The sequence below is a fragment of the Globicephala melas genome, chromosome 3 (genome assembly GCF_963455315.2).
Source record: "Globicephala melas chromosome 3, mGloMel1.2, whole genome shotgun sequence".
Classification (NCBI taxonomy): Eukaryota; Metazoa; Chordata; class Mammalia; order Artiodactyla; family Delphinidae; genus Globicephala; species Globicephala melas.
The window spans coordinates 156,497,197-156,641,375 of NC_083316.1; the positions used below are offsets into that span (position 1 = coordinate 156,497,197).

A 144,179-nucleotide genomic window follows, 5' to 3' on the forward strand; every position below is an offset into this window, starting at 1 on the left:
CAGGACCTCGTAGTCTATCTACTTTATACATAGTATACACTTACTTTGTGTGATCCATGCTGGTCAGACCACATGATTATTTTCACTTCTGATATAATTTTTTCTGGTCCAATCTCAAATCTTTGATAAGATATTTTTTAGCGTGTGTGTGCTCTAAATCCAACCGTAGTTATTAGAGATATGGTTTTGCACTAGGTATTCTTCGTTCTTTTGTTCTCGGCCAGCCAACTGAAAGTTAGCTTTTATTTTCTGGTTGGTTTGCTAGATGTTTATGACTGTAATAAAAGTCTTACATTTTGCCTCATATCTTAAAACACAATCTGAATTAGCAATGGGTATTGTGCTATACATAGGCGCTGTGATATAAATATAGTTTCTAACTTCAAAAACATATAGCCTAGAAGGGAACACAGACACATATGCAGCAATTATGGCAACTGCATTTGTTTACTAAGTGAAATAGTACTGAGATGGATAAAGTGCTAGCAAGCCTTGAACAGCCAAATCAGCTTCAAAAATAGATGCGCAGTTCTTTAAAAATGTTTTTAACATTTTTCCAGCTACATGTAGAATATAACTTAGCATAAAAACGGTATGGGTTTTATTTTAAGTAATGTAGCATTTTGACATCCTCATAATGAAATTAAATCCAGAAGGAGGTTTCTTTCCATGATCTCTTGAAATGGTCCTTGATCATCCACAATATTTCCCATCATCACAAAGGTGGTACCAAGGGCAGGAAACTCCAGCATTATTAAAGTTTCATAAAGCAAAGTCAATTTTAAGAATATAATGTCCCCAAACTGATAAAGGTCTTGACAGATAATTTCAAGGGAAGCATAAATTATTTTTTGTTTGTCAGAGGGCAAAAATATTTAGGTTGAGTTAATGAATGGTAGAGTTTTTGAGTGGAGAGTGTCCTTAAAATATTATGTAGATCTGTACTGTCAACAGATGCTAGCCACGTGGCATTATTTATATTTAAACAAATTTAAAAATAAGATTAAAAAATCAGTTCCTCAGTTGCATTTGCCATATTCCAAAGATGTTTATTAGCTCCATGTAGCTATTGAATACTGCATTGCATGGTACAGGTATAGAATATTTTCATTATCACCAAAAATTCTATTGAGCAATACTAAAATTATACCCAGATATTCACAGAGAAGGCAACCAAGTCTCAAGGAAATAATATAACTTCCCCAAGATCACACAGCTATGTTTTTAAAGAAAAAGAAAACGACACAAAGGATATAGTAACAGAGGCATTAACGAAACCCAGTAAGTTTCTGGAGCAGTCAAAGTAGGGTTTAAAAGTGCATACTTAGCTGTTAGCAGGGCTGAAGCTCTTGATGGTTGGTAAGATCTACCTGCCTGAATTTGGACATTAGCATTTTATGCGATGAATTAAAAGCAAAAAATCATTTCAGCGAATGGCTACCAGCTCCATATTTTTAGCCACTGCCGTGCTTCCAGGTTACGTTTATCACTTTCATGTACAGGGCACCACTGTGAGATGTGATGGTTTATCTGACCCCAGAGAAATCAAGAAATCTTGTGGGGGTTATGGCTATATTTGAAAAGGTTGATTTTTAAATGCATCATGCAGACTGGCCCTGTTTTAAAAGGGATTCCTGCCATCAAATAATCAAAATGTAAACTCCCTTCTCACCTTGCAAAAGTCAAAGATAGCCCCTGCATCTTTATTATTTCGTTGAAATCCAAATATTATTTTTCCATTCTCTAACTTGTTTTCCTCACAGTGTGATCAACTATTGCCAAGGAAGGAAAGGTTAGATTTATCAGTCAAAGTTTCCTAAAGGCCCCCTAGGTAAGTGAACCGTCAGGAGAAACAATCGTCATGTATTCTTTTTCTGTTGTTTCAGTATCTTCGTAAAGAGTCATTTCAATATGTTTGGTTCTGTAGCAGAGGTTCTGTGAAGTGCTTATCTTCCTCAGAGGTCCAGAAAGCCTGCGAGTCTGTGGGTAAAGATGGGTAAGGAGAGAGAGGGAAGGAGGCTAGATAGAGGCTCAGTGCTGAGATAAGGACAGTGTTCTAAAGCCTCCTGGGGGTGAGGCTGGGGTGCACAAACACCCACGACTAATCTAGACAGAAACTGAATAATCAAGGGGACGACCAGTGTGAAGTCATGTGGTCACCTCTCCCTCTAGAAATAAACATTGCCCTCAGTAAGTCTCCCCCCTGCCCCAGAAGAGCATTAGGAAGGTCTGGAGAGGGGGATTATTGGCAGAAATGGGAAAAGCAGGTTGAAGGGATTGGCCTGGAGCAGAGAGACCAAGAAACCCAAGCCAGTAGCTGGAAGGCAGACTTTTCATGGAAGTCTCCAAGCCCAAGTCAAGTTCTGGGACCACCAAGTACAAGTCAAAGAGTGCTCATTTAACCCCTTTGGGCCCCCACGGGAGTGGAGGAAGGCTGGACAGAGAGGGAGAAGGGGCCATTGAAGGTACAGTATTTACTATGGGATTTAACTCCTCAAAGGCCTCCCAGTAGCTTCAGATCTGCTCAAGAATCCTTCATGTCCTGCTGGTTTGCAGCGAGTGGCTCACAGCTTCAAGGCCTCCTCTGCCAGATGGAGAACTATTTCAAACATCCTGCCTCTATTTTGTACTGTAGCAATGCAGACAGGAAACCTGACCCCATTTTCAGGTTCTAAAGAGAAATTCTAAGTACCTGACAGACTGAGGAACATGGTGGCTTTTATTTAAGATGTGGAGATAGAGAGCACATACCTGGACTTGGGCCTGCAGCAGCACCAAATTGCACCAAGAGTTCCCTTTATTTTCTCTCGCATCTCTGTTCCTCCTTTTCTCTCTGCTGGATTAGCCACGGGGACTCCACGTTCTTTCTTGTGTGGTCCTGGTACCAAGATTCTCCTGGGAATTATAAAGCTATTCACCTTCTACATCGAGCACTTCTTATTTTTTCCCCAGCAACATAAGTCATCCTTAAGAGGGGTCCGGGTGCTAGCTCTTAAATATATTTTAGTCATCCCTTTGTACATTAAATTCTCTTTCTTGGAGACTGCTCCTGACATGGTGTTCACCGTGCTCTCAGCTGGCCTCCTGAAGTTCTGCCCTGCCTTCTCCACCAGGTACAGTTCAGGAGCTGCCTACCTCAGGGTGATAGGTTATCTTCTAGTTGCTTTATTCCTTTCCGTTTTACATTTAGAGAGTATAATTGGAATACATAAACTTCTCTGTGACCACAGCTTTATTTGCAACCCACAGGTTTTGTTATGGCATATTTTCATTATCATTCAATTAATAAAATTCTAATTCCCATTGCGACTTTACCTTTGACCTACATAATGATCAGAAGTATGTTTTTAATATCCATCTATTTGGGAAAATATTGGTTATATAGTTTTAGATTTCTTGCTTATTTGGAGTCTTGTTTTATAACCAGAATATAGTCAATTTTATAAATGTGCCACGTGCACCTAAAAATTTCTGCGGGATATATATATTCCATCATTGTTGGTGCAGTGTTTTATGTAAATTTAGGCCAAAGTTTTTAATGATGGTATTCAGATCTTGTATAATCTGCTGATTTCTTGTTGTGGTTCTATGTTACTGATCTAGGTAATTTAGATTTTTCTATTTCTAGTTAGATTTTTGGAATTTCCCTTCATATATTGCATTGAAGTTTAGATTTATAATATATTCCTTGTAAAGTAACAGTGGGTTTTATTATCCTGCCTTATCGCCAGTGATACTTTTTGCTTTCAAATCTATGTTAACATTAAAAAATCTTCTTCAATTTTGCTTATTGTTGTTATGCCATAATTGTTGAATCCTTTCATTTTCAATCTGACTCTTGTCTCTTGTAGGTGACATAGAATTAGGTTTTTTGTTTGTTTCAATAATCCTTGTCCTTTAATTTGAGTATTTACAGTTAATGTATTTTCTTACAGACCGTATACTCCTTGTTTACTATTTGTCCCACCTTGTTATGTTCCTTTTGCTCTTCTTCCTTTGAGATTTCTTCAAATTCCATTTTCCCTTATATTAGCTTGTTACTTTTACATAAGTAGCAGTTACACATGTACCATGACTTATTAGCTCTTTTACTGCTTCTCAAGCAATGCTGAGATCTTAAATTTCTTTTACTACTTTTTCCTCTTCCATTTGTTTTAATGCATTCTAATTTTTGATATATTTTATTATTACCCTTTTGTGTTGTTAGATTTTATTTAGGTTTATCCACTTATTTATCCTTTCTGTTTTACATAATTCTTTATAAAGTCCTTATTTTCCTCTGTGATAATCTTCCTTCTGCCTGCAGGTCTCCCTTTATAATTTAATTCAGTCAGTTCTGATGAGAAAATATTTTCTAAATTTTGTTTGTCTGCAAATTTCCTTATTGCATCTTTCCTTCCAAACAACATTTTCTCTGCCTCTAGAATTCCCAATGGGCAGTTCTTTTCTTTAGCACTTAAAAATGTTATTCCATTATTTTCTAGTATCCATTCAGTTTCACTGAGAAGTAAGCTGTAATCTTAATCCTATTGTTCCTTTGAAAGTAATCTCTCTCTTTTTCGTTGGGCTGCTTTTAAGATGTCATGCTTTTCTTTGCTGTTCATGAATTGTACTGTGGTGATCTTAGGTGTGGTTTTCTTTGTATTTGTTCTTGTTGCATTTTTTTAGTGCTTATTGATTTATGGCTCCATATATTCCTTTTAGTTTTAGAGAACTCTCAGCTGTTAATATTTCTGAAATATTGTTTTCATCCCAATCTCTCTCTCCTTTTTTCTTTGGACTCCAGTTTATACATATGATAAAAATGTTTACTGTGGCCCATATGTCTCAAATGCGCTTATGTGTACTTTTTATTCTTTTCGTTTCCCGTGCTTTAGTCTTAATATTGTTACTACTCTATCTTCCAGTTCACTTACCTCTCTTTACCTGTGTCCAATCCACTACCGAGTTTTAAATTTCATATAATTTTTAATTCTATCAGTTCAACTTCAATCAGTTTGTAGTTTCTAGTTGTCGTTAAATTCTTCACCTTGTCATCTATTTTCTTGAACTTGATAATATTTACCAAAATATGTAAGATCTTTAATGTTTAGGTCATCTATGATTCTGATTCTGTTTTGATTTTTATTCTAATTCTCCTTTTCTTGGTAGTCTTGGTGGTTCTTCAGTGAATACCAGACTTGGGATATGACAAGTTGTAGAGAATCTGAATGACATTACAGTTGCCCTTTGGACAACCTGGGTTTGAACTGCACAGATCCACTTATACATGGATTTTTTTTTCAATAAGTAATACAGTACTACATGATCTGTGGTTGGTTGAATCCTCAGATTCAGAACCACAGATAAGAAGGGCCGACCATAAAATTATATGTGGATTTTTGACTGCACAGGGAGTCAGCGTCTCTAACTCCTACATTGTTCCAGGGTCAACTGTATTTTCTTGAGGAGAGAATTTCCTATTCTTAGGTAGGGAGCAGAGGGGAAGATCACCTCAGTCACCTGGACCAACTTCATACTCATTTTCCTTCTTTATAAGGTTCAATGTAGATGTTGCATCAACCTTCCTAACACACACACACACACACACACACACACACACACACACACACACACACACACACACACACACACACACACACACACACACACACACAGAGACTTCCAATGTCCTAATTCATATCATTAGTTTTCCATTGGGCCACAAATCTTTCATAGGTTCTGAACCCCAATTTTGTCTCTTCAGCATTATGAGCCAACTAAGTCTTTGCTTTGACTTCAGTTAGCTTTTGTTTGACTTCTTAGCATCTTGTCTTGTCTACCTATTATACATGGAAAATACTGCAAGGGAACACTGTTGCTGAATGCAGCTCCGTTCTCTGCATCTTTACTCTCTCTGTGATTTTGGTCCTTAAAATTCTAGCTGTCTTGTTATTTCTCAATTCCAACTCTGGTTTCCTTAGTCCTATGACATTGTCCTAAGATCTAATGGCTTTTCTACCTCTTAGGAGCCACATTTGGTTTCTCAGACTTTTGCTCTTCATCAGTAGTTTCTAAATGACTGGGCTAGAAACGCATGTGCAGAATATTGTTCTCACTTCAGTGAGTTTCTTTCTCTATTTCACTTTTCTAGGTCATGGCTACCTCAGTAGCTTTCTAACGCTGACAGTCAAATGTTGCTTATGATTTATCTGGCCTTTCTAGTATGTCTTCCTAAGGTAAACTGATACAGTTGGAAACAGAAGTTCGTACCCACCATTTAAAAAATTCTGTTTTGTCTTTCTATGAATTCTCGTTTTGTCCCATCTTCTGTCACTTTTTCCTACCCAAAATTCCCATTCTCACAGATAGATTATTTTAAGATTAAAAATTATTAAGCTAATATGTTAATTTTGAAAGGAATTAGTTTTGCTTTGAACAAGAACACAGATTGGTGAATGGAACATGGAAGAATCCTTAAGACCTTTTTCATCTCTAAGAGTAGTATCCAACCATCGGTACCATCATAAGTTTGTCAACTATGGAAGAAAGCAGTCTTTATAAAATCAGCATTTTTTTTTTCTTATTTTTTTTATTTTTTTGGGTGTCACCAGGACTTGCCTTAGACCACAACTCCTGGCAACACCAAATATAAATGAACCCTGTTACCCATGTGCGTTTACTTGGCTCTGCCACCCTAAGATTGGCCTCCTGGCTCCTTAACCCCAGGGGACTCTAAGCCCTGGGCCACATTCTTGAACCCAAGCCCTGCCCCTCTGTCAGTGGGCAGAATAGTCCTGATACCCCCTGGACCAGGGACTGGGCACATGGCCCACATCTGCCACCACACGGGTCAGGGCGAGAGGGAAGAGGGACCTTGACATTCTCTTCTGGTTTCTCTCTGGGGCTTGGAGTCAGATCCAGGCAAAGACCCCTCCCTTCCGTGTGGAGCTCCTGGCCCCTCATTGGCAGCGCCCAAAACCTGCCTCTGGGGAACCCCTCATTTTGCTCCTTTCTTTGGCTGAGGGTGCTCAGGAAGGAAGCACTGCTGAGACCCAGAATCCCAGGCCAGAAGATGCCCAACGAAGTAGGCTAGGCCAGCCCCAGGACATGATACCGGAACTCCCTCCTAAACAAGACTGAACTCATCACACAGATGGGGAAACTGAGGTCGAAGAGGGCAACGGCTTATTGGCGGAGCCTGGAGCAGAGTCTCTAATGGACACATTCCATGTTACCACCAAAACATGGGATTTCTAGAGTGCAGCTCAGCCCGTGCTGACCCCCCCCCCTTAGCCTGGCCACCAAGGTCTCGCCTCCATAATCCCATCCCATGACACCCCCTTCCTGTGTCCCGCACAACAGCCGGATTAGACCCCTTGCCCTCAGGCTGTCGTTCACAGGGCTCCTTCTCCCCGAAGCTCCTTCTCCCACCTCTGCCTGCCCAAGTTCAACCAGCCTCTTTAGGGTCCGGCTCAATGCCAGCTCCTTCGTGAGCCACCCAGAGCCCTCATGCGCCTCTAACCTTCCGAGGTGCTTTGCCTCCACCCTCACACCCTGCGCTCTGTTGTCCACGTGAGCTGTGGTTACGGTGTGTGAGCTTCCTGAAGCCGCAGACCACCTCCCCTCTGGGCCCCAGCACCTGGCGCAGGACCCAGCACTCAGTAGGTGCTCAGTAAAATCTCCTCCTCATCTGATGCCCTGCCATGTCCTACTGATAACTGACAATAATGGCTATTGTTTATCGAGCATATACCATAAGCCCGGCTCTGGTACTGTCTCCCATCCTCATGTGATGGACCCAGGTCACAGAGGTTGTGTGACTTTCCTGAGGTCACAGCTCTGGAACTGGAACCCCACTGGTTCTTGTGCCTATATGAGTCTCCTTTCCTTCCCACTCACTTCTTCTAGGTCAGACCACCATCATTTCCTCACCCTGTCCTGTCACTAAAGACTTCCCATGACTCCTTGTGGCCCACTAGACAAAATCTAAACCCCTGAGCATGGCATCTAAACTCTGTGACATCTGGCTTCTTCCCTCTTTGCAGCTTCTCCTGTAGTCTCTGAGCATCATCTCAGTTTCCAGCCTACTGTACCTTGATTTACTTGTAGGCTCTGCACATGCTTTGCCCTCTGCCTAGAACACCGTTCCCCTACTTTTCCTCCTGTGAACTCCTACACATCTCTCAACATCCAAGATCAAGGGTTACCTTCCATTCTAGTCAGATGAGACAAGCAGCAAACGAATTGGACACAAAATTGAGAGCTCTATGAGGGAAGGACCTGTGTCATCATAGTATCCCCAATGCTTAACCCATAATCAGTGCTCAGTCAACATTTGTTGAATGAATAAATGAATACTCTCTATATTCTTGTTGACTAAATGGAGAAATGGCAAAAGAATACAAGGCCACAGTATGCAGGGCTGGAGGTGGAAGGGAAGAGACTGAGGCCAGGAAGGCCAAGGACGTGGTGGAGTACAGTGACAAGTACTTCAGGGGCTGCTCTGCAGCAGAGCCACGCTCTTGGCAGAGGGAGTGTTTGTGAGAGACAGAGGAAGGAAAGTGATGGTGTGAGGGAGGCTCTGAAAGTATGTGTGTGTGTGCACGCACACGCGCATGTGAGAAGGCGGTGGGGATGTATGCGGGGGAGTATGCGTGTGTGAGTGTGCTGCATTTGTGAATCAGTCTGTGAGAGCGGTGCTGAGGAAGTATGCGAAGGAGCGCGTGTACATGGCTTGTGGGTCTGTGGTGGAGAGCCCGTGCGTTCTATTTGTGCATGGGGGTCTGCGTGAGAAGGCGAGGGTGTGGGCCACGAAGGCTGTGCCGGAGGTTGTGCATGTCTGCGGGGCGAGGGGGTGGGGACAGTGATTGAGAAAGACAACAAGGAGGGGACACCTGAGGGGGGTGTGAGGGAGAAACCGTAAGTGTGCGGGCGTGGAGGGTGTCGTGAGCACGTGCAGGAGGAGACGGTGTGACCGTGAGTGTGCATGACGCAGAGGGTAAGGTAGGATGTCAGGGCACTGCTGACGGTGTGGCTGCATGGCCTCGGCCACGGGCCGGGAGCCAGAGGTGGGGGCTGGCCCTGGGCCCAGGGTGGGGGGCTCTGACCGAGCAGAAGGTTCCTCAGAGTTCTCCCTGGAGCCACGGGCGCCAGATCACCACGTCCCCAGGTAAAGAGGTCGAGCAGGAGGCCCAGATGTGTGTGTGCGCCTCACATTTTGTCCACAGCAAAACCTCTGGGCATTTATTTGTCTTTGTCTGTGTCCGGGTGTGCACGCCTGTGCTTGTGTGCGTGCTGCCGGCTGTGTGTCTGTGCCTGTCTTTGTCTCTGTATGTATCTGGGTCTTTGTCTCAGTGTGTGTGGCGGTTGGTCTAGGCTTGCCCACAAGACTGCGTCTGGGGTTGTGTCTACGTGTATCTGTGCCTGTGGGGCACCGGGCGTCCTTGATCTGTGCATGTCTAAGTAGGGCTGCGAGCATCCCCCTGGACCGCCTGTTTGTATCTCTGTCTGTGTGGCCTTAGTGTGAGTGGGAGAATGTTGTGCTTTGGAGACTGTGGACCTAGATCTCGGTGTATCTTTAAGTGTGAGTGTGTGCTTGTGCATCTGCATGTGAGAGTCTGCCATGCGTTGTAGTATGGAAATGCTTACATGTGTCTGTGGAAGGTGCGTTTGTGAGACCAAGGATCTCCGTGTGTCTCTGTGCCTCTGTGTGTGTATGTGTGTGTTGGGTGTGAGGGGTTTGTCACAGACTGGTGAGCGAGTTAATCTCAGACTCCGTGACACGTGGAATAAAATCACGCTCCCATAATGGAAGAGAACCAACTCTTCACCCTCCGCCCTGGGGGAGCCAGTGGGGGCCAGGCTTAGGCCCCTATGCAGGGCCCCCTGTGGCCTCAGCACCCTACCCCCGCCTCTCCTCTGCCACACCAGGCTCATTCTGCCTCCAGAGTGCCCCGGTGCCCACTGCTGGCTGGGCTAGGCTCCAGGACATGTGACGGAGCCTTAGAGGCCTGTCCTGGGCCCCCCAGCCCCACCCACTGCTGAGGAGGGCCCTGCCCCAGATGGGAGGGCGGGTGCAGGAAGCAATCTTTGGGCCCCTCCTCCTCCCGGAGGAGAGGGATGAGCTGCAGGCCTGACCTGGATCTTCCATCTCTCAGCAACAAGATTCCTGGTGAGCAGGCTGCGAGGCTTGGCAGGGCACCTGCCGGAGACCTGCCCTCACCCGCCAGGACACCTGGGTCCCCAGGGCCGGGCAGCAGCGGGTTCCCTGGGGAGCTAGGAGGGCCCCAGGACTTCAGGCTACAGCTGCCCGGGACTATGGGAAAGCCAGACCCTTCCAGGCTCCCACCCCCAACCACAGACGGCTCCTCAGCCCCCCAGGCAAACCTCCACCCTTCTTCTGGCCTCTCCACAGCCTCGGCCTTTGCTTCAGAAAGCAGACCAGCCACCCAGCACCACCCACTCCCTACCTGAGCCTCAGCGCACACCCAGCCTGAGTTCAAGACCTCACCTCTGGGTTTGAGGGCTCTCAAGGCCAGGACTGTGCTGCTTATCTCAGAATGGGGCTTCTGAGGACAGGGCCATGTGTCCCGCAGTTGTGAAATCCCTCTTGGTCTTAGCACTCCTTCCTGACTGAGCAGTCAGGCACCAGGAGAGGATTTCAAACCCAAGGCTGGGGAAACTGAGGCAGTGAAGCTCTCTGCCCTGCCTACCGTTATGAATCAGAGGCCAAATCCAGTAGTCTAGACACACAAGTTCTTAATTCTGTCCAGCGGCAGTGGCTGCAGCTTGTTCTTCCCCATAGCGGGTGCAATTTCGGGGGGGGGAGGCATCGGTTGGAGGGAGAGGGGAATGGGCAGGTGGACCCCCCTCAACCCTCAGACTTGGATGAGCAGCCGGAGAGCAGGTTTGGTAAGAGATTAAGGTCGAGGAGAAGAGAACCCAGACGCTCCAAGATTTATGACCCTAATTCTTCTCCCTTAAATTCCCCTCCAAGCCCCCCAGCCCTAGCCTGGTCCCTCCAGGGTCATGCTGTGGCCCCAGGCCAATGTCAAGGCCTTAACCCATTCATCAGCTGTTGCCAGGGATTTTCCACCCCAATGGGTCCCAAAGGGAGGAGATCAACTGACACTACGGGCCCAGACTGACGGGGAAGGGGCATGGCCCTAAAGAGGTGGCCAACAGCCCCCTGCCCCCTCCCAGGATGTAGGGGCTCACAACCTCCAGGGCAGAAGCTAGGCTGGTGGGTGGGGTCCAGGAGGAGGTGACCTCTCAGCTCTGGCACCACTCCCAGCCCCGCCCTTCCAACAGGCCAGGAGACCTGGGATCCCATGGGGCCCTACAGCTTACAGGGTGTGTGGCCTTGGGCCCTTGCTGCTCCTCTCCAGGCCTCAGCCTCCCCACCACACAATGCAGGAAGTGGTCTGGATACCCCAGGCATCCCCCCTTCAGCTCTGCTCCCTCAGTGCTAAGCCCTGCCCTCTCTCCAGTCCAGGGGTGTCACCTAGAATCTGGGCCAGATGGGGTGAGGCTTTGGCAGTTAACTGGAGGAGCCCCTGAAGCCACCCAAGTCAGAGCTGAAGAGCGTATGGTGCTCACTCCTCCACCGCACATCCATTTTCCAGAAGAGTGAAACTGAGGCCCTGAGAGAAGGTCGGGGTCTGCGCCAAGACCTGAGTGTTACTGGTGGGATGGTTAAGAGCACGGGCTCTGGGGACAGAAAGACTTAAGATTAAAATGTCAGCTGCAACAGAAACTTGTTACGTGACGTCCCTTGCCTTCTCAGCCTCAGATTCCTCATCCATAAAATGGGCAATAGTGCCTCCCTCCTACGACTGCTGAGTTGAAATAAGAAAACGCATGTAAAGGGCTCGGCCAGTGTAGCAAACGCTTGGACAATGGTAACTATCATGACTGTGGGTAGTATTAACACAAAGCCAAGTGGCCGGGGGGAAGGGTAGGTGGGGTCCCGACCTGGCTCATCCTCCAGACCAGGAGGGCCAGCCAAATTCCTCAAAGCCCCCCAGCTGTCTCCCCTCTTCGTTAAAGGCCTCTCATTAGTGAGCCTGGGCACCTGCCCCCCAACACGTAATAAGCCTCATTAGTATCTTAGCCCCAAGCTCTGAGCCCAGAGTCTGTGCATGTGCACATGCGTGAGGGTGGGGGGCTGCGACAGGCCACCAGCCAAGAGACAGCATCCCCGCCAACCACACCCCCTGCCTGTCATCAGCAGGGCCCGTCACCACCCAGCTTGTCACCTGCCTGCCTCGCACCCGCACCACCTGTCACCCACCCAGCCCATCACCTGCACCACCTGTCACCCACCCAGCCTGTCACCGGAGCTGCCTGACAGGCCTCTGGGTGGGGGACCCACAGGGGTGTGGAGCTGGCCCCAGAGACCCTGTAGGACCCCCACTTCAGCTCAGCATCCTGCAGCATCGCCATGGCAACGTCTCAGCCGCAACCACTTTCCCAAACATCCCCCCCACGCCCCAGGCCGTGCTCTTAGCTGAGCTGAGGCTGAGAAGAGCCTTGACTGACAGCAGAATGGGACAGGAAGGAGGTGCTCATCAGCTGGCTGGCCTTGGCCATCCCTGCCCTCTCTGGGCTTGGTTACTCCATCTGCAAAATGGAGGGGCTGGAACTGGGGAGGCCCCTGTACAGTGGGTCATCCCTTCCCAGCCTGGATTTGCTGAGCCAGTGGCCAGTTAACCTGTGAAGGCTGGTGGGGGCGGGGTACAAAAGGACAGGGGGTTCTGGGTTCTTCCACACTCCTTTGCCCTGGCCCAGCTCACACAGGCTGGGCCTCTGGCCCAAACTCACATAGCAAAAGAGGAGGAGCAGGCTGGAAGGCAGAGGGGCTCTGCCACAGGACTGCCAGCTGGAGATGATGCCACAGTGGGTGACCCAAGGCTGAGTGGGCCCCCACCTCCAAGCTGCATTATTTATAAAACCCAGAGCTCCTAGCCGAGCAACAGCTGCGGTGCCACCCCTCCAGGGGGCACAGGCAGCGGTGGAAGGGTGGTGCCTCCCCGGGGGAGCCCCCTGGGGTCCCGGGCTCCCTCCACAGCTGGCTGGGGCAGGGGCTGAGGTGGGACAGGGGCGGCTGCGCCATCCTTCCCCTCCCAGCCCCCTCTCCTCTCCTCTCCTCCAGGCAGGCGGCGATAGGATTACTTCTGCATGACTGCCCGCTCCACAGGGTTCCAGAGACCCTCCTGCCTGCAGCAATCTAAAATTCCTGTAGCCCGGCCTCTCTCCCCTTCTCCCCACAGTGAATGCTCCAGCTTCTACCACAGTGTGCCCGCGGCCGCCACCACCACCAGCGAGCTGGCCGGGGCCCCAGGTCCCCGGAGCCATGGGCAAAGGTAGACCCATCCTCGGAGTGTCCCTCAGAACCCTCTGAGGCCCAGGCCCTGGCCCATCCCCTCCAGCCCCTGGTGCCCGTCCAGCCCCACAGGGCAAGGCTCAAGCTGGGGTCGGGCCTGCCAGCTGTGCCAAGGAGGACCGGCACATACGTGCAAACACACCTGGTGGGTCCTGGCGTGCCTGGCCACATCCTCTGCTGCCAAAACCTGGATGTCCCCACCTCTGCTCTAACCGCCCCCTCCCTAACCTCACTAATCCTTGCTACCCTGGGGTGGGCAGACAGCTGGGCCAGGCCAGCGCCTGTGGCTCCCCAGGGCACAAGAAGCAGGCAAGAGATCGATCCACTGAATTTTTTAAGGCTCTAATGAGCCTGCCTCCCCAGACTTGGGGCCTGGGACACAGGCGATCTCTCAGGGACCCCTCCCTCAGCATTGCAGTTGCCTCCTCTTTCAGGTCTAGGGGGTCAGGGCACCTTTCTAGGAGCCTTTCCCCCAACAAGAGAAGAGGCACGAGGGGCCCCTGGGAAAGAGATGGGATTGGGGGGCTGTGAGCAATACCCAGAGGCCCCCCCAGTCTCCCCAGCCCTAATGCAGGCAGAAGCAGCTCAGCCTCTAAATCACTCCCCTCACGCTGCCCTCTGAGGCGGATTCTGTGCATCTGTAATTAGGGGGTGGAACAGATGGTGGAGATTCCGTTTAAAATCATGCATCTAGTAAAGTAACCTTCACTGTTGGAACTGACTCCCAGGGAGACCAAGCCCCAAGCCCGGATCTGGGGGTGGGGTGGGGTGGGAGGGGAAGCATGTCAAGCCAGCACCTTCTCCATCTTTTTTCCTGAAGCTCCAGGCCCAATGTCCCCCTCAGGTGAGCCCAAGAAGAGGGGGATTTGGCAAGCACCTGAGAAAGTGCAGGCTGGGGGTAAATCTCCCTGCCCAGACCCCCCCCCTCCTACCCATACACGACAGAGTCAGGGCATGGCTGGGTACTCAGAGTTCTTGGCTGACACACCAGGATGACCAGGTGCCAAGAGCCCCCAAAGAGGCCCCAAACCCCCAAAGCCCAGGCCAGGGTGCCCAGAGCACAGGGTCTTGGGTGGGGCAGCTTTGAACCAGATGTACAGCCTCACTGTCCAGGAATGAAAGGCCTGGGGCAATGAGGGGGGGTGGAGATGCCTCCCCAGGCAGAGGAGGCTCTGGGAAGTGGGGGAGGACCAGGCAGCCGAGAATGAGAGAGAGCACGGAAGAGTGGGCCAGTGTGTCTGCAAGGCTGAGGCTATCTGGGGGGAGTTTGGGGGAGGGAGGCTGGGGAGGACAAGGTGGGGTGGGGGAGCGGTGATGGAGAGCGCTGAGGAGGGAGGCTGTGCTGGAACGTGTGATGGTGGGAGTGCGGCTGCAGGGTGAGGTGTGGGCGCAGGGCGGAGCTGCTCTGAGGGGTGACTGGGCTGGGGCACTGTGTGTTTGTGTATGAGTGCGGGACTGGTGTTTGGAGAGGGGTGGGGCTGTCCCTGGGCCCTTGGATGGCTGAGGAAAGTACTGGAGCTGCAGCTTGCTGGGGAACACACAGAGGACTGCTTGTTTGCGGAGGTGCTGGGATCTGGGGGGGGGTGCGTGTGCGGGATGCGCATGCACGTGCACGGCCTGGAAGGTACGAGAAGCTGAGGGGACATTACTGTTCAAAGATGCACCGTGTCTGTGTGTTTGAGGTAAATGGTGTGGCTACAGGGGTGTCCTCCTCCGCGTGGGTGTTGAGGCGGTGTGTGTACGTGTAAGTCGCGGGGAGAGTCTGGAAAGGTGTAGGGGGCTGTATCGGTGTGTCTGGGGACGTGATGAGCTGCAGCGGAGGGAAACGCTGGGGCCGTCGGGAGAGTCTGTGGGTGTCTGGTTAGGTGCTGGGACTCTGAGAACCTGAGTGTGTGGAAGGTATAAGGGCTACAGTAGGGTCCTGGGTGTATCTGGGGAGGTGCTGGGATTGGAGGAAGAGTTGATCTGTTTCAGGATGTGGTAGAAGCCTTGTGTGTGTGTTGGGGTGTCTGGGGGTATATTGGGGGTCATAAACATCTGGGTTTTGGTTAAGTACTAGGGCTGTAATATGTGTTTGGGTGGGTAGGCATGTGGTGGTTGTGTGTTTGGGGGCGTGCTGGGGCTGTGTGTTTAGGGGTGCTGGAGCTGTGAGTGGGGAAGTGGTTGTGTATTTAGGAGGTACAAGGGGCTGGAGTTGGGCCCCTGTGCCCAGACAGGTGATGGGGCTGCGGGGTGAGGGCGGGTGCCCCTCTGAGGAGGTGAAGGGCAGAGTCCTGGCCTTTGCTCGGGCCCACCTGCGGGCTGTCCGCTAGAGCCCCTCTGCCGGTGGTGCCCGCCCACCCCCAGACCCCACGTCCAGGTGTCGAGACAGGCAGTCCATCTGTCTCTTCCTGTGCCCAGGCCGAAGGAGCAGTGCCGCCTCCTCGCTCCCTGGGGGGGTGGCAGCAGATCCCAGCCCACCCATCTGCCTTCAGATGGTCGAGGCAGGAGCCTCCACAAAGCTGCCTGGGGGGCATCCCTGTGTTTGAAGAGGCACGGGCTGGGGGGTGGGGGGAACTGCACAGCAAACAGTCCTCGTGGAGGCTCCTTTGAAAACCACTGACGCCAGGAGAGACCAAGAGGGAGGACAGGGGCGGGTATGTCTGTCCTTGTACGTCTGTGCGGGTCAGCGCCCAACTGTGTGCCTCGGAGCCCCTTCGCATGTGTTCATGCCGGTGGCCTCTGTTCAAGCAGCATCCTTGCCTTGGAAAACAGCCCTCCAACCCAGGCTACGAGCTCACAGCCTCACACAGCTACCCCCTCATCCATGCACCCTGCCTACACTACACCCACACGCAAACATCTCCCACACCTTCACATCTGCAGAACACTGCACCCTGGTACACATGCCCCTCAGCCCCAGAGTCCCAGTCCTTCACCTGTGTACGCCCATGACACACACCCGCACACTGCAAAGCCAGGTACAGCCACATGCACCTGTCACATATGCATGCCTCCACACAGACATACCCGACAAGTAGCTGTCACACCCGCACCCACACACTCCACAGACCTTGGGGAGTGGATCTCCCTGTCACACCCATATCCCACCTCATATGCACTCAGTCTCTCTCATACACATTGTAACAGACACTCACCATCCCTTATACCTGTACATACGTGCACATGTTTGTACACGTACATACACACTCTCACCAGCTCTCAGCTCTTTCACACCAGCCAGTTGCTCTGTGTCCAGGCCAGGCCCTGCAGGAAGGCTGCCACTGGCTGAAAGTGTCTCCTGCCTCCCTGCCCTGCCAGCTAGGTCAGAGTGGGGGGCATACCCCCCCACCATGGCTCCCTGGGAACCCTGATCTTCTCCTCCAGAGAGAAAGAGTCCTCTCTCTGCTCTGGGGTGTCTGCCACTGTTGTGTGAGAGTGTGACTGTGTATGTGTGTGTATCAGCATGTTCTGAGAAGCCACGATGAGGCCTGTGTGTCACTGCCTGTATGGGTAAGAAAGCATAGGGACAGGTTCACTGGTTATGTTTGTGATTCAAGATGAGTGTGAGAGCAGAGACATGTATGCCACAAAATGTGTATTTGTGAGTGTGTGTGAGGCCAGGCTCCTGTGGACAGGCGTGAGTATGGGGGGTGCACTTACACAAGGAGACACACAGTGAGTGTGAGTGGGGAGTGAGTGGGAAGTATTCTGGGATATTTTCTGAGACAAGGGGTATGTACATTTGTGAGTAGGGGTCAGGGCTAGGAGAGGCACCCTCCGCAACTCCCTCCCCCTACAAAGAGATCAGGGGAAAGGGGTCTCTGGGATCTGGGGGGAGTGTGTGTGTGTGTGTATGTGTGTGTGTGCGTGTGTGTGTGTGTGTGTCTTCCTCTCTCGCTTTCTCCCTGACCTCTTTAGCAGCTGGAAACTGAGCCGGGGGTGGAAGGAATGGAGACTTGGCTGGCCTGGGGGTTTGGGGAGGGAAGCAGGAGAAAACACCTTCCAGATTCTCATCAAATCCTTATTTGTGGTTTGTAGCCTTCAGTCTCTCCTCTCTCTTTCTCTCGGTCTGGGTTTCCCCCTTTCTTTATCTCTTCCTGCCCCTCCCTCTCTCCCCCATATCTCTCCTTCTCCCATCTCAGTCACCTTGTCTCCCCCCTTGGATCTCCCTGTCTCCAAGTCTCTGTCTCTGTCTGTCTGTTACTCTCTCCCCAGGCCCTTCCATTTTTCTGACTCCTGTCTCTGCCAGAACCTCTGTATGTCCGTTTCTCCCAGTCCTGGTCCATCTGTCTGTCTCTCTCCGTCTGCCTGTGCGTGGGTGTCTCTGTCCATCTGCTCCGCCACCCATCTGTCTGGCTGTCTGTGCTAGTCCTTCTAAGGGTGCCCACTCGCTCACCAAGACACCCTCCCCCAGGTCAGCAAAGGCCTCTCCTGGCTCAGGGGGCGGGGAGGGGGTGCAGAGCTGCAGCTTCTGGAAGCTTCAGTAGCAGCTGGCTGAGCTGGGAGTTCGGGGCCAGCCAGCTGCAGAAGTGGCCCCTCCCCTGGGCTCTCAAGCCAAGGACCCCAGAGCAGAGAGAGGAGAAAGCAGGGCCTCACCGCAGCTGAGTCTGTGTGTGCGCGCGTAGGGGGAGGCAGGGGGCCTCACCTTGCCTTCACTTCACCGTTCCCCCCAAAGCCAGGCCCTGTAGGAGAGGAAGCTTCAGTGCCCACCTCCCTCATCCCCTCACCAATGGAAGAGATGCTGGGGATCCAGGAGGGAAGGGCTGGGGGATGCCAGGCCTTGGACGAAGCCATAGCTTCCTGTCAGATGGGTGGGGGGGGGCTCCTTCCCTCCTCCCTCCCAGGCAGTCCCTGGGGATCCCTCCAGTGCTGGTCCCAGCTCCGGACACGAGGGGCCCCATAGGCAGTTCTCACCAGCTCCCACAGGGACCATTCCTACCTCCCAGCTGCCCCAGAGCCTCTGACCCACAGGGATAAGGTGGAGGGGGGTGGATCACAAGGGTGTCTCCTCCCTCCCCAAATGGAGGTTGGCTCTGGACATCTGGAGTTCGTGGCCCTGTCTACGCCCTGGCCATCCTGAGAGGCCCCAGGCAGTCCACCTACCATTCCCAGCCCGGCATATATATATATATATATATATATATATATCTCCAGCACTCGTGGCCCACCACCGCCACTCTCTGGCCCAGCAACGCTGAGGGCTCAAGAGGAGCCCTACCGCGGAGACCTGCACCCTACACTGACTGGTGGCAGCCTCCAGCAGGGCCCCCGGCACAAAGCCAGCAGCTGGAGGAAGTACCCCCCAACACTTCCCAGGAGGCTCTGTTCCTCCCTCTCTAAGAAGAGCTCACAGTCCAAATCCCACAATAGATGGGGAAACTGAGGAAGGGATGGGATGACACAGTCAGTCATTCTTCCTGAGACCCTGGGGTGGGACCATAAATGAGGAATAGGGAATGAAAAGGACGCCGCAGGGGCAGAATCTGGCTCCTTCCTGACCTGCCACGGGCAAAGTCCATGTTGGCTGCACAGCCCTGCACAGCCCTACCACTGGGCCAGGGCCAGGGGCTGGCTCCCTCCCTCTAGAGCTCTCCTTGCCCCTGGCTGGGCCCCCTCCCTCTCCTCACTTCTGAGCAGCCCTCCCTGCCCTCTCCCTCCCAGCTCTGGCTCTCTCATCCTCAGCTCTTGGAAGCCTGACTCACTGTTTCCCCTCCTCTCTCCCCTCCCTCCCTCTCTCCCAGCAGCGGTGCCTCCCCCTCCCCTGGGGGGGCTCTGGCCACAAGGGTGCCTGCCTGCTCCTCTCCTCAGGCTCTGGCCCCCTCCGCACCCAGGAGGCCCCCTGCAGCTGTTCCAGCTCTCTAACTACAGAGAGGTGGACGGAAAGAGCCTAGGTCCCAGGCAAGCAAGGGGAGGGGGCCCCTCTAGACTGGATTTCCTCCTGTCAAACAAGGTGGGGGGGATCCAACCAGATGACACCCCTGGTGTCTCTAACAGTCCTAATGTTCCCCGCTTTTAAAAGCCCGGTGCCTCCTGACAGAGCGCCCACAACCTGTGGGGTGCTGTACCTGCCTCAGGCTCCGCCCCCAGGTCCAAAGAAGAGGTCGGCTCTGTTCCCAGACATTTGGGGAGTGGGGAGACACTGCCCTGGGGCAGGAGCATTAGTCAAGTGACCCCTGGAATCCCCCTGTCTCCCCGTTCTCCCTTCTCCTGTGAGAGAGCTTCCTTTTCTCTCTCTCCCACCTGTCCTCCTCCCTTTTCCCAGAGACGTTTGCTTGTCTCTCCTTCAGATACTATCCTAGCAGCAATTGATCTTGGGTGAGAGGCTCTCAGTGCCCGCTCATTTTGGGCTGTGGGGTGGGGAGTGGCACATGCCTAGGCCTTCTTGGTCCCCTGGATGCCATCTCCAGGGGCTGTGATCCTGGCTCTTCTCCTTGACCGTTTTCTCTCTCACCCCCTCATCCCTGGCTTCTGTCACCATCTTTTCCTCTTTCCACCTCAAGTCGGGCTCTCTGGGTCTCTTTCCTCCCCACCTCCCCCAGCTCTCTCCCTGGGGGGCCCATCTGCTGACATTAGCAACAATGTTACCGTTGCTCCCCCCCTTCAGTTCCCAGCTCCACCCCATCCTGGCTTCCCCCTCCCCGGCTCTGTCCCAAGAGACCCAGGGGACCCAGAGGCAGAGCTGGGCTCCATCCCATAATGGTGAGTCTGCTTGACCTCACTAATCACACCAGAAGTGCCTGGGCATCTGGTATGAAGGCGTGGCACCCTGTGGTCTTGGGTGGCTGGCCTGAGGCACAGAGCTCTGTATTCCACAAACCAAAAAAAAAGAAGTTGACTTGGGGTGGGGCAGAGCAGAGAAGAGGGGAAGTGAGGGGGATCAGGTTTGCCTGGAGGAAGCCCCTGTCCAATGGGGAACAGAGGCAAGAGGAGGTAGTGGCTCGAGCCAGCGCTCCAGGCTGATTGAGAACAAGCATGTCCCTCTGGGGCTCTGCCGGTCCAGATCAGCCCCCGCTAAAAAAAAAGGTCTTCTGCCAGGGACAGTTTGCCCCGCAAGCCTCCAGCACAGCCACACCAAGCAGGTAAAGATCCCGTCTCTGTCTCTTAATCTCCTTTAGAATCCAAATCCATCCTCCCTACAGTACACCTCCACTTAGCTCAGCAGGGGGTTCCATAAGCCTCCCTGCCCCAATCTAACCAGGTGGAATGGGAGGGGACAAAGCCCCCCAGCTCCCAAGCCCCCTCACCAAAGGCCCCATCAAGGGCTGGGGAGCAATGCAAAACAATCCTGGAACCCACGCACCTTCAAACCGAGAAGCAACCCTGTCCATCCACAGCACCTGGGGGTGCTGGGGCTCCCTGCCCCCACGACCCTGTTCCAGACCCCCCAGCCCAGCAACCATCATAAACAGCAAGCTCTTTTTCTTTATGACACCAAATTCCTCCAAGCCGAACAGCTCCTTCCATCACTACCTCAGCCACAGATCACATTAAAAACTCACAGAGGGCAACTTAAACACATCACATTTGTTTCTCTCTATATTATTTCAAAAGTAACGGCATTAAAAATGGATTTTACTACAGAAAATAAATATCAACACGTGGGCCGGGAGCCCAGGCAGGGGGAGAGAGCCCACCAGGAGAAGGTCCCTGAGGGCTTGGGCACAGCTTAGGCACTGACCAAGGAGGTGGCTGAGAGGACAGACTACACCTGGGGTGGGGTGGGGTGTGGGGGGAATGCCTGGGGAGGGGGCAATGCCCGCCCACCTGGGCACCTGCCCCAATGCCAGACCAAGAGGGACAAGAGTCACTGGTTTGAACTGGTCTCCCAAAGCTCATGCCCTCACTGATCTTTGCAACCTCTGGAGGGTAGGAGCTCCGGGGCAAGAAGTTCACTAGTCTCTAGGGGTTATTCCAACTATTGACACAGCAGAAGAAAAAAATGAATTCAACTTACCATCCAGTTTGATTTTCCATTACTATAAAAATATACATCTGCTCAAAGGAGGGAGATGGCAAGCTGCAGGCACATGCCACCTGGGGGGTCCCCCTGCAGCTCACCACCACAACCCAGCCTGCCCCTCCAGGCGGCAGGGGTGGGGGCTGTGTGTGGGTGGGGGACGACCAACTGGTAATCTGTCACCTACAGCCCCAGCTCACACAGCTACACACACCGGGCCACACGAAACAGGAACAAGCCAACAATAGAAACACCCCAAATGCTCCTGGCAGGACTCTGCCCAGGCCCGGGCGCATGCCCCCGCCCCGCCGGCGGCAGCAGCGGACGAAATGTGGCCACCCTGACTCGGAGGCAAACTTGTCCTCACACCCTGAGCTCTGCCCAGGGAACTGGGGCCAAGTCCCGCCTGACACCAACTGGTCCGGCGGGAAACGCCTGCCCAGCCAGACAGGCACAGGCCCCCCAAGGGTCCCTCCTTGTGCTCAGGGGCCAGGCTGGTGCAGCCTGGCCCTACCTCCCAGGGTGACGCCTGGGCCCAAATTCAGCTGGCCCTGCCAGTCAGGCACTGGTGCAGAACGGAGGGTACCAGGCCCAGCCCCTCCCAGCCCAGCCCCAGGGCCCCCAAGCTAGGAGGGAGGGGGGACTCCCCACCCCTCCACATCTGGCCCTGGCCCCCAGGGTCTGTGGTAGAGAATTCCCGACCCCGCTTCTCTCTCTCTCCCTCCTTCCTCTCAGTGCCCGCTGCCCGTCTCAGGGACAGGCCCAGCTCCCGCCTCCGGCCAGCAAGGCCCACATCCTTCCTCCCTCAGCTGGCCCCTTCGCCTGGCAGGAGGCTGGGGCGTCAGGCTGCTGGAGAACCCCTCCAGCTCCCATCAGTCTTCATCCCCAGCCCCCAAACTCTGGGTTGCTGTCCCTTTTCCTGTAGAACAAGAAACAAGGTTATTTCCTAGACTCAGAGCCAGCCCTCTGCCCCTCTGGCTCTGCCTGGGGACCCAGCAGGGGAATGCGCCCTTAGCCAGAAAGCAGAGGGATTCTGCAATTCACCCCCAGCTACCGGCCCAGGGGGCTGACAGCTGTCACTCAGCACCCCACCCCCTGGGGAAGAGGGGGCCGATTCAATCAGAGCCTCAGAGGAAACGCATTGATAGGCGATTATTTATTTATTTATGCAAAAGTGAGCCGACTTTGTTCACCAGGTAACCGGGCACGCGGCCCAACCCCTACGGCCCTGGCCGCCCCCAAGTCCCTCCTCCGCCCCACACCCGCTCCGGGTCATTAGGTCCCCGCCTCTCAACTCCCAGAGCACCAGCAGAACCTTGGGATTTGGGGGTTGAAGGGGAGGGGCTCCTCCCTCCGCAGTCTCCCCTTTTCCCAGGGCCGTTCCTAAAATCCAGCCTTGTTCTCCGGTCCCACGGTCCCCCCATTCACCCACCCCCGCCACATTCTCGGCAAGCTGGAGAGCAAACTGCAGTTTTAAATCCAAAGACGGAGGGAGGGGGAAGGAGGAGGGGGCGCGCGGCAGCGCTGGGCGCGCACCTCGCCCCCGAGCCGGGGGAGCCGCGGGGCGGCCAGGAATCCCGGGAACCCCCCCCCTCCCCGCGCCCCCTACTCGTCCACCTCCCCCTCCCCCTTCCCGGCGCTGCCTGCTAGGCTTTGAGCAGAGCCCAGCCGAGCCGCGGGCCCCGGTGGAAACAAAGACCGATCGCACCGCGGGCACCGCAGCCACGGGGTCCGGCGGACCGGACCCGGGCGCGCGGAGGGGGCGCAGAGCACCCCCGGTGCGCTGCACAAAAGAGCCCGGCCGGCCGGTCCCCAGCGGGGGTCTAGGGCTGGGGAGGAGGCGCCACTCACCGGAGTGCTGGGCTGCCGGCTCCGTTGGTCCGAGCCAGGCGAAGGGCTTTGGGGGGCGTCTGTCTTCCAGCCGTGGCAGCGACGCGGGCGCTCGGCAGCTTCGCCGCTCACCCTAAAATCGAGATCATATTTCCCTTTGAGTCCTAACACTATGATAATATAATCTCAGTTATGGTATAAAGCAGGTAACTGATTTGAGAAGGGTACTGAGTTTGAGGACATAATGACTGATTCATTCCACAAATACTTTACTAAGGGACTATGCTAAGGGCCTGGGATCCCGTGAAACAATGCCAGCAGAAGTGAATCTCTTTAATGAAGCAAAGTATGTGGAAGACAAATCATTAAATGCTTACTTACAGTAAAGCATGCAATGTATCCTGAAATAGGATATATAAATGACTATATGTCCAGGGCTTGCCCCAAGAGCAAGTCTTCTCTAAATGGATTATTTTCTTTTCTCTTTCTTTACCTTGTCTTCCCCACTTATACCTCTTACTCTCTGCTTCAGTGAAAGATATTTCTCCTTTCCACTTCTAGCTGAAAAAAAAAAAAAGTCTCAGGTGTCAATTTACTATGTAACTGTGGGTCCCTCTCTGTATTACAAAACAAGACTCAGGGGACAGTGAGTCCTGATATCATGACCTCCAAAAGGGTCACAAGGGATCTCCGAAAATTTCAAAAGTTTTAGAGTCTTTTCTACATCTTTTCCAATGATTCAGGTATGGCGGTTTCTATATCTTGGGCCTAGAATTCCTTCTACTGAGTGGCGAGTCGATGTGGTTTTAGTGCTTATATCCTATAAGTTCTTTTCATTAGTGTCTTATAGCCTCCCAAAGTGTTTATATATATATGACTGGCCACCATTTAAAATGAAGAAAATAATTTACATTGGTACTTATCCTCATTGAGTTGCCTATTTAAGAAGCAGAACTACACTGTCAGAGCATCCACTTTTGTAATACCTTAGCCATAGTATTTTAACATATATAGTAGTTCTCAATATTTACAGTGTATTGGAAGCACCATATTAGTCAGGGTACTCCAGAGAAACAGAACCAATAGGAGATATATAACAAATATAATGTAATATATGTAATTGCTTTAACATATGTAATTGATATTAAACATATTAAACATTAAATATATTGTATATGAAATATAAGCTGGAAACTAGGAAATCCAGGGGTGTAGTTTTCAGAACTGACGTAAGCCACAGTCAGAGGGCAGGGGATCAGATCAAACACTCAGGCAGAGACAGCAAATTCTCCTTTCCTCTGACTTTTTATTCTTTTGGGGCCCTCAAGAGATTGGACGAGGCCCACCTACACTGGGGAGGGAAATCTGCTTTACTCCATCTACCAATTCAAATGCTAATCTCATCTGGGAACAGACCCACCCAGAAATAATGTTTAGCAAAGTATCTGTGTATCTCAGGATATAGTTGAGAGTTGACAATTAAAATTAACCATTACAGGGCCTCCCTGGTGGCGCAGTGGTTGAGAGTCCGCCTGCCGATGCAGGGGACACGGGTTCGTGCCCCGGTCCAGGAAGATCCCACATGCCGCGGAGCGGCTGGGCCCACGAGTCATGGCCGCTGAGCCTGTGCGTCCGGAGCCTGTACTCCGCAACGGGAGAGGCCACAACAGTGAGAGGCCCGTGTACCGCAAAAAAAATAAAAAAATAAAAAAAATAAAATAAAATTAACCATTACATTCTGCAAACCTTAAAATATACCAATGCCTCAGTCCAACCCCCAGAAATCCATATTTAATTGGTATAAATTACAGGCTGGGCTTTAAGATTATCAAAAGCTCCCCAGGAGATTTCAATGAATCACCAAAAGTTAAGAACCATTAACATCATAGAACATTTCTTTCTTGATGAGAAATCAAAATGCTTCTCACTTTTAGTATTGATGCCCTGGGAGAGATATTATCTACCTCTGTAAGGTGCCTTCAGAGTATCCCACTGTACCCCATGTAGTCAGTATTTTCAAACAGGCCACTGCAAACATGTGCCTCCAAGTCTGGTAAAAGTCAATCCAAATATTTTTCCCCAATATGGTAGTAGATGGGCAGAATTTCTTTTATGATCACCACGTTGTATGGTAGGCGTAATTATTCCCATGTAGAGGGTGAACTGAGATTCAGAGAAACATAGGGGTGCATGTTGCCACAAAGCTAGCAAATGTAAAAAATTAGGAAAAGGTCAAGTTTTCTGATCCGAGTTAAATAAGTAGTAGGTATCATTATTTTATTTATTCCACAGATTCTACTGTCAGGGGTGAGTAGAATAAAAGCAAATGAATAAAAATGTAGTCAGCCTATGAACGGGAAGATTAGCTAGCATCCTTCACACAAAAGACCTGATACGTATTCGGCCACTAGAGAGGTTTAGTCAGCTGTATTTACAGTCCCATAAATGGAAAGAAGCATCATGACAAAAGGAAATTCTATGAATCCAGGAAAAAACACATCAAATTAAATAAATAATTCACAGGCAGAGCAAAGATTACAGAGTTGGCTCTGATAACAAAGTATCTAAAATAAGTGGTGATGTGTTTCTCCAACCACACAGGCTGCCAGTCCAGGTGCAAAGGAAAATAAATAAAACTATTATAGATCTAGTAAGAGTTAAACAGACAATAAAAACCAACAATGGAGATGAATTTTAAGTTGGTGATTTTTTGAACAATCCTCAAGAGATTTCATTTGCTCTGTTAACGCAATGTCAAGTCCATTTTAGAAATAAAAGAACATTTTTCTGCTTGCTAGAGTTTAGACATAAATCCTCAAACTGTATTAAATCAAGATGCTTCTAGAATCAGAGCTAAAGATCATCAAGGATTATTAAAGAACTACAGTCACTCCCTCATTTTACAGGTGAGAAAACCAAGGTGGTAAATGATTGTGTGATGGGCTTAAAGTCCACATGATTCCCATCAGTGGCCAAAACAAGATTAGAGTGCAGGTCTCCCATTTCCTCTTCACTTAATTATTCATCATTCTTTAGTCATTTTGAGCACAACTAGTGCACTGCTGTTTGAAACCTGACCTTTCCAGTGGCAGTCAAAATGCCATACTTTAATAGTGCTTCCATTGTCTTTGACCAGAATATTAAATAACTGGCAATCACGTTCTGAGCTTCTTTCCAGATGAATTATACGTTAAGCTCTATTTCAATATTGATTTGTAATATACTTTAAAGCATGTTGATCTTCCTCTGGTCTCTTCTTACAGTTCTGAGCTACATGAATGCTAGAGTTCCTAAAATTTGTGATTTTCTGAATGGCCATCTCTATTATGTCCACCAACCCAACAACAGTCACTGCTTGTTGCTAGACAGCAAAAAAAAGTTAATAAATTTACAAGTGAAATCCTGTGTTCGTTTTTTTTAATGAAAAACAGAAACCTATTTGATTTAGAATCTAAACCCTAGAAGCATACACAGGGCTTAAAGAAATGTATGATTCTTCTATGGAATATTGGACAATTCTTGTTTAATCAATGGAAGCACATCATTAGTTTACTCAGGTCCCTAAGAAGGTGGAGGACCTCACTTAAAAGAAACAAGTGACTATCTTAGTTAATGTAAATAGAAATGCATTTCCAGCTTATTTATGGTTGTTCATTTCTATACCATACAGTGGTCTGTTTCTCAGGACATCAGTATAAAAGGCAAATTGATAGGTGAGAAGGATAAGTGGTATAATAAAAAAGTTAAAAGCATGGGCTACATGACATGGACAAGTTACTCAGCCTTTCTAATCTTCCATATGCACATCTATAAAACAGGGAATAAAACATATTACAAAGAGATATGCTTCTCCTCCCACCATGCTTTGGCCTTCACATGTTTGGGAGGCATAGGAGATCCAGTGCCTTTCCCCTCCATCCTATTCTTGGAAGAGGAATTGTTAATGTTATTGGTCAGTAACCAGAACATCTATGGAGCAATGGGTAGAATTATTACATTTGAAAGTGACAAATGTGTCACATGGTTCTGTCCCAGTAGCTCAGCTTATGATTCACAGAATAAGGCATGTTAGCTTAAGCTTGTCCCATGACCTAGTCATCTGTGATTTGGGGGCAAGAGAGAGAGAGAAGGAAAGCCTCAATTAGAATTCCAAAATGAAGTAACAGCGACTAGCTCACTAGTAATAAATAATACTTTGGTCTTTTCTGATTATCGTTTCTTGTGCATGGATCCCTTGGCAGGAAACTTAACCACCCACTTCAGAGGTCTGTTATGAAGTCCGATATGGTATAAAAAGTGCACAGTGCAGTGCCTCAGATGCAATAAGCTGTCAAAGAATATTATCTAGATGACCTTGGATTTGCACTTAAATGTTTGTTATTAAATCAGTTTGCATGGGACTAGTATCCAGAGCCTCAGGATAAAGTAGATTCATGTGAGTTAATAAATGAAAAGCTCTCTGAAATTCTAGATGGCAGGTCATGCTAACTCAGGTAAGTGGAAGCTGGTGGCTGGGCGTTCCCTCAGGACACATGTTTTGATGGAATGAGGACTCAGGGTGTAGAAACCAGCTTGGCAGTGGATGGTAAACCACTGCCCAGCACATGCTGCCTCCTGTTAAGCAGAAGGCTCTCATGCAAATTGCTTTCTGAATCATTAGCTGTTGGCAACCCTCATCTCTCCTCCTGCAGCTGTTCTTTCTGATTTTGCCTGCAAACTTTTCATATTGGGCAGGCTCCCAAGCCAAATAAGTTGCCCCTGTGCAGGCTTTGCTCCTGGGGGCGAGAAGTGAACCTCACAGATAAGTCAAAGTAAGGATGCACCATGGACTAATACACACTGAAGGAACAGACTCCTGCAAGCTAAGGTGATGAATGCCTTTGAAAGTAATTTTCATGTGGCTTCCTATGAGAATGTCAGCCAGGCTCCAGAAGTTATATGCTGCAATTTAAAAATTATCTGCCTCTGTAGACTTTTAAAGCTTCTATCAGCTAAGAAGTATCTTTTTTAAAAAAGAAAATATTTTTATACAATTTTAAAGACTACTTTCCATTTATTACAAAATATTGGCTATATTCCCCCTGTTGTATAATACATCCTGGAGCCTACTTTACATCAAATAGTTTGTACTTCCCACTTCCCAATTCCAACTCTTAAATTGCCTTTCCCCCCTCCCCCACTGGCAATTACTAGTTTGTTCTCTATATCTGTGAGTCTGCTTCTTTTATGTTATATTCACTAGTTTGTTTTATTTCTTAGATTCCACATATAAGCGATATCATACAGTATTTATCTTTCTCTGTCTGACTTGTTTCTCTTAGAATAATGCCCTCCAAGTCCATCCATGTTGCTGCAAATGGCAAAATTAATTTCATTCTTTTTTATGGCTGAGTAGTATTTATATATATATGTATGCAAATATATAAATTTAAATTATATATCTATTATATATATACACATATACATATACATATATATATATATATATATATAAAATCTTCTTTATCCATTGATCTGTTGATGGACACTCAGGTTGTTTCCACGTCTTGGCAATCGTAAATAACGCCGCTATGATGCTACGAACATTGGGGTGCATGTATCTTTTTGAATTATAGTTTTGTCTGGATATATGCCCAGGAGTGGGATTGCTGGATCATATGGTAATTCTATTTTTAGCTTTTGAGGGACCTCCGTACTGTTTTCCACAGTGGCTGAACCAATTTACTACATTCCCACCAGAGGAATGTGTGGGAAATCTCTGTACCTTGTGCTCAATTTTACTGTGAACCTAAAACTTAATTAACTAATTCCCAGCAGCATTAGCAAATAAGACCATGCATTTTTAAAAAATCTTTTTTTAAGGCATAGTAAATATTTGCTGAATAAAATGAGAAACTCTATCTCGATTGGGTGGATTAAATCAGCAGAAACTAAGCTTCACCTGTGATTTTAGCAGCTGAACTGGTTGAGAAATTCAAAGCAGAACAGGCACAAGTCCTCTCTGAACAAGGTAAGGTACAAGAAAAGGAAGGATGGATGTTGTAGGCAAATCATAACACTCTATCATGGCTAAATATAATATCAGGAATTAAATAACTTGAAATCATATAAAAATTTCCTTTACTCGTATGCCCCCTCCCACATAAAGTGGAAGGTGAGCACAAATGTAAATCAAGCAGGCAGAGGCTCCCACTATCTTATATATGAAATCAAAATTTTAAAGTGTTTTCTTCAGAATCCCTTTTGCCTGGGTGCAGAAGGAAAAGTAGCTGATCCGTGCACCCAAAGGTAAAATGAAAAATAGTAAAAGAAAGTTTTTCTACATTTTTGAATTTAAAATCTGAAATACATTTCTTTAACACTCTTCTTATTTATACCCATGTACCTGAAAAACCAAAATTAAAATTAAATTGTATTAGAGCAGAGGAGCAAAAATTTCCAGCCAATCCAAAGGTTAAGTGGTGCCTGATACACTGTTTGAATAAAGTTACGAATCCATATCCAGACTCAGCTAGAAAATTAAAGCGTGCTGTGATCACTTGGTACGAAGAGGGGTCATGGCAATTGATTTTATTTATACACACTTTCATACATAATAATTTATCAAATCTGTCCTATGCCACTTTCCATGCTTATTTAATCCTCATTTAATCTCTACCAAATGAATACTGTGAAACATGTTTAATCATTATTCCCATTTCCAAGATGTGGAAACTGAGGCAGGAAGTATGGTACATCAAAATTCAGAAATTTTGTCACTCCAAATATCTCCAGGTCTAGCTCTTTAACCTGTATAATAGTCTTTTTCTCTTTTCCTTGCCGTGTGAACCTTTCATCTTCTCCCACTGTCAAATTCAAGTGTTAACTCTAACCTCTCTTGACCTCTGCTATCCACTGAAGGATGCCTTCTGGCTTCCTAGAAAAGCTTCACCATTCTTAGCAGAGTACTTGAGATCTAGCAGGTGCTTTGTTAAGTGAATGAGTTAATAAACATATAAGAGAGCATTCAAATTGCCATTTAAGGGATGGAGAAACAGGCTCTGAAAGATTAAGTAACCTCCTTCATGTAAGGGGTCAAGCTGCAATTCAGATTCTGAAGCCCAAGTGATCATCCTCAGAATAATCTAAGTTATCTTCATTGGGATAGAATATGCTCAGTCTATATCCCTCACTAGACTCTAAGGAACAAGAAGGCAGTACTAGGTACCTAATGCACTTCATTTTGGGTAAATTTTTCATTTATGCAAAAATACGTGTGTAAAGATAGACTAAAGCCTTAAGCTTTCCCTGCTGGATTCCCTGCTCAACTGTGAGTACTCCTGTGATGAAAACTCACCTAAGGCACTGAATGACCTTGACCAAGCAGCTTTCCTTTACAGCCTCCATTTTCTTTTCTGTAAAATACTGTTGACAGGACATGTTCCACCTGCCTCATAGAAATGCGTTTATAAAGCACTTTGGAAAGCAAGAAGCTTTCTTTTTTTTTTTTTTTTTCGGTACGTGGGCCTCTCACTGTTGTGGCCTCTCCTGTTGCGGAGCACAGGCTCCGGATGTGCAGGCTCAGCAGCCATGGCTCACAGGCCCAGCTGCTCCACGGCATGTGGGCATCTTCCCGGACCGGGGCACGACCCTGTGTCCCCTGCATCGGCAGGCGGACTCTCAACCACTGCACCACCAGGGAAGCCCAAGCATGAAGCTTTCTTCAAAAGCAAGCAAGTATTTTAAATGTCAGTATTATAGGACTCCTTAAAAGGAGCCTTTTTATGGTGAAAAGAAACCTTAGCTTATCAATTGTGCAACTCAACCACAGAAAATTTAAGGCATAACATGCATGTCACAATAATAATTCCAAATAAATCCTTCTAATAGTTAAGTAAAGAGAAGTCAAAATTCTTCTCTGGACTATTTTGATTTCATACAACGGGCATCCCTTTAGAAGTTATGGAAGTTCAGATACAGAGCCTCAAACTCTAGATTGCAATGCGACATTTGTTTCTGAACTTCTGCTGCCAGTCTTGCTAACAGTTCACTTGCAATGTAATATATTACTGCATTTCATTTCTAGGCAAGAACATTATTTACTCACAGGAGAAATACTTCCCTGAGGAAAGACTGTCTTTGGAAACTTTCAAGGACATTTGAGAAATGCTTCAGCCCAAGCCACAAAATTATGAGCATGCTTTTGTGCCTCTCTGTTCCCAGGGCACCATTTTTAAAAATCTTTCATTTAAGTTTATTGCAAGCATCCATCTTCCCTTTCCAGAAAAACTAGCAATTAACACAACTTCATTGATTTCCAGTTTTTCTAGGTGTCATTTCATAATGCATATATTGTACGCAGTTCACATCATCATTTTCATTGCTTTCAACATTTTCCATGTTGTCTCCCTACCTGAATTGTGACTTTTTGTATGGAAAGTTTTATTTATCACTTGCATCTTACTTTGAATAAATCTGAAATCAACATTCAGGATTATTTAATTATTTTTATTTTCTTCAGTATGTTTCTAACTTAGCAAACTATGGGTAAAAATGCCATGTAACAACAATATGTAATATTTACATAGAGCCCATGTAGTGAACATAGTCCTAAACTCTTACCAAATCCTCACCAGACCCTATAAAGTAGGTACTATTAACCTTGTTATTTGATAGATGAGAAAACTGATGCATAAACTGGTTAAGTAACCTGTCTGAGGTCAGATAGCTAGTGATTACTTTCCCCATCACCGCCACTGTTTAGTTAATGCGTCCTTCCCATCTCAGTTCAAATGGCACTGACACAAAAAAAGCCTTTCTTTGACCTCCTGAAAATACTGGGTCTCGTTGCTTTTACAGCATCATATGTTTATTATTCATTTCACATATATTTGTGTGATTAATTATATTTGAACGTATTTTTCCTAAGGGTAACTCTAGTCCAGCTGTGCTTTCCAAATTATGAAATCCAGGACTACGTGGGCTATGTCTGCTTTGCTTATTACTGTAGTTTCAGTATTTGGTGCATGGTAAGTATTCAGGAAATGTGCTGGATGGATGAATACAGGACTTTGTAAGAACAAATAAATAAATGACTGGATCAATAAATTTGGTTGATCATAACATAAACAACAGTGCCATGTTAAAATTTTTCTCTGGGTCTATACACAAACTCTTCTCAGACAGGGTTCCTGTTTGCTGTCTACACCACCAGTTGGAAGAGAAAAAAGCCAATCAAGGTCTGACTGTCATTATGTGTACAGGCTGAAGCTGATGCATTAGGTTGAGAGACACGGTGATTTAGGAATAATTTTACTTCTGGCTGAACTATATATAGAACCAAGTCTTACGTAATAAAAAAAAATCTACTTTTAATACGTTTGTGTGAAGAATGAAATAGGAGCATCAAGCCCATTAATTGTGATATTTAATTATATCGTCCCATTTCCACATTCATTTCCATGAATTTGGATGCCTTTAGGTCAAGCTAACCCAAGCATTTACACCACCATGATAAATAGTGAAATATTAATGGATACACAGAAAGAAACTTTCCCAAATGTAGCAGAGAACACATTAGCATGAACTTGTAAATTTAACATTCAAGTTCATTGGCGCGCAGAGAACCAAGTGACTTTTGTTAAAGTAGGAAACTTTATGACTATGTGAGGAGATGAACATTGAGAAAGTGCTCCCTATTTTAAAACCAGGACATTAGAAATATTTTAATGCATTTATATTTGGCATATCTGCCATCTAGGTGACAGTAAAACTCAATATTTATATATCAGATTTTTAAAACATTGTGCATATATACCGTATACTGCTACAGAATATAAGTTGCCCCCAAATCTCCAAGATACAATATGGGATCAAACAAACAAACAGAATGACAAGAAAAACCAACTGTAATATTTTGACACCTCTTAATTATTAAATAATTATGTTTAGAGAAATAGAAGTTTAAAAATTGTGCTCTGAAGAGTATTTAAAATATGGATGAACCTTCAAGATGGCAGAGGAGTAAGACGTGGAGATCACCTTCCTCTCCACAAACACATCAGAAATACATCTACATGTGGAACAACTACAGAACACCTACTGAACGCTGGCAGAAGACCTCAGACTTCCCAAAAGGCAAGAAACTCCCCACGTACTTGGGTAGGGCAAAAGGAAAAAGAAAAAACAGAGACAAAAGAATAGGGATGGGACCTGCACCTCTGGGAGGGAGCTGTGAGGGAGGAAAAGTTTCCACACACTATGAAGCCCCTTCACTGGTAGAGACAGGGAGCAGTGGGTGGGGGGAAGCTTTGGAGACACGGAGGAGAGCACAGCAACAGGGGTGCGAAGGGCAAAGCGGAGAGCATCCCGCACAGATCGGTGCCGACCAGCACTCACCAGCCTCAGAGGCTTCTCTGCTCACCTGCCAGGGCAGGTGGGGGCTGGGAGCTGAGGCTCAGGCTTCAGAGGTGAGATCCCAGGGAGAGGACTGGGGTTGGCTGCGTGAACACAGCCTGAAGGGGGCTAGTGTGCCACAGCTAGCTGGGAGGGAGTCCAGGAAAATGTCTGGATCTGCCTAAGAGGCAAGACACCACTGTTTCGGGGTGTGCAAGGAGAGGGGATTAATAAAGCACTGCCGAAACGAGCTCCAGAGATGGGCGCGAGCCGCGGCTATCAGCGCGGACCCCAGACACAGGCATAAGATGCTAAGGCTGCTGCTGCAGCCACCAAGAATCCTGTGTGAAAGCACAAGCCACTGTCCACACTTCCCCTCCCGGGAGCCTTTGCAGCCCGCCATTGCTAGGGTCCCAAATTCCAGGGACTTCCGCGGGAGAACGCACGGCGCGCCTCAGGCTGGTGCAACATCACGCTGGCCTCTGCTGCGGCAGGCTCGCCTCGCACTCCGTACCCCACCCTCCCCCCGGCCTGAGTGAGCCAGAGCCCCCGAAGCAGCTGCTCCTTTAACCCTATACTGCCTGGGTGAAGAAAAGACGCCCTCAGGTGACCTACATGCAGAGGTGGGGCCAAATCCAAAGCTGAGCCCCAGGAGCTGTGCAAACAAAGAAGAAAAAGGGAAATCTATCCCAGCAGTGGAAACCTGAATAGACAATGAATCATCCCAAAATTGAGGCGGTGGACTTTCTGTGATTTTGTCTGTATAGCTTTGCTTATACCATTTGTCCTATGGTTCTGTCTGTACGTCTTTTGTTTTTCTGCTTTTTAGTATAGTTTATAGTGCTTGTTATCATTGGTGGATTTCTTTTTTGGTTTGGTTGCTCTCTTCTTTCTTTCTTTTTAAAAATTATTTAATTTTTAAAAATTTTTAATATATTTTTAGTTTTTATTTTAATAACTTTATTTTATTTATTTTTTTCTTTCTTTTTTTCTCCCTTTTGTTCTGAGCCGTGTGGCTGACAGGGTCTGAGTGCTCTGAAGGGTGTCAGGCCTGTGCCTCTGAGGCAGGAGAGCCAAGTTCAGGACATTGGTCCACGAGAGACCCCCCCCCCCAGCACCACATAATATCAAAAGGCGAAAGCTCTCCCAGAGATCTCCATCTAAACACTAACACCCAGCTCCACTCAACGACCAGCAAGCTACAGTGCTGGAAACCCTATGCCAAACAACTAGCAAGAGACGAACATAACCCCACCCATTAGCACACAGGCTGCCTAAAATCATAATAAGGTCACAGACACCCCAAAACACACCACAGGATGCGGTCCTGCCCACCAGAAAGACAAGATGCAGCCTCATCCACCAGAACACAGGCACCACTCCCATCCACCAGGAAGCCTACACAACCCACTGAACCTACCTTAGCCATTGGGGGCAGACACCAAAAACAGCAGGAACTACGAACCTGCAGCCTGCAAAAAGGAGACCCCAAACACAGTAAGTTAAGTAAAATGAGAATACGGAGAAATACACAGCAGATGAAGGAACAAGGTAAAAACCCACCAGACCAAACAACTGAAGAGGAAATAGGCAGTCCACCTGAAAAAGAACTCAGAGTAATCATAGTAAAGATCAGCCAAAAGCTTGGAAATAGAATGGAGAAAATACAATAAACGTTTAACAAGGACCTAGAAGAACTAAAGAGCAAACAAACGATGAAGAACACAATAAATGAAATTTAAAATTCTCTGTAAGGAATCAATAGCAGAATAACTGAGGCAGAAGAACAGAAAAGTGACCTGGAAGATAAAATAGTAGAAATAACTACTGCAGAGCAGAATAAAGAAAAAAGAATAAAAAGAATTGAGGACAGTCTCAGAGACCTCTGGGACAACATTAAACACACCAACATTCGAATTATAGGGGTCGCAGAAGAAGAAGAGAAAAAGAAAGGGACTGAGAAAATATTTGAGGAGAATACAGTTGGAAACTTCCCTTATATGGGAAAGGAAATAGGCAATCAAGTCCAGGAAGCGCAGACAGTGCCATACAGGAAATATCCAAGGAGAAACATGCCAAGACACGTATTAATCACACTATCAAAAATTACATACAAAGAAAAAATATTAAAAGCAGCAAGGGAAAACAACAAATGACATACAAGGGAATCCCCATAAGGTTAACAACTGACCTTTCAGCAGAAACTCTGCAAGCCAGAAGGGAGTGGCAAGACATATTCAAAGTGATGAAAGGGAAAAACCTACAACCAAGATAATTCTACCCAGCAAGGATCTCATTCAGATTCGAAGGAGAACTTAAAACCTTTACAGACAAGCCAAAGCTAAGAGAATTCAGCACCACAAAACCAGCTTTACTACAAATGCTAAAGGAAATTCTCTAGATAGGAAACATAAGAGAAGGAAAAAACCTCCAATAACAACCCCAAAAGAATTAAGAAAATGGGAATAGGAACATACATATCAATAACTACCTTAAATGTAAATGAATTAAATGCTCCAACCAAAGGACATAGACTGGCTGAATGGACACAAAAACAAGACCCCTATATATGCTGTCCACAAAGGAACCACTTCAGACACATACTAGGGACACATACAGACTGAAAGTGAGGGGATGGAAAAAGATATTCCATGCAAATGGATATCAAAAGAAAGCTGGAATAACAATTCTCAAATCAGACAAAATAGACTTTTAAAATAAAGACTATTACAAGAGACAAAGAAGGACACTACATAATGATCAAGGGATCGATCCAAGAAGAAGATATAACAATTGTAAATATTTATGCACCTAAAATAGGAGCACCTCAATACATAAAGCAAATGCTAACAGCCATAGAAGGGGAAATCAACAGTAACACAATCATAGGAGGGGACTTTAACACCTCACTTTCACCAAAGGACAGATCATCCAAAATGAAAATAAATAAGGAAACACAAGCTTTAAATGACACATTAAACAAGATGGACTTAATTGATATTTATAGAACATTTCATCCATAAAGAACAGAATACACTTTCTTATCAAGTGCTCATGGAACATTCTCCAGGATAGATCATATATTGACTTGTCACAAGTCAAGCCTTGGTAAATGTAAGAAAGTTAAAATCGTATCAAGTATCTATTCTGACCATAATGCTACAAGACTAGATATCAATTACAGGAAAAAAACTGTAAAAAATACAAAAACATGGAGGCTAAACAATATGTTACTAGATAACCAAGAGATCACTGAAGAAATCGAAGAGGAAATCAAAAAATACCTAGAAACGAATGACAATGAAAACACGATGACGCAAAACCTACGGGATGCTGCAAAAGCAGTTGTAAGAGGGCAGTTCATAGCAATACAAGCCTACCTCAAGAAGGAAGAAACAACTCAAATAAACAATCTAACCTTACACTTAAAGCAAATAGGGAAAGAAGAACAAAAAAACCCCCAAAGTTAGCAGAAGGAAAGAAATCATAAAAATCAGATCAGAAATAAATGAAAAACAAATGACGGAAACAAGAGCAAAAATCAATAAAACTAAAAGCTGGTTCTTTGAGAAGATAAACAAAATTGATAAACCATTAGCCAGACTCATCAAGAAAAAAAGGAAGAAGACTCAAATCAATAGAATTAGAAATGAAAAAGGAGAAGTAACAACAGACACTGCAGAAATACAATGGATCATGAGAGATCACTACAAGCAACTCTATGCCAATAAAGTGGACAACCTGGACACACAAATTCTTAGAAATGCACAACCTTCTGAGACTGAACCAGGAAGAAACAGAAAATATAAAGACACCAATCAGAAGCACTGAAATAGAGACCGTGATTAAAAATCTTCCAACAAACAAAAGCCCAGGACCAGATGGTTTCACAGGCGAGTTCTAGCAAACATTTAGAGAAGAGCTAACACCTATCCTTCTCAAACTCTTCCAAAATATAGCAGGGGAGAAACATTCCCAAACTCATTCTACGAGGCCACCATCACCCTGATACCAAAACCAGACAAAGATGTCACAAAGAAAGAAAACTACAGGCCAATATCACTGATGAACATAGATGCGAAAATCCTCAACAAACTACTAGCAAACACAATCCAACAGCACATTAAAAGGATCATACACCATGATCAAGTGGGGTTTATCCCAGGAATGAAGGCATTCTTCAATATATGCAAATCAATCAATGTGATAAACCATACTAACAAATAGAAGGAGAAAAACCATATGATCATCTCAATAGATGCAGGAAAAGCTTTCCACAAAATTCAACACCCATTTACGATAAAAACCCTCCAGAAAGTGGGCATAGAGGGAACTTGCCTCAACATAATAAAGGCCATATATGACAAACCCACAGCCAACACCGTTTTCAATGGTGAAAAACTGAAACCATTTCCTCTAAGATGAGGAACAAGACAAGGTTGTTCACTCTCACCACTATTATTCAACATAGTTTTGGAAGTTCTAGCCACAGAAATCAGAGAAGAAAAAGAAATAAAAGGAATCCGAATTGGAAAAGAAGAAGTAAAGCTGTCACTGTCTGCAGATGACATGATACTATACATAGAGAATCCTAAAGATGCTACCAGAACACTACTAGAGCTAATCAATGAATTTGGTTATATAGCAGGATACAAAATAAATGAACAGAAATCTCTTGCATTCCTATACACTAATAATGAAAAATCTGAAACACAAATTAAGGAAACACTCCCATTTACCACTGCAACAAAAAGAATCAAATACCTAGGAATAAACCTACCTAAGGAGACAAAAGACCTTTATGCAGAAAACGGTAAGACACTGAGGAAAGAAATTAAACATGATACAAACAGATGGAGAGATATACCATGTTCTTGGATTGGAAGAATCAACATTGCGAAAATGACAATACTACCCACAGCAATCTACAGATTCAATGCAATATCTATCCAACTACCAACGGCATTTTTCACAGAATTAGAACAAAAAATTTCACAATTTCTATGGAAACGCAAAAGACCCTGAATAGCCAAAGCAATCTTGAGAAAGAAAAACAGAGCTAGAGGAATTAGGCTCCCAGGCCTCAACAACATTACAAAGGTACAGTAACCAAGACAGTATGGTACTGGCACAAAGACAGAAATATACATCAATGGAACAGGATAGAAAGCCCACAGAGAAACCCATGCACATATGGTCACCTTATTTTTCATAAAGGAGGCAAGAATATACAATGGAGAAAAGACAGCCTCTTCAATAATGGTGCTGGGAAAACTTGACAGCTACATTTAAAAGAATGAAATTGGAACACTCCCTAACACCATACACAAAAATAAACTCAAAATGGATTAAAGACCTAAATGTAAGACCAGATGCTATAAAACTCTTAGAGGAAAACATAGGCAGAATACTCTATGACATACATCACAGCAAGATCCTTTTTGACCCACCTCCTAGAGAAATGGAAATAAAAACAAAAATAAACAAATGGGACCTAATGAAACTTAACAGCTTTTGCACAGCAAAGGAAACCATAAACAAGATGAAAAGACAATCCTGAGAATGGGAGAAAATATTTGCAAATGAAGAAACTGACAAAGGATTAATCTCAAAATATACAAGCAGCTCATGCAGCTCAATATCAAAAAAACAAACAAGCCAATCCCAAAATGGGCAGAAGCCCTAAATAGACATTTCTCCAAGGAAAATATACAGATTGACAACAAACCCATGAAAGGATGCTCAACATCACTAATCATTAGAGAATGCAAATCAAAAGTGCAATGAGGTATCACCTCACACCGGTGAGAATGGCCATCAGCAAAAAAATCTACAAACAATAAATGCTGGAGAGGGTGTGGAGAAAAGGGAACACTCTTGTACTGTTGCTGGGAATGTAAACTGATACAGTCACTATGGAGAACAGTAGGTAGGGTCCTTAAAAAACTAAAAATAGAACTACCATACAACCCAGCGATCCCACTGCTGGGCATATACCCTGAGAAAATCATCATTCAAAAAGAGACATGTACCACAATGTTCTTTGAAGCTCTATTTACAATAGCCAGGACATGGAAGCATCCTAAGTGTCCAGCGACAGATGAATGGATAATGAAGATGTGGCACATATATACAATGGAATATTACCCAGCTGTAAAGAGAAACGAAATTGAGTTATTCATAGTGAGGTGGATGGACCCAGAGTCTGTCATACAAAGTGAAGTAAGTCAGAAAGAGAAAAACAAATCCCATATGCTAACACATATATATGGAATCTAAAAAAAAAAAGAAAGAAAAAATGGTTCTGAAGAACCTAGGGGCAGGACAGGAATAAATACGCAGACATAGAGAATGGACTTGAGGACACGCGGAGGGGGAAGGGTAAGCTGGGACAAAGAGAGAGTGGCATGGACATATATACACTACCAAATGTAAAATAGACAGCTAGTGGGAAGTAGCCACATAGCACGGGGAGATCAGCTCAGTGCTTTGTGACCACCTAGAGGGGTGGGATAGGGAGGGTGGGAGGGAGACGCAAGAGGGAGGAGATGTGGGGATATATGTATATGTATAGCTGATTCACTTTGTTATAAAGCAGAAACTAACACACCATTGTAAAGCAATTATACTCCAATAAAGATATTTAAAAATAATAAATAAATAAATAAATAAAATGTGAATGACTGTTTTACATGTGGTTCATCACAAAATCATAAAAGTGCAATTCTCCATTGTATATGTTTAAGAATATATTCATGATGCTGACTAAGGTCCTCATATGACTGTGGCTTTGGTCTTGAAACATGTAGAAATTTTTTCTTGAATTTCTATCAAACACAACTACCCAGCTGCCATTAACAAGTGATGTGCAAAGTCAGAGAGGGTCAACGCTTGTAGGATTAGGTAGGATTAGGGAAAATTTTCTCCATTCTGTGAAGTGTCAAAGTCATTTACTGAACACCCACTAAGTGTAAAACAGGGCAGGATACTAAAATACTGAAAAAATGGACAACATATACTTTAAGTTTTCAAAGACGTGATACTGACATTAAAACATGTGAAAATAACCAACAAAATGAAGAGTGCTATACTATCATTTTAGATAACAAATATGTGAGTTAAAATACATTTCTATGTGATCAAATATAAGCTGTTATTATTAAGGATTGACAACTATATTTGTATTGAGGAGAACTGTATTGAAGCAGCCTATGAACTTATTAATGGTTTACTGATTGATTGACTTATAGATCTTGGAAAGCAAAAATTTTCTTAAGGTCAAGTTGTAAAGGTAGGAAAGTAAAGACCATGTAGGATTTAAGATTGTGAAGAATTTGAAAGACTTCCTAGGCAGACGAAATAGGGATATATTGGAATATAAGGAAAAGAACTTGTACTCCAGATAAGTGAATGCAGTTGGGTGAATGGATATTTGCTGTATGAAAGAAGTGGGGAGAACTACTGGAACTGGATTTTGGTGGATTAGAGTATGAGTATCTTGAATGCCAAGTTAGGGTATTGAGATTCCATCTGGCAGGCTGTTTTTGAAGGATGGCATGCTCAGGAAGCCAGGGCTGAGTAGTTCATTGCTAGTCATAGTCAGGGACTCAATCATTCAGCCTGGTTGTCTAATTTTTCTACTGCAGGAAATTCATCTGAAGAAAGGTTGGGTGGAAGACTGTGACGGGCTGAAGACCACTTATCCTTACCCTTACTACTAAAGTCACTAAAATGCTAAACCTTTAATGGAACAGCCTTCTGGCTTGACTAGGAACACTACTTCACAAAGAAAGGATGAAACCAAAAGGTTTATCCAACTCAGACCTAGAAGTGGGGAGAATGGTGGGAAGGCTGCAAATAGTCAATCATTTAATACTGAATGGAGAATTAAGGACTCTAGAACTAACCTTTGGAGAAAAGTAAGAACAGAAAAGGTAAGATTTGGAACACTCATTATTATTCCTGTTTTCATATAACAGAGTTTCTTGTCATCCAACTATTCGTTATCTACATCCTAATTTTAAGGTGTCTATAGATTCCAGCCCTTCTAAGTCAGCAAACTGCTCATCCTGTTTCAGAAAATTACTCACTGATGGATTCATAACATAAACATAATACCGTATAATAGAAATAAAATTCAAATCAACTTTAAAGTGAAATTCTGAATTTTAAAGATATAATATCATGAAGCCATTGTAAATAATACCAGAGATCTGCTGGGTTAAACATACAAAGCCATTGATAAATGAGGATGTGTAGTTAACAATTTTAAAAAGAGATACAATAGAAGTAAAAGAAAAAACAATTGAGTATCAAATAATTAAGAGAAGGCCTTGGAAAACTGTTGAATTTTTACCAGAATTAGCCTGTTTGAGCTGCTAACATTGAACATGCAGGGAAGGACAGTTTACTGTCCCATAAACCAGTTTTGCTGAAATAATCACTCAAAACAAAATGTAATTCTTTTTTCTTAATTGTAGCACTTGTGCTTAATTAAAATTTAACCTAAATTTTACTGGCTATAAGAGAAAATATACTGGATTCGTTTATATAATAACATATTTTGACATAAATTTCAAATGAAAATTATTTTCAAATGTATTTTCAATTACTCTTCAGTCACTATTTACAGATGATTTGAAGTATATGGATTTTTTTTTCATGTACAAATCATCCTTGAAAAATAAGGATTCTTTTACTTGAGTAGGACTTATCTTAATCCAGAGATCAGATCTAGGTCCAATAGACAAAATTTTAAAACTTAAAATTTTCTAATAGTAAAAGGCACTTAAAAGGTTAAAACCTCCTAACAGACCAGCATTCCGACTATAGAATCAGCTGATTTATGGGTAGTGAGCATTTTGTTATCAAAATACTCATCCACAGCTGAGTGAGCCTATAGCATGGATACATGGTAGATTTCTGTACCAGAAATTGGATGAGCTTGTGTGTGGATCTCCTTCCAAATGCTAAGATTTCAAGGGCTTAACTGAGACCAGAACAGCATTTTCCAAAGTTGCTAGAAACAAAGAGTCCTTTAAAATGTTCCACTGACAAAGGGTTGTAGAGCCAAAGAAAGTTTAAAAACACTTCAGACCAAACTCTACTTAACAGTGAAATTCACAGAGCACATTATAGCTCATTCCACATCTCAAAAGTCCTCCAGTCACAAAACATGTTTAAATTTCCTGAACCCAGGATTTCTCAAGTTTATTTTACTACAAAATCCTTTTTCTTACTTTTCTTTTCTTTTTTGTTGACTTCACATTCACTAATGTCCCATGGGAGCATAGGTGCTATTCAAAATATTTAACACACCTCAAGTGAAGGCACTAAACAATCAGAAGGCTGTCTGACTAATTAGACTGACCGTAAAACTAGTGTTCTCTGGATCACTATTTAGAGGAAAAATCTGGTTTAAAACTGAGATCTTAATTGATAATCTAATGCCATCAATCTGCAAAGTTGCCTTAATTAGTAGGGTTTTTTTTTTCTTTTTTTTTGGTTACAGTTGCTGGACTTAAAATGTAGCTGATAAAATGTAAATCATTTCAAAAAGGTCAAATGTATGATGTCACATGTTCTCTAGCATCAAATCCATTTCACTAAGTCTAAAATAATCTCTTTCAAGAGACGCAATATTTTTTTAACCCTGGAAGGTTCGGTTCTAACCTTAAAATAACTTAAAGACACTTTTCAAAACTAAACTAAAAATTGAAAAAATAAATAATAAGTAGAAAAGGGCAAGAGCTAAAGTAAGAGACATTTTCACTGGCCATTAAAAAAATTCTCTTCTTAAATCTGATTTTTAAAAATTAATAGAAAAGACTGGCAATTAACTTATTTTCCCTGGTGACTACTGCCTGTTTGGGGTGATACAAACATTTACCTAGATAACTGTGCTTTAGGAGTAATAAGATTTATATTTTTGGTCTCTGTCCCAGTTTCTGCCACAGAGTTTCTAAGACCCTTGGGATTTCCTAAGTGATGAGATGATAATGGTGTCTTTTGTTATATTAACAAGGTGATCTTTAGAAAGCACCTAAGGATGGGAGCAGGCAGCCTGTGGAGCCAACCTTGTGATTAGAAGTTGGAACTTTTGGTCCCACCCCCTTGCCCTCAGGGCAGGGAAGAGCCACTCAAGACTGAGCTCAATCGCCCATGGCCAATGAGTTATTCAGACACGTCTGTGTACTGAAGCCTCCATAAACCCCCAAGGACAGGGTTCAGGGAGCTTCCCAGTTGGTGAGCACATGGAGATTTGGGGAGAGTGGGCTCCATGCTTTCTCCCCATACCTCATCCTATACATGTTTTCTATCTGGCTGTTGCTGAGTTTTATCATTTTATAATACATCGGTTAATCTAGTTAATAGAATATTTCTGTGAGTTCTATGAGTCACTTGGGCAAATTAATTAAAGCTAAGAAGGGGGTCGTTGGAACCTCTGATCTGTGGTACAAGGGTCAGAAGCACAGGTGACAACATATACTTGGTGACTGGCACCTGAAGTGTGTGTGTGCATTCCTGCTAGACTGAGCCCTTCACATGTGAGATCTGATGCTATCTACAGGTAGATAGTGCCAGAATTGAGTTGAATTATAGGACACCCAGCCGTTTGAGCACTGCTACGCTCTCTCATTGGAAATGGGGTGCTCAGGACCACTTAATGCTTTCCAGGCTCTGGCTTCTGTGAATTCATGACAACAGTAACCTCTGAAACATACACATGTACCTTTGCCACAAAAAACTTCTGATAGACACATAAGAAATTAATAAAAGTTGCTAAGAAAGGGGGTAAGGGACCTAACGTTGGTTGGATGAGGGGGAAAAATATTCCAGAAGGAATTACTACTACTATTTATCTTTTGATAGTATGTGATTTTTAAATATGTGATCTCATTAGATTTTCCAACTACAAACAAGATAATTATCTTTTTTTTAAAAAAAGGCTGAAGAAAATGTAGTTTTATATACTTCAGAAAAAAGAAAATTGAGGGAGGATTTGATTATAGTGTTCAGTAGGCCAAGAAATGTGAATAAAGAAAGAATTACTATAAAGGGGCCAGAAAAATGATTTAGGAGACCAGACTTTAGGAGACACTTTCTGATAAGCAGAGCAGTAACTCTTGCCCATTTCCTTTGTTTTTGGCCACGAATGGTTAAAGGCTCCTGTGAGAGGGCTACAAGGGGACTAGTGTCCACATCAAGTGGATAGCTTAGATCCTGATACCAGCTACTGGAAATTATCCAGGGCCCAGGAAAGAAGTACTGGTAAGCTGCAGTTGCCAGCACGGTGCTTGGTAGATGTAAATATTTGTGGGTCTGCTAAATTAATGGTAAGACTATAATTCATAATATCTTGCACACAAACTAGATTGGCAAGTTTTCAGTGGATGACTTTATTACCATTCAGAACTCAGTTAGATGGAACAGTACTCCTCAATGACTGAGAAATCAATCTTCCTCAATCTTCATGTGTCACCATCTGCAAACATTGCTCTCTGTCACAGATTACCTGCCTTCAGCTATGGATGAGACAGTGAGATGCATTCCATTCTCCTCTTCCTGGACACACAGAACAATGACCTTTTCTAACCTCCCTTGGAGCCAGGCAGAGGTCAAGTTTTTGCATTCTTGTTGAAAGGGTATGGGTCTACCACTTTCAGGCCTGGCCAGGAGATATTATGCATGATTGCCCATGTTCCCTTGTGCTGTAGTTTAGGTAGTCATGCATTTAAGACAACACCTCAAGGTGGAGGGGGCATGGGTTCCTGATTCACTACTTGAAAATAATCTGCTAAGAATGAACCACCTAATTCACACTGGTCTCTGACAAGAGAAATAAACATTTATTAAGTTAAGACACTTGGCTTTCAGGAGTGTTTGTTAGACTACCTAGCATCAATTACCTTGAGTAATTCATTGCTAAACTGGTACACTGGTAATAACCACGGACTAGTGATGAGTCTACTTAATTCCAATCCTCTCCATTTCTCATTGCTGATTTACTCTATACTCACCAGAAATTATTTTTCATAGGACTTCTTGATGACCATGTCAGTCTAGAATTACCCATAGTACCTCTATGTCTATCTCTTCCTCCAATTCAACTTCCCAGTAGGGGACCTGGCATTACCCCTCTGTGTAGATACAACCATGGAGGATCAGGTCCTAACGAGATCGTATCTAGAAGGGCCCTGTTCTGCAAGGTTTATGGTTTATTTTGCTATACCTTGGATTCATAGGTTGGTTTAAAATTAAAAGTGACATGATTTTTGAAGGTTGAAGCTGAGTGGCTGAACCAAATTTCTATAATCGAGTTAACATATATTTTCCCCCTGAGTCTGTACTAGGTCATTTCTTAAAAATTATTTTTTCTATCCTATGAATCTATATGTTTACATAAGCATTAGCTATTATTCCCAACATCTATGTTATGGACGGAAAATAGGATTCTTCTCGTGTCCCAACTCAAATCAAACAGTAAAGCATTGTTTACATTATACAAGGTTTACATTGCACAGGACTGTTTATATTCCACAAGGATCCTGAGGTCACGTCTAGACCCAATGGGAAAAAATGTCATAATAGATTAGTAAGGACTGTAATGAAGATGGAAGGGGAAAGTGGTGGCATATGTGCTAGGCATTTATTTCCCCAACTGAGGTCATTTCCTTGTCATGTATCACAATGCTACTGTAGTTGCTCATGTGCTGCAATCCACTGCCCCCCCATCCACCCATCTAACATTTTTGAGGACTTAATCTGTGCCAAGGACTCTACTCTCTGCCTGAAAGGCAAGTGAAAAATACAACCCAGGTCTTTCCTGAAGGAGCACATAAAGGAAGACTGATCTCTGAATAGTAAGTGACACAAGATAATGGCTGAATGGGTGGTTTCTTTTATCGTGCACTTGCAGGATAGAAAGCAGAGAGAAAAATAGCTCCAAAGAGTTGGACAGTTATATTATCATTGATTTTCGAGTGACCACCAATTAAAGGGCATGCTTAGCAGCTAGAAATGAGGACCTCATTAGATGACTACAAGAGCCAGACACTTTCCCCTAAACTCTCAGTTCCATTTTCATTTCATGAAGAGACAGCTTGGGAAGTCAGAGGTCACGCTCTTGTATGTCCACAACAGGGATGATTTAAGGCACCGGTAAGCTCCTGCTGAGCTGCCACCTAAGGTCATACGACTGTGAATCATGGCGGGATATAATGACTTGGGCAACATTCTTTCCTGCAAATACGTACAAGATGGATGATGAATAGTATTGAAGTATAATATATGGGGCCGATCATGAATTTAAATTCCCTCAGAAATAGAGGAGAAACAATTAGCAAAGGGCATTCTTGACTTCGTTGAGCAGCAATGCCTCTCTGACTCCTGAGACACTCATTTTCAGCAGTCAGGCCACAAGATGTGTCTTCAATTTCTGCAAAATCTAGTTCTAGCTAGATTTTGGGAACTAATGGGAACATGATCTTAATGGATGTCTCATGTTTCTCATGCAGTGTGGCTGTGGAATTTTATGGGATGGAGTCAACAAAAAAGACAGGTCCTTTTTTACAGCATTCTTTATATCTGTTCAATCTTGTCACTACCATAGTGTCCTACTAAAAGGACGTTTCAGGGACTGTGTGAGGCCTGGTACGGTGCGTTTTTATAGTCAGAGTGGGTCAGCGGATGGAGAATCACATGAGAGAAAACAAGAGGATGAGGTGCTATTCCTGGCTCCAGCTTCCCCTCAGAGAATGGCCTTGGCAGAAGCACTTAACCTCACTTTGAATCTTTGAACTTCAGTTTTCTCATCTGTGAAATGAGGAAAGAACATCTGCCCCTTTACTCCCTCTCAGGATTGTTGGAGGATTAAACAGATCAGGGCTATAACCTGAAGTACGGTGAACCCATGAGGAAAAAAGTTAGACATCACTTAACTATATAATATTCTTTTTAATCATTACTAATTTCCAAAGGTGAAGAAAACCTTGTTAAAAAATATATGTAAGCTGATTGTTTTTCTGGAAACAAAATAAAGGCTCAACTAGCAACCCTGCATTAAAAAAGAGAACCTGAAATGCACATTCCAAATCTACTTCGAGACAGAAAGACCCCCAAATTCCTTCCAGTTTCCTAAGATTTTTCCACTATAACTTTTTTTCATTATTGTCTTCTTCATAAAATGTTAGTTATATTTTGGGGTTTTGCTATTGCATAGTTTAGCATATATAAGGAAATCGTCTTTCCAATTCACTAATAAAAAAGGGAGTACAGGAGAGAAGAAGGAAGAGAGGGAAGGAGGAAGGAATAAACAGAGAACAAACCCACGTGGCTGAAAGAAACTGACCTGAGAAGACAAAACAATTCATAATTTAAAATACTATATAATACAAATGAAGTTAAAGATGTGTTTGCCCAGAAGAGGACTGACTGGAAGTAAACTGATATGATTTGCTGGATAACACCCTGTATTTCCCTGCTTTAGTGAAACAGTCAGTCATAGAAGAGCTCTATCTACGGGGAAATTATGAAAGAAACAATCTTCATTTCTCCATGATTCTTTAAAACCAAATTGGACTTTATTCCTTCTTATTTCTCTCTCAAACTCCACTCTTCGACATAGAAAACAGCATTCTGGAATGACTTAGAATTAGAGATCAGTCAATATTTCATGATTTTAAGGTTCTTCATTAGGAACAATGTGAGTTTGGGCCCAATAATCCTAATCCTAGCTTTTTCTTTAGTTCTATAGTTCTATTAGGCCATGTTGTTAGAGCACTGTTTACACTTATTGCCAATAGTCTCTGGATTGGAGGTCAAACTGTCACTTACCTTCTTCAGCATACCCTTCAATGATTAAATGCCCCCAGGGACTTTTAAGAATCATTTTCATCTTGTAAATATTTTTAAATTGACATCTTAACTTCATAGTTGCTTCCCTTGTGAGGGAAAGAGACTAGGGTGATGGAGGGTTTTTGCTTCTTACTTTGTATTTTTTCAAGTACTTATTACTTTTTAAATTAAAATCAAGGAACCAGCACAAGAATGCTAGTAAGGTATGAGTGAGATGTAATGCTTGGTGTGCATAAGGCTTCAATAGTCCACTGTGAGAGTGCAGCCTTTTGAACAACCTCAGTGATAAGCGGGAACCACTTGTCCAAGACTATTTTATTTAAGATGCAATACTCATTTCTATTCCCTTCAATATATTTTAAGTACCCCAAGCTAGAATAATGGGGCTAGAGGTGCAAGAAGAATATTACACCAAACAGGGGCAATATAAAATAACATTACAATCAAATTTTCCTTATTAAAAATATAAGTCAAAAACCTAAATACATTATTATTCCACAGAGTTTTAGGGTATATTAAAATCATTGTGATAGGATGTTTCAAAAATTATGGTACAATCCCCTTCTGACACCCTCATTCCTGAGTCACCACTTCAGCAGGACTGGGCTTTGGCATACTCAACCCACATGATGAGACAATAGCAAAAGAGCTTGATGGCTCAGTTGCCGAGGACTAGCCCACTAGGTTCTGAAGACAAGTGGACCAGGTGCTCCCACTGTCCAAGCCAACCACCGAACCTGTGAGTGAGGCTGTCTCAGACCAGCTCTCATTCAGCTGATCCATCAGTTGACTAAAACTGCATGAAGGAGCCCAGATAAAACCAAAAGTAAAACACTACCCAGATGAATCCAGTCCCAAATTGCCAAGTAATTGCTATTTTAAGCCACTAAGTTTTTTGTTGTTGTTGTTTTTTATATCTTTATTGGAGTATAATTTCTTTACAGTGGTGTGTTAGTTTCTGCTTTATAACAAAGTGAATCAGTTATACATATACATATGTTCCCATATCTCTTCCCTCTTGTGTCTCCCTCCCTCCCACCCTCCCTATCCCACCCCTCTAGGTGGTCACAAAGCACCAAGCTGATCTCCCTAAGCCACTAAGTTGTGAGGTGGTTTGTAATACAGCAAAAGCTAATCTATACTATAATACAATTTGGTCAAGTGGGTTTATCCTTGAGAATGCAAGGTTGGTTCAGTATCAGCCAATCAATTCATGTGATTCACTGTATTAGTTAAATAAAAGGAGAAAATCATATCATCATTCTTTTTAGGTAGAGGAGATAAAAAGCATCCCATGAGGTTCAAAATCTATTGGGTAGGGTAAATTTTATAAAACTAGATCCAAATAATAACTATCTTTCCTTGATAAAGGCTATATACCAAAAATACATGGCACATGTATACATTAACAAAAATTATTATACTACTAATTTTTTTAAAAAATTAGCATTTCCTTTAAGGAGAGAATTGAGATAAAGATTTCTAACATTACTGGTCTATTGGAACTGACCTTTTTGGAGCTGTGTATTGAGAGAAATAGAAAGAGAGAAGGTTTAGAAGAATATAGATAAAAATGTCATATTTATAGATTGTTTTGATTATGTATGTCATTGGAAACACAGGAAAATCAGTAAGATATTAAATCTAAGAAAAGAGCTCAACATAGGGGCTGGAAAAAAATTAATACACCAAAATCAATTGTGTTCCTCCATAGCATCAATATCTAGATACAATACAAGATGAATTTACCATAGTAACAAAACCTATAGAGAGTATGGGGTTTCACCTAATAAATTATGCAGAAAATCTTCATAATGAAAACTTTATTAGAGGACACATGAGTAAAAGAAATATATATCACAGGTATGGATGAGTTGACTTACTATAATAATATAAATGTCCTTATATTAATCTATAAAATTAAATGCAACTGTAATAAAAGGCCAAGCTCGTTTGTTTTTTTTTTTTGAGGGACAGCATAAAAAAGTGATTCTAAAATGTATCTGGGGGACTTCCCTGGTGGCGCAGTGGTTGAGAATCCGCCTGCCAATGGAGGGAACATGGGTTCAATCCCTGGTCCAGGAAGATCCCACATGCCACGGAGCAACTAAGCTGGTGCACCACAACTGCTGAGCCTGCACTCTAGAGCCCATGAGCCACAACTGCTGAAGCCCACGAGCCTGGAGCCTGTGCTCCTCAACAAGGGAAGACACTGCAATGAGAAGCCTGTGCACCACAACAAAGAGTAGCCTCCTGCCGCACCGTTCGCTGCAACTAGACAAAGCTCACATGCAGCAATGAAGACCCAATGCAGCCAAAAAAAAAGAAAAAAAAAGAGCAGATTGCTCTATCTCCTATAAAAAAATTAAAATAAAATAAAATGTATCTGGAAGAATAAAGTTCTCCATACAGCTAAGGTAGTTTTGAAAAATAAGCTCAAAATGGAGACTGTGCCCTACACATTAAGATATATTGGGAAGTCATGATAGATAAGAACTGTGTGATGCCCTTGGAAGAAACGGCAAACAAGAAAACAAATCAAACAGGTGGCCTAGAAATAGAGCTATATACAGATAGGAAGTTGGCACATGAAAGAGATGGAATCATAGTCCAATGGAGGAAGTTGAATTACAGCTTTTGGGGAAACAGTCTCATTTTCAAAAGAGATATGAGACTGGATCTTAACCTAGTGATATCACTTATGTTGTACCCAGTCCTATATAGCTCACCTAATCTTCACAAAAAAATCCACAAGGCATAAACTATTATCCTCATTTTACAGGTGGAAAAACTGAGGTATGAGAGATAAAATGACTAGCCTAAGAAGTACATGGTGGAGCTGGAACTTAAACCCCACAGAAATCATTCTATTAACCATTATGTTATATAATTCCACCTAATGTACAAAACTAAAATACAATAGTTTTAATATCTAAATGTGAAAAATAAAATCTAGAGAGAATAAAAGAAATTGCAAGGTAATATATTTGTGATTTCAGGGTAAGAGATGAAATAGATCTTTGAAAAATAAAGAAGCATACATTGTATGAAGCAAAAGTGATGAATTTAACTATATATTAAAATTATAAATTTATTAATATAAAACTGATTTAAAAAAATGGGCAGAAGAGCTGAATAGACATTTTTCCAAAGAAAACATACAGATGGCCAACAGGCACATGAAAAGATGCTCAACATCACTAGCCATCAGGGAAATGCAAATCAAAACCACAATGAGAGATCACCTCACACATGTCAGAATGGCTATCATAAAAAAGAACAAAACTAACAAGCCTTGGCGAGGATGTGGAGAAAAGGGAATCCTGGTACACTGTTGGTGGGAATGTTAACTGATGTAGCCACTAGAGGGGTGGGATAGGGAGGGTGGGAGGCAGACACAAGAGGAAGAAGATATGGGGACATATGTATATGTAAAGCTGACTCACTTTGTTATAAAGCAGAAACTAACACACCATTGTAAAGCAACTATACTCCAATAAAGATGCTAATAAAAACAAAAACAAAACAGAACTACCATATAATCCAGTAATTCCACTCCTGGGTATATATCTGAAGAAAACAGAAACACTGATTTGAAAAGATGCATGCACCCACATCCAGTGTTTATAACAGCATTGTTTACAATAGCCAAGATATGGAAGCAACCTCAGTGTCCATCAAGAGATGAATGAATAAAGAATACGTGCCATATGTACACAATGGAACACTGCTCAGCCATAAAAAATGTTAAATTTTGCCATTTGCAACAACATAGATGGACCTGGAGGGTATTATGCTTAGTGAAATAAGTCAGACAAAGACAAATACTGTAATGATATCACTTATAAGTAGAATCTAAAAAATAAGACAAATGAATGGATACAACAAAACAGAAACAGATTCACAGATATAGAAAACAATCTAGTGGTTACCAGTGGGGAGAGGGAAGCGAAAGCAGCAAGATACAGGCTGGGAATTAGGAAGTGCAGACAACTATGTATAAAATAAATGAGATACAAGGATATATTGTAGGGCATGGGGAATATAGCCAATATTTTATAGTAATTCAATGGAGCATAATCTATAAAAATATTGAATCACCATGTTGTACACCTGAAATTAACATAATATTGTAAATCAATTATACTTTAATAAAATATTAGAATTTTATGTACAATAAAGGATACCAAAGTCAGACTGAAAAACAGTTGATGGGTAGAAGACATATACATTATCTAAAACCCAACAAAGGACTCAACATCTGAATACAAAAACTTCTACATCTCTAAAGACACAGAATACTCAATAGAAAAATAGGCGAAGGTCATGATAGGCAATTCATAGAATGGAAAACATGAATAGCAAGAAAGCATATGAAGACCTAACTTTTCTAGAATCAGAGCAATGCAGAATTAAAACACCTTACTTCATATGAATCCACACATGCCAAATTTCCAGAAGTTAAAGTGCAAATTATGCTGTGGAGCAACTCCGCCTGCGCACCACAACTACTGAGCCTGCGCTCTAGAGCCTGGGAGCCACAACTACTGAGCCCGCGCGCCTAGAGCCTGTGCTCCGCAACAAGAGAAGCCACTGCAATGAGAAGCCTGCGCACCGCAACGAAGAGTAGACCCCACTCGCTGCAACTAGAGAGGGCCTGAGTGTAGCAACAAAGACCCAATGCAGCCAAAAATAAATTGATTAATTTTTAAAAATGCAGATTAACAGCATGTGGTGACAAAGGATATGGCAAGAGAGAAATTCCAAGTATTGCTGGTGAAGGGAAAATGGTACAGCTATTCCGGGGAGGAATCTGTGAAATAAGGCATATATATGACTTCTACCTCAGCCATTCCACGGCTGCACTGTTACTCTGCACTGTTACTCAAGGGGACATGTGGAAAGAGTGTATTAATGCTTTATGGTGGACATAAAGTGTTGAAAATAGCCTAAGTATGTATCACCAGGGTAATGGATAAGCAAAACATGGTATTAACATATGGTGGAATATTAGACAGTGGCCAGAAGCAATAATTTCTATGGAGCAACACAGACAAATTTTAAAACAATAATTTTGTGTAGAAAAAAATAAAAGAATAGCATGTGATTTTTAGTCGATACTACTTTTGCAAAAATTAGAAAATACAAAACAATTCGGTATTTCAAATATATACATATGTTTAAAATAACTATGAAAGGTGAGTTGGGAAATTACATATTAAATGGCCCAAATGGTGCTATATAGGGGAAGATAAAGGAAATAAATCTGGCAGAGGAACGTCGGGGCCAAAACCAGTCTTAAAAGTATTAGAAAATAGAGTGACCATACACACTGATGATAGAGTGACATGAACTGAGGCATATGGTCCCTTTTGAGTAAATGCCTTAAATACAAACTAAAAAAATAATGTCATAAGATTTACAAGTACTATAAAAATATTTAGCATTATTGCAGTAGATAGTAGAAATATATAACCTTTCAACTTAAATAAAAACAAGACTGATGAAATATCATCTTTGTTCCCATGTCATCCATGCTAAGGAAGAAATAATAAATCAGCTTTTAAGATAGAATTTTTTACAATGAGAGATAAAAAACAAACAAAAAGAAACCCTAACTGTTTATCCCATGAAGGGAGAAAAAAACAATTTGAAAAGTCAGAGTAGAACTCTCTGAGGACAATATTTAACATCAATTTTTGTAAAACAGAATTTTAAGAAGCTGGTTTTGAATTGTTTATAGAGTTTCTAATTGGCATGCTGAGGAAATACAGGGTCCATCTTAATCCAGAAGCAAATAAAAAGTTCTGACTCTTAAAATTCTAGGCTCTAGAGTAGGTGCGTGCTGGTGTGCTGGTGTGTATGTGTGTGTGTGTGCACATTTGCTGTGTGTTTTCAATAAACTCAAGAGTACATAAGCGTGTATGTTATTACATTGTAACAATTCTTGAGCAAGTCTAACTGAAGGTCAGTAGCAAACAAGTAGATGCCGCTTGGGTGGCCCCCCAAACTCTCAGTAATGCGCAGATCTGGCTTGGCAATCATGTTCTGCTTTTAGACATAATGCATTTTTATGTTCTTGTTAGCAATGAAAGACTAACTTGAATATTCTGCAACTGATGAAATGGACAACAGAGCAGTAACCTAGAGTTTACAAGTATTTGGGGCAGTAAAACTTTAGTTCTAGATTTAACTTGGATTTTAGTCCTAATTTAACTTGGATTTTCTACAACGCATTTTTTTCTATAAACTGGAGGTATATACCACCATAATCCTAAAAAACCTGTGACTTTGGGCTTCAGGGGTCTAAGCCTTCTCTCTAAGTGACTGAAAGGTACAGCTGGATATTAGACCTGTCTAAAAATTGTCCTTTTCTGTCCTCACATACAAGGGTTCAGCTTGATTTTTGGATAGCTGTCATTAAAAAAAAAAAAAAATGTGCAAAGAGCTAATGCCTTTTGCTACAAGACAAAACAATTTCTCCTGGACATGCAGTAATAGGAGGCAATGCCATGTGTTGGAAGCATGCACATATTTTATGATACATATTAACCTGGAGGTTAACAGCTAGATGCTCTGGCTGAAGTAGTTTATTTCAAACATACATATAATGTTAACCCACTTTGTAACAAAGCCTTCAACATTTCATATGCAAATTCGTTTTTCTTTCTAGTTTAAGCCCAAGGAAATCCCTATAAATCTTGTCTCCAAAGAGAAAATATAAAGAATTCATAAGATTAAAGAGTTCTTATCAATTGTATAAAAACCTAGAAATGTACTAACTAGATAAAAATGTAGATGTCTAAGAGAACGTCCAACAAATAGAGAAGTAGAGGACTGCACTGAGATTGCAATCCTGAGAAAACTACATTATTTCTAAATGAAGAAGTAAAAGGAGATAGTATAAATTAAAGCCAGAAGAAAAATTTAAAACCTACAAAAATACGAGTCAATACAAAGTTAAAAAGCCATGAATTTTACTATATACCCAAAGGCTTCACAAAAGATCTCATGAATATCACAAATTAAAATAAAACAAACAAAAGCCAGAAATATTGTTTTCCCCAAATTGTACTACTACCTGCTTATTGCTTCAGTGGTAAGAAGAAAAATTATCTTCAAATAGTTAAATTGTATACCTACTTATATTTTAACTCTTAGGTGGATCTTAAAGAAAACTTGTTGATTGTTGATTGTTTATTTTGGAATCTGCTAGGAAATTCCTATTTAATTAGATAAATCTCCTTAGATAACTCTTAAATAAAAATAGATGCAAATATAGTATGTTTCATATCATTCATTTTAGACCTCTAAGAGTTGGAAAAGCTCAACCTGGAGAAGAAACTAGTTTTATTGAGGGAAGAAACTACTTTCCAGTTTAGAAGAGGAGGGATTATCCCATTTCTGTAGAGGAAGCAATCAGGAAGATACAAAAAGAATGATCCTTGCCTAGTGCTAAGGCCAGAACTACTGTGCATATTGTACCAGATCTTGTAAAAACAGCCACTGTGCTGGCACTCACAGGCCTGGGTCATGGTGTGTTCAACAATAAAACTTTGTTCCAAAGGATGTAACTCCTTCGGGCCAAAAAGCTTTCACCTGTATTATTCCATTACTCTCACTGTTTTGTTATGGGAAATGCATTTATTTTTTGAAATGACATTGAAATATATCCTTAAAAGAACACTTTAGGTCTCAACAAGATTCTCTTCTCTTTCAGCCAACACATTACCTTTTAGAAATCAACAGTCTACTTCTTTCTTTAAATCATCATATTTCAAAGCTGTAGCAGCTAATAAATGTTAATATGATTTTTCCAAAACTGCAATCTCCCTAAATTTCTATGCTGTCTTCTTTATCCTGCCTTTTCAAGGTAAAGGTATCTTTCCAGTTTTCTTAGCATTATCAGGATTACGGATTTTGTTCATTGTTAAAGTTCGTTATTTATGGACATAAGTTAATGTAAATGCAAAAATATCTCGTATTATTCACAAGCTGGCTGACTTAAATCACTCGCTCTTAAAGCAACTTTACTGCTCTCCAATCTGTTCAAATGCACGGAAATATAAATTCAGGATGATGCGGCTTTTCTGCAATGCTTTCTTTTCAGGCTGCAGTCTACATGACAGCGTTATACCTCATCCTTGCTGCTGTTGTTGTTCAATCTATAAAATCTCTCTTGAAGACCCCCAAAGCAGCTTGTAATTTAAACTTTTACTTTTGGTGACTCACTGTTTTCAAATTGCCATCTCTGACCATATCCCCCTTCCAGGGGAATTTATGCAGACTCTTAACCCATAATTGCTTTACTCTTTACCTCTATTTCTGGGTTCTTAAATTAACTGTTACATCAGTGTTCTTCATTACTCAAATTATTTTTTCTTAGGAACTTTTCCTGGAAGTAAGTTCATGCTATTTTTGACAAGCAAACATCTGACCTCTGAAAGAATTCTTATGGAAATGGGTTTATATCCCAAATGCACCACCAAAAATCTTTGTGACCTTGCATAAACGTCCCTTACCATTTCAGGTGCTATCTTTGCTTGACTCCAAAGGGAACTGATTAAAACTATGAGCATCTAGCTGTTATGCACTTTTGTCTCAGTTTGGTCAATGAAACTCTCAAAAATCCATCAGATTTTCATTATTTTTATCATTAGCCTGTTTGTGTAAAATAAGTTACCATTTATGGAGCCAGTGTTCTCCTTTATTCCGGCATCCAATTATTGTAAATATTTCTCATGGACACATTCTTAGAAGGCCTATGAATAACCTGGCCTCTTACTGATTCTCCCTTTTGGAGTCTTACTAGCCAGACTTCCCCAATAACTTTCAGAGAGAGTTTTCCCCCTTTCCGGGTCTTCTTTTTGACTTCTATACGCCATAGAACTTTCTAAAGTCATCACACCAATACTAATATTACCACATACTCTCCAAAAAGCTCCAAGCTGTTTATGCCTATTCATTAAGTTAATACTTTATCAAAACTTGTCCAATTGAGTACTTTTAGCACAGATATTTTACACATTTTAGCACAGACATGCTCTGTTTCAGGCTGACAGATCCATTAGGAATTAACTTTCTGGTACATTTTCCCTCTGACATTTTCCTCACAACTGCGTTTCCTCATAACTGAGCCATCAGTTATCTCTTGCCTATAGAAAGGCAGATAAGAGAAAAGAAAGCTAAGTGAGAAAAGATATGTAAATAGACTAGCACAATATTGGACACATAATAAGTATTCAATAAATGACAGCAAGTATTCTTACCCTTATCCTCACATTAGTTTATATGTATTAAAAACTGATTACTGGACTCAACTCTTACTTCCATTGCTCATTAGATCCTCACAGAAACCTTGGAGGAAGCGAGGTTTTATCCCCATTTTACAGGTTGGGAGACTGCAGCCTAGAGGGCTTAAGTACCTTAACGGAAGTCATATAGTCAAGAAATAAGCCTATATTTGTCACAATCACTTGCCCATGCTTTGACGTGACACCACCACCCATCATTTACCCAGCTTCACCAAGGTACTACTAAATTTTTTACTCTTATTCTCCTCTCTTCGCTTCATACTGCCATTGTCACCAGCCCAGTCAAATTCACTTTTAATTTTCCAATGTTAATGAAGGGAGTAGAAGGTGGAAATTGAGGTTAAAGGAGGAAACTTTAATGTTATTCAAGGATGACTTCATCTTAACTTCCAGCCTTCGTCTACCCATTCTCTGCTCCAGTCACACGCAGAGTATTTGCTATCTCCTCCATAACTCTTGACTTTTCTTGTCTTTATGCCACTTTTCTTTTCTCCATTTGCAATGAATCTCCCTTTCCCTTGGTTCTTCACCATTTCTTACTCCATACTCTCCATTAAAATTCAAATCTACCTTTAAAGCCCAACTCATACACCAGTTCTGTCCTGTAGTCTCCTGGATCTGCCAAGTCAGAACTAACCACTTGCTCCTCTGTGCTCCTGCAATGGCAATGATGTTAGAAGGGCGAGTGATTTTACAGCTCACTCACCACCTGCGGGAAATATGTCCCATTTGCCCTTCCACATCCTTTCTCCACCCAACTCTATATGGATGGCTTGCATGGCCTATCTTAGTAAGTGTCCTTGCTCTGGTTTCTGTTTGGCTCACCAATGAAGAGTACCAATAGAAGATTGTAGGGAATGAAGGAGGGGAGTGAAGTTAGGGTATTAATTCTTGCCAAATTGCTGAGAGTTGGCTGCATCCCCCAACTAACGTATAGTGCTTCTCTGTGGGGCATCACAGCATCTTTGGGGAGGACTCTCTCTCCAGCAAGGCTTCCTTTCTCTTTCATCTCCTATAAAGTAGCCACACTTTTACTGAACCCAGGGCACTACACTATCTCTTGATTCTCTACATTGGGCTCAATTTATCCTTATTGATGTACCCCTGATTTCCTGCTGAGACCCTGTCTGATGAACTTTGTAATATGCTCTTCTAAGCTGTTAATTTTACAAACCACATTATTACACTTATTAGAAGAATGTCTTCAGGATGTGTCAGTAAGCTCTGATTGATGATAATGGTAAACAGCTAGAATTTATGGAACATAAAGTATGCTTTGGTTACTCTCTTGAGTACGCCGTGTGCATTATTCTAATTAATTAAAATCACTATTAGCTAAGCAAGGCACACAGATGCTAAGAGGTTCCCAGAAGTAACTTGCTCATGGTCACCCCGGTGTCTCAGTAGTGTTTAGGACTCAGATCTGTCCAAAGCCTAAACCTTAAGTTCTAGGTCTAAGCAGTGGGTCTCCAACTTGAGTATGCATCAGCATCACCAAGAAAGCTTGCTGAAACAGGCAGTGGGCCCCACCCCCAGAGTGTCCGAGTCTGTAGGTCTGGAGCAGGGCCCAAGACTTTCACTTCTAAAAATTCCTACGTGCAGCTGATGTGCTGGTCTGGGTACCAGACTTTGAGAACCACTAGTCCAGGCATTTTAGGTCCAGAATTTCACGTGTTAGAATAATTTTCTGGTGATAAATGTCAAAAAAAAAAGCACTGCATTTTCCTGTTTGTAAGGAGGTAATACATTCAATCTTAAAGAGTCAATAATGGGGCTAAGTATTTAAGAAAGAAGAGTTATTCTCCAGGAAGATGGGAGGAGATGGACATTCTAAGGACAGGAATGCCCTTTCAGGAAACTTGCAAAGGGAACAGAAAAATAACATAGTAAGATTCTGCTGTCCAGTGTTCACAGAACATGAGTGGGATACCCTTGACTGTAAAATGGGAAGCCAACTTTTGCTCACCATGTACATACCTTATTCAGTACAAATGTTTATTAAGAATCTCCAAAAGCTAGACACTAGGCATCAGGGCTACACTGATAGAGCAGATAAAGTGCCTGGCCTCAGGGAGCTTGTGCTTCAGAGGATGTACCTCAGCTAGATAGACTGAATGATGGATACTATATTGGGTTCACACTTCGTCTCAAGAAAAAAATATATCCATAGACGTGATCCAGGAGTCAAATGGCAAAAGACCTAGCCTCAAAGCGAGTGTTAATTTCATTAAATGGTAGGTAAAAATTATTTTATATGCTGAGATAGGCTCTGCTTAAAAGACACACTATTCCTCCAAACGTATTATTCAAGCAAGCTTATAAACCTGTGACTTTTTCTAGGAGAAATGTTGCCTTCTTTCCCAAGAAGGGAGCAGTAGGGGTCGGGGTGGAAATAGTTTCATCATCAGAGGCACAGTCTCACTACTACTGCTCAGCTCCAATTCGCAACCTTCTGAATGGTTTCCAGACTAAGTAATTTAGCAAAGTGATGAAGAAAAAATGGCCCATTAATCTTATGATGCGTGTTATAACTTAACTCTGGGTTTAGCATAGGAAAAATATTATTTGCATTGATTAGAAATATGCTTTATGGCTGCATATATTATTCACTCTGAAGATTCTAAAATTATTAGCTGGGTTGACATGATGAACTGCACAGGCGTACTTCTAGATGGCATCTCAATGTCATCTGTTACTCACATCATATAGGTCTAGGAATCAATATGTATTTTACTCAATAGGAGATCTTATTCCAAACATCAAAATATACCTGTTTTTATTCGATGGTTATCATCATGAAATTAGCAGCTAAACGTCATTTAGAAAATTCAAAACAAGTAAATTACTGTATTAACTGTCCAACTATGATTATGACTTTCCTCCACTTATAGCTGAACCTAATATAATGATCTGGTCAGTCTGACTAGGAGGATTTATTCATTAATTTACTCAAATGTTCTGAGGTATATTTTGAAGGACTTAAATTATGGTCTGGTTTGTAGGATCCAACAGTAAGGGTGCAGGTTTATCTCCTACAAGCTCTGTGACCTTGCCCAAGTGACTTAGCATCTCTGAGCCTCACTTTCCTAATCTATAAAATGGAAACAATAATAGAACCCAAGTTGTAAAGCTGAAGGAAAAAAAGTAATATGGTAATATATTTTGGCACAAAAGAGCAGTTACGCTGATGGTCATTATTTGTGAATACTGTTGCTAAGATTATTGAAAACCTGTTGTGTGCTAGGTGCTGTTCAAGGACTAGAATTTTAAGACTGTTCTTCACCTTTATCCCAGTTTTACCTGCAAAGTTCTGCCATGCACTGGAAAAACATACTGGTATTTCTAGGGAAGGGGACCACTCAGGTGACATTTTTGTTTCACCAGGTATATAAAGTATACAAAGGTTATAGTGTATCTTTTGAGTCCTTTGGACGTCTAGTTACCTTTCACTAGAATGATTCTAGAAGATCCTGATAGATACCTGAGACAAAGTCAGGTCAGTGATGTTGGTACCTTTTCTGGCTTAAGAGCATAGGGCAGAAACACAGGAAGAGAGGTCTTCCTTTTCCACTCCTGTTACAAAGAAGACAAAGGAGAAGGAAAAGTCAGAGGGAAATGAAACAGGTGTATGCAACACCCCTCTCTACTACCGACATTTCTCAGAATTCTGGGGGAAGTTTCATCTATAAGGGGAAAGTTTTTCACCATGGAACTCATGGTGGTTGAACTTCTCATGAAGAATTTTTTTTCACTACTGAAGAAAAATATGTTTGATTTTACCATAACTGAAAAGTTCTCCTGTTTCTACTTCTGAGGTTTGCCCTCAAGACTACTGTTTACCTCATGGAAGTGACTCCTATGCATGGAGGAAAAAGTGCACCATTTGAAGGAAAAGCTAAAGGAGTGATATTCAGGTAGCTCCTCATTCCACCAATGAAAACATACACATAGATTTTCCACTTTACACCTCATTTTCCACCTTATTTTCATGATTTTGAAATGAACATGTAGGGTCTGATGAGTTTGTCAATAGTCTATAATTATTAGTGTTATTAAAATAGAATACAAATGATAAGCCATATGTAAAAATGCTGTGTGAATAAACTGCTATACTCCAAATAATACAAATGAGTGAATGGCAGTAAATGCTAAGAGGGATTAACAACATAAAGGATATTAAAAAAATGATGACCGTATTTCATATTTATGTGTCTTTTTCTCTCTCACTCTTTTTTTTTTTTTTTATTGCGGTACGTGGGCCTCTCACTGTTGTGGCCTCTCCCGTTGCGGAGCACAGGCTCCGGACGCGCAAGCTCAGTGGCCATGACTCACGGGCCCAGCCGCTCCCCGGCATGTGGGATCTTCCCGGACCGGGGCACGAACCCGCGTCCCCTGCATCGGCAGGCAGAACACTCAACCACTGCGCCACCAGGGAAGCCCTTCTCTCTCACTCTTACTCAACTCCTAAATAACTAAGAGAATATGCTCACAAATGGTAAACATGTTTTGGATGTTCGATGTGTGTTTGTGGGAAAGAACAAAAAAAAACCTGCCTCAGTTAGGTCAAATATCATACAAGAGATGAATGAGATTAGAGTTGGGATTGGGATTTGTGTTAGTTACTCAATAGCTAACCAATCACAGATATGACAGTGCAGTGCAATATGCAAATATACTTTTAAACAACTTCTCTTAAGTTATCTACTGTCTGTAAAGACAATCACACTCAAATGCTCTGCACTTAACCCCAGAGCTTCTGAGTTAGAATCTGTTAGAAATAGGTACACGTTTCATTGCTTTGGCAACATTTACATGGCTCTGCATCAGGCAATACAACTGCTAAGATCACACTCTGGGAATTCAGGAAAGGCTAGTGTCCAGTTCTGGTCGTTCTACCACGCAACTGTGATCTAGGGTAAATTCCTGATAAAAAAAAGAAAAACCCTGAAGATGCTGAAACAGTATTTCCTACTTCACAGGGTTGTCATGGAGATAAAAGGTCATTAGGATAAAGTGCCTCTCACCCAGGAAACACTGATAAATGCTACTGATGCTACCATCATCATCATCATGACCGATCAAGAACATATTGCCACATGGAAATTCAACATTCCCTGGGCCATTCACAACTTTCCTTTAAAGGACTCATATTCTATGTGGGGTCTTAACACCTTCAAATAACAGAAAATACAAGTCTTTACGCCTTTTTTTCTGTAGCTAATTTTGGCATCTTTCACCTCTGTCCACTTAAGTGTTGGTTTAGCATATTCTTGTCACACAAAGAAGCTACTTCCCAAAGAGAGGAACAATGTGTCAAGTGACAAAGACATTGGGTGAAGTCTTTCACATCCTAGATTGTCCACGGTACAGCTCAGCTGGTCTCTGGGTTGGAAGGCCTGGGTCTACTTTGCTCGTCTGTTACAGGGGAAGGGACATGGTCCTTAGCATGTTCTCTGTGAAACAGAGGCAGCTGCGGGTAGAATTACAACACAAGCAGAACGGGCTTCAATTCTTCCTTCTTAGGTCTTTTTCTTCTTGTTCAGCTGTTCAAGGAACTTGCCTGCCCTCTGTCCCTGCCAGGACGATGTTACATCTGCCTGGATAAGTAGGTCACCATTGTATATCAGGAAAGGTCTTATTTGTAATCATCAGGAACCAGATACGGCTAATTTGAGCAGAAAAGGAAACTTTTGGACGTTTATGGTTAGGTCTCAGTAACTACAAGCAGACTAAACAACCGAAAGCCAAGGCTATGCTATAGCAATTATAGGATCAGGCCAAAGTGATGTTATAAGTCCTAGCTGGCCTTGCTACCAAGCAGGAACAGGAAACAGGAGGTTGACCCAGCACTGCTGGCCTTGCTTCTTTACATCATTTATTTGTCATTCAAAATCCAAGAGAGGGATGCAGTTGGCCAACCCGAGGTCGCCCGACTGTTTTCCATCTGTAGGGGAGACTGAGCATGTGAGTAAACAGTGTATCTGACGTGTTCAGCTTGTATAACGAGAGGAAGGCTCTGTTTCTCACCAAGACCCACAAAGTGGAAAATTCCCCAAAGAGAAAGGAATTTCAGATCAGATGCTTGAAAAGTTAAAAACAACAACAACAAACAAATGCAGATGTGGAATTAAAGACATGGAGTCATTAAGAACCTATATGTGGAGTGATTCAGACCTGAGTTCACATCTGGAGCAAGCTACTCAATCTTGCTGAGCTTCAATTTTCTCTAAAGGAAACAATGTGGAAGATGATATCCACATGTAACTTGTGGTACACATGAAGGAGGGTAGTACAGTATATGATGCCTGGCACATCCTATGCATTTTCTAAAACTACTACTAGTACTATTATTATTGTTACTTATTATACAATTTACTGTAGAAATTAACAGGGAGAGTATTAATAAATGTTAATACAGTGCTAAGTGTCACATTTATGATCTCAGCTAATTATTTGTTGATTCAACAAACATTCCACATATCAGAAAATAACCTGTTAGTATATATATATATATATATATATTTTTTTTTTTTTACAGAAGAAAAGAAACCCTGAGGCTTAGAAGGTGTAAACAATATACCAAAAGTCACTCATTTAAGAGGTAATGGAATATTATTCAGCCTTAAAAAAATGAAGGAGATCCTTTCATTTGTGACAATATAGATGAAACAGGAGTGCATTATGCTGATGAAATAAGCCAGACAGGATAAATACGAATGATATCATTTATATATGGAACCTAAAAAGAAAAGAAGCCACATTCATAGAAACAGAGTAGAAAACTGGTTGCCAGGGTCTGGGGTGTGGGTGGGGAAAAGAGGGGAAGACTGGTAAAAGGGTACAAACTTTCAGCTGCAGGATGAATAAGGTCTGAGGATCTACTGTATAACATAGTTACTACAGTCAATAATACTGTATTGTATAACTAACATTTTCTGAGAGAATAGAACTTAAGTGTTCTCACCAAAAAAAGAAAAAAAGGAAAAAGGTGTCATGAGCTGTTAGATGTATTAATTAACGTGATGGGAAGGATCCTTTTACAATGCATATGTATATCAAATCATCATGATATACTCTTTAACTATCTTACAATTTTGTCAATTATACCTCAATAAAACAGAAAACAAAAGAGGTAATAAAGATGAGACTCCAATCCAGGATTATCCAGCTCAAAAAACTACACTCTTAACCATTACAATATAGTATCCACCCATATGTTGTAACTGTAAAATGCTTCACACAAAGGAAACGTTAAATAAATGGTATTTATTCTAACTCTAATGCTTACTAGATATTAGTTATGTGGTATGCTTTACTTCTAACTACAAGGGTATAAGGTGCAAATTCTTGCTACAGAACATAAAAGCCCCTGTGGTATCCTGTACGATAAACACAGTACCTGTAAATCTCTCATCTCTCAACCCAGAGTCTCCTCAAGTTGGAGGTCTTTACCCCCTTTATAATGTGGGAATAATGCCTTTCCCACATTTGCACTGGGCATGAAAATCCATACTTCCAGGTGTACACTGAACCTCCACTTAGCTGCTCGTCACCTTGGAATCACCAGACCAAAGATCATTTATTCCATTAATATAAATGATGTAGGGATAGAAGTACAGAATATACAGGGAGTGTTGCAGGAAACCAAACAACAAGTCCTCCACTCTCAAATTTTAGAGTTCCAAAAGTAAAGAGCAATGTTTGGAAATAAAATTAAAAATGAAACTAACATCTACAATTAGCCAAGTATTTATTATGGGCCAGGCTACTTACCAGGCACTTGATAAACATTACAGCTCATCTCCCTGCAGTCCTTCAAAGCATATAATATTGTTTCTATTTCACAGAGAAGAAAATTGTATCTAAGCAGGTTAGTGATTAGCCCAAGACCACAGGGCTAGGCTGTAAGAAAAGAAGGCCAAGTTTCAGTGGTCAAAATGGTGATGGATGTTATAACTAGAAGATTATGGCTAATCAAATAAAAATATTCAAAACGGTCCTAATGTATTATTAGGATTTCTTTAGAATAACTTGGGTGCCTTAGTGAATACAGTAGCGGTAGGCACTACAGTCTCTTTAATTTGCTAATCATACAAATCTACTTTAATATTCTTGGTGACAAGGAGCTAACTACTGATAAGACAGCTTCTTCAGTTTTGGGGCTACTCCAGGGTGAAATGCCGGAACGTCTTACTGCCTGCAATGTTACCTAGTTCTACCAGGGGGAATAAAGCAGAACAAATGGCCACTGTTCTTGACAAATGGATACAGTTTCAGTTTTTCAAACTATGAGTGTCAGATTCATTCATTGTATCAGATAGATCTGTCAAATGGCTTTGCCCATTTACTAATGGATGGCACACTGCAGACACACGTTGGGTCAAAGGACTCAATGTCACCTCATTGATACTGTCATCAATATAATTTGTATTGGCATTTTGTCTCACCCTGACTTTAAGGACTATGTGAGGAGATCCAAATCTCCAGACCATGGACTGATCACCTCTTCTTGACACAGTATTCTCTGCTCATTTCCAGAGGGCACCAAGGATGAGCTCTTGTACTTCTGAGTCTATTCACCCTACCTGGCAACACATACTAGCTGGGCTGACTGGATCAAGCAGGAGCCCCAGAGTTTAAATTTCCAGCTGCAATGGAGGAAACAGAGGCTATGCCCCAATCCCATAACCCCTCACTTCTTACTGCTAGCCTATCCTAGGCTGTTCTTGCTGATAGGAGTACTTCATGCTAAAAATTAATTTTGCTTACCTGATGGCAGTCACACAACCTCAAATGCCATTTTTATAAATAAGGCAACCACCAATGGAGTGTGATTTAGGGTTTTTTCTTCTGTAGACCCTGCCTACCCTATAAAATCTCCCATTACTGCATCATGGAGACTATACTCCCTTTCCGAGGGAATAGATTCTTTCCAACCATAAGATGAAATAAGAACTTACATTTCCATACTGCCCAAAGGAAATAAATTGATTACAAAATGCAGGAGAATGACTGATTTTCCACATTTGTTGTGTTCACTAAAGGGTTTTTGAATAGACTTGACAGTATTAAAGAAGTTCAACACACACAAAATAAAAATTAATAAATGAAGAGAAAAAAATTGCATTGACAACAAACAACAAAATAAACACATTGATATATAAAAGGTTGTTATACATCAATGAAAAATGGATGCCATAAAGTCACAAACTAAAAAGTATTAACAGCCAATAAAGATATGAAAATATGTTCAACCTTGCTATTATTAATCAAAGAAATACAAATAAAATAATTCAGGTGTCATATTTTACTGACTAGAATGACAAAGTTTTAAAAAACTTGATAATACTGGTATTGATATTGATAATACTGGTACTGATGAGTGTGTGTAAGAAACCACGTTGGATGTTAAATTCTTGGTAGAAATAAAAAGCACGGTAACCTCTCTGGAAGACAATATGTCAGTATGTACCAGAACTGACAACCAGCCATTCAAGTTCTAGAAGTCCATTCTAAGGAAATAAACAAATGCTCAAAGACATATGAACAACGATGCTTGTCTCATTGTTTAGCAAAGCAAAACAGGAATAATCTAAATGTTGAACAGTAGGGACTGGTTAAATAAATAATAGAATGCTGTTCAACCATTAAAAATGATGCTGCAGATTTTTATTAGGTGATGAGTAATCATACTTATATTACTAAATAAAAATGTTATAGAACTGTTTTGTAGTTTGATATAATAATTAAAGGTATTTTATACTTGCATTATATTTATATGCACCCCGTCACAAAAAAGTTTCCAAAGATACCCTCAAAAATGTTACAGAGATGATTTATCAGAAATGGGATTTTGAGTTATTTTTCCTTTTTTCTTTAAATCCTTTCAATTTCGGAGTTTCTGCAATGAGCCTGTATTATTTTTACAATTAAAAATATTTAAATTTACAACAAAAGGATCTAAATTCCTCCAGTTTTCCATTTATTTTCCACCCTGGCTCAGGGTATTTGTGTAAAAAAAAAAAACAAAAATATCAGCTTATTTTCTCTTTTGTATCAATCTAAATTTACTTTTCATAAGTTAACTATTTTAGGCTGGCAAAAGTTTCACACAAGAAAATTGTTAAGGTCTGAGTATTCTATTACCTTTAAAAGCACTGGAAACTCTGAAATTATTTCTTTCAGAATTTTCATATAATACTGAAAGGCGGGGTGGGGGGAGGTAGCAAAATGAAGGGAAATAAATAGTAGTAGTCAACTTCAATTAAGAAAAAGCAACAAGAGGCAGTTTGTACTCTTTTGATACGGCAGAAGCCCCATGTGTCAACTCATGCTAAAAAATGTATATATACACACACATATATATGTTTGTGTGTATTATATGTATATGTGACACACACACATAATTAATCCACAGTCTTAGGCTAATCACTCATTGTGGCAGAAACAACGAGCTGTTGACTACACTTTAATTAGCTCCTCCAGCCTGTAGAGGCATCACTAGGACCAAGATAGGAACAACATTCTCCATCTCCACTTGCATCTGGGTATGGTTCTATCCCAAAGAATGTGACCAGAGGTGACCCGAAGAGTTTATGTCTGAAGGATAACGAGTTGATAATTGTAGCTTGCAGCTTCCTCTCTCCTTTCCTTTTTAGGACAAACGTAGAGCCACTTGATGAAGGTGGTGGGTCCCTGAATAACTGAGCAGAAAACTGACCCTCAGACCACCAAAGTCCATACTACACTCCTGAGTGAGTGAGAAATGAACTGTCCATGTGTTGCTCCACTGAGGTTTAAGGTTTATTATTTAGTGTTTAACGCATTTTTTCTTTAAACCTCAGTTGCCTTCTCTGTAAAATAAAGTCTTTGAAAAGGATCCACTGTAAGTTTTTTCCCTTGCTTATGTTTTTACCTTAGTTTTTAACTCTCAGAAACATTGCGCGCATTCTACCTTTTAAGTTAGTAAGTCTACTTTCTTTCCCACAAAGACGGGTTCTTCAAGTTATGGAGAAGTCATAGCAGACTGTTGCTTCAGTTTAAGATACGCATTCACATATGAGGTGAGAAGGGTGAGGACCCAGAGAAACGCCTTTGACAGAGGGGAGTGAGAGCATACTGAAGAATGTTTAGTAATAAAGAATTCAGATGGGAGAAACGGATGGGTTACATCGAACAGATTTGCTCAAAGGAATTCTGGAAAGGCAAATATGTGAAAATGTATAGCAAAGACATGAAATGCCTTTTGGTCCCTAAATGGATTTCATTTCAAAGATGTGCATATTGCAAATACATGTACCATAACACTTCTCTGTCCACTTCTAGAATTTTCTAAAGCCTGACAGAACATCTGCAGAGAGAGGATGTCATTCCAAGATAATCGACTGCAAGTTACTAAATTGAGATAAAAATGTCCTTAACCTTGAACAGTTTTTAAAGAGATTTTAGAAGAAAGGAGCCCTCCAGGGGGTTGTATAACTATATAATTGTACCCTTTCTAAAAGGCTATTTACAGATAAATCATGTTTCCCCTCCATTCTTTAAAGTAAAACATAGGATAGAAAAAAATAGTTTGGGGATAATATTTGTTTGGGACAGCAGGCACTGCTAATCAGTACCACTCTCTCCTTATTCCTTACTATCAGAGCCCTGGTTTAGGAGACCCTATTATCCTTAAGGCTAAGGTGGCCAGTTTAAAATCCGAGCTGATGAGATCTAAGTGCAAGTCTGCTGACCATCTGTGGTAAAAAATTTGCTCTCTGAGTTAGACACTGCCTTTTTTTTCTTACTTAATTTCTTTTTTTTTTTCCTTTTCTTTCTTCCTGCCCAAATTGTTGGAACACTATTGGAGATTCTGGGGTCACTTTGAAGCTATGTGGACGTGCTAGAGATGTGGAAGCTGGAAGAGCAAAGCAACCCAGTCCCCTGGTGATGCCCTTCAGCAGCTGGACTAACGCTAGAGGGACTATCTCCAAACGTCCTGCTACCCGTGGAAAGTAAGGTAAATCACTCATTCACTTTCTGTTACCTACTAACTGATCCAGAATTCTAACCTCAGGGTTCTAGAACCCTTCTCAGTATCCCATAGTCATACTCATGTTCCGGACTCCTGATCATCAGACTTGCTTATAGCAGATGTATGGGGAGGGCGGGCTCTTCTGGAAGCCCTCATACTTCCTCCCCTACCCCCACCACACACAAATAATGATCTTTATGTCCACTCATCCTTCCATCTACACTCAGAGGCCAGGGCCCCCAGGAAGGCTTCACTGACAATCCTTTACTCCTCTCTACATGCAGAAAGGGTAGAGGTGTGGGCTCTGGAATCAGACTTCTTAGACTTGAATTCTTAATCTGTTACTTACCAGTTTAGGATGTGGGCAAAGTAGTTACCTTCTCTGGACACCCCTGTAAAAGAGGAACACTAAGTAGCACCTATGTACCTTACTGAAAGGATTAAATGAGCAAATGCAGGTAAAGTTCTTATAATTTTTTCTTGGGTCAATCAATTCTAGCTGCTATTGTTACCTTTGACTAATTTAGGGCAGAGTCCCTTTGCCCTCCTTTGGTTCTCTGGGCCCGTCTCATTCACAACACACACAACCGCATACTGCAGAGTTTTGAAAGGTGGTTCTCAAAATGTGGTCCCTGGGCCAGCAATATCAGCCACACCTGGGAACTGGTTAGAACTCTGGCACTGGAGCCCAGCAATCTGTGTTTTAACAATATTCTCAGGCAAATCTGATGCACACTAAAGGTTGACGACAACTGAGAACGTCTGTCTCAGACTCTCCTGGAGGCATTCACCAAAAATAGAGTTACAGGACCTTACACCTGACCAGCTGGAGAAGGGGTCTAGTAATTGCCCTGGGTATCATGCTTGTCATGATTTTTCAGCACATAAATGTTTGAGAATCACTGCCATTTTGAATGTGTGTTTCACTTGTCTGTGTTTCCAGTGGACTTTACTTCCTTGCAAGGAAGGTTTGTGAAGATTTGTTGCTGTTGTTTGCATTATTAGTTTTATTATGCTAATTCTAGAATCTCTGGTGCATAGTGCAATCTCAGGCAGGAAGTAGTGGCTCATTAAAACAGGTATCCCAAAAGTCTTAGTAGAACTTCAAGATTAATTCCTTCAGGAAGAGGTAAAATTGTCATTAGATGCAGATGATATGATACTATATAGAGAAAACCCTAAAGACTCTACATGAAAACTACTACAACTGATAAACGAATTCAGCAAGGTAGCAGAATACAAGATTAACATACAGAAATTGGTTGCATTTCTTTATACCAACAATGAAATATCGGAAAGGGAATGTAAAACAATGCCTTTTAAAATCACAACCCCAAAAATAAAATACTTAGGAATAAACCTCACCAAGAAGGCAAAAGACTTATACGCTGAGAACTGTAAGACATTAATAAAGGAAAGTGAAGACAATTCAAAGAAATGGAAAGACATCTCATGTTCTTGGGTTGGAGGAATTAATATTGTTAAAACGCTCATACTACCCAAAGCAATCTACAGATTTAATGCGATTCCTATCAAATTACCCATGACATTTTTCACGCAATTAGAACAAATAATCCTAAAATTCATACAGAACCATAAAAGACCCAGAATTGCCAAAGCAATCCTGAAGAAAAAGAACAACGTTGGAGGCATAGCCACCCCAGACTCAGACAGTACTCCAAAGTCACAGTAATCAAAACAGCGTGGTATTGGCACAAAAACAGACATATGGATCAATGGAACACAATACAGAGCCCAGAAATAAACCCACACACCTCAGTTAATCTTTGACAATTAATCTTTGACAAAGGAGGCAAGAATATATAATGGGAAAGAGACAGTCTCTTCCGCAAGTGGTGTTGGTAAAGTTGGACAGCCTTATATAAACCAGTGAAGTTAGAACACATCCTTTCACCATACACGAAAATAAACTCAAAATGTCTTAAAGACTTAAACATAAGACATGACACCATAAAACTTCTAGAAGAGAACACAGGCAAAATATTCTCTGACATAAATCATACCAATGTTTTCTTAGGTCAGTCTCCCAAGACAATAGAAATAAAAATGAAAATAAACAAAGGGGACCGAATCAAACTTACAAGCTTTTGCACAGCAAAGGAAACCATAAACAAAATGAAAAGACAACCTACAGAATGGGAGAGAATATTTGCAAATGATGCGACCAGCAAGGGCTTAATTTCCAAAATATACAAACAGCTCATACAACTTGATGACAATAAAAGCAAACAACCCAATCAAAAAAATAGGCAGAAGACTTAAAGAGACATTTCTCCAAAGAAGAAATACAGATGGCCAATAGGCACATGAAAAGAGGCTCAACACTGCCAATTATTAAAGAAATGCAAATCAAAACTACCATGAGGTACCACCTCACACCAGTCAGAATGGCCATCATTAAAAAGTCTACAAATAACATATGCTGGAGAGGGTGTGGAGAAAAGGGAACCCAGAGGTATACAACTTTAATTTAGTGGTAAAAATCACTAGGAGTGATTTAGGAGTCTATCAGACCTGAGTCCAAATTCCACATCTCCCATATTTTGGTGAGCAAATAACTACTTCTGAGGCTCTGTTCCATGTATGCATTATGGGATATCATAATAACACATACATTAATTGTATGACTATCAGGGGATGAAATGACACAATCCATTTGCCATGGTCGGCTAAGTCATTTGCACCAAGTAAGCACTCAAGACATTAGCCAATATTAATAGCGGAGAGATGAAAACAAAACTCTGGGACTGATGCCTACCTTAGTGGCCCCAGTGCTCATAATGACTTTCTTCCATTCAGCCTGCTCTCTTCTCACTAAGACTAAGGAAGAGAAGATGAACAAATCAGGAATAACAATTTGAAAATGGTTTTATACTCCCTGAATGAATGGAATTATGATAAAATGATTCAAGAGTTCTGCAGAAATATGATGAGACTTTAGATCTTTATGTTAGTTCTCTACAAAACCAATTGATGGCCCTAAGATGTACCTTCCCACCCAGCCCCATCCTTACCAGGATCAAATATCATTGTAAATGGAAAAGTCAACAACACATAATCAACAAGCTAAGTTACAAGCCAGTGAAGTCTCAGAGCTTTGATAGAGAAAATTCAGATTTATCATTATATGTAAAAATAAGATGATATGAAGAACTCAATCTAAAAAATATTACCTGGAGATCTATAATCTCTACAATAGTGCTATAAAAAGTAAAGAGCTAGAAATCTATTTAGATGGTTTTCCTTATAAGAAAGCACTTTCTGTATAACTTTTAATGTACTATTGATGAGAACAATTCAACAAAATTCAAATAAATATCTGCAGATGTCCTACGAGAAGTAAAGAACAGAGTTAGATGTGACAGGGGATAACTGGACTTCAGGATGAGTAAGACCCTATACTTGACCTCAATAAATTAACATGAAATACAGTGGATGAGTCATGTACAGAATGTCAGAATTCTAAAAGGCCAAGCTAAGTACCCAAAGGAACACGTGGGGACTCTTAAGAAGGAAATAAAATATTGGTTAGTTGATTACGAAAAGGCAGAAGGGAGTAGGTTCCCTTTGGCTGCTCTTTGAAGAGATCACTTCCTTTCCCCCCTAGTCCTGAGGCTAGGGTGGCATGGGCAATAGAGGAATGTGGGGACTGAGAATCATTTCTACTCTCACCAGAGTGGCTGGAAGCAGATTTTCTTACCAGGATGTAGTAGTATGCTAATATTTAAGGGTTCTTGAGGTCAGAGAGAAGGGTTTGAATACTCCGGCTCCATCTCTTGCTGTGGGTCAAGTTTCTTACCTTTCCAACACCTCAGCGTCTTTATCTGAAAATTGGGGATGATGATAATGTCTCCCACCTGAACTACATGATATAGTGCATATGCAGGGCTAAATTTGGTGCCTGGCAAACAGAAAGTGCTCAGTACGGCAGGCGAGTGTAGTGACAATAAAGGCAAAGATGACGGGGGTAGTGCCGGTGTTGCTTCTGCCCCCAGAACAGGCTCTGACTGGGAGAGAGTTAAAGCACCTTTGGGTTCATGGGGGTTTATATATAAGCAACGGCTGATCAATGTGAGCTGGTTGTCCAAATGATTATGTGCAATCTAAGAAAAAAATGGGCCTCGGATCTGCTCAGCTACTTAATAATATTAGCAGCCATAGTAGTCAAAGAAGCTAAATTTTATTACGTGTTTATATGCCAAACAACGTGCTGAACGTTTTAAAAGGATTTACTCACTTATTACAACGAGGCTATACGCTAGGTCCTGATAATGTTATTCGTCTCTTTCAGATGTTGACTGAGCCTCAGACGGGTTACAAAAGCACCTAAGATCCCGTTGTCAGTACATGACGGAAATGAGTTCAAATGCAGCCTGTCTGACTTGTTCTTAATCACTAAGGTATGAAATTAAGCATGTTGCCCTTTGCCTGATTCTCCTTCTGAGGCCTGAATATTTCACTTAGCTCTCTGAGTGCAGAAGAGAGAAAATTCTCTCTCCTTGACCCAACTTGGCATCAATATCCAACTCCCCTTCTCAAAATGGGTTGCTTCAACGAGCAGCAATGAATGCCGGGTCGTGGACCAGTCACCTTGATGACTAAGAGTCAGACACTAGGGAAAGAAAATGCTCTGTGACAAACCTACCCTTGTACAGAAACAAGATAGAAATGGGGGGACAGGGCAGAAGATAATGGAATAAGGCATAGGAAAAATAGCACCTGGCATCGTGACAGTAATAATAATAATAGTAGTAGTAGCAGTAATAGTAATAATAATAGACTTTACTATGCTCTAGGCATTGTATTAAGTGCTTGATGTAAGTGACTTCATTTAACATTGAAAACAAGTCTATGGGGATGAAATATTATTAACATCATTTTATAGGCAGGAGTATTGAGGTTCAGGTAATCAGGTAAATTGCCCAAGCTCATATGGTTAGCAAGTGGAAAGCAGAGATTTGAACCAGCACCTACACTCCTAACCATTATGCTATAACCATTATGCTGAAGACATAAGAATTCCAATGGTCTTTCCCCATAACCCACTCCTACACTCCAGACTTAAATAGTCCAAGATCAAGAGAGAGCAAGCTTGGAGTTGCCACTCTTCAGTGAGTGTCAATCATTTCAAAACAGTGTATTTGCTAACAAGATGCAGTTCCTGTGACAATCTTCTCAACCAGCTATCAAGAAACAGAAAGCAAAGATTCAAGTAACAGTATGTTCCTACTTACAAGGAAGGTGGGACAGCATAGTTGACACTGGGCTTAACTGTTCTGGAAAACGTGGTCCCAGTAGGCATACACGCTGGTACATTTTCCCCACCTACCAAATACAAAAGAAGTATTTCATTTCCATGTTGCTCTTCAAAGTTCCACCTCATTCGTGCCTGTCATTCATCCTCTGGCCTCTTCCTGTCTCCATTTCTGTACAGAAAGGTGCTGAGTCTCTGCTCTCGGATACGAAAAGGGTGTGTTAGGAGAGAGGGAGCCATGGTACCTCGATGTCTTTTTTTTTTTCATCTTAATTCTATTATGCCAACTCCACTGAACTTAATTAGAGTGAATACAGAAATACACAATTACCCTCTCTTCTATTCTTCAGATGTTATATTTTGATAAAATTTACGACATGCTGCTCTCCCCTTGAACACCAGATGAACACTAGAAATGGATGTGTGTTGACATAAAAGCTGTTATAATTACAATTAAAGTATAGCTTACATAATGATAGTGTTAACATAAAATTATAGACAACGTGGTCATGCATTTTTTTAGTATAAGTCCATGCTTAGACCAATATCTGTTAGCGGAATGAAGATGGAAGAGAATTTTGGTTAAGCCACAAAGGCTGTTTAAGGACTTGCAGATAGCTAAGGGGAACTCAAAGACCAGTAAGATAATATTTCCCCTGCCATGTTTGCAATTGCAAAGTGAAGGGAAGATGTGAAAGTAAGTACCCCTTTGGAAATTACAAGACAAGTACATTTTTTTCCTTGAGTACCTGGGTAAATGCTTAAATTCTAATGTATATCAGTGATGCAAATTTTCAACTGAGTTTGATAAATCATAAAATAATAATTATACATATATGTATATAAAACTGCATGGAACTAGACAGTTCAGAATTACTTCTAATTAAAGAGGTACCCTATGACAACTAACTTAAACCTTACAAAATATGGTTCCAAGTACCCTATCAGAGTGAAAAGCAGGAGACTGAAAGGTTTAGTGTAAATGTTTGTAGTCATGGTGTCTTAACTAAAACTACTGTGTCACAAATACTATTAAAATAATTGTGACATTTTATTCACTTTTACTGCAAACGACAAAACAAACTATAGGTATTTTTTCATTTCAGGTAATTATTTTAGCTAACAGTTATTAAATGTTTTGAGAAGACACAGTGCTAATTGCATTACTTCATTTTATCTTTAAAATAGCGCTTCCATGTAATTATTCTTAATATCTCCATTGTATTAAAGTGTATCTCTAGTTTAGACCTTTCTTCAGAACTGCAGACTTGTGTATCCAACTGTGTACTCAGCATCTCTACTTGGACGTCACGAAAACATCTCAAATCTTATACCTCCAAAACTGGTCTTTAATCCCCCAAACATGCTCTACCCCAAACTTTTTCCATCTTAGGTGACAGTAACCACACCTTTCCAGTTCCCCAGGCCCTACATCTCGAATTCACCCTTGACCCCCTCTTCCTTTCCATTCTTGCATTCAATCTACCACGAAATGCTGTCACAACCTTCCCAATGTGCCACTTCTGAGAATTACCAGCCACTAGCAGCCTGGTGCGGGCCACCAACATAGACCTCGAGGATCCTGTAGTCGCCTCCCGAGATTCTCCCTGATTCCATTCTCTCCCCACATCCTAAAGACCACAGACAGAGCTATGCTTTTCAAACAAGAGACAGTTCATGCCACACCTCGGCTAAAATCCTGCCCCTGGCTGCCTCCATTTAGAGTAAAAGACACAATGCATGTGATGGCCTCCCAGGACTTACACAATCCATCCCATCACATATCCGACCTCCAGCCCTCCTGCTGTCTCTTCCTCCCCACTGACTAAGTCAGCCAGGGTGGCCTCCTTGATATTCCTCCAAGCTGCCCGGCATATTTCTGCCTTAGAGTTTTGGGACTGGTTATTCTTGCTCCCAGGGAGTGGTCTCCCCATCATACATTCTGACAACTCCCTCACTTCAAGTCTTTGCTCAAATGTCAACTTATAAAATCCACCCTGACTACCCTATTTAAAATCAGAACCTACCTGTACACTCCTCCAGCACTTCCAACCCAAGCCTCTTCAGTGAGCTTCACATCCTTTTCCTTATCCCGTAGCGCCCATCAACCTGTGACAAAGCATAGAATTTATTTATAACATCCGTTTCCACATGAGAGTGTAAGGAGGGAGAAAGCATGCAAGAAGGAGCACGCAGGCAAAGGCTCTTGTCTAATTTATTCATTGATACGTCCAAGCATAGAGAACAGGAAGATGCTTAATAAATAGTCCTGAAAAAGATACAGATAAGGAAACTAGTAGTAAAGCTCAGAAAGTTTAAGTAACTTCCTCAAAGTTCTAGAGCTAGAAGAGGGTCACAGTAGAATTCACACTTGGGGATGTCTAACTTCAAATCTCTTAGCCTCTCTGCTATCTTTTTTTTTTTTTTCTTCTTCTTTCCGGTACGCGGGCCTCTCACTGTTGCAGCCTCTCCCGTTGCGGAGCACAGGCTCTGGACGCGCAGGCTCAGCAGCCATGGCTCACAGGCCCAGCCGCTCCGCGGCATGTGGGATCTTCCTGGATCGGGTCACGAACTCTCAACCACTGCGCCACCAGGGAAGCCCCTCTCTGCTATCTTAAGTCCATGCAATTCAGGATTTGTTTTAATCAGTGCCATGGAAATTCTCACTCCACTGAACAGGATCACTAAAGTGTTCTCTGTCTAGATTTATATATATATTTTCCATTTAAACAAAGGAAACAGAAGAGGGGAATTCATCATGGGTTATTGCGGTAGTTTTACAGCAATTTTAGCAATAATGACATTTAAGTAATAGTGATATTTAATGATAGCATAATAATAATAAAATAATAGCTCTTAAATGTATTGAAGACCAATCACATGCTAAACTCGGTGCTAAAATATTTCCATGTATATTTTGTGAAAAATCCTTATGAATATTCTATCAGATGAGCTTTATGTGTAACTCCAACAGGCATACTTCTCTTATTCCGCTTTCAAAGATAAGGAAATTGATGAGAAGTGTGGTAACCGTTTGATCAAGATGAGACTGGTAATAAGTTGTGAGTATGAATTTAAATTCAGGTCTAACTCCAGAATTTGATTCTCAATCCATACATGAAAATTCTGATAATTCCTTTGATAAGAGTATGTTTTCTCCTGGAAAACATCCCCCATTATGTCTGCCTGTGCTCATACCTTCAGGACACAGTCAAGTTTGAAACATGATAAAAATGTTTAAATAGTGTGCTTTAATAAATGGAAATATCTTCATCTAAACAATAACACAAAAAGGCAGGCTGAGCCCTTTGAAGTGGCTTCGTTGCTATCTTCCATCCAGAACAAGAGAAGGAATCAACAGCTGCAGAGTGAAGAAAGCATGAAACCCAGAGATGGAGGATTCTGTAAATGACCAATGACAAGACTATTAAGCCACACTTTCATAGCAAGAGGCAAAATATTCCATTAAACTGAAAATTCTTCTACCCCTCACTCCAAGGCCCACACAAACATTAATGTTGCATTTATTAGGATGTATTTCCTGTGCTCTATCAACTTGACTTTCAGCAACTGTATTAATACAGTCCTTTCGCTTTGCACGTATGTCTGAATGATGGATTCCATTACTGGAGTTTTGTAGAAAGAGTGGAGTGAATGAAGTAAAGTTTGGGAAGAGCCATCATAATCCATAATGATGGACACTGAATCAGGACAAGAAGAAACCTCTCTTCTCACTTATTTGAATGAAAATTCTACTATATATTTATTGCCTCTGTACAGGGCCATCTGTTGAATAATGGAAAACAAGCATCTTTCATTTGGAGGTAGGATTTGTGTGCTCAAGTTTCGATGGGCCTGCAGAATTAATCTTGTTTCAGAAATGAAATAAAATGTAATTTCTTACTGTAAGTAGATGTGGTTAAGCAACTGGCAACGTTGATGTCTTTAAATCACTGCAGTTTCAGGGTAGGTAAATCTATAATTATTTCAAGCACCTCTTTATTGGTGCAACAATTGAGCAGTGTACATAGTGGTCAACAACCTGGGCATTGTCAGACGACTCTAAGTTTGAATCTAGACTTTGCCACTCACCAGCTATGTGACTTTCAGCTATGAGAATCACTTTCTTCAGCTTTACAGTGTGGATTATTATATGCCCTTTGCAGAACTACTGTAAGAACTAAATGTATATGGGCACAGTGGCTCATAGTAAGGGCTCAAATTAGTACTGTGGTCACTACTAGTAGTATTGAAAAGAAATTAGAACTTCTATTCTCCTAAAGTGGGATATGTGTCCCTTTATCATTGTAATTTCATATCATTTTACTTTTGACCTTATAATTTAATAGCTTGATCCAAGAAACATTTAGCAGTAAATATAACTGAAAGGAGATTAACTGTCAAACATGAAATACTGTAGTATCAAGTGTGCTGGCACAATACTCTTCTCAGATAATTAACCTGTAAAAATGTTATTGTCTTCTTTTTAATTGAGCACATTGAACATATATATTTACTGTGCCAATTGGCGAAAGGTCCATTAATTAATCAGTCTAACTATATGTTGCATAAACGTCTTCTAAACATAATCGTATATGTATTTTATTTGTTGGGAAAATGTGTTTGAGATTGTTCTTTTCTGCCTATTTAAAGTAAAAGAGGGTGAGAAGTAGAGTTAGGCTTAATGTACTTTGTACTCCATTATGCCATGAAAATGCTTCTGTGCCCTGGAGACAACAACAAAAGATTTGCTTTAATGACAAGAATCAAGTATGTTCTAAAGCTTCCAGGTAGGAGGCGTATAGGTTGCAGTTTATATCAGAAGTCTTTGCTCTCTCTCTCAACTGCGTCTAGATGGGAAAGATGTGGTCACAAATGCTTCAAGGTGATACAGTAAATGTTGGAAAGAGGGGGGTAGGAGGCAGAGTTTTGAATATCTCAAACCTGAGCTAGAAGGATTTTATTTAAAGAAAATAGCAGATATGATTTTTCACTTAAGGAATGCCAGTCAGCAAACCTGACATTAATGTAGGAAATTAGCTCTTTTAGCTAGGATGCTTTCAAATGCACATGGCTGAAAACAAATTCAAAATAGTCAAAGGAGATTTAAAAACAAAAACCAAACAACAACAACCACCTCAACAAACAAGTACTAGAAATTCAGGGATGCAGCCATATTCAGATACAGTTGGATCTGGACGTTCCAGAGTATCAGCAGGGTTCCAGCTCTCTCTCCATCGCTCAGCCCTGCTTACCTCTGCAAGACTTTATTTTACAGAAAGTCTCTCCTTGTGCTGGATGGTCACTGGGAGTCCCAGAGTCATATCTCCCCAGCTTAGAAATTCCAGAGAGAAAAGACAATTCTTCCATTTTGCTCTGAGACAGAAGTCCTGGGGAGGAGTCTGATAGACTTAGCCGAGGTCAGATGCCTACCCATGAGCCAATCACCTGCTTTACTGGAGTTCAGTCCCTGGGCAACTCATCCCCGGGGCCCGTGAGGAGGCAGGATGGCATTATCTGGCAGTTCTCCAAGAAAAGCCTGCTGTTTTTGTAAGATGAAAGGGGAGAGGACATGGATAATGAAACCTGTATCTGCTTCTGTAAAATCCACAGAATCTTACTCCCTGCCCTGTGTCGATGACCATGCAGTAAGCTGACCCAGGAGGTCATTTTTCCCACAACAGTCTTTATATATATGACTAAGGAACACACTGGTAAAAGAATATGGGAGAAAGTCTGAGTATGACAAGTCAGCTAGACTGATATTAACTAAAAAAGCTGTGTGAAAAGATCCTTAAAAAGTTGCCCCCAACTCACTCAAAGTCCAAAGTTGGAGCTGGAAATACAATGTCATGGAGTTTGGATAAGAACAGGTTTTCTCCAAGCTGAACTATGACACAGAGATTAGAGACTTCTAGAAACTATACTTTTTCAAAGAAAAAACATCACATGAGAAAAATGAGGCCTAGAAAAATTAAATGACTTAAGCTAATTAATGGCAGGACTGATACTAGAGTATACTTTGTGTAATTGGCTATGGTCTTTTTTTTCTTTTTTCTTTTTTTTTGTTAATCACTTCAGAACGAGACAAACTTAAAGAAAGGAAACACAACCAAAACTCAGTGGTTGGAAAAGAGATAGATGTGAACGCCCACTTGTTTCTTACGTATAAAGTTACCCCTCGCAGTGTTTTGGAGGAGAAAACGCTGGCTCTTCCCAACGTTGATTACATACACAAAGATTCCAAAGACAAGACAAGTGCTTTGCAAACAAAGTAACTAGAACCAGCTCAGGCTTCCCCGCGCCGGGTCCTACATTCCACGGTCAGAACCACCAATTATATCCCCCCGGGGAACAAGGTGATTCAGAAAAGCTGGCGCCTTCAGAGAAGGGAGGAAACTTGCTCAGCTTCTTGCTGAGGTCTGAAACGATCCCAATAGAGTCCTTAAACCCCTCAGGTTTCCCCAATCAAGCACCCTCGCCTCCAACCTGGGCCACCCCAGATCTGACTATCAGACGACAGAAGTCTGCGGACGCACGGAGAGCTGACCACCCCACGAGAGGGACGTACGCGCGGCCGCGCCCACTCACCCGCCGCTCCCCGAGAGACGGGAGACCATCCCGGAGTCCAAATTCTGGGCGTGGCAGACTCGCCCCTCTCCGGGCCCGGCTCCAGCTCACCTCGGCGCCGCCCGCCTGGGCGCCGCCATCTTAACCACGAAGGGGGCCTCGCGCCGGAGGCCCCTGAGCGGGCGCCCGGAGCGCCGGGGAGCCCCAGGTCGGCGCCCTACGTCCCCCGCGCGCTCGCGCCCCGTCCACGAGCGACGAGAGTCCCGCACGCAGCGCCTGACCCAGGCTTCCGCGGAACCGGCGCCCCGCGCAGCCCGCACCGCGGATCAGGCGGCGCCGAGGGCGGCCCGGGCGGAAGAGCGGGCGCGGGGCACGCGCTCGGTAACCTGGCAACGCGGAGCAACCCGGCGTCCCCGGCGAACCCCAGCCCTCCGCCGCGAGGAAGCACGGAACCCCGCACCCGCCGTCCAGCCCGCGCCGCTCTCGGTCGCTCCGCTCGCCGCTGCCCGCTGGCTATGGTCTTTTAAATCCATGATACAACGTCTATATGTAACAAATCTGTTAAACCCTAAATGTTTATGATATTCAAGTAATCCATTATCTGAATTATTCTTGAAGATAAAACATCCAAAGACTTCTTAATTGTATGGGTATACATACATAAAATACACGTGGAGGTAACTTCAAATATAGTATGTGCCTGTCTCTATTCCTTCCCTCTCCGCTCTTTTAAAAAATGCCCCTTTAAAAATTGCCCACTCACCATCTGTTAGGTAAATTTGCTGAAACACAGTAAATGTGGAGACAGAAATTGTTATAGAGACTATTCCAAATGGCACTGACACCTGTATTTATGAAATTTTTAAAAGGGTAAGTTAGAGTTGTTTTTTTTAAAAAAAAATCCCACTATAGTAACACCACATCATCCTAGGTGCCCAGTTCTATCCAATTACATAAGATGGAGAGAGAGAGAGAGAGAGAAAGAAAGAAACAGAGAGAAACAGAGAGAGAGGAGAAAGAGAAAGAAGAAAGGAAGAAAACCAAGTACTTATGTATAAAGTGTTGCTGCCAAAGTTTGAGATTATACTCAAGCATCAATGAACAGAAGCAAAACACTTACAAATTTACAAATGTATTTCATTTATGGTATGAGGGACACAGGTTTAGATTTGCAACACGCTCCCACGAGGGTCAAATTGACCACTTTTTTCTATCTAGTTGCTCTTGAGAGAACAAAACAATTGAAACAGATGCCATTCAATTCCAAGTCTATAGCTTAGACCATGTCACTGCACATGAAATATTGTTCATTCAGTCAGCACATAGCAAGAGTAATTTATACTCTCAGAGTGTTTGCTCTCAAGTCAATAGCAGAGAAGCCTTGAATAAAAACGTTCCCATTACTTTCCATTGTAATAGATCTTACTTAGAGCCCATGAAACAGTGGTCAGGGGAGATTTAGTCTTTGGACACCATATTATATCATCTCTCCACTTTAAACCATCCCCCACTCGGCGATTATTTTTTAAATATGTTACTCGTAGTCAATATTAATTTACATTTAATCTTTCTTAGCATTAGGAGAGTATTATTTTGTACAGGCTCAGAAACAAATCTCCCGAAATTCCTCCCTGATGCTCCCTTCAGGCTGAAAATGGCTGCAGTGACTTAATTCTAGTTGGCAGAGCCCTGGCCACACACTAATTTCATTAGCCTCAAACTCCTGGATTTGAAAGATCCACTGAATATGATTCCTGTCCTCTGACATGTCACCTACTAACCAATTCAGTGTGCATACAGAGGAGAGAAAGGACTTGCTCAGCTCTGGCCCACCGGCAGGCAGATGAGAATTCCCAGTCAGAGACACTGTTTACATCTGAGTGGTCATTCTTGCCCGGGTCCTCATTTTCAGGAAGGAAGTTCAATCCAGGCTTTGCTGGCAGCTGCAGCATTTGTTACATCCATTACTAGCTCCTTGTTCCTTCCTGCCCCCCAGTGCTTAGCATCCCCCATTTCAGTCACTAAGTCTTCCTTCCCCCAGCCTAGAAGCTTACCTCACCATAAATGTTTATCTCAAATGATAGGTTTGGCACATTCCCCACAGCAACCCACAGGGACTGGGGAAAAGAAAACACAAATCTCTGGAGAGCTAAGAATTCAACCATTTAGAGGAGTTTCTTTTATACAGGACAGTCTTCATTGAGCTGAACCCTGCAATCCCAGAGAAGATTCACCTACCCGTTCTTTTCCTCTTTCCCTAAAGTGACTGTGTCTTTGAACAAGGGGTCTGTGTTCCACTATTCTCTCTATTCATTTTGCAGGTTTACAGAGGCTGGGAAACTGGGGACTGGACTTACATGCCAGGAGCTTCTAAGTTCACATGCAAAAATAAGGCTACTGGAAGAGATTGTTGGAGTCTATCTCTGTATATTTGAACATGGGCAGTGGTTAACCAGGATGCTCACACCAAGCTTATATCCAGCTTGCAGCACAAGCTACAAGTTGGTGCATCCCTCCTACTACCAGCCTCTTCTCAATAAATGCAGGTGAAAACTGCGGGCTCTTTTCCCTCAGCTGTTCAATCCAACATGAATAGCTGCAATTTGCAAATTAGAGGAAAATGACAGTGTTTTCTCTAAATGGTTTTGGTCCCAACGCACACTGCTAATGCTGGCATTCAGTTCCTTTCCTTCCCAGCCCAGGGAACAGGGGAACTAAGCATAAGGCAAGCGTTCTCTTTTCTTGCAAGTGCCTCAGATCTACACACCAGAGAAGGAATCAGCTCCCCCTGGAATCTTTTTCAGCAAACACAATCCTTCAGCCTAGTTTGCAAGCTCTCTCTTGACTTTAAGATTTCACTCTTTTTTCGACAGGCAGGCCCATCTGCAAGCTCCCAAGCTCCAAGTGAAGGCACCAAAATAATTTTAAAAATGTCAAACAGCAAATGTGCCTTCAACCCCCAGAGCTCCAGTAAAAATACTGTGAATTGCCCCTGTGATTCTCAGGTGACCTCTGGCCTCATCCTCCCTGCAGCGCTGCCTCCTCAGGTTCTCTAGTTTAAGCTCAGAGGTAAAGGAAGTGCTTCTGGGTTTTGCTTCCAACAACCCAGGCTCTTCCTGAAAGCATTACCTCAAAGTGAAGGCTGCCCAGAAGCACTTTTGGCCTTGCAAACATCTAGAGGTGGCATACTCAACAGGTGCTAGGGACGCTCAGAGGCTCAGAGGGGCCATACCAGGCTGCAGCTTTAGACAGGCACCCCTCCTTCTGGCACAAACACAAACTTCATAGCCCTGGGTGCTGATGTAGTGACAGCTTGAATCTCACAAGGAGTCCCCTCCAGAAAGCCAACATGCTTCAGGAAAGGCACTTGAGAGGGAGCCGACTGTTTAGCTACGGGGAGCATAAGGGTCAGCCAGAACATCTGGAGAAGGGACTAACTGAGCTTGGGTCCTACCAGGCAGGGAGAGAGCTGTGCATTAGGAAAGGATCACTTCAAGACAGAGATGAACAAAAAACTTGGAGATAGGGGTAGAGAAGGAAAAGAGAGGCAGAAATTGAAAGGGAGAACATAAAAACAGAGAGACAAAAAAAAAAAAAAAAACAGCAGGGAGAGAGAGAGACACACAGGAAGAAAGACAGAGAAACAGGAGAACCCATAGTCACGCAGACCCTGAAACTCAATTTCTTCATCCAGAAGCCATCCATCTATACCCAGGGCGGCACAGGAGCCGTGGGGCCGAGGCTGCGGGAGCAGGCGGTGAGAGAGCACTGCAGCACCGCCCACCGCTCAGCGGGCCCGATCCGCCGTCCTCGCATCTTCCGCTGTTGCCCGCCTGCACCCGGAGCTAGAGGACCGCCCGGCCTTGCTCAGCGCACCCTACTGCCTCCCTCCAGGCGCCTTCTTGTCTGGCTCTGAGAATCGTCCTCAAAACCCAGGACTGGGGTTGGGGGCTGCGTTAGGGAGGTCGTGGGAAAGGATGGGCACAGGGTGGGTGCAGAAAAAGCGACTGTGTTTCGCAGTTAGCATGAGCTCACCTCCGGGCTCTGAGCTGGCAGGCGTAGAAAGCTGATCGCCCGGCTCCTGCCAGTGGCCGGATCGCAAAGGCAGTTTAGACGGTGCAAACAACTGCCCAGAGCAAATCACCTGGGGGCACGTCTGCGGGTGGCTTCTCCCCGCTTGAGGACAGTCCCCACGCCTTCCGCCCCATGCCCTCGCAGAGATAGGTTACAGGCCAGGAAATCCAACCCGAGCGAAATGGGCAATTCACGTCCAAATGTAGGTGAAGACCTAGCCTTCGGTTTAAGAACTGCCTCCCTAAGCTCTTCTCGAAATTTTCCAAGGGAGCTGCAGCTTGTCGGGCGGCTTGGGGCAGGGAAGCTGGGGAGTTGAGAAATGCCTAGTTTCTAGGCGTCTTCTCATCTTTCATATTCCTTGCGCCTAAGTGGCTCTCACAGGAGCCCGGCACTTTTACAAGCCTGTTTTGGAACCAAATTGCACTCGAATGCAAACCCGTTTAAATCATCGCCTTGTTTTTCGGAGACTGTTTCTTGTCAATGGGGCCATAAATCCAGAATGTCAAGCCGGATGGAGTGGAGCGCGGACAGGGGAGAGATGGAAGGGAAATGAATCAAGCAGGGAAAGTACCTCCTCGGGTGAGGTGGGAGGGATTCGGCAGGATCTCCAGGGTGGAAATGAGCGAAGGCTGACCAGACCCCGCACCCCTGGAGTCCAAGCCAGCCTTCAGGATAAAGAGCGCGGGGAGCTACGGCGCGCTCTGCCCCGGAGGGAGCGCCCCCCTACCTGGAAAAGCCTCAGGATGTTGGCTACCATGATGGAGACCGAACTCCCCGAAGCCCCAATCACTCCAACTACCTTCTCGGGCTTGACGAAAACCGGAGGCTCGCCGTTGGTGCAGCGCACTTCGGAGGTGTCCTTCTGGATGAGCGCCTGGACGAAAGTGAGCGACTGTTCGAGCGCATAAGTGTCCCTGGAACAAGTGTCCAGGATCCGCTCTCCCAGCGTCACGTTGGGCAGCAGGTTGGGATCGCTGTTGATCTGGTCCAGGGCGTAGAGCATCTCTTCCAGCCCGTGGATCCCGTTCTTCCTCTTGATGTCGCCGCAGGGCACTCCGCTGGGACCCTTCGCGTACACCGGGAACAGCCCCCCGAGGGTGACGTCCCCCTCGATCCGAATGGAGTGCGGGGCGTACATCTCCTGGCCGCGCGCCGCCGCCGCCAGCGCGCACAGAAGCACCTCCAGCACGCAGCAGGGAAACTTCACCAAAGTCAGGGCGCGGAGCAGCTTCCCCAGCTGGACCATGCTGCTCCCGCGGCTGCGGTGGTGGCGGCGGCACTCGAGGGGACGGTGGCGGGCTCGCCGGAGTCCTGGCCCCTTGGGGTGAGCTCCTCCGGGGAAGCCCAGGGTCTCCTGCGGGCGAGGAGGGTAGGGGCGCCCGGGGAAGGGCAGCCGGCGAGGGTGGGGGGTCCCGCGGCGCCTGCCAGCTTGGGGCGCCGTGCGCTCTTGGGTTCCCCGACCAGCGCACCGCGCTCGAGCTCGCGCTCGGTGGCTTGCAGCTCGAGCTCTCCAACAGCCCAGCACTGGGGAGAGAGCGAGGATGGCTATCGCTTTAAATGCGCGTTCGGCTCCCTCTCCTCCTCCGCCCACTCCCTCCCACCCTCGCTCGCTCTCAGGCTCTCCCCACCCTTCCCAGCGCCCACCCTCCCCAAGGTTTTGCATCATCACGCAGGGAGGGGCTGCGTGCTGAGGTAAGGAGGGGGGAATGGGTGGGCGGCTGTGGCGGGGGAGTACCTCCAATTGGGAGTTTCGAGGTCCCCAGGGAATCTGGGGATTGCAGGTCGCAGGCGAAGGCTGAGCTCCTGCTTCGATCTCACTGTAGAAGCCGCTCGCTCGCCCGCCTGCACCCACACGCACATTCTAGGCACAGGGTGGCATCAGCCCCGGACAGGGCGGTTCTAGCTGGGACTGACTGCTTCCAACCCTGAGGTCCGGAGCCGGGACTGTCAGCGCCGGGAGAATGCGAGGTAGTCGAAGGTGATGCCGCCAAGCCTGAAGGGTAGTAGGGAGACCCCAGTCCGTACTGCTAATTCGTCTGTGCCAGTTTTTCCTAAGAAAAACACACATACACACAGGAGGCTGATTTATGACCTAAAGAACCTTTACGCAGAGACTTCTCTGGGGCCAGGCACTGGGCTAGCCTGTAGGGAAAGACGCCAACAAGAAATGCTGGGAATGGAAATGCATCTTTGGTCTTCAGGGGTTACTGTGGCTGGAGCCGGATGAAGTAACCCTGGTCTCCAGTAAATCTGTGACGGATTCGCTCCTTTTCTTCCTTTCATCGCAAGAGATGGAACAACTGAGAACTCTGCAGAGCGCACTTTCTTCTCTGGCGCTGACAGGTGTAAGGCTCCCTCCTACCCATTTCCAGAGATGCTTTTGGGCTGATGTCAGGTTTCCTCGGGCAGGAAATAGCAAGAAAGAGGTGGCAGTAGGAGGAGCAGACAGAAGTCTCCCCATCGATCCAGTGATCCATTCTTCTTTTCTTTTTCTGGCTGAAGATTTGGGGGGTTTGGGGAGTGGAATCAGGATGCCAGAGCAGGTTGTAGTGCAGTTAGGAAGCTGTTTTTCAAAGGTGTCCCCTCCTGCAGGTCCAGCCCAAACTTGGCCCAGTAAAGCAACACGTGGCCCTAGTTCCTACACAAGGAAGGGCAATGTATCTGCCCTTGGTGCCCACGTGTACTGCTTATGGTGGTCTCTACTCTTGCTGAGCCTTTCTGTTGGAGGGCAGCGAAACTGTCTTATACAGACTTGAGGGCGCAGAGAAAACCAAAACAAGACTATACTTTCTGTTGTAATGTTAGTGTACTAAAGAAAAATGTCCTTGCACATAAACAAAACAGCACACACACACACACCTAAAAAGTCAGAAGTTGGGAAGTTGGTTGTCTCTTCCACCAACCACCTGTCTGACCTTGGCACTTCTGTTCCTGTGCCTGAGTTTTACTTTGCCCATCTGTAAAATGATGACATTGAATTGAATGTTTTACAGGTTAACTTTTAACTTTCAAATCCTCTGTTGAAATAGGCCATGCACCTTTGGCCATGGTGTTCTTTTTAGACCAATATCCTTTGTTGCTTTATGTGTAGGGCACCCGTTTTTTGATACCCAAAAACACTTCAAACATTTCCTGGTACAGAGGATTTTATTTTTTTTCTTGTTGACCACCCATTTATCTTCCTTCTAGGGAGAGTCCAGTCCATCATTTTCTTTTCAGATATGCCCCTCCTCCAGGTTTCAATACTTAAGGTGTGAAGAGGAAAAAAACCTTCTGGCTACAGTGTTCAAGGAAGGGAATAGAGGCTAACAAGAGTTATGCAGGGCTAATCCCTGGACTTCTGCTGGAGTAACGAGGTTGATGACATAGGGTTACCACTGTCCAATAGACAATCCGTGCCGGAGTTAAAAGAAAAAGGAGCCTCCTTCCTCTAAATGCTTTATGTATCTCTTTTGGACAACGTTACACTATTTGATTTTGTAAAAACATACCATTTTACTGCCATCTTCAAGAAAAGTGATGTAAAAACTATGCGAAGCTACCCCTGTATACAATGTGATCATCAATCACTCATAGATGTGATGCCCTGCTATATAAGTGCACACCTTGTGCAACCTTATGCTGTGATGCGCCCGCCCCTTCCAGCCAGCCCTGGAGCTGCGAGGGTATAAGCCCGCAGCTGTGCCAGAAGCTCCCACATAAACAGGGAAATATTTGAATCCCATAATGAGAACTACCAGAGAGGAGAAAAGGCAGAGAGAAGAAGGGGTGGGGAAGAGAGAAAGGGACCTGTTTAGAACATGTGAACTCCTGGATCCACATGTGCCTGAAAGATTGCCTCTTTTTTTTCAATTATATAGTATTTTATTTCTGTTGTTTGAAGTCAAAATATCCTCTTGTAACTCACCTATTCTGCTATTCAATACATTGGATCAAAAAGGCTGGAACAAGTGAAATAGATATCCTGGTAAGGCAGCATTAGCTAATTTGGAAAGAGGGAAAGAAGCAAAGTAATAGAAAGGCATCCTTGGGAACACAAATACTGTGATCCTAGTATTTAGGCATCAGTACCTGAGGCTATATTTGATAGAGACTGTATCCTTATTTAGTTTTTAATTTAAGGCTATTTAGTAGGCACTTGGTGCCAAAAAATATATTTGAAGAGCTGTGTTACAAGTAATAACACTTGATTTTTCACCTGCCCATGTGAAGATCTATGTTCTCCTCTTCCATTTCCAGGTCACAGCTTGCAATTGCTCAACAAATAGTTCTTGGCTGACTGTTGAATGTTGCCTTATTCTGTGTTCTCTCTTTGCTCTGCTCATTCTCCCCAAACGTCTGGCAGCAATCATTATCTTCTTTTTGTTGCAGTCATCTGTGTGCATGTTTTATTTCCTTGCTAAGCTGGAAGATCCTTGAGGGTAAGGGGCTAGGTATTATTTATCTTTTTACCTCGGACAATGTTCAGAATGGTGTTTTGTACCTAAGAAGCACTCATGTGTTGAATGAATCAGAATTGGTTTGCCATTCCCCACTGCCTTTATCTCACAATAACAGAAACATAAAGTGGGCAGAGCAGAACCGATGGCAAATAAATTGTCCTCTTAGTCACAGAATGCAGTTTCTAGAACTTAAAGAATAATTAGTAGATTTTGAAATAATTTTGTTTTACAAAACTTTCGTAAGATTGAAATACTCTAACCTTAAATCTCTCGATCAACTCTAAAGGAGGGCTTTAATTGGCTCTGAGGCAAGTGTTTATTCCTGGGCCGATAACTGGGGCCATTGTCATAATAGAAAGTGTGATTTGTTACCAGAGAAAGAGGAAGGTGACGCTGGGCTTGCAAGATATTTATATCTTCAGCCAGAGTGCATAAGATCTGGAACTTAATTGGTGACGCAGTATTTGTTTGAGATTATATGAATGAAAAATCTTTGTGTAAGAGTGATTAATCTAAAACTTGGCCAGTCATTGTCCTAGTGTCATATTAAATTGCAGGAGAATCTAGTTTTAGGCACAAAGATCATACATATAAAATGTGTTCCCAGGCTTGGTTCTGTGTAGTCAGTAATCTATACTCACCCACTCATTAATAAAAATGAAAGTTAAGGACTCAGTCCTAACTTACATGCTTAGCATTGTATTTTGCTAACAGTCTCAGTTTTATTTTCTTTGTTCTCCCCTGTCCATCATCTTCTGCAGAAAATAATGTCTCCACTTCCAATTCCCTGTCCATTTAAATCCAATTTGTAATTTATAAAGTTGTCCTCCTTAAGGGCTGCTGCTTCTGCCACAGTAATGTACTCTGGCCATTATTATACTCTTCCATCTTTCATGGACGTCTCCATCCATAGGTTTTGTTTTCATAGCTTTTTTTTTTTTTTTTTGGCGGTACCCGGGCCTCTCACTGTTGTGGCCTTTCCCAATGCGGAGCACAGGCTCCGGACGCGCAGGCTCAGCGGCCATGTCTCACGGGCCCAGCCACTCCGCGGCATGTGGCATCTTCCTGGACTGGGGCACGAACCCGTGTCCCCTGCATCGGCAGGGGGACTTTCAACCACTGCGCCACCAGGGAAGCCCTATACTTATGATTTTATATTTGCTTATTTACTTTTGTCTCCCCCCTCAGCTCAAGAGAGACTATATTCATCTGTGTTAATCACTGCTGTGTTTCCTGAACATGCCTATAAATCATACTGAAGAATGGTGCCTGAAATTTGGTAAGGGATCAATCAATTTTCTTGGCTGGATGAAGAAATGTGTTCATAAATTAATGAACAGATCTTCGGGGCTTCTGACTTGAGGACTAATGGGAAGAGGATGGCAAAAGGTTGGGACAGGGTACTGCAAGAAGTAGTATTTGGAGTACTCTGATAGCTATCCTAACAGATAAGATTGTGTTCATTTAAGTAGTTCTAATGAGAGAGCTGGGAACTAGGGACACACAGCATTAAGGTTTCTATAATGCATTCTGTAGAGTTCTTTTTAAGTCTGTACAAATATCATTGAAAATATATGCATACATATATACCTCTGTTACTTTAATTAGTGCCTTACGAGAGCCCCTCAAGGAAGGGGTAGTAGCAACTCTCAGTATCCTTCCTTTATGATGAGCTTAATTTATTCAAAGTTACATCATAATTTATTTGTAACTGTGAAACTAGACTTAGTTATTGAATAGACCCTCCCTAGAAACATATGACATTAATAAAACCAACAAAACTTTGTTCAGTTTCCAATGATAGACACACTACAGACTCAATTATGGGCCATCCAGTTTAATGAAGGGAAGAAGTGATTTAACAAATACAGAGCAAAGAGAATATGAAGTTTTATCCTCCATTAATATTAGTAACGGATAGTGTGGGCTCCAATGCCTTCAAGATAGCTTGAGACCATCATCTCTGTGTCATGGGCAGGGGGATGTTCAGCCAGGATGTCTTTCACTGTCACTGAGAAAAATTTCCATAATATATAATGATACCTACTGAAACTGATATGGGGCATTTGGGTAATAAGGAATCCATTAGCATATTTTTCCGGAAGCCTTGACTACAAAATGAAGACAGTAGATTTGGACACTCTCAGCCATGAAGAAGTTGTTTGGATATTCATCTTTATGCCTAATGAAATAAGCTCATTTCATCTCTGCAATTCCCATATTCCCATTTTCCCACCTCTGTTTTATGTTTGGAAAGAATTTTAGAAATTGAAAGTCAAGTTAAAAAGTGAGTGACAACTTAAATGGTATATGGAATATTTTGCTGACTTACAAGAGCATGCAGAATTAAATATGACCCAGTTCAAATGTTTATTTTAACGTGCATGTTGAGGTGGAGTTTTCAAGGTGCCAGAAAATGAGAATTCACCTTCCAGTGTGTGTTACCAGTTCTGTTCATTGCACAGAATCATCTTCATAAAACATACTGTTTTCTATGTACCTGGTATATATCTCGATTAGTTTGAAGAATTTCTCAGATACCTCTTAATATGTAGTGCTCCAATTCCAATCTTGCCATGTCCTGTACCAGTGACACAGCACGCAGGAGTTTTATTTCTCTTTATTTCTCTGGGTTGTTCAGAACCCAATGAAAGAACAATGGAATGGGATCCAAGGGATCAGGGTTCTTGTCCCAGATTTACCATAAAATAATTGTGTCCTCTTGGGAAAATTATAGTCATTCTAGGTCCCTTTTCTTTACTTTGACAGAGCTTCACTAGATGACCCCAAATAATATAGCACTCTTTCAGTAGTAGCTTAGATGTTATTGGTATTCTGAAACAAATGAAGACAATGACACATGGAGCTGTGCAACATCTCTGTAACTCTGTTGTCTTAGAGTTGCCTCCATTTTACAGATGATACGATGACTGTGCATAGAAGTAGATGTTTGGAACCAGCGGTTCCAAAGTAAGTGGAGGTAAACCGCAAATTTCCTTCCTTCCTGAAGCTCACTTAGCCAAAACATAGGCTTCTGAATATTAAGCTGTAAAGATTATTATCAGTACATTTTAAAAGACGCTATTCTTCTAGGATTTCCAATTAATAGCAGGAGGTTTTGAAATTCTTAAAAGATCATCTAATTTTGTGAGATTTACAGCTCTATTTTCCTGTCAAGCAAGTTGTATTAGTGCCAGAGAGTCAGCTGAGCTTCTGGATGCTTCTCTGAACCTCTTGAAGTTTTCTTCTTGCTATCTGAAATTCATGCCAGATAAGCCTTTTTCTAGAGCATATGTACAGACTTGTGTATTTTTATATAGGAAGCGATGCAGTGAGTCAAGTCGGGGGTTAAGCCCTCATTCTCAGAGTGGTATTGAGCTCCTGGTGAAATATAATCATCATTTCCTCAGAATCGAAAAGCAGTTATCTCAGGTGTATAATCCCATTAACTATTTATACATTTACGTATGATACATGTATTCATTGTACCTACGAGGTGTGTTCTCTTTGGGAAGTACAAAGCTCTTAGAGACATAGGTTGTTCATTTTTTTGTTTTCCCACAAATACTGTGACCCTTTGAGCAGGAAGGTCTATATTTTACTGACATCTAGAACCAGCAGTTAACACGGTGTCTAAGATGTAGTCAATAAATATGAAATACATAAATGAACACATTTTTATGTAAGGGCCAGGACATGGACAAATAGAAATTTTTCATTTTCAGTCACAAAGCAACAACAGACATAAAAATGATACAGACAACAAGTGCTACGGTCATTCAAAGAAGGCATAGAATAGATAGAAGGATCTCCTCTATGGCACAGGGAACTATACTCAATATTTTGTAATAACATCTGTATGGGGCACCTGCTCCACACCAGGCCCTATGACAGGTGCTTACATACTTTCCCTCTCCCCCATCCTATGGGGAAAGTACCTCTGCTATGGATTTAACATTTGCCTCCCCCAAAATTCATATGTTGAAATCCTAACCCCCAAAGTGATGGTATCAGGAGGTGTAGCATTTGGGAGGTGATAAGGTCATGAGGGTAGAGGCCTCATGAACAAAATTAGTGCCCTCATAAAAGAGACCCCGCAGGGGTCCCTCGACCTATCTGCCATGGGAGGTTACAGAGAAAACACGCCAACTGTGACCCAGGAAGAGGATACTCACCAGACTGTGAATCTGCTCGCACCCTGATCTTAGACTTCCAACCTCCAGAACTATGAGAAATAAATTTCTGTTGTTCATAAGCTACCCAGGCTCTGGTATTTTGTTATAGCAGTCCAAATGGATTACGATAACCTCTGTCCTTAGGTCTCAGACCCAGAAACTCAACTTTGTAGAGGTTACGAGAACCCTAAAGCCACTAAACCAGGCAGAGGCAGATTTGAAATTTAAGTCTCCAATTTCACATGGAAGTCTATCAGACCCTGTCTCCAGACATGATGTCATGAACAAGAGCTAATGCAACAAAGAGTTTACATGCAGCAAAACAATTAGCAAACAAAGTAAGAATATAGTAGACCGACTGTTTTGGTCACCCAATAGCCATTCACCACTCTTCCAGTTGAACAGAAGCCATGCCCCGTGGGCACATTCAGCCCTGCTGTTTTCACTTCCCAGATTTGAGGGGTAGGAAATTATTATCCCTCCTGGCCATCAGCACCCTGACCTCTACCACCCACCGGGCCAGCTTCAAGAACAGCTGGATCCACGTGTTCAAATGAAACAGATCTGCTCTCTGTGGTGTTGGCTTCTAGTTCAAGCAGCTCTCCCCACATGATAGCAAAGCTGGCTCCCAGCAGTTGCAAGTGTGAATCCTACCAGCCTAGCAGTCCCAACAGATACCTTTTAAGTATTTTTTCCCCAAAGCTCCAGGTAAAAGTCCTAGGCTGATTCCAATTTGACCTGCTCTGGACAAACATTTTCTTTAGAACCTAGAAGGCTGCCAGACAAAAACAGGATGCCCGCCTCGTTAAAGCTGAACTTCAGATAAACAGTAATTTTTTTAGTAGAAGTATGTTGCATGCAATGTTGAAGACACCCTAAAAAGTCGTGGTTTTCATCTGCGGTTCAGCTTTAACTGGGCACCCCGTGTGGGCTTTGCCGGCTGTGGTGGGCGCCGAGCTAGGTCGGCGGGGACAGTGGGGGACTGTGGCCCCAGCCGGGTTGCACACCCAGCCCACAGCGTGCAGGGAGAGAGGGGCAGCCTCGTCTCCGCTGCAGGAGCTGAGACGGGGAGAAGGGGAGCGCCCCAAAAGGAAACCAGCTGCCCCTCCCAGGAGAGAGGAGATGGCTGTTCAGCAGCCAGAAACAGCAGAGGAGCCCGAGCACAGAAGCGGCGGCCTCTGAGGACGCGGCGCACATGTTTCTGGTGGGCGAGGGGCACGCGGGCCGGTCCGTGGGAAAGAGGGGAGCCCGCGCCGGCCCCTCCGCCTCCCGAGCCTGTGCGTTTCCCTAAAAGAGCAGCAGCTATGCAAACTGATGGTTCACAGTTGTGATAAATCGCCTTAGGAAAGCACTTCGATTAAGGTCACCTCTAACTAGAACGCAAGAAGTCACCCCTGAACAAATCAATTGCGAGAGGGGCAGCTCTGGGCGCGCACCCACCCCCTGCTGTTTTGCTTTCCCCGCAGGACGAGGGCCGCTCACTGGGTCGCGGGGACAGCGCGCTGTCTCAGCTGGGGAAGAGGCGCTTCCTCAGGACACATGCAAAACCCAAAGTGTGAAAGGAGGCCTTTATTCCATTCCTTTGGGGGATTTCTTAATGACGTAAAGCCCAACTTGGTTTCAGATCTGCCTGTCGTTGCCATGACAGAACCTTCCTGGGGGGTCCACCAGCAGCGGGGTGGCCAGGCGCCACAGGGCTGTGCTCTCCTTCCCAAGCCAGTTCATCTCCATCTGTAGCATTTTCAGAGAAACTCTCGGATAGGTTTTCTCCAACAGGTTCTTTTTCCTTCACTTTATGAAGTCATTCTCCTGCACAAAATGAACGGCCTGAAGACATCACTGAGCCTCTTTTTCTCCCAGGGTCAGGGCCAGCACGGCCCCCAGACCACAGGGGTGCAGGACCTCACAATGGGCTTCAGGCCTTCCCCTCCCCTCCTGCCCCTCCCACCCCGCCCTACCCCTCCCCTCCTCCCCTGCAGAAATCACATTCCTTTCTCCAGACTCCCCACTTCAGCTTGACTTCCAGCAGATCTTTACCCTGCCAGTTAGTAATTCAGGACTAATTAGGTGATTGCTTTCATTTATGGTAGCAGTTGTGGGGGGGTGGATGAAATGGCTTTGCCCCTATTCTTGTTGGAAAAATAAATTACACCCACTGTCACTTGAGATCTTATTTTCTCCCCAATCAAGCAAATTAGCAGCGTGGTTCATTTTCCCAGCATTCACTCCTGAACAGACGGCAGTGCCCCGGAACGTGGCTTAGAGCTGTGTGGTCAGTGCAATTGTTTGGGGCTGTTTGTGCCGACAATGAGAGGAGACGCCTGTCTCCCAAAAGAAGAGTGGCCCTTGTCTTGCTTAGGCCAACGAGCTGCCCAGAGCGCTGCCCGCCTGGCTTCTGAGGAAGATGTACACCGCCATCTAGTGGATATGGGGGCTCACTGCAGTGTGTTCGTTCTCCCGCCTTTTCTTCTGGCCGGTAAGAACAAGCAGTAATGCTTCTTGTAAGTTCCTAAAAATAGGGGCGGTCTTATATCATCACCAGGAGTGAAATGTTTGCCTCAATGTCTGTAATGAAAGTGCAACCCCATGCTTGCACAACGTCTGTCTTGTCAGTAGCCCTCTTTCATCCCGATGTTTAGGTCCAAGACAGGATCCTCATTGTCTGAGCAATGGGTATCTCTCCGAAGCTGGGTAGTTCTCTCCTGTCCCAAGTAGTGTGGGAGGAGACAGTCAGCGCCTTCACAGAAGCCTTCATCTCTGCAGCCTCGCCATCACTCCTCATCTCGCCCACAGCAACCCCGATTCCAACGTGCACGGGGTAGAGGCGTTCGAAAGTTGGCTTGTTCAACCAGGGGCATTGCCACCTCCCAGAGGGAGCCAGAAACACACCCACATCCTAAGACTCTTTTCAGTCTTGGCGGTGAGGGGGTTCCCACTCTGTCCCCTGACTACACACAAGTCAGTGTCTTTTTCCTTTCCGCTCATTCTACCTACATGAAGAGCACGTTGATCTCCCCAGTTTTAACACAGGAACCATGATTTTCTTGGGTTTTGTGTATGGGGGGGGGAGAGAATGGGAGAGAGAGCAAGTACATCCCAATATGGAAGGGCTTGGGGCCGTGGTTCTCCACCAGGGGCAATTTTGCACCCAGGAGACATTTGAAAGTGTCTTGGAACACTTTGGATGGTCACAGCTTAGGGGAGGCTAAAAGTCCTTCCATCACGGGACAGGCCCACAGCAAAGAAGCATCCAGCCCCACCCAGCAGTCGTGCTGAGGCTGAGAAAGCCTGGTTTAGGCTCGCAGATATCACCCTCCAGCAAGCCGGTTGGAACACTGATTGTCCTCAAATGGCCCACACTGCAGAGGCTGTGGATAGATAATGCATCCTCTCCCAAGTCAGTACTGACCGCCGTTTTTCTTCTTTTAGACTCTTCCATTTTAAACATAATTTAGCTGTCTCTTCTTTTTCCCTCTGCTCTTCTGAGAAGAGAAAGGATTGGAAAGGGGGAGGGGAAGGTGACAGAAAAGGAGGATTAGAGGCCTGACCTGTTTCTCCTGGAGAAGCTGGGCACGTTCCTCTCTCACACGTGCTTTGTGACCCAGCAGGGTACAATTAAAAGCACAACAATTTGCTTGGTATTCAAGTCAGGCATTAGTCCGGGTAATGGCATGCTTGGTAGAGAGATGGATTTCCTTGTTTGGAGCTAAGCACAGGACTAGCTGAATTCTCCATGGAGAAATCTTGATTTGTTCAGGTCTTTCATGTTTTCTACAGAGAAGGAATTATGTCTTCCTAAAGAGGGGCGTTGCTTAAAAAGCTACAAAGTGTAAGAAAAGGATTTAGGGCAGAGGGGCCTGTGGTTATGTAGCTGAGGGGTACAGGGAATTTCAGAGCCAAGGATTATTTAAAGCCATAAAGTTAAAAAAATAATTGCTTTAGGGACTTCCCTGGTGGTGCAGTGGTTAAGAATCCTCCTGCCAGTGCAGGGAACACGGGTTCGAGCCCTGGTCCGGGAAGATCCCACATGCCATGGAGCAACTAAGCCCGTGTGCCACAACTACGGAGCCCGCGTGCCACAACTACTGAAGCCCACGCGCCTAAAGCCCGTGCTCTGCAACAAGAGAAGTCACCCAGTGAGAAGCCCGTGAACCGCAACGAAGAGTAGCCCCTGCTCACCACAACTAGAGAAAGCCCACGCGCAGCAACAAAGACCTAAGGTAGCCAAAAATAAACATAAATTTTAAAAAATTTATTAAAATACATTGCTTTAGCACTACTGCATCAGTGCTGGCGAGTACACTGTAAAGGCAATTAAGCATGAGCTAATATTCATTTTACTTTGGCTAATTACTGCATGGATCCAGGAGAGGGAGGGGAAAGAAAACATGCCCCCTCCCTGGCAATCAGGGAGGACATTGGTTTTGGTTTCTTTGCCTTATAGGCACGCTTATTAGTTGGGGTGCCCAGAATCCAGCCATCACAAGTGCCTTATTAGTTAAAACACAGGAAGATTGTTCTCTCAAGGCAGAACAGTGAATGCTCTGCTGTCCCAGTGACCAAGCAGAAGCCACTATTACTTTTAACTCCATCGATTATTGTTAGTCAGAGAGGACATGACATACACAGTCCTGACTTCACCCATGTGTCTGCTGAGCCTGGGTCAGGGGCTCTCAACCCAGAGCAACTCTGCCCCCCTCCCCCCAGCTCCCTGCCCCCCGGACAATTGACAAGTTCAGGAGCCATTTCTGCTGTCACAGCTGGGGAAGGACTGCTGGCATCCGCTGGGCAGAGGCCAGGGATACTGTAGGAGTATCCCACAATGCCCAGGACAGCCCACAGCAAAGAATTATCGGACACAAAATGTCACCAGTGGCAAAAGTAAGAGGTCCTGGTGTAGACAGAGGCAATTTCCTCTCCTAGAGTAGGTGAAGGTCTTCAGAATCTTTGCTTCCTCAAATGCATAATGGACAAGTCATCAGATGACCATATTTCATGCTAACTAACACGCTTTTCTTCCCCCTTTTCTACACTGGGTATTCATTCTCCCACTTCAGGTAATCGAGTGACGCTAAGAAAAACTTGCCCTGGAACAATGGTCCGTGGGGGCGAACCGAGACCCAAGTCGGTGCCCGCCCTCTCCTTCCCCGATTCACACACACACGCACCCAAGAGAGAAGACAGCGAGTTTCTCTGCAATCCCCCGGTTTGGAGTTTTGAGAAGTTTTATTCCCTTCTCTGAGATTACCCATTCTTCCCTGCATGAAGCATGTTCAGCGAAGTCATTTGTCCTGCAGCTTTACAGGAGTTAAGAGCCCGCAGCAGTGAGATATCCATTTCCTCCCTGGAGAATGAGGACTCCCCCTGAGGGAGGTTAATGCTCAGGACAGGAGCATCCCTGGAGCTGGTGACAGCCAAGGGGCTGTGACTCAGGACTGTCCCAGGCAGGCCATCAACTCTCTGGGAGAGCCTCAAGGATGCACTTAGCCTCCGTTTACAGGAGGTGAGGAGGGCAGAGTGCTGCAGACGGGGAGCGGGGCGCCACTCCCAGACTAAACCCTAGCAGGCACCCTGCAAGAGACAGAAAACCTCTCCCCTCAGGTCCCACCAGCCCTGCTCTCCCCTTCTGTGCACCCCTTTCAAATGCGTTTTTCTGCTTTGCCCCCTCCCATTCAATCCGTTCTAGGTACAGTGGTCACGGTGATCCTGGTGAGTCCCAAGTCAGATCGTGTTGCTCAGAGCTCAAAACCCTTCAGAGGCTCCCATCTGGATTCGAATAAAAGCAGTCTTCTCCCTCTCTCCCCCTCCCCATACCCCCACTCTGGCTCTCTGTCTCTGTCTCTGTCTCTGTCTCTGTCTCTCTCTCTCTCTCTCTCTCTCACACACACACACACACACACAACCCGTCCCTCCCCTTACCTCAAGCCCTTCCAGACACACTGGCACGCTGTCCCTGGCTGTTCCTAGCAGCTCTCTCCCCATAGCCTCCTGCACTTACTATTCTCTCTGCCTAGAATGTTCTTTCTCTCCATAACTACAGGGGCTGCTCTCTCCGGTCTGTCCACATGTCCCCTTCTAATTAGGGTAGCCCTCTTTCCCTTTGATGCTTTATTGTTCCCGTAACCTGCATCATCTGGTAACATGCTAAAAACTTCCATGCTTTCATTTGCGGGTCCTTCCCTACCCCACCTCTCACTCCCAGATTGCAAGGCTCTCTGTATAATGTTTTCACAGCTGTCTATCTCGAGGACCAAGTACAGTGACTGGCTCCAGCAAGCACTCAGATATTCGTTGAAGAAATTAGGAAATGGACCAGGCTACTTAGCTTCAGAAGCTCTTTCATAGAAGTTCCCATCCCCTCCGTACCAGTTCTCAGCTAGTTGACTGAAGACTAGCATCCTGACAATGAGGCAGTTCTAAACTGTGAACGACAAAAATATTTACTGTGTCTCCGAGGGCCACTTGTGTTTGGTGTTTTATTTTTTTAATAGTTTTTAAAATTCATTTTTAAATTAATTAATTTATTTCTGGCTGCGTTGGGTCTTCGTTGCTGTGCGCGGGCTTTCTCTAGTTGCGGCGAGCGGGGGCCACTCCTCGTTGCGGTGTGTGGGCTTCTCACTGTAGTGGCTTCTCTTGTTGCGGAGCATGGGCTCTAGGTGCATGCACTTCAGTAGTTGTGGAACACGGGCTTCAGCAGCTGTGGCTTGCAGGCTCTAGAGTGCAGGCTCAGTAGTTGTGGCGTACGGGCTTAGTTGTTCCACGGCATGTGGGATCTTCCAGGACCAGGGCTCGAACCCATGTCTCCTGCATTGGCTGGCGGATTCTTAACCACTGCGCCACCAGGGAAGTCCATGTTTGGTTTTTAATTGTAGTGAAATGCACATAAAATTGTATCATCGTATCACTTATGAGTGTAGAGTTTAGAAACGTTCAGGAGATTCACGTTGTGCGTCAGCCAATCTCCAGAACTCTTTTCTTCTGGAAAAACTGGAACTCTCTGCCCTCCAGCAACCGCTACCCCCAGCCCCTGGCGCCCATCATTCGACTTTCTGTCTGTATGAACTTGACCACTCTAGCTGCCTCATACAAGGGGAATCGAGAGCATTTGTCTTTCTGTGAATGGCAGGTTAGCATCATGTCCTCAAGATTCATCCATGTTGTAGCCTGTGTCAGAACTTCCTCTTTAAGGCTGAATAATATTCTGTTGTGTATACACCCCGTTTTGCTTATCTATTCATCTGTCAGTGGGCAGTTGGGTTGCTTCCACAGTTTAGTTACTGTGAACAATGCTGCTATGAACATAGGTATAAAAAGTATCTTGCAAAACCTGCTTTCAGTTATGTTGGGTATACACCCAGAAGTGGAACTGGACCATATGGTAACCCTACTTTTAATTTTGAGGAACCACCATGATATTTTGCACAATGGCTGTACCATTTTACATTCTCACTAGTAGTGCACAGGGTTCCAATTTCCTACATCCTCATTAACCCTTGTTATTTTTTGTTTTCACAGTAGCCACCCTAATGTGTGTAAGGTGGTATCTCACTGTAGTCTTGACTTGCATTTTCCTAATGATCGCTGATGCTGAGCATCTTTTGAGGTGTTTATGGGCCATTTATGCATCTTCTTAGCAGAAATGTCTAATCAAGTCCTTTGCCCATTCTTTAGCCAGGTTGTTTGCTTTGTGGTTGAGTTTTAGGAGTTCTCTGTACACTCTAGATATTCATCCCTTAACAGATATATGATTTCCAAACATCTCCTCTCATTCTGTGATTGCCCTTTTCCTCTGTTGATAGGGTCTGGATGCATAGAGTTTTAAAAATTTTCATGAAGTCCAATTTCTCTATTTTCCTTTTGTTGCCTGTGCCTTCGGTGTCATATTCAAGAAATCATTGCCAAAATCTAATGCCATTAAACTTTGGGGCACTTGTGCTTTTTAAAAGGACCTTTTAATGACAAGTTCCCCAGTTTGGGGAGTTCAGAGCCCTGAAACCTAACTATAAGTGTTCCCAATGCAGAAAGTACATAAGAACCAGAGTGCTTAATCAACATTTCTGTTGGCAAGCGAGGTCCCAAGGAGCGTGTGGAAGCACAGCAGAAGTAACATGGAGGACTTTTAGGAGTGTTCTCTGCCACCTTAGTTTCCTCCCTCTTTCTCCATATATCCCTCCCATTTTTCTTCTTTCCTTCCTTTCAGATAACATGTCTGGGGCAGGATATGGTGAGGAAAATGCTTTTACCTCACTCCCCTATAACAACACTGACCACCCCATGAGCCTTGGAGAAGCAATTTGCCTAATTTGGAGAGAAAAACTCCATTCAAGCCCTGCTGGGATGCAAGTTCAAATCTGCATGACCACAAAACCCACGTTCATGGCCCCACTTGCCTCTATTGCTTTTTTAAGCTATAGGAATGCTGGATGAGGAATGTTGTCTGTTATTAACTAGCAAAACATGATCCCCCTTTGAGCCTTCATGTCATTACCTATAAGATGAAAATGGACAAGCACAGCACATTTCCAGTATTACTTTTGAAGTTTTCAGTGCTATCTTACATGAAAATAACATGAAGAAACAGAAGCAAACCTGCCTGATTCCCCTTTATGCCTTGACTACTTGGCCTGCAGAGAGGCCTCCAAGATCCTCTCGGACGATCCAGGGTTCAGCCCAGCACTGAGCTAGACGATCACGGGCTCCCCTTCCAGCCCAGTGAGTCTTTGCATGACTGTTTTGGGTTTTTTTTTTCTAGACTCCCATTTCTTAAAAGTTTGACAGCCAGTCACAGATCTCCATTTCACCCAAGGGCTGGCGTGTCACGAGGTCACCAATATTTGTTTTATGTACTGCTAAGAGATTAAGGGGCAGTATAATATCCGAGAAAAGTTAGGTTCCCTGGAAGTCAGGAACCCCAGCATCCTGCCCTTAAACACTTGAATGACCTTGAGCAATGAAAGGTCTCCAGACCTTCATTTCTCATCTTCAAATGAGAAGACAAATTGGACAACATCACTGTTTCCTAAAGTGTGGTGTGTACACCGCTGTGGAAAGTAAGCAATAGGTAGAAAAAAGTTAGGTGCTTTTATCTTATGTATATATCTATAAATACTTAAATAGCCTCTCAGCTCTACAGTATCTTAGCTATTATTGCTACAGCAAGGCTGAAGTCGGTGACACACACACAAGCAAGGCCCAATGCTAGTACATGCGGTGAAGGTATCGCACCTTCAGGAATTGTCCTTTCCACCCAAACTGTCCAGAAAGATTGACACCGATGAAATGGATCGCTATTGTGGTTCCTCATATACCAAATTCCCATGAGCTTTGCTGAGAAGACCTCAGCATTGCATCAAAGCATCCCTTTGATGCAATGTGAATAAGGTTTAAAAAAGTTATTAATGGGGGAGGCAAATGTTAAATCTATAGCAGAGGTACTTTCCCCATAGGATGGGGGAGAGGGAAAGTATGTAAGCACCTGTCATAGGGCCTGGTGTGGAGCAGGTGCCCCATACAGATGTTATTACAAAATATTGAGTATAGTTCCCTGTGCCATAGAGGAGATCCTTCTATCTATTCTATGCCTTCTTTGAATGACCGTAGCACTTGTTGTCTGTATCATTTTTATGTCTGTTGTTGCTTTGTGACTGAAAATGAAAAATTTCTATTTGTCCATGTCCTGGCCCTTACATAAAAATGTGTTCATTTATGTATTTCATATTTATTGACTACATCTTAGACACCGTGTTAACTGCTGGTTCTAGATGTCAGTAAAATATAGACCTTCCTGCTCAAAGGGTCACAGTATTTGTGGGAAAACAAAAAAATGAACAACCTATGTCTCTAAGAGCTTTGCACTTCCCAAAGAGAACACACCTCGTAGGTACAATGAATACATGTATCATACGTAAATGTATAAGTAGTTAATGGGATTATACACCTGAGATAACTGCTTTTCGATTCTGAGGAAATGATGATTATATTTCACCAGGAGCTCAATACCACTCTGAGAATGAGGGCTTAACCCCTGACTTGACTCACTGCATCGCTTTCCTATATAAAAATACACAAGTCTGTACATACGCTCTAGAAAAAGGCTTACCTGGCATGAATTTCAGATAGCAAGAAGAAAACTTCAAGAGGTTCAGAGAAGCATCCAGAAGCTCAGCTGACTCTCTGGCACTAATACAACTTGCTTGACAGGAAAATAGAGCTGTAAATCTCACAAAATTAGATGATCTTTTAAGAATTTCAAAACCTCCTGCTATTAATTGGAAATCCTAGAAGAATAGCTTCTTTTAAAATGTACTGATAATAATCTTTACAGCTTAATATTCAGAAGCCTATGTTTTGGCTAAGTGAGCTTCAGGAAGGAAGGAAATTTGCGGTTTACCTCCACTTACTTTGGAACCGCTGGTTCCAAACATCTACTTCTATGCACAGTCATCTTATCATCTGTAAAATGGAGGCAACTCTAAGACAACAGAGTTACAGAGATGTTGCACAGCTCCATGTGTCATTGTCTTCATTTGCTTCAGAATACCAATAACATCTAAGCGACTACTGAAAGAGTGCTATATTATTTGGGGTCATCTAGTGCAGCTCTGTCAAAGTAAAGAAAAGGGACCTAGAATGACTATAATTTTCCCAAGAGGACACAATTATTTTATGGTAAATCTGGGACAAGAACCCTGATCTCTTGGATCCCATTCCATTGTTCTTTCATTGGGTTCTGAACAACCCAGAGAAATAAAGAGAAATAAAACTCCTGCGTGCTGCGTCACTGGTACAGGACATGGCAAGATTGGAATTGGAGCACTACATATTAAGAGGTATCTGAGAAATTCTTCAAACTAATTGAGATATATACCAGGTACATAGAAAACAGTATGTTTTATGAAGATGATTCTGTGCAATGAACAGAACTGGTAACACACACTGGAAGGTGAATTCTCATTTTCTGGCACCTTGAAAACGCCACCTCAACATACACGTTAAAATAAACATTTGAACTGGGTCATCTTTAATTCTGCATGCTCTTGTAAGTCAGCAAAATATTCCATATATCATTTAAGTTGTCACTCACTTTTAAACTTGACTTTCAATTTCTAAAAGTCTTTCCAAACATAAAACAGAGGTGGGAAAATGGTATATGAGAAGCTGCAGAGATGAAATGAGCTTATTTCATTAGGCATAAAGATGAACATCCAAACAACTTCTTCATGGCTGAGAGTGTCCAAATCTACTGTCTTCATTTTGTAGTCAAGGCTTCCGGAAAAATATGCTAATGGATTCCTTATTACCCAAATGCCCCATATCAGTTTCAGTAGGTATCATTATATATTATGGAAATTTTTCTCAGTGACAGTGAAAGGCATCCTGGCTGAACATCCCCCTGCCCATGACACAGAGATGATGGTCTCAAGCTATCTTGAAGGCATTGGAGCCCACACTATCCGTTACTAATATTAATGGAGGATAAAACTTCATATTCTCTTTGCTCTATATTTGTTAAATCACTTCTTCCCTTCATTAAACTGGATGGCCCATAATTGAGTCTGTAGTGTGTCTATCATTGGAAACTGAACAAAGTTTTGTTGATTTTATTAATGTCATATGTTTCTAGGGAGGGTCTATTCAATAACTAAGTCTAGTTTCACAGTTACAAATAAATTATGATGTAACTTTGAATAAATTAAGCTCATCATAAAGGAAGGATACTGAGAGTTGCTGCTACCCCTTCCTTGAGGGGCTCTCGTAAAGCACTAAGTAAAGTAACAGAGGTGTATATGTATGCATATATTTTCAATGATATTTGTACAGACTTAAAAAGAACTCTACAGAACGCATTATAGAAACCTTAATGCTGTGTGTCCCTAGTTCCCAGCTCTCTCATTAGAACTACTTAAATGAACACAATCTTATCTGTTAGGATAGCTATCAGAGTACTCCAAATACTACTTCTTGCAGTACCCTGTCCCAACCTTTTGCCATCTCTTCCCATTAGTCCTCAAGTCAGAAGCCCCGAAGATCTGTTCATTAATTTATGAACACATTTCTTCATCCAGCCAAGAAAATTGATTGATCCCTTACCAAATTTCAGGCATCATTCTTCAGTATGATGTATAGGCATGTTCAGGAAACACAGCAGTGATTAACACAGATGAATATAGTCTCTCTTGAGCTGAGGGGGGAGACAAAAGTAAATAAGCAAATATAAAATCATAAGTATAGGGCTTCCCTTGTGGTGCAGTGGTTGAAAGTCCCCCTGCCGATGCAGGGGACACGGGTTCGTGCCCCGGTCCTGGTAGATCCCACATGCCGCAGAGCGGCTAGCCCCGTGAGCCATGGCCGCTGAGCCTGTGCGTCCGGAGCCTGTGCTCCACAATGGGAGAGGCCACAACAGTGAGAGGCCCGCGTACCGCAAAAAAAAAAAAAAAAAATCATAAGTATAAATATGTAAATAAAACTTAAATAAATGGATAGAAGAGTATATCAGGTAAGTGTTGGAGAAAAACAGCAAGCGGGGAAGGGAGATGGAGATTGTTAGCTGGTAGGAGGAGACTGCGATCTGAAACTAAGTGATCGATGAGGGCTTTCTGGGGAAGATAAAATATAAGAGGGAACTTAAGGTTGTGAGAGGGAGCAAGGTGCATATCTGGGAAGTGAATAGTACAAGCAGAGGGAACAATCAGATGGAAAGGCAATGAGGCAAGAGTGGGCTTGGAGTATCCAAGGAGCAGAAAGGATGTCAGTGTGTGGAAAACAGAGGGAGCAAAGTGGAGAGGAGAAGGAAACAGTCAGACAGGAAACAGAGGCCCACATTTCTAGGGCTGTGTACGCACTTTGAGGACTTTGCTTTTCCTGTGAAGGAGCCATTGAAGAGACTGAAGTGACATGATCTCACTTATGTTTTAACAAGATCTCTCTGGATGCCATGTTGATTAGAGACTGTAGGAGAGTAAGGACAAGCCCCAGAAGACCAATAGTTGATTCAAAGAAGTGATTACTCAAACATGGTCCCCCTCCTCGGTAAGGACGCAGAGCAGGAATCGGCAAATAATGGCCACAAACCAAATCAGGCTCTCAGCCTGGATCTGTGGGACTGTGAGCTAATAATGTCTCACGTTTAGAAAGGTTGTTGAAGAAAAAAGGGTAGGAGAAGTTACAGAAACTGTATATGGCCCACAAAGCCTAACTGCTTAATTCTTTTATTTTTTTAAGGGCAACTCATTCATTTATTGTTGAAAGATTGCAAGACAACTTCTGAATTTCTGTAGCACAATTTAAATGTTTTACTTTTTTGATAAATCAGAGTATAATAGAAAAAACAATTAGTTTCCAGTAATATCTATATCTCTATTAGAATTAAGTCTTCCACAGATATGTAACCTGGAAACAAAAGCCTGTTACAATAAGCAAAGCTTCAACAGAGCTGCCACTTTTCGGGCCAGGGAAAGGTTCATCCCTATAGGAGGAGGATGTGCTATGTAAAATGGCTGCAAGGTCACAGCCTTGAGGGCGCTGGAAGTCTATTATCCTATCCCATATTAAGTAGTTTGGTGAACTTCCAATGTCCGTTCATCTGCAACCAAGCTGGCAAACTTTAACTGATATTTCAAGCAGGTAAAAAATAAATTAAAAGAAATCCTTACACTGATGTTCCTTGATTCACACTGTTAAATGGTTCATTAACATGTAATTCTGGCTAAGAATTACATCTGAGACTCCTTGCTCAGATTTTGGTTAACAGTACAAATCTTTCAGAAATTCAAGTTCTTATTAATCAATAATTTGTCAGCTAGGATACATTCAGGCATCAGCTGCAACTACAGAATAGGCGTATTGCCTCAGTGCTTTGGAAAGACATAATCTAGAACACTACTAGCAGACAAAATATCTGTTACTAGACAGCACAGGTGCAGTACAGCAAGACAAAAACATATATTCATGTGTGCCAGGGACCAGACGGAGAAAGAGGATTTCACCGCCCAGGGTCAGAAGGGAAGGGGTAAGGAACTGAAGTGGCACCGACGGATGGGGTCAGAAGGACCAAGACAACCGATGGTTGCAAGGCAAATTTTATTGCGATACAGTTGCAGATTATCTAGACTAGAAAAAGGAAGGCTGCCAGATGGTGGTTTACATTATCTACAGACTGTCCCGGCTCAAGGTTAACTTCCCTGGGAGGAAACCCATAAACCCAGAAGCATCAAAAATAACCTGCATGTGCAGAGGGGAGACAGCTTTGCTTGTCTCATTTTACATTCTTTCTGATTTCTGGGTCCTGGTGATTTATCTCCCATGGAAAGGAACAAGGAGGGGAACAAGTAGGGACAGTCCCTTCAAGCAGCGGCGGCATGCCTGGCATGTCCGTAGCCTGCTCTCAAGGCTGACTGCTTCCCACAGGTCCCCCTTTTTTATTTTTTAACTTTTGCTGCAAAATAATTCCATGAAGTTTAGTGCCGAGAGTAGTATACTGTTGCATGAGGATACGAAACAGACATGAGAAGATTAATATCAATAATAGGCAAATTATGGCCAGGGTAATAAATCCTGACAACCTTCCGGTAATCCAAGACTGAGGATTTAACCACTTTAAATGGTCCAGTAAAGTCTGAATTACATCTTCTGGCGAAATATCATCAAGATGTGCATTTTGTATATCCTGAATTTCAGCATTTAATTTCTTAAGATCAAGACTAATATTTATCTGACCAAACACTCAGCAGATGCATTTTTACTTTTTCCCATTCCCAAATACATTCATTGTACTTTTAAGGAGTAACACACATCCATGTATACTTTGCATGACAAGCTAAACGCATCCTCAATTTTAATGCTGCCATCTAATCCCCAATCCCCAAAATTGCATTTTTAAATTCATCTAACTTGTTATTAATCTGTAAATTTATGTGACTTTGTAAAGATAAAGCAAGACTGGTATGTTGAGATAACTGATTAGCAAAGTGAGCATGATGAATACTCTGTGAAAGAGCAAGACCGGCAGTAGCCGCGGTAGCAGACAGAGCAGCCGAGGCAAGTAAACTTACTATTAGCCACCCAAGAAAGCGTCTCCTTCTCTGCAAGGCTTTAGAGACTTCCACCCATGCCTGTACTCCAGTATCTTCATACCAAGGTTCTGTCAGATGTACAGGCACCATAACATATATGGGTTGCTTTAGTATAAGCACAGATTGCGTTCCTGCAGAAGGGAACATACAACTGCTAAAAGTACAATTAACACAGCTAATATTATATCCTCCTTTGGAAGAATTACCAATGTTAATAGAAGCACACAAACGTGTATATGGAGGAGCAACACAAGTTATAACAGGTGTATTGGAATAAGATAGAGCTAGTTTCCATATATCCCAGTTCTTTTGAAATGTGATAAACCTATCTATGACGGTAATAGAAGAGATAAGAATTGACACCTTGGTATAATCTATAGTACACCATATTTGGTTATTATTCCAAGATGCATTGCAACGTTCAAAAGTGGATCCATGAAAGTTAACGGTCATAAAAGGAGGAAATTGATTTTTTGATTTTCTGTTAAGAATAGTAACCTTATGTCCAGCTATAAATATCCCTTGTCCTCCAAGTAAATGCTTCATACAGAAATAATTTCCTGAATCTTCACCTGTAACCTTGGCTATAGTAATAGCGGAATCCATAAGTGGTGAGGCGTATGCGATTTGACCTCTAATATTAAGAGGTTGCCCATTTTATACCAACTGATGGTATCCTTAAGATACTCTCGTCAGCTGGTAGCCGGGCATGTAAGAGTAATGTTGGTTCCTGTAAAACGAAGGATGCCTGGAGAGCCTGACAAACTAATTGATTGATCCGTTCCCTCATAAACATCTGTATGCTCATAACTAATAGCCTTTACACGTCCAGTTTCCAGATTCCATGGGCTAAGACAGACAGGATGGGTACCAAACCACTTAGTATAATTTACAGACATATTGGTTTGTTTTATATTCCCAATAAGAGGCCCATAAACAGTTATCATTGTAAAATACAGGAAACTCTGCTTCAGACCAAGATATGGGTTGTAATAGTGGAGGATCAGGTACATAGGCCCAGTAACTTGCTGCATTAACAGAGGGAACACATGAAATGGTTGCCAACATAGCCAAAAATAAAGTTACAGGTGTAACAGGATTATTCTGTTGTTTCACTGACTCTTGAGCTCGTGAAACCAGTTGTTTAATTTGTCCCCAAGTTGGAACATCACTCCTTTGAGTCGTCCTGGCAAGTGGTCTTCTCTTCCTCTTCTCCTTCTGAATCAACACTGTCAAATTTTCCGGAGAGGTGCAGAGCTTCTTCATCTTCTGAACTAGTTGTGAGCTGTGGCGAGCCATCTATTTGCTTGACTAACCGCTCAGGAGGCCAGCAAGGTCCAGGCGCTGATCTGGGAAAGATACACACGTGACCACGTCCCCAAATCAACACAGGATCAGGACCACGCCAAGTGCTGGTTAACGGATCTTTCCAGAGGACCTCCGGAGACTGAGAGGCCAATCTTGGCTCAGCCACCAACCTTCCCCCTGCAGAGCAGCCAAATTTGTCAACAGTGAGAACATTTAAAATAAACAGAGCATGATTTATAAGGTTATGTGGCGTTGTTCTATACAATTCCCCCCTTTTTATTTTTTCAATAGTTAGCTTTAAAGATCTATTTGCACGTTCTATAATACCTTGTCCTTGAGGGTTATATGGAATGCCTGTAATATGGGTAATTTTGTAATGAATTACAAAATGTTGCAAAAGCAGCGGGCCCATTATCTGTTTTAATAATTTTGGGAAGGTTCATGAAAGCAAAACAGTGTAATAAATGAGTGATAACATGTTTAGTAGCTTCCCCGGTTTGTGCTGTAGCACAGAGGAAACCAGAATAAGTATCGATAGTGACATGAACAAACTGTAATTTCCCAAAAGACGGGATATGAGTAACATCCATTTGCCATAAATGTCTAGGTAATAATCCACGAGGATTAACAACATAATGTGGAACAGGAAGGTGAGGTAAGCATTCTGGGTACTGCTTAACAATTTGACGGGCGGCTTCACCAGTAAGGGAAAATTGTGTGTGTAATGTAGCCGCCGACTGACGGTGTAAAGCGTGCAACGGCTGTGCTGCTTGTGAAGCAGTTTGATCATAACTTACCATAATATGAGGGTGTCCAGGACATGGACCATGAGTATCAAGAGTATGAAGATAATGAATGCAGTACATTAGCCATTCTTGACAGCATGACGAACGGAAAGGAGGAGTACGGTAAATTGGGACATGTCCTGCTTTAGGGAAAAGAGATTGAGGAGGAGGAGTAACTTCAACTCTATTCTTGGGAGGAAAATGTACAGGATAAAGATCACGTTTAGATCGAGTTAAAACATCTGCAGTCGCATTAAGTTTAGTCAATGGACCAGGCAAGTTAGAATGAGCACGGATATACAGACCTGCAACAGGACCATCATGGGAACGAATAAGCTGTTGAAGCAAACGAAAAGAGGATGATAATTCAGGGTCATTAGTATGTCCTATGGTCGCAGTCTCCAGAAGAAATCATAAGCTAATAAGATATTTACTATCAGAAAACAAATTAAAAGATATAGAAGGCAAATGTTTAAAAGATATAATGACAGCATACAGTTCAACACGTTGAGCTGAAGTCAAGGAAGTTTCTTTAATAAGGTTTGTTTCATCATCAATGATTACAGTAGCCACTCCTGAAGAAGAACCATCCGTAAAAACCAAAGGTACATGAGGAACAGGCTGTTGCCTAATTATAGAAGGAAAGATATGAGTTAAGTTTGCTGAATTGGATCAATTTATCAGCAGGGTAATGGCATTCCAAGGTACCTGAAAATCCTGCAAGAGCAAGACCCCATTCATTACTATGTTGAAAAAGCCAATTTTGTTGACTAACTGAATAAGGGATAATAATTTGAGAAGGTTCTATACTTACAGGTTGTAAGCATCTAGTTCTACCTTGCATTATTAAATTACTAATAAGTTCATAATAAGGGTTAATAACTTTAGAGGGTGTAGTTTTCATATGAATCTATTCAATAATTCCAACAGTTTGCCATAAGACGGCAGTAGGCACATGAGCAGTTGGACAAATTATTAAGAAAATTGGAAGGTGAGTATGAATTCTAGTTAACTGTGTAGAACTGATAGATCTATTGACTATTTGTAAAGCTTGAAAGCCTTCTGGAGTCATAGAGCGTGAAGAAGAAGGATCTGAGTCTCCTTTAAGAATATCAAACAAAGGCTGTAATTGAGCAGTAGTAAGTTTTAAGGAAGGCCTTAGCCAATTAATATCTCCAAGGAATTTTTGAAAAGCATTTAATGTTTTTAAATTATCAACTCGAATTTGCAGTTTTTGAGGCCTAATAGTAGTGTTATCAATATATTTTCCCAAATATAAAAATGGAGATTGTCTTTGAATTTTTTTTGAGGCAATGACCAAGCCAAATGATTGTAAGGACTGTTGTAAAAATTGAAAAGCAGTCTCTAATAAAGAAATATTATCAGTGGCTAAAAGTATATCATCCATATAATGTATGAGATATAACGATGGAAACCTTTTTCTCACAGGAGTCAAGGCCTGAGCCACATATTTTTGGCATAATGTAGGACTATTTGCCATGCCCTGAGGCAATACTTTCCATTGAAATCTCCTCATGGCTTCCTTAAAATTTAAGGCAGGCAAGCTAAAAGCAAAATGTTTTCTATCTTCAGGAAACAAAGGAAAAGTGAAAAAACAATCTTTTAAATCTATAACTAAAAGATGATAATTGTGTGGTATGGCTGTTGGAGAGGGTAGGCCTGGTTGAAGAGCTCCCACTATTAGCATAGTTTTATTAACAGCTCTTAGATCCTGTAATAACCTATATTTTCCAGATTTTTTCTTGATAATAAAAATAGGGGTATTCCAAGGACTACTGGAAATTTCTAAATGCCCTAATTGTTCCAGTACTAATTGTTCTGCAGCTTCTCATTTCTCCTTTGTGAGGGGCCATTGGTCCACCCATACAGGGTCATCAGTCAGCCAAGTAATTGGATCAGCAGTGAGTGGAGAATCCAAGGTCCCTAAGAAAAACCCAAACCTTGTCTATCATTTTTTATTTTCACATCAATAGGAGAGACAGTTCCTTGTTGATTTGTTCCCAGCCCTTTTGTGGGAAGAAATCCTTGATCCAACATCATATTAGAGACTTGAGAGTTTGGACTATAAAGTAATACTCCCATTTCTTTTAATATATCTCGGCCCCAGAGGTTTAAAGGCAGCCCAGGCAAAACATAAGGCTGGAAATATCCTGAATGGCCCTCACTATCTTGCCATAATAAAAACTGACTACTTTGCATAGGAGAAGAACTTTGTCCTATTCCGTGAAGTTCTGTAATAGAAGGACTAATGGGCCAACGTTTAGGCCTGTGTACCTGCCTCATAACAGAGACATCAGCTCCAGTGTCTCACAAACCTGAGAAAACCTTTCCATTAATGGTTCATTTCATTTCTGGACGTTCTTTCCCTATCTTCTGAATCCAGTAGGCAGCATTAGACGATCCAAAAGCCTTTGTTTCTCTCTTTTGATGTTGTAAAATTTGTCCATGAGGTACAAAGGGCAAAAGTAGCAATTGTGCAATTTTATCACCAGGAGAAATAGTTATTATATTTTTAATAGTTTGTGCCATGACTTTTATTTCTCCTTCGTAGTCAGAATCTATGACTCCTGGCATAACAGTTAAACCTTTCATGGTGACACTACTTCTTCCCAATAATAGTCCCATCAAACCCTTGGGTAAAGGTCCACAGATGCCCGTAGAGAGGGCCTGAGGACCCATTTCAGGAGTTAATACATATCGGGCGGAGGTGCTGAGCTCCAGTCCTGCGCTTCCTGGTGTTTCTCTGGAGAGCGAGGATATTGTATGTTTTTGTTTTTGGTTAATGTCTGATTGATAATTTGAGGAGGATACACAGACATTGCCCTTATTATTTGTTGGGGCCGGGGAAGGCCCCGGGAGGAGTTTCCCGACAGTGGTGGCCCATCCCTGTGGGCCACTGAGCTACAATCTTGTGCCCAATGTTTTCCCCTATTGCATTTAGGGCATAAACCAGGGATTTTCTGACCACCTGGAGGTTTCTGAGTAGGGAAGGAAGGACTAGGGTTAGAATTAAAAGATCTACATTCTCTAGCAAAAGGACCTGCCTTTCCGCATTTAAAACAAGTCTTTGTTTTCTTTTGATTGTTTTTGAACCCCACTTTAGTTAATGCTGCAGCCACAGCAGCACCCTGTATATAAGTAGGCCCAATGTCTGCACAAACGCGAATATAATCCTCCAATGTTCCCCGTTTTCTCCAAGGTCGAATCTCAGCCTGACACGCATTATTAGCATTTTCAAAAGCAAGTTGCTGAACTACAATTGTACAAGTTGAGTCCGTCCACAATGAGTCTCCCCACCGCCTGTGACAACCTATCTACAAAATCAGCATATGGTTCATCAGGTCCCTGTCTAATTGTTGAAAGAGCCTCAGTTTTGTGTGTAGAAGGACATTTCCTCCAGGCTTGTAATGCCAAATGATTTATTTGAGGATAAGCAACAAAGGGATAAGTTAATTGATCTTGTAAAGAAAGATATTGTCCTTCCCCAATCAGCATATGATAATCAACTGGAATATTATGGGCAGCATTCTTTTCTGCTTGTTCAGCAGCCCGTTCATAAAAATCAAACTTCCATATTAAATAATCTTCACCATTTAAACAAGCTCGTGCAATAGACTTCCAATCAGCGGGGGGAAGAGCTTCTCCTGTCAACCATAGCAGCAGTAAAAGGAGCAGTGGGCCCATATTGAGCACAGGCAGATTTTCAATCTTTCAAAACTTTCAAAGGGAGAGCCTGATGCTCCCTGGTAGCTTGTTGAGGATTATTAGGACCAGGTCTTTCTATGACGGGACAACAGAAAATAGGATCTTCTCGTTTTATTGCTCCTTGTACAGCGCGCTGCAAGGGACTGAGTATTTTTACAGATGTAGATTTTTGAGCAAGACAGTCCTTATTAACCTGCAGCTTTCTCACTGACTTATCTATCACAGCCATTAGAAAATCATCCTCAGGATAGTTCTCTCTTTTATGTTTACAAGCCTCATCTGTTAAGTCAAAATGTTCCTCTTCATCTAAACTATTTAAATTAATTAGCTCTTTCGGTTTAGGAAGCGGCGACACAGTAGCTGATAATACAGTCTCTCCTTCTGTCAGAGGCTTATGTTTTTCTGACTTTACATTCAAATCAACACTATCATGAGAAGCATCTAAACATATTTTTATCGGAGTCCACAAACTATATGTAACAACAGGAGTATGAGTAGGCCCTCGAGACTCATAATAATTTTTTAAATCTTCTCCAACTTTCTGCCAGATTTCTATGTCAACAGAGCCGCCATCAGGAAACCAGGGAGATACACCATGGATATGCTGTAAAAATTCAGTCAACTGTGAGGTAGAAACTTTATTACCCCGAGCTTTAAGCATCGAAAGTAAAACCTGAGCAAATAATTCACACTCCTTTGAGCCCTTTGGCCCCATCTTCTTTTACTTCTGACTATTGCCTTATGCCTCTATTAGTTTCACTTTTACTGGTGGCCACACATATTTTGCATAAGGGTTCTCTTACCTGCACTTTCTTTTTCTTTTAATTGCCTTCACGCTTCAGGTCCCTGTTCGAGTGCCACTTGCCGCGGACCAGCCGGAGAAAGAGGATCTCAGCGCCCAGGGTCAGAAGGGAAGGGGTAAGGAACTGAAGTAGCACCGACGGATGGGGTCAGAAGGACCAAGACAACCGATGGTTGCAAGGCAAATTTTATTCCGCTACAGTTGCAGATTATATAGACTAGAAAAAGGAAGGCTGCCAGATGGTGGTTTACATTATCTACAGACTGTCTCGGCTCAAGGTTAACTTCCCTGGGAGGAAACCCATAAACCCAGAAGCATCAAAAATAACCTGCATGTGCAGGGGGGAGACAGCTTTGCTTGTTTCATTTTACATTCTTTCTGATCTCTGGGCCCTGGTGATTTATCTCCCATGGAATGGAACAAGGAGGGGAACAAGTAGGGACAGTCCCTTCGAGCAGCGGCCGCATGCCTGGCATGTCCTTACCTGCCCTCAAGGCTGACTGCTTCCCACACATATGTTGCCTTGTTTAAGCCTCAAGCCCTCGATCCTTTGTTGAAATACAATAATTTCATTCCTATGGTTTTCAATACCAAAAACTCAACCTCCAGGAGGGCTAGAGTCTAATTTGTACTCCAAACAAGTAGCAGTGCAGTTCACTACTACCGAGGCTGAATCCATAAAGACTTCAAGACCACGTCCAGAAGACAAGTTATTATATATAATACCCTAGAAGGTCTGAAACATAATTATCATATACATAGCTGGTCCTTCAGAGCTTTTTACCTATAACATGTTTTTTGATGAAAGTTATTTAATGTACTGGAGATAACTGTGACTTACTGATCAAATATTTGAATACTTATACTTACCTGGGATTTCATTTCTGCTGAAAGAAAAAGGAAGAACAGGACTCACTAAAAAAAACAAACAAACATTAGAAATGAAAGTAAAAATCTTAACACACACTATCACTTTTGGAAGCAGCATAGAGGGGCAGTCAACAGTAAAACACTGGTGAAATAGGTCAACACTCCAGGCCAAAAATCCATTATTATTATCATCAGTGACAGTACCACAACTGTGCCCTTCAGAATTAATAATCACTCCTAAGAATCTTCATTTGGCACCAGATGATGTGGTTAAGAGAAACACTCTGGGAGGTTTTGAATCAGACTTGGTTTTTTGTTAGCCAAGTTACAGGAGAATTTTTAAAGTGGGGGGAAGGAAGAAGGAAATGGACCAGGAAAAGAATTTAAGGCATCATCTATACACCAACAAAGCACTGATAGTTCCAAACATTATGTCAGAAACTTAAATGACTGATATAGGCTCAAGTGGTTTATAAAACCTATAAAAAGACTACACCGGCAAAATCCCCATTTATCTGTAGAGTTCAGAAACTAAAACAAGGAATATTTTAGCTTAAAACCTTATCTCAAGAGAATCATATACACTTCACATGAATAAAAATACCTGAAACCAAACATTTTTAAAAGCTCCAATACCCCAAATATAAAGAAAAATATTAATTCAGAAGACTCAATCAATCCATGATAATCACAAAACGGCTGGGCAATCTCTATCTCCCTTCCACACTAACCATCCATCCCATGGAAGACCAAGGGAGATCAGACCTTCCAGACTTACCTTCCAGACCTTCCAGACACCTGGCTGCTGCAAAATTCTATGGAGACTCCTTGTGGAACAGCAGTTTCCCATCTCTTGTGTCTCTCCCTATTGTGATCATGATCATGCAGGAAGCAAGTCTGGCTGTGCTATTTCTTATCATTGTCTGTCACCCATCTGCAGCATGGTATTGTACAGATAAGGAAAAAGTAGTTCCCTTTCCCCCAGAAGGTTGAGGCTCAGGTACAGGGTAATTCTCCTGTGCACACAGTCATTATTTAGGCCGACTCAGTGACTTCAACAGGCTTAATCATGTGATCAGGTTTGTTGCCAGCTGCGTAATGCTCCCACATCTGTAGATAGAGCCGCTCTAGGTCCATTGTGTATTGTTTGGTGTTGAACAGAGGGCTAGATGTTCTCTGCTTCCAGACTTTGCCACGAAGTTTCTTCAGGTATTCTAGATCAGTTCCCAGTTTCACAGCTATGTCTTCATATTCTTGTCTATTTTGAGCAATAAGCTCAAGACAGCCTAAACAAGTGAGCTGGGAAGCTGCAACTCGGGAAGCAAGAGTCTCTCCTGGCATAGTCACCACGGGTGTCCCTGACCAAAGGACATCCATCCCTGTGGTGTGTCCATTACAGAGTGGAGTGTCCAAGCAGACATCAGCCAGCTGGCCTCTCCGAACATGTTCCTCTTTAGGAGCAACAGGTGAAAAAATGATACGCTTCTGGGGAAGGCCCATCTTTTGTGCATACTGTTGAATATTAGGTTCTCCTACTGCTGGAAAACGCAACAGCCACAGTACACTATTGGGAACACGCTTCAGAATATTTGCCCACATCTGCAAAGTAGATGGGTCAAGTTTATATAACTGATTAAAGTTACAGTACACAATGGCATCTTCCGGTAACCCGTACTGAGAACGTGTGGTTACAATAATGGTACGGGGAACCTCCTCTCCAGTGGCAGCCTTAATGTTGATCTGGGTAGTTGCCAGTCCATTGCTAAGACTGAATCCATTAATTGTTATCTGAATTTGTCCTCTGTTAATCATTTCAATAACTGCCTCTGCAATAGTATTCATAGGAATGACAGGCATATTAAGAGCTGTATTACTGCTGTCTGCGTTGTCTCCTCCATCAGGACATTTCATCTTGACAATCTGCACATCTGGGAGACTATCAAGAAATGCTTTGAGGTCGATGCCATTCAGCACAATCCGATTGTCATAAATGTGCCCATTGGACTGAAAATCGATGACTGCTTTCTTCTTCAGGTGAGGGAACATATTAGCATGATCACCAATAAAGAAAGTATGGGGCATATAAGCCAGTTTCTCAGAATACTGCTCAGCAACTTCAGCAGGTGAAGTTTCCTGATCAGTGATGATATAATCCATGAAAAGCACGCCACTGGTCCCAGGGTAGCCCAGCCACATTGCCTGAATAGGAGCTGGCCTGAGAGCAAAGAGTTCATTTCGAGCACCCCTGGTATAACCATTCATATTTACAAGGATGTGTATACCATCTTGATGGATGCGATCAGCTGCTTTCCCATTGCATGGAATCTGAGAAAGATCAATGAAATGATGGGCTTCTGCCATCACCTTCGCTCGGAAGTTTGTGCCATCATCTGGGCTCAGGGCATAACAGAATACCTCAAATTTATCAGGATTGTGCATGCCTGGAATAGACTGCATAAGATGAGAAGTAGGATGATTCCCAAAGTCAGAACTCACGTATCCTACACGCAGTCGACCATCACTGAGCTTCAAGTCTTTTGGATGTTCGTACGGTGGTTTGTGAAGGACACTGATCTCATCCAAGCAGAGGTTCCCATGGCTCTCAGCAATAGCCTTCCTGAAGCCATGAGAAAGAGGATAGAGCATACTATGATGAGGCTGCACAGAAGGCAACCTATTCTTCTCCAGCTGGTCAGCCACAATGCTGACCAACTTCTTCATTCGCTCATCATAGTCTGTCCAATCACAGACAATCTGCAGGCAATGAGCCAAATCACAATAAGCGTCAGGAAAATCAGGTTCAAGCTTCAGAGCAGTGCGATAAGAAGCAATTGCTTCTGGAATATTCCCTGAATACTTGTGAATGGAAGCCAGATTGCTGTGGGCATCCGCAAGGGCAGGGTTAATCTGAATGGCACGAGTATAACACTGCAAGGCTCCCTGAACATCCTGCATCTCCTTTAGAGTGTTTCCCATGTTACACTAGGCATCAGCAAAGGTAGGACTGATTCGAACAGCCTCCTTATAATGCATCACAGCTTCCTGCAGTTTTCCCTGCTGCTGCAATACACTTGCTAAATTTGAATGGGCAACAGCAAACTCTGGGAAGACTTCTAATGCTTTACAATACAAGCGAACTGCCTCTTCAATGTTTCCCTGGTCTCCTTTGATATTGGCTAGGTTATTCAGAGAGTCTGCATGGGTGGGACACAGCCGCAGAGCTGTATTATAACAATCTTCTGCTTCGGCAACACTGCCCTTCTCTTCCAGAGCGTTGGCTAGGTTGCAGTAAGCATCAGGGAAATGTGGTTGCAATTCAATAGCTCGCCTGTAGGTGTCTATTGCCAGATTGATCAGGCCTTGCTCATAGTATACACAAGCCAGGTTGGCATGTACCACTGCATGATTTGGGTTCAAGCTTAGGGCACAAAGGTAAGCTGCCACAGCTCTGTCAAAAATCCGTGCCTCTTGCAAGACGTTTCCTAAATTGATATAAGCATCCAGAAAATTGGGGTCAAGGGTGACAGCCTTTTCAAAGTGATGAATTGCAAGCCAAATCTCCCCTTGTGCATTGAAAACACAGCCACGATTACTCCAAGCTACTGCAAAGTTCGGTTGCGTCTCCATTGCTTTCAAATAACATGCCTTGGCTCCTTCCAAGCGACCCAGGGCTCTGAGCAGGTTCCCCAGGTCACTGCGAACACAGTACAAATCAGGATTGCACTGAAGAGCAGAGACGTAAGCTTGTACTGCCCCTTCCATGTCGCCTGCTGCTACCAAAGCCGCTGCCAGGTTAATATAACCATCGATGAAATCTGGTTTGAGATGCAATGCATGCCGGTAATGCTCAATTGCTTCCTGCAACTGTCCTCTTTCCTTGTACACATTCCCCAAATTCGAATAGGCTTCTGCCAGAAGAGGGTTCTGTTTAATTGCCAGAGTACTAAAGTGGGCAGATCCGTCCAGCCTTCGACACTGGAAGTGTAGAGATGAAAGTAATAAAAGTACTCCAGTATTGTCTGGCTCTTGTCTCCACAGCTGCATGCAGTGTCTCTCAGCTGCCTCAAAATCTCCTGTCTGATATTCTCGATGTGCCAACTCAGCTAACCCTTGGAAGGAAAGCATACGTTTCGTTGGTTCTGTGCTGTCGGCCACGTTGCCCACAGAAGACGCCATCTGGAGCTTCTGCAGAGAGTGAGAAAAGAGGTTAATTGAGTCCCGCTGCCGCCACTACTGGCAAGAATGTTTCTAGAGGTAGCAAATATGAGGGCAGCAGCCATACCACTGCTTTGGCAGGCTTAAGCGGCGGCGACAGTTACAGGCACCGAACCTTAGGAACTCTGGTTGGTCGTCTAACTCTCACGCTCTTGAAATCTTCATTCTTAACCCTGCCCTCTTCCATCATTTTTCTCCTAATCAGGGAATAAAAATTACCTATACACTTGCCTTAGAAGAAATCAAAAGTCAGTAGTCCAAACACTTTTTAAAATTCTGTTTTCTGTCCAGTTGGAAAGGAAATACATGATTGACTTTACTTCATCATTCATACAGTCAATGTGGAAAACATTAGGGCCGTGAATTTCAATACAGTAAGATCAGAAAATTTTAAATTGGCCTTCCCAAACCACTAATAAGTAACCGATGTTGTATATAATGCTAAAATCTTACAGACTGAGTTTGATATTTTTAAAGTTCTGAAAGGATTAGCTAATTTCTCTTCTCATGCCTCAAACCTGAGTATTACTTTTTTAAAAATAAATTTATTTATTTTTATTTATTTATTTTTATTTTGGCTGCGTTGGGTCTTCAATGCTGCGTGCAGACTTTCTCTAGTTGCGGCGAGCGGGTGCTACTCTTTGTTGCGGTGCCTGGGCTTCTCATCACAGAAGCTTCTATTGTTGTTCCACAACTCTATGGGTTCCTTTTTAGGTCCTATGAAGAAGCCTAGAAATTAATTCATGTAATTATAGGTTTTTGCAAAATTGTCAAAAGTGAGATATTTTAACTTCCATCAGGTAAGACCAGCGTCTCTTTCTTTGCCAATTTTCCTTCTATCATATTCCGCTATGTTGGATCATATTGGAATGGCCACAGGCTTTTTTGAAATCTGGCTAAGGAGATTTTCTTTTCTACTGTGGTACGCGGACCTCTCACTGTTGTGGCCTCTCTCGTTGTGGAGCACAGGCTCTGGACGCACAGGCTCAGCGGCCATGGCTCACGGGCCTAGCCGCTCCACGGCATGTGGGATCTTCCCGGACCGGGGCATGAACCCGTGTCCCCTGCATCGGCAGGTGGACTCTCAACCACTGCGTCACCAGGGAAGCCCTAAGGAGATGTTATAAGTGAGGCTATTATGTGATTTTCAGACATCACCATATGTAATTGACTATATACTATCCCATTACAGGAATAACTTCCAGTACTCATACTGACTATTCTACTGACTTAACTAGCACAAGACACAGAAGCATAAGGACAAAAACCACCTTACAATATAGCCATGTCTTGCACTTCACAGCTCTCAAAGCATGTGCGTTTGAAGAAGAAAAAAAGAACTGAAAAGTACAAAACCAGAAGCTATTTTGTGGAAAATTATTTCAATCATCAGGCATGTGAAAGATAAGTCAAAGATTCAGTTTTTATCAATGCTTAGTCAAAACGGAAATTTTCTTCTGTCAAGAATATACTCCAGGGGCTTCCCTGATGGCGCAGTGGTTAAGAAGCCACCTGCCAATGCAGGGGACAAGGGTTCGAGTCCTGGTCCGGGAAGATCCCACATGCCACGGAGCAACTAAGCCGGTGTGCCACAACTACGGAGCCTGCGCTCTAGTGCCCGTGAGCCACGACTACTGAGCCTGCGAGCCACAACTACTGAAGCCTGCGTGCCTAGCGCTCGTGCTCTGCAACAAGAGAAGCCACCGCAATGAGAAGCCTGTGCACCGCAACAAAGAGTAGCCCCCATTCCCTGCAAGTAGAGAAAGCCTGCGCACAGCAACGAAGACCCAACACAGCCATAAATAAATAAATAAATAAATAAATAAATAAAAGAATATACTCCATCAACAATGTGTGTAATGGAATGGTGTGAATGAGTATTTTATCAGAATTCCTGTAATGCACAAACCTATAGCAGTACTGAAATCAGTAATGCATTTATAATAGTAAATATGAGGAAGTAATCCATAGAGCTTTTCTCAAAGTTAACAATGAAAATTAATGTGACATTATCAATAATAAACTGTGAAGCTGAAATAAACTTTTCTAAACTATTAATAACTAGAAGCAAATTCTAATCAACCATGGTACAAGAAATCTATGTCTATAAACTACAAAGTTTATTTCTTAAAATTTGATTTCGAAAATACATAAACTGTCGTATGAGGAGGCAGTTAAAGAATATATAGCTAAAAGAGTGGGGGAAAAGTTTTATAGAGACACATCTGGCAGTAGTTCATTTTTAAATGTCATTTTTCTAGATTTTGTGACACCTATAGTATTGATATTTGAAAGCATTTAAAAAATTGTAATTTGAAGATTCGCTACTTCCAGGTAGAATAAAATATTTTGAAGCAAAACAACGTTTCCACTGAGAAAAACAAAAAATGCCAAATAAAATAGCCAGCATTCAATCGAAAACTTCTAGACAAACCAAGGGATAGAATCATATGACTAAAATTCTAAGAAAAGAACAGATAATACAAAAATATTTATATAAGATATTGTGTATGTTTATCAGGAAAAGTCTTTATCAAGAAAAGACTTTAAAATCATCAGAATTAATATTATATTTTATTTATTTGTATATTATATTTATATATAGATATTTATATATTTATATAAAGAACTTAAAGATAAAGCCCTAGTTAAGGCAGTGACAATAGCAGTAGCAGTGGGAGTGAAAAGAAATGGTTATATTCAAGCATATTTTGTCAGGAAAAGTCCAAGATCAAATGTCTGACTGCATACATGGGATGGATAGACGGAGTTGGAAAAATCAAAGTTAACTATAGAGGTTCTAGTGAAGATGGGGTTGCCGTCACCCAACTCAAGGGGCTGTGATCATCCCCAAGGTCTAGGAGACTCAAAGGGAAGGTCATGGTCAGAGAGGCAAAGTTAATTGGTGGGAAAATAAGACTCCCAGTCTCTCCATCTCCTTATACCAGTTTTTTTTTTAACATCTTTATTGGAGTATAATTGCTTTACAATGGTGTGTTAGTTTCTGCTTTATAACAAAGTAAATCAGTTATACATATGTCCCCATATCTCCTCCCTCTTGCATCTCCCTCCCTCCCACCCTCCCTATCCCACCCCTCTAGGTGGTCACGCACCGAGCAGATCTCCCTGTGCTATGAGGCTGCTTCCCACTAGCTATCTATTCCTTACACCAGTTTTGTTTTTCTGCTCATATACGTAGCAGCATTTCATTCAAGGGGAATGTCACTGATCTCACTGGTCAAATTAAACAACATAGTTCAAGGCACATTTACAGTGGTTAGTTCCTCCACAATTTAGAAAGTCACATTCACAAGTTCCCTCCTCCTACACCGTGGAACACATTGGCCATTCCTCCAAAGTTTCCACTCCACAGAGTGGACCAGAGATGACGTTAGTCCAGAACTGAGAGCTTGGCATGAGATGGTGTCAGCCCCACGTAGAGCTCTGGCATAAGTTATAACCCAACCCAGCTCTACAGAGAGCTCTGCATGGAATCCTGGGAGTAAACTCAGCCATAATAATGGGATTCTGTTTTGCATTTGCGCTTCTTCCTTGCTTAACTTTCCCTGGTCACTCTGACAAACAAACTTTCAGGCATTCCTGGGCCACTCACTAACTTTATTCCATTTAATCTCATCCAGATTCCCAAGAAAATTACTAACTATAAGGAGGGAAATTTGGAACATGGTGAGTTTTAGATGCCTGAAATATACAGGTCATTGAATCCAGTTAAGTAGCAAATTATCTGGATCTCAAATATGCCAGTAGAATAGCAGACTAAGCTCAATTTAATGTACTCTTACTGGAGACACATGTACATTCTGGGTCAATTTTGAAAAAGTTAAAAGCACATAGCTGAGATTAAAAGAAAGAAAGGAACACCTGCATGTTTCAGAAAGTAATAGAGAAATTAAATCCAGAGAAAGAAGAGCGGACTGATGTCTGTGGGTTCCGTTCCTTAGTATAGGCCTTATGTAAATAGGGGCTGGAGCTAGAAATCTAACATTACCTTGAGGCCAGGAATTTAGACTAAGGATGGAACAATATTGAGAAGTTGGTACAGATATCCTACAGAAATTTCATGAGGAACTGCTTAGTCCATTAAGAGGGCCAAGGGCGGTGGTGAGGAAGATTGATATCTCTTGAAAACCTTCAGGTACAGAAAACATCAACACCTCTGAAAAGTAGGCCTCTCCTTCCCAGCGTTGTGATGGCCAGGTTGTCACTAACCTGTAAGGAAGGCCCTGTATGAATCAGAAACTGCAAGGAGAGTAATTCAAAGAAAAACAGATGCAGGATGGGCATGGCAATAAATCCTAGGACCCTATCAGAAACAAAATTAAAACCACTCTAAAGGGAAATTTTAACAAACCAGAGCAGATAGTATCCTAACCAGAATAGAATAATAATTCTGAGGAAGTTACTTTAGTTATTTAAGTAATATTCAATGCATTTCCATGGCCAGGCCCTTTTGAAGAATTCTAAAACATATACAAACAATTCGTCTACATCTTATATATCCCACCATCCAGAGCAAAATTCACTTAAGTACTGTACTGGTGGAAATTGGGCAGCACTATGGAGACAATAAAAAGGTGTTTACCATCAAAAAACGTCAAGGTAAGAAAGATAATGTCTAAATTTTAATTATCCTGTGGTTTATTGAAATCTTTTGGAAACCCAAAATAGAGAAAACCTAGGAGACAATGAAGACTTAAATCTTTAGAGATTTATCAACTCATCTATAAAAGCTTTATTAATCTCTTCTTTTAATACCATTCCTGAGAGGTATAAATGTGTCCAGTGATAGGGTTGAAGAAGCCTGAGAGAATTTCAATTGTTTACTATTCTTGGTCACCTATTAAGACCTTACCTTACAGGAGCATCTTGATTTTCATGGCATCATCCAACAAAAAGCAGGATATTTTACAGAAAGTCCTGGTCCACTTTTTGGCTTGCTTTTGTGTTTATGTTTTTGGTTTTCTCACATTGGGCGGTACATTAGGCTACCTATTGCATACTCCCTCATTCATGCATGCATTCATTCAAACAATATTTACTGAGTTGAGATATTTAATTAACACCCAATAAATGATGTTTAGATGAATGAATGCGCTTTTTATCAAAGTAAGTGTAAGTACTGAGAAAAACTACAGAATATATGATCCCAGTCCCACAAAAGCGTATAATTGTGTTGAGGATATAACATATGCTGGTGAAGTAACTAATATATCATATTGGACAGTCTCTAAGTTCAAAAATGAGTTTTTATAAATAATCAGAGCCTAAGGAGGACAAAGAAGGGACAGTTCATTATGGGTTGAATCTATCAATAAATGTACATTTCAGATGAGATTTGAGATTGACTTTAAAGAAAGAAGAGGACTTAGATATATGAACAGAGAACAAAAAAGGCATGGTGATAGCATGTGCATAGATAGTGTGGCCAACATTTATGTTCTTCATTAAAGATAGTCAGAGATAAACCAAATGTAACTGTTCCCATGGGTCCATTCTCAGTATCCAAACAAAACGGCAAATCCTATCTTAGTAAAACTAATGAAAAACACAGTCTTTAACAAAGACATTGTGAAGGAAAGAGGGAGAGGAAGGCTTGCATCCCACACCACACAACAAAACTTATTTAAGTATTTGTTTCATTTTCTCCCTCTGAAAATTTCCTCTCCCTCTCTCTGTACGTCTCTCTTCTCCCACATCTGGCCACACTCTACCACCCACCTTTCCAGATCTTTCCAGAACTATCCATCCTAGTTGCATTATGCCACAAGTTGAACATCTCACAGGTCTCCAGGATGCATCCTCATCACTTATTCCACAAAGACAAACAAAGGACACTTCTCAGGATCACGTTTCTTGGAAGGAAGAAGTCACGAGGAGTGATTATAAATAATATAAGGTGGAGAGCAGTGACTTAAAATACCATTTTTCCTCTTAGAATGTGAATACAGGGAACTTTGGGAAACTAGAAAATCTGGAAAGGATTCATTGATAATTATTTATTTTCAATGAATAAAATAAAATGTAATAATACGGCAAAACTCTGACAGATTAACTTTTTCAAAAGTTGCCTTCACACACCTTCACTATTGGGATGTTTCATAAACACATCTTTCTTCTTTCTTTGCAGATACTGGCACCAAACTTTCAAACCATAAGAACCTTCCCATAAGTCCCTTGCCAGGCAAGATTAAGGTATAACAATCCAAACAGATTTTTGAAGAAGATAACTGGTTGAAAGCACAGGTAAAGAGCTGGGTTGCTCTTTTTCAACGGTCACATAATGAGTAATGTGGGAATTGGTTTACAAAGGCTCTCTCCATGAGGGGCTAAGGTTAAGATTAGAACTTCTGAGGCCAGAAGAGCAAAATAACTACAACAACACACATATTTTCAAGAGCCGCCCTTTGGATGTGAGGGATTGATTTTTCCCACTCTTTTTTCAGCAGCCCACCTGGTGTCTTTATTAAATGACATAAGAGAATACAGTGTGGCCAAGAAGGCTTAGATTTCCTTAGCCCCAAGTCAGATATTCTCAAGTGACTGTCCACTCAAATTAAAAAGAGAGATTTACAAGAGGAAACTGGATACAACTGAGTGTACTTTTATTTCAGCCCTTTACCTGAATGTTTTGTTTTGTTTTCAGTTCTCCACTGAAGGTGCCTACATTAATATATTTTTAAGAACATTTCCTTACGTTGAAGTATTCATTCAGTATATTCATTTACTATAATTGAGAAAAGCCAAATAACTTAGGCAAATTCATTTCTATATTGCCACAGCACTGTATTGTGAACTAAATGACACCTGGCAGTTCTTCACTCAGATACTAACTCAATTAGAAGGTAGAACAAGGATACCTACCCATTCAGGGAAGGAAAGGACACTTAGCCTCTGTAGCTGTCTTAGGTCTCTTATCATCACAGTAACAAATTGAAGACTAAAAACCATACGATCATCTCAACAGATGCAGAAAAAGCTTTTGAAAAACTTCAATATCCATTCATGGTAAAAACTCTCCAGAAAGGGGGCATACAGAGAACATACCTCAACATAATAAAGGCCATATATGACAAGCCCATAGCTAACATACTCAATGGTGAAAAGCTGAAAGCATTTCCCCTACGATCAGGAACAAGACAAGGATGCCCACTCTCACCACTTTTATTGAACAGAGTTTTGGAAGTCCTAGCCACAGCAATCAGACAAGAAAAAATAAATCAATAAAAGGACTCCAAAATGGAAAGGAAAAAGTAAAACTGTCACCGTTTGCAGATGGCATGATACATAGAAAATCTGAAAGACACCATCAAAAAACTATTCGAGCTCAAACATGAACTTGGTAAATTTTCAGGATACAATAGATTTCTATATATAAATTTTGTATTTCTATACACTCACAGTGAACTATCAGAAAGAGAAATTAAGGAAACAATCCCATTTACAATCGCATAAAAAAGAATAAAATACATAAGAATAAACCTGCCTAAGGAGGTAAAAGACCTGTACCCAGGAAACTATATGACACTCATAAAAGAAATGAAAGATGACACAAACAGCTGGAAAGATACACCATGGTCACGGATTGGAAGAATTAATATTGTTAAAATGCCCATCATACCCAAGGAAATCTACGGATTCAATGCAGTCTGTATCAACATATCAAGGGCATTTTCCACAGACCTAGAACAAATAATTTTAAAGTTTGTATGGAAACACAAAAGATCCTGAATAGCTAAAACAGTCTTGAGAAAGAAGAACACAACTGGAGGAATCATGCTCCCTGGCTTCAGACTGTGCTACAAACCTCCAGTAATCAAAACAGTATGGTACCGGCACAAAAACATCCATCACTGGAACAGAATAGAGAGCCCAGAAAGAAACCCATGCACTTATGGTCAATGAATCTATGACAAAGGAGGCAAGAATATGCAATGGAGAAAAGTCTGGGCTTCCTTAGGGATGGTTTCATCAATTAATTTGTTTTCTTAAATGGACCATACTTTTCCATGTCTTTGTATACCTTGTGAGTTTTTTGGTTGAACATTTGGCTTTCAAATATTATAATGTGGTGTCTATGGAAATCAGATTCTCCCACTTTCCCAGGGTTTTCTGGGCTTTGGATTGTTGAAGGCTGTAGTAGTCTGTTTGTTTAGGGACCTTTCCAAACTAGTTTTGCAATGAGTGTACTCCTTATCGTATGTAGGCACTGAAGTCTCTGTTCCTTTAGTTCATGTTTAGCTAATGTTTTGACAGAGATGTCCTTGAATTCCTGCATCTAAGACAAACAAAAACAAATACACACAAGCACATCCACATGCACACTCAAAACCACACACCTCTCCCCATTGTGCAGATTGCTGGATCACTCCTTCAACATTTAGCTGACCTGCACTGAGTTCAGGGCTCAGCCCATGGTAAAAGCTTAGAGACTCCTCTGGTGTTTTCAGAACATGCATCTGATCTTGAGTATGCTTGTGGTTTTCTTAATTTCTCTGGACACATGTGTACTTTTTGTATGTTCTAAGTTCCCAAAGAATCTCCCCCAACTTTTGCTCCTGCATCTTATGTGGTCTATTGTATTTCAATGCACAGTCTTCTGCCCCAGCCATCTGTGCTTTGTTAGTTCACCTTGCACTTTTTTTGAGCAATGACCGCTGCTTTTCCAGCCTGTGTTCCAGGTTAGCTAAGACAGAGATAAGCATCTTGTGTCAGTCCTTCAGGTAACTCCCAGACAGGTTAGAACAGATACACATAATAATCCGAGAGTATGGTCTCTTCTGCTCCCTCCTGAAGCAGGATTGAGGGTCCCATACTACGAATGGTCTGCTGCTACTTTAAGACTATCACTGCATTAAGACCCCACCACTTTAAGACCACCACTACACTAACAGTAGATGGGGCAAGGGCAAGTAAAAATGCCACAAAGCTTTCCTGCCATTTTCAAATTGCCTCTTCCCTGGTTCAGTATGTGTTTGGTTGCTGTAAATCTTTGCCTGATTTCAGGACTAAGAGAAACTCAAGGAACCCCACAACAAGAAACAGTATAATCAAACTCTCAGATGCCAAAAGACAGAGAAAGAATCTTTTCTCCCAAAGGAGAAAGAAAAAACAAATTTGTTACAAAGCAGGGATCCTCAAAAAGATTCATAGCTAATTTCCTATCTGAAACCACGGAAGCAAGAGGCCAGACATATTTAGAGTGCTGAAAGAAAAAAACTGTCCACCAAGAATTCTATATTTGGCTAAACTGGTTTCAAAACTTAGGGAGAAATTAACACATTCCCAGATGAACAAAGGCTGTGGGCGTTTGTTTTACAACTTCCTAACACTGCCCTATGACAAATGCTAAATTGAACCTTCAGGTTGAAATGAAAGGACACTAGACAGCAACTCGAAGCTGTATAAAGAAATAGAAATCTCCAGTAAAGATAAATACATGGGCAGATACTAAAGCCAGTATTGTGCTACTGGCTTGTAACTCTACTTTTTGTTTCTTACATGATTGAAAAAACAAATGCATAAAATAATCATAAATCCATGTTATTGGGCTCACAAAGTATAAAGGTGTAATTTGTGACAACAATAATGTAAGGAGGAGGAATGGAACTGTAGAGGAACAGAGTTTCTGTGTGCTATTGAAGTTGGTTACAATTCAAATGATATTGGTTGAACTTTAGAAGGGTAAATGTAATCTTCTTGATAACCACAAAGAAAATATCAATAGACTATATGCAAAAAGAAATGAAAAAGGAATCAAGAGTTCACTACAACAAAATCGGCTAAGCACAGAAGAAGTCAGTAATGGAGTAAATGAGGGGCAAAAAATGCATAAGACATACAGAAAACAGCCAGGAAACGGACAGAATTAAGTTCTTCCTCATCAGTAATTTTTGAAAAAGTGGATTAAGCTCTCCAATAAAAAGATAAATATTGGCAGAATGGACCTTAAAAACATCCATAATCCAAGTATATGCTGTCGGCAAAAAACTCACTTGATTTCAAGAGACACAAGTTGGTTGAAAGTTAAAGCACAGAATAAAATATCCCATGCAAAGAGTAACAAAAAGAAAGAAAGAGAGAGAAAGAAAAAGGAAGGAAGGAAGGAAGGAAGGAAGGAAGGAAGGAAGGAAGGAAGGAAGGAAGGAAGGAAGATAGATCTGGGATGGCTACGTTAATATCACACAAAATAAACTTTAAATCAAAAACTATCACAAGAGGAAGAGGAGGCCACTATATGTTGATAACAAGTTCAATCTATCAAGAAGATATAACAACTATAAACATATATGTACCAAACATCCCCCAAATATGTGAAGCAGACATTGACAGAATTGAAGGAAGAAATAGATAGTTCTAAAATAATAGTTGGAGATCAATACCTTGCTTTCAATAATGGATAACACATCTAGACAGAAGATCAGTAGAGAGGTAGGGGGACTGAATAACACATTTAACCAACTAAACCTAACAGCCATATATAGATCACTCCACTCAACAACAGCAGAATACACATTTTTCTCAAGTACACATGGAACATTCTCCAGGAAAGACCATATGTTACGCCACAATACAAGTACCAATACATTTTTAAGAAACTGAAATCATACAAAGTATCTTCTTTAGCCACAGTGAAATGAAGGTAGAAATCAATAACAGAACCATTCGTAGCCATTTCCCATCATGCCTGCCACACATGATATAAAGCAATGAAGGGAAAAACATAATTGACCATTTAGAAAAGTGGGAAAGAGGACATACCATTGACACAGAGTGTGTGCTGTTTCCCATTGTCAGAGATAGAAATAAATTAGCATCATTTATTCATTAGTGCGTTAATTTCTTGGTCAATCATTGCACAGCCAGTGTTTCTGCCTGATGGGAAGATTTCCTATACTCAGTGTTGAGTGGAGACAACCTTGAAAGGGACATTTAAAAGGATTATACTGTGATGGGCTTAGCAGTACCCTTCCTCCTATGCCAGTATTTAGGCTGGGGTATTTCCATGCAGTGTGTACAACCGTAGGCCCCAGGTCACCAGAATTTAGTTGGATTCGTTTTGTTAATACATTCCCTCAGTACTTTGTCTTTTATTTCACTGTTGCATTTACTTCATTCTTTATTATCACTGCGAAACAACTTTGTTTCCTGTTCAGATGCCAAAAAGTGGATATCAATACCTCCTGAGTTTTACACATCACAGGTCTGTTTTACATATAAGAGACAGAGACAGCAACTATTTCCAATGACTTTGAGACATGCTTTGAATATGTGATTAACATGTGGAGTGTTGAAATGCGTGTCGAGCTCATTACACTTGCTCTAAAAGGTTTCAAACTGCAAAGATTTAAAAATCTTTATCTTTGAATAGTTTTCCTGTGCTGTCCCTTTGTGTCAGACTGTTAATGTGCAGTCTGGCACCTTCAAATAATGTGGCTTTGTAACCAATTATTTACATGTTGTTTTATCCACAGAGAATCTTTTTTTTTTTAAATAAATTTATTTATTTTTGGCTGTGTTGGGCATTTGTTGCTGCACATGGGCTTTCTCTAGTTGGGGCGAGAGGGGGCTACTCTACATTGTGGGGTGTGGGCTCCTCATTGCTGTGGCTTCTCTCGTTGCGGAGCACGGGCTCTAGGCGCTGGGGTTTCAGTAGTTGTGGCACGTGGGCTTCAGTAGTTGTGGCTCATTGACCCTAGAGCACAGGCTCAGTAGTTGTGGCGCACGGGCTTAGTTGCTCCGAGGCATGTGGGATCTTCCCAGACCAGGGCCCGAACCCATGTCCCCTGCACTGGCAGGAGGATTCCCAACCACTGTGCCACCAGGGAAGTCCCCACACAGAGAATCTTAAGGTCAAAACATACAACTCGATTAACTACACTTCCTCCTGTTCACATTTCCCTCATCTTTTCTTCATCTTCTGTCTATGTTTCCTTGGCCCTGTTTATATTAAGTGCTTTTGCCATTATATTTGATTGTCTATATTCCGGTGAGTTACCACAATGCTTTATGAGACATGGTAGGATATAAATGCATTTAAGTTATATATATATTTATATATATATATATATATATATATATATATATATATAGTTTGCTTGAGTGCAGTGTTTTTTGTTTTCTGTACTGAATTCATTAGCATGGGTCGGTATAAAATTTAGCATAGGTCAATATGTAATTTGTAAACTAATAAGGTCTTAAAAGTGAGGAATTAAGTCTTTTAAATTTAATTATTTATTGTAAAGAGCAGAATAGCATACATAAACAGGTGCCTAAGGAAAATTTGTATTCTAATATGGAACTCTCATGAACACCTATTTTTTTTTCTTTTAATTGTATGATAGTAGGCCATTTGATTATTTCTATTTTTATGGCTTTAACTTTAGAACAATGAAATATTCATAAATTTTAAAAAGTATTTTTCTTTATTTGATGCGGGTGGGATACTGGAGAAATGAAAGGTCAAACACCTATTGAGGAATCCATACTTCTCTATATATTGTGTACTTTTATTTCAATAACTGATTTAAAATTCCTAAAAGGATGCTATAATAAGTTATTACGCCATCTTACAGACTGAATTAAGTGAATTTCAGGGAGGTATGAAACTTGCCTAAGGCGATCCAGCTGCCAAGCGGTAGCAGTGAGAATTAAATCCAGGTATACCTATCGCCAAAGTTTCTGCTCATCTCTTTACATCATCCACTTTTAATAGCCAATGCTTTCCTGCTTACAAATAGGACTGAGGTTTCCAGATAGTCAACATTCCTTTGTAATCAGATAGAAAACTTACTGTTGATTCTCTAAAGACATATTCCTTTTCCATTAAGTGACTTTAGTTGTTCAAATAATACTTCCAGACAGTAGTAATCACACAGTTGGAGACTAAAAACAGAACTCAGGGATGTGTCTAGCAGTCAGTAAAGACCAACTGGGCTCACTGATCATATTTACGGTCATTTCCTCTAGACTAACATAATCTTATTAATAAGACCCTAATGATTCACAGTACTGCCCTTGCCTGATTGTTTCTTCTTCTCCCTCTATCACTCTCTCTTTCCCCATATTTTTATTATTTTTGGCAATTTTTGGTGAATTAAATTCAGGGATTAGTATTCAGGAGTACTAGTCACAAAAGCAGAGAATCTCAGCTCACACCAAAGGAAGAAAATAGAGAAAAGGTATAAATTATATGAATACACACACATACACACATGTGCCAACTATCTGTTGCACTTCTCCAAAATCTATTCAGTATCTGCACATTTACTGTATATTAGCAGTAAGACCAGAAATGAGCGTAACGCTCTGTTTACAAGGCACAGCAAACAGACCCAAATATGGAAATTACTAGCAATGAGAATGGGGAAGAAAGACTACAACAAGGAATGTAGATGATATTTTTGTTTCCTAGCTATGATGCCAAATATTGAACTTTCAACATGAGACAAGGAGGCCATAAAAGTTGTATGAGTTTCCTAGAGCTGCCATGACAAAGTACCAGAGACTGAGGAGGTTAAACAACAGAAATTTACTCACTCACAGGTCTAGAGGCTAGAAATCTGACATAAGGTGTCAGCAGGATTGATTTCTTCTCAAGTATCTCTTCTTGGTTTGTAGATGCCATGTTTTCCTTTTGTCTTCACATGGTCTTCTCTCTGTGCATGTCTGTGTCCTAATATTTTCTTTTTATAAGGACACCAGTCATATTGGATTAGAGCCCACCCATTTGACCTCATTTGACCTCAGTTACCTACTTAAGGGCCTTATCTCCAAATACAGTCATATTATGAGGTATTGGGGGTTAAGACTTCCACATATTAACTTGAGCAGGACACAATTCAGCTGATAATAGAAGATAAGAGTAATTTAAGCAAGTAAGTAACTATTGTTTACAGTGAGTTGCTTAAGGATATGAATGTACTCAAGAAAAACAAGAAGAAATTACATAACACTGTACGTTATACAAAGATATTAAATTAATCATCATAACATCCTGTGAGATGGGCATTAAATTAGACTAAGCAAGATGAAGGAACTTATCCAGAATTGTATAGTTGGTACTTTCCAGAATATAAACCAGGTATTTTCCCAGTTCCATTCTACGTTATATATTCCTTTCATTAGTTGAAATGAATTTTGAGTCTTTATTTTGCTTAGTTTCTGAAGTTATATGGGGATAGAATGGAGTTGGATATTTTCAGTGACATTCACACATGGGGAAGGAAATTGAGTCCAGAAGCTTCAGCAATGTTTCCATGGAGAGCACTAACAACAGAACCAGAAACACCGTTATCCTTTTGGTTCAGTGATCTTTCCTGAAGCACTACAAGAATGAATTTTAAGAAGCCCAGTGTTTTCCAAACTTTCACCAAAGGGCTCTGTAGGGTCCTCTAACAGTATCTAAGAGACTAACTAGTTTCACATCCCAAGCCACTTAAGACAAGGAGTTCTGATTGTTCTCTGTGAGGAAATCAAGTGACAATCATAGCTGGTGATTTAGGATAGTTTCTTCAGGGCCCAGGCAAAACCTAATACACAGTAATAATCATTGTTAACTGCATCTTTGACAAGGATTAATCAGGTATCAAAGAGGTCTATAAATTGGGAGAAATTATGATCAAAGAGAAACATAGACCACAGATATTTAATTAATGCTCAATTTTTTATGAGTTTAACTTCGGTTAACCTAATTTTCCTTCTTCTAGACAATTTCCAATTCGTCTCCAGAAAGAGACCAGAATAATCACCTTCCAATACACGATTTATTGTGTTGCTTTAATTTAAAGCATACAGTGACTTCTACATTCACTCCACCAAGTTTTGCCAGGAGAGAAAAGAAGACGTGATATTTTGTCTTGAATTAGATATGCCACCATACTTGACTTAGCTCATCCTACTGGAAGCACTTTGAGGGCAGATTCTACAGTCTTGTCTTACATCCTCTATGGAATCAAGCCAAGGGAATCACACACAGTTACAGCTGGAAAAACATTTGTTCTGGGTTAATACTTTTAGCCTTTACCGCCAAGACTTTATCACCAAGACCTATCTTTACAGTCTCGAAACAGGAGACCTTCTTGCCTTCCCTTTTCATACTGACTAGGAAGGTAAAGGGAAGAACTGAGAAGTACCCAAAGTCAGCTAGCAGCCAGCACAGATAAATCATCTGTGGAGATACTGTTTCTTTCAAAAGATATAAACATAAGAGGAAGTCCTAGTGTTTGAAACATCTGTGTATAATAAAATTCCATGAAAACCTAGAAATCCAGATGCAGATCAGTAACATATTGGTTAAATAAGCTGTTATGTTCATGCAATGGACAAGTGTACATACATTAAGAAGAACGAGATACTCTTTTCTATGAGATTCTCTTTTCACTGAACTCATTAGCGCTGCAAAAACAACGTTACATAATACTTTTTCTTTAACATTATATCAGGCATCCTCATCTTGTCCTGCATTTATTGCCAGTGTTACTAAAGTCTATCACTTACCTCTTTCTCTTTTAGACATATAATTTCTTCTTATTTTGGAAGCATTCATCAATCCCTATTTTACTCTTTCTTTTAAATTACAAATGAATATTGAATTTTATAAAATATCTTTTGGGGGATATTTCAAGTGATTGTATACTTTTGCTCTCCTTGGACCTTGTTATATGGTAAATTATATTTTGTTATTTTATATTATGCTATTTACTATATATTGTATTCTGTTTACTAATGACATTTATTATATTATAATTACATTATTTTTAAGGTAGCATTTTGTTTTAGATAGACAAAACAACCAGTGGAATAGGAAGCATCTTAAAATTAGATGCAAGAGCATAAGGGAATTGAGATTAAAATAAAATTCACGTTTTGGATCAGCAGCAAAAATTATTCAACAAAAGTGGGAAAATATGGCTATCATAGAATTACTAAATTCTAGATACAGCAACCAGTTAAAAGTTAAAAGATAATGAAAGTGTAAAAGTATCAGAAACCTGGGAGACTTGAAATAAATTATTCATGAGGAATACCTTTCTAAGATACAAAGAAAAAAGGATACATTTAATTATATAAGAATTAAAATTTTCCTCATGGCAAAATGCACTACAAAGGTCAGAAAACAAGCAAAAGAAATTGGGAAATATGTTTAGAAAGGGATATGCCTTCTTTACAACTTTTGAGAGAAGCACATGTTTCTTTTTCCTTTAACCTGTTATGTGGGTATTAATCTATAATGTAAGTGCATGGTTCCTTTCCTTTAACCTGTAATGTGAGATTTAATCTATATGGTAAGTGCATGGTTCCTTTCCTTTCATCTGTAATGTGAGTGTCAACATGGGGCACTGTTTCCAAGCACAGACATTGGATGTTCCTGTACTGGTCCCGTCACCGACCATCCACAAAAACTTACAAATGTTGCTTTACTTTCCTGGGGGTTAGAGTCTTAGCTAAGAAATGGAAGCAAAATAGAACTTTCCGCCAGGGGTGATAGAAGGTTTAAAGAAGTAAATATGTAAGTGACTTGGCACAGTGCCTAGTACAAGAGAGATCAATATAAGTACTTACCAATTTTTTAAAGAGACACATGAAAGAAATAAAATGTGGTGATTTCAATCTATTGATATATATTCTTGACATTAAACTACATTGGATGACCTAACTTGCTCGTGCTTTTTCTTACTCTAGTGAACTTGGGTAGCTAATATCATAGTTTAAAATTTTTCCTTTTATATTTACAAGTAAATTTGACCTGTAAATTTCTTTTTCCTTACAGTCCTAATCTATTTTCAGTATTAGGATTATATAGACTTCATAAGATGAATAAAGGAGCATTCTTCCTTTGCTACTCTCTAGAAGTTTTTCTTTGTTAATATTGATGTTATCTGTTTAACAGAAGTTGGATAGAATTCACCTCCCAAATGATCTGGCCGGGTCTGGTATTTTCTTGGTGAAAGCTTGTGAACTATTGACTTAATTCCTTTACTGGTGCAAGAACTCCAGCTACAAATTTCCTCTTGTGTCAGTTTTGGTAAACTTTAGGAGCTAGGAAATTGTCCACTTTACAGAAATGTTCAAATTTACTGGCATTTCATATATTCTCTGTTTGTACTCTCTGCTATAACATTGTCCTGATTCTTTCTGTATATTGTTTACTTACGTTTTTGTTTTGCTTAATCAAAGTTTGTTTTTTTAAATCTTTTCAAAGAATATTCTTTTGACTTACTAAATCACCTCAATTTTATACTTTTTTCTGTTTTATTAAGTTCTGCTCATATCTTTATTGTCTATTTTTCTATATTCTCAGGGTTTATTGTTTTACTCTTCTGATGTCAATTAAAACACTTGGTTATTAATTTTAATAAATCTTTTGACTTATAAATAGTTGAACTTTTTGAAGGTTCCAGCTTAGTTGTACGTATCTAAGGGTCAGCTCCTCCTCATAGTTGCTGGCCTAAGGCTTAGTTCACCCTATAGCAATGTATATATTGACATTTTTTCCCTCGACTTTCTGTGTTTTGCTACTTCTCACTTCTCTTTGCAGAGAAGCCCTTTGAAATACCCTTAACTTATTTTACAGCCAATAAGTCTTTAAAATACTGTGTATTTTTTAAGATAAATCAACTTATATAATTAGGCAGGAAATCTGATCTGCCATATTTTTAAAAACAGCATAATTTCACTCTTCTCCACGATTAATCTGCTGTATTACACGACCTTCGAGTTTTTAGCTTTATCAATGACATGTACTTTAAAAATGTTTGAAAGATCCTACCCAGTCTTTTAAAACATCCTTGCTCCTTGTTTCAGTTCTAGTTTTATGTATATTTTCTGCCTGGCACCTGATTATTCCAACATCTGATGGATGGCCTTGCGAATCTAATTCTGCTATTGATTGTTTTTGCTGATTCTCTCCACTTGTAGCTGATTTCTTCATTATTGTGTAAATTTAGATCATGAGCTCACGTTTAGCTAAACTTTATCTGTGGGAATGCTATAGGCCTGTGTTGAAGGTCTACCTCTCCAGAAAGGGTTTAGTTTTGTGTTTGCAATACCACCGATTTGGGAGCATTTTAAGTTCATTTCTTAGCTTGTGTTTGCAAGACCGCAAATAAATTTGCAACCCAAACACTGTGAACACAGATCTGCGGTTCAGAATTCTCAAGATTTCCTACCTGTTTCCTACCCAGAGCAGAGGCCAAGAGAATTTGCTCTTAGTCTCCCTTTGCCAGCAGATATGTTTTTCTCCTGGCACACCCTTTCATTAAAGGCGAAGCTAGGGATAGATAGGTTTAGTTCTAACTTCCCATCTAGTAGGGATGGAGTCTTACCTCCTGCCTCCCATGTGGTCATGGCCATTTAAAAACAAGTCTCTATACCAGGTGTGTCATTCAACTATGGCCTGTATTCCAAATCCAGACAGCTGCCTATTTTTTATGGCCTATGAGCTATGAATAATTTTCACGTTTTAACTGGTAACATTTTAAATGGTTACCTAAGTACCTAAATAATATCCTCAATTTTGCCTCTTTGGTCTACAAAGCCTAAAATATTTGCCATTTGGCTCCATAAAAACAGGATTTCCAGCTTCTGTTCTAAGCTATCAAGATCTTCAATCCACTCTTAATAGAGCTATCACTCTCACACATGGACCACCCTTCCTTCATGGGTCCTGGACATTTCGACTGCACACTTCCAAAATCAACCACGTACTTAAAAATAAGTTGTGTACATTTAACCTAGCATACCTAACCCTTTTCTTTTAGGAGAGTTTTTCAAGTAATCTTGCCCACCGTATTCTTCAGAACTTCATTAATAATGGCAAAAAACTGGGCTTACCTGGTGGCGCAGTGGTTGAGAGTCCGCCTGCCGATGCAGGGGACACGGGTTCGTGCCCCGGTCCGGGAAGGTCCCACATGCCGTGGAGCGGCTGGGCCCGTGAGCCATGGCCGCTGAGCCTGTGCGTGCGGAGCCTGTGCTCCGCAATGGGAGAGGCCACAACAGTGAGAGGCCTACGTACCAAAAAAACAAACAAAAAAACAAAAAAAGGCAAAAAATTAAAACAACTTAACATTCAACAAAAATGGGAAATGTTCATAACAATTATAGAAGCACATACAGTAGAAAACTATAAACTGTTATTGAACGAGTGAGCCATAACCTTTTATTCTTAGAGAACTATGTTTATTTAGGTCCCTTTTGTTTAAATAAGTGTATTTCTGTGTATGTATGTATACAGTCATGTATTTATATACACATACATTATTTGTATGATATATTTATATAAACATATGAAATACATACCTATACACATACCTTTGATTTATATTTGTATACATACACAGGAATATCATTATATATTACATATTTATATACATTGAACTGAAAACTGGTAGTATACATATATATCGTGTATAAATGTGTGTCTACGTGCATGTGTAGAAAAGCAGGTTGAGAGATATGGAAGCATGAGTTAGACAGGGTTCAAGATTTTAAAAGTAGTTATGTGTAGGTAGTGAGGTTAAGGCCCATTTGATTGAAAATATTGCATATTTTTACATCAATTGTTATGATGACCAGATTCCTATGTAAATAAAATTATAAATAGCTATACATACTCGTATGTGTAATGTATAACTAAAAGATATATAGTTTTATATATGTATTATATTTATATTATATGATACAATTATACTAATACATTATATATTGTGTTATATAGAATATATTAACTATAGTGTATTATATCAGATAATAATAATTATATATTTATATATTATGATATAATTGTTTTATAATCAATATTACAGGATATATCATTAATATTATGAACATATTAACCATAGAAATACATTTCATTACTCATATATTTTGTATATAATATATGCTAGGCAAAAATATATATTAATATAATACATAATTGTTATACACTAATATAAATATTAGTATATTACATTTATACATCAATATAATATTTAATATTGGTATATTTATATTATTTTTAATATATACATAGCTAATGCTCTTTAAAGCCATCTGCTACAAGTAGAATAAGACCAGGAGTATGGCCAAAGCAAATTGTAAAAATATTAGATTACTTATATTCATTTATATGTCATTTTCCTGGAATCTGCCTCTGGCTATTAGAGAGGACACACAGCAAAATCAACAAAAAGTGCCCAGGACATAAGATCCTTTCTTCATTGGAACCTCAATGGAAACACAGTGCTATTCAGTCTCCCTTCAAAGAGCCAAGAGCAAACCTTGAAGCACCCAGTAAAAGCCAATTCAAACAAAAAAGCTTTTCCACTTAAACTGGAAAACGTTAAGTTCCCAAGAGACCCCCTACATCAACCACTGAAGCTCATTTGGCAGTAAAAACAATAATGTTCACCGAACAACAAGAAACGCAAAACAATAGGTGTTTTACCAAAAACACAAAAAAGCAGCTAATTAGTGTCTTTCCTGTTTGAGAGAAGGGGGTGGGAAGTGGGCAGAAGACCTGATAGGAAAGATAAAAAGAAAAGGAAAAGGAAAATAAGTTTCCAGTTTGACACTCAAGCTGTCTTCTGCATCCACTTCGTCAAGACCACCAAGTCAATGTGGAGGCTTTTTCCTCCTTCCCTTTTCTTTTCATGAGACTGATCACAACCAGCACTGCAGATTCCATCCAATTAAGGAATGCTGTTGCCTACATGTGTGAATGAGCTGTGAGTAAAGTACTGAAGTAGAGGACACCGAAAGTGAAACGATTTCATGAATGTCCACGTGGCTGAGCAGCAAGTTAACCTTTCATAGATGTGCTAAAGAAGAAGACTTGGGTTTTATTTTATTTACTTTTCCCTGGACTGTGTTGAATGACTATCATCGACAAGTTCAGGCTACTTTTTGCTGAGGATTAATGCACTGGGAGAGCTGAGAGAACACTGAACAGCAGAGCTGTCTTTTTCTTAACCAGTTCACCTTAGTTTCCCAAACTCTAAGTCTTTCCCTAATTCTTTCTCCTTTTTATTGTAGTAAAATGAACATAACACAAAATTCACCCTTTTGATCATTTTACAATTCACTGTACCATTCAGTGGAATTTACTACTGTCACAATGTTGTGCAACTATCACCACTGTCCAACTACAAAACATCTTCATCACCCCAAGAGGAAACATACACCCATTTTGAGGAGTCATTCCCTATTTCCCTCTCTTCCAAACCCCTGGAAACCACTAATGTATAATATTTTCCGTGTGTATGGATTTGCCACTGCTGGACATTTCATATAAATGGAACCATACAATATAGAGCCTTTCGTGCCTGACTTCTTTCACTTAGTTGCATCCATGATGTAGCATGTATCAGTAATCCATTCACTTTTATGGCTGAATTCCCTGATCCTGTTTTCTTCATACTGTTTGAATACAAAATATAAAATAAGTTGAGAGTGAAGCTCTGTTTTAAGGGCACATCTACGAGGCCAATTCTTTTAAAAAAGGTGAAAAGGGAGATATTGTTGTGAAATGATAATCGTTGAGAAGCCTCAGCCAATTTGATAATGAAAAGTTTGGGAAATGTTGCAAAAAATTATCTGCTTTATATTAAAAGCCTTTTAAGCAAGGATTCAGGAGATTGTCTTTTTCCTGCAGGTAACTTAAATGAGTCAGAAGGAAATAACTGCCCTTTAAAACAGATTTTGAAAGGATTCTATTTATTCTTAATAGACGAATGGGAGTACAGGTAGTTCACATCCAATATGGACTCCCTGTCCAAACACTGTTTATCGTTTTAGCCACCACTATCGAATTATATTTCTTGAGAGTAAGGCAGCTCAATTCCTGCATATTACTTTTTTTTCCCTGCATATTACTTTTTAAAATTCATCTATCAAATTATCAAATTCATCAATCCATTAATACAGCATAAACAAGAGATATTCATGTTTCAGTGCAGTTCAAATATCAGGTATAAAGAACCACCAGCAAGAAAAAGAATCCTATATCTCTTGCCAGAATGTGGTCAGCTCTGGGGTGCTTTGCTAGCTGAAACACACTTTCATTGTTAAGAGGATAGAGGCTGTTTAAGAGGGTTGAGAGCCAAAAAATGTTAACTACCTGTATGTGTTAAGAACAGTGCTAGGTTATCTCATATTCTATATCAGCCAAGGCTCACCATTTTACATATGTGAGAAGCGAAGTTAAAAGTGTTTTAGTAGGGCTTCCCTGGTGGTGCAGTGGTTAAGAATCTGCCTGCCAGTGCAGGGGACGCGGGTTTGAGCCCTGGTCCGGGAAGCTCCCACATGCCACGGAGCAACTAAGAGCATGTGCCACAACTACTGAGCCTGCACTCTAGAGCCCGTGAACCACAACTACTGAAGCCCACACACCTAGACCCCGCGCTCAGCAACAAAGAGAAGCCACCACAATGAGAAGCCCGTGCACCGTAACAAACAGTAGCCCCCGCTCACCGCAACTAGACAAAGCCCGCGCATAGCAAGGAAGAGACAAAGCAGCCAAAAATAAATAAATAAATAAATCTATTTTTTTAAAAAAAGTGTTTTAGTAACTTACTAAAAGGCACGCAATCAGTAAATCTGAGCAAGAATTCAATCCCAAATCTGTCACACTGAAGTTTAAGCTAATACATGAGATTAATAAAAACAGCACTAAATTAAAAGTTCAGAGATATTTTTAATTTCATACTCTTTCACTAACACTCTTTGGAGATAAATCATTTCTTTTATATGGGCTTTAGTTTTCACAACTATAATAGTTGGAAGCTTGACTAGATGATCTGTATGTAGTCTTCCAATTTTAAAATGTTCCACTCATTTGGATTCCTACAATAATTGCCCTTGCAATACATGCATGCTGCCACCAAGCAGCCGTACAGACTATTAGTTCCTTTTATATCCCTAGTGGGGAGTGCATTTTGACATCAGACTTACCGGTCAATAGCACAACCTGTTACTATAACTATAAAATAACAAAATAATCTGGTATTATTTCCTGTAAAGCAGAAGCTTTACATTGTCTGTGCATCATATCAGAATCACCTGTAGGTTTGTTTGGTTGTGTTTTAACATCTTTATTGGAGTATAATTGCTTTACAATGGTGTGTTAGTTTCTGCTTTATAACACCTGTAGGCTTTTAAACATAGAGGAAATCCAT

At 42.1% G+C, this 144,179-nt stretch overlaps 1 protein-coding gene, 1 long non-coding RNA gene and 1 pseudogene across 2 annotated transcripts; 1 reads left to right on the forward strand and 2 right to left on the reverse strand.

Annotated features, from left to right (window-relative positions):
• Nucleotides 1–1,023: 1,023 nt before the first annotated feature.
• On the reverse strand, nt 1,024–87,277 carry LOC132597041 (uncharacterized). The gene is made up of 4 exons (XM_060295539.2): nt 86,342–87,277; nt 23,157–23,268; nt 2,752–2,895; nt 1,024–1,980 (listed from the first exon to the last, which is right to left on the reverse strand). Exons 1-3 carry the CDS (start codon nt 87,275–87,277, stop codon nt 2,798–2,800), a joined length of 1,146 nt encoding a protein of 381 aa, XP_060151522.2. The 3' UTR covers nt 1,024–1,980; nt 2,752–2,797.
• A 22,254-nt stretch (nt 87,278–109,531) lies between these two features.
• On the reverse strand, nt 109,532–120,969 carry LOC115850562 (UDP-N-acetylglucosamine--peptide N-acetylglucosaminyltransferase 110 kDa subunit pseudogene; annotated as a pseudogene).
• Nucleotides 115,687–120,969, forward strand: LOC132597131 (uncharacterized). The gene is made up of 3 exons (XR_009563527.1): nt 115,687–116,039; nt 118,695–118,827; nt 120,832–120,969. It is a non-coding gene; the product is annotated as an uncharacterized lncRNA (long non-coding RNA).
• Nucleotides 120,970–144,179: the final 23,210 nt, after the last annotated feature.

Coding starts and splice junctions, on each gene's coding strand:
- LOC132597041 (XM_060295539.2), bottom strand. CDS start 87,277: ATGCAAAACCTTGGGGAGGGTGGGCGCTGGGAAGGGTGGGGAGAGCCT. Junction 23,269..86,341: donor ACATCCTGAGGCTTTTCCAG/GTAGGGGGGCGC, acceptor TCTCGATTTTAG/GGTGAGCGGCGAAGCTGCCG. Junction 2,896..23,156: donor GCCGGCAGCCCAGCACTCCG/GTGAGTGGCGCC, acceptor TATAATTCCCAG/GAGAATCTTGGTACCAGGAC.